A 144,179-nucleotide genomic window follows, 5' to 3' on the forward strand; every position below is an offset into this window, starting at 1 on the left:
AGCAAGCTCGAGCTTGGGTCCAAGTATACCCGACACAGCGGAACAAGGACTTGGACCCCGAAGTGGGTTACAGCTGGGTTTTTATGGGCTGGTCTAGGGGATTTTCAGAAGGGATGGAGGAATTTCTCAAGTTCTGTTTACATTCTGATATGGGGCTTTCAAGGGCATTGAGCTCTGTTCTTATTCTAATAGGGGCTTCCTGCCCTTGGCTTGGGGTCTGTTCTTGTTCTAATATGGGACTTTCTACCATGGGCGTGGGCTCTGTTGTCTTTCTGATATGGGATTACCTGCCGAGGACACTGAGGACATTCTGCAGTTTTCCCATAAAGTTCAGCTCTTATTCACAGGGGCCTAAAATGGCTGTACTTGTGCTAACGCTAAACTTGAGGTGGAAAGGCTTTGATTTTTCTTGGCCTCCACACTGTGAAGAGCAATTTAGTAATCATTAATAATTCTCAGGTGTTTCCCTCATAGTCCAGTGATACAAAGCAATTGTTGTACATTTTCTGCCGATATCAGCCATCACTTTAAAATTGGTTTTGTTTATCTTTACTGAGTACAAAAATTGGCTGTTTTTTAATTTCGAATACATTTTAAATATGAAAATATTTTGATACTATATTACATATGTTGTACTTAAATTACATGCTGTAGCCTTCCACAACTCACCCTGATACTTTTGGTTTTCTTACATGCAAACTGAAACGTCCTTTGAAAAAAATCCTCATTAGCTGATAGGTCTCCTTTTGTTGACATATCCTAGAGATATGATAATTCCAGAAAGAGGATAAGGAGACAAGAATTTTAACCACTAAATCACAAAATCTTTTGTAAAATTGAATAACCTCCAGATGCTATCCTTTTTAGCCTTGTAAACTAATGGAAACATATTTCAAACTGTAGATTTTTCTTCCCTTTAATGAGGTCACTTGTACCTTTTAGTGGTCTACAAATAGCAAGCTAAATAAAAGAATGTCTTCTTTTTTTATACTCTGATAGCACTAAAAATGAACAAAAGCATCTCTGCTAAGCTTGTCTACTGTTATCTCCAGCCTCGTAGGCATATTTCATTTAAATTATTCCTTGTCTTTCATGAACATACACATTTGGTCTTGGCATGTAGCTGGGCCAGTGGCCATTTTTAACGTTGCAGCATAATAGACCCATGGGAGGAGAAAATAGTGTTCTATTTGTTAGTACTTCTCAAAGTACTTTGGATTGCATACAAAATTACCTGGGGATCTTGGTAAAATATAGCTTCTGACTCAGGAGGGCTGGGGTAAAGCCTGATGATTCACATTTCTAATAAATCTCAGGTGACCCAGTGCCGCTGGTCCACTAACCCTCACTTTGTTTGCTAGGTATGATCAAAGTGATGTATTTTCATCTTTTCTCTTGAATTGAGTGCAAGCTTGGGGGAAGGGACCTAACCTATCTTTATCTATTCTTCAGCAGGGCCAAGCACAGCACTCGGCATCTGGTGTGCGCTCAATAAACATATGTTGCATACCAGACGATAACCAAGAGTAAAGACTCCCTGTTCTCTGGTGCCCTAAATTTTGTTTTCTCTCAGAATGTATAACAACAAGAGACCCTTTTCTCACCTAGTCACGTGATCTGGTTACAAGTCAGAGTAGTAAATTGAAATTATAAGGTTGCACTCACTAGAAGTCACAGAACCAGGATGACAATTTTACAACTTCTTTTATCACCTCTTCCCAGCTTTCCTTTGTCTAGCTAGAACATATTCTAGGAGTGGTGCCCTCTTCAACTCCTCGTGGTCCAAAGTGCTAAAGTATTAAGCCTCTTAGAGGGAAAGTAAGGGAGGAGCACAGGAGGCTGAGGGTAACACCTTGAAAGTTCTTTTTAATTTGAGAATATCAACAGAGGGTCACCCGGACTTACACATGCATTGCTTTGACCTTCTTCTAAGATGTAAAATTGTTTGTTCTTGAGGTTATTTATCCACAGTTGTTGTTGTTTTTTTTTTGTTTTGTTTTGTTTTGTTTGTTTTTTTTTAGTTAGAATTGCTCCTAAGCATTTTTTGAAACTGAAGAGGTCACTGGTGTGTGGCTGTTGCATTTTGCCCTAGATCATTAGGCATCCACCTTCAATAGTGTACAGTGAAGCCATCCTGTGGGGTGCTTGGGCAGCTTGCCTTCTTCGTGTGATGGACGTGTAGACAGTCTTATACCCACTCTGTGCTTAGAAAATCAGTGTTAACAAAAAGACATTAAAGGCATTCAAATTGGCAAAGAAGAAGTCAAACCCTCCCTCTTCGCCGATGACAAGATACTCTACATAGAAAACCCAAAAGCTTACACCCCAAGATTGCTAGAACTCATAGAGCAATTTGGTAGCGTGGCAGGATACAAAATCAATGCCCAGAAATCAATGGCATTTCTATACACTAACAATGTGACTGAAGAAAGAGAAATTAAGGAGTCCATCCCATTTACAATTGCACCCAAAAGCATAAGATGTCTAGGAATAAACCTAACCAAAGAGGTAAAGGATCTATACCCTAAAAACTATAGAACACTTCTGAAAGAAATTGAGGAAGACACAAAGAGATGGAAAAATATTCCATGCTCATGGATTGGCAGAATTAATATTGTGAAAATGTCAATGTTACCCAGGGCAATTTACACGTTTAATGTATTCCCTATCAAAATACCATGGACTTTCTTCAGAGAGTTAGAACAAATTATTTTAAGATTTGTGTGGAATCAGAAAAGATCCCGAAGAGCCAGGGGAAGTTTAAAAAAGGAAACCATAGCTGGGGCCATCACAATGCCAGATTTCAGGTTGTACTACAAAGCTGTGGTCATCAAGACAGTGTGGTACTGGCACAAAAACAGACACATAGATCAATGGAACAGAATAGAGAACCCAGAAGTAGACCCTCAACTTTATGGTCAACTAATATTCGATAAAGGAGGAAAGACTATCCACTGGAAGAAAGACAGTCTCTTCAATAAATGGTGCTAGGAAAATTGGACATCCACATGCAGAAGAATGAAACTAGACCACTCTCTTTCACCACACACAAAGATAAACTCAAAATGGATGAAAGATCTAAATGTGAGACAAGACTCCATCAAAATCCTAGAGGAGAACACAGGCAACACCCTTTTTGAACTCGGCCACAGTAACTTCTTGCAAGATACATCCACAAAGACAAAAGAAACAAAAGCAAAAATGAACTATTGGGACTTCATCAAGATAAGAAGCTTTTGCACAGCAAAGGATACAGTTAACAAAACTCGAAGACAACCTACAGAATGGGAGAAAATATTTGCAAATGACGTATCAGATAAAGGGCTAGTTTCCAAGATCTATAAAGAACTTATTACACTCAACACCAAAGAAACAAACAATCCAATCATGAAATGGGCAAAAGACATGAAGAGGAATCTCACAGAGGAAGACATAGACATGGCCAACATGCACATGAGAAAGTGCTCTGCATCACTTGCCATTAGGGAAATACAAATCAAAACCACAATGAGATACCACCTCACACCAGTGAGAGAGGGGAAAATTAATAAGGCAGGAAACCACAAATATTGGAGAGGATGCGGAGAAAAGGGAACCCTCTTACACTGTTGGTGGGAATGTGAACTGGCGCAGCCACTCTGGAAAACTGTGTGGAGGTTCCTCAAAGAATTAAAAATAGATCTGCCCTACGACCCAGCAATTGCACTGTGGGGATTTACCCCAAAGATTCAGATGCAATGAAACGCCGGGACACCTGCACCCCAATGTTTATAGCAGCAATGTCCACAATACCAAACTATGGAAGGAGCCTTGGTGTCCATTGAAAGATGAATGGATAAAGGAGATGTGGTTTATGTATAAAATGGAATATTACTCAGCCATTAGAAACGACAAATACCCACCATTTGCTTCGATGTGGATGGAACTGGAGGGTATTATGCTGAGTGAAGTGAGTCAATCGTAGAAGGACAAACAGTGTATGTTCTCATTCATTTTGGAAATATAAATAATAGTGAAAGGGAATAAAGGGGAAAGGAGAAGAAATGTGTGGGAAATATCAGAAAGGGAGACAGAACATAAAGACTCCTAACTCTGGGAAACGAACTAGGTGTGGTGGAAGGGGAGGAGGGCGGGGGGTGGGGGTGACTGGGTGATGGGCACTGAGGGGGGCACTTGACGGGATGAGCACTGGGTATTATTCTGTATGTTGGTAAATTGAACACCAATAAAAAATAAATTTATTAAATAAAAAAATTAAAAAAATAAATTCTAGAATCTCCAAAATTATACCAACAATTATTTACATATTCAGAAAAATGAAACCGAAGAAAATATTTCGTTACGTGCTCAGTATCAATATAAAATTCCTCAGAAAGAGAAACAATTTTTATTTGTAGTAAGCTGAGCATGTGGCTCTACCAGTATAATGCCCGAGTTCTGCCTCTAAATTCCTGGTGGAAGTAGTGAAAAGATGGTGATTTAAACACACCTGTGTGTATACACAGGTACAAAAGATTGAAGGGTGTACGGAAAATATTTTAGGGCTACTTGGCCTATTAGGTATGTTTCAAACTGATCAAAATCTGATAACACTGTCATAGGCAGCATTCTAAGATGGCAGAAAAATCCTCTAAGGAGCACATTTTATTTATTTTTTATTTTTTTAAAGGAATCTTTTCAATTTATTATTATTTTTTTATGATAGTCATACAGAGAGAGAGAGAGGGACAAGGCAGAGATACAGGCAGAGGGAGAAGCAGGCTCCATGCACCGGGAGCCCGATGTGGGATTCGATCCCGGGTCTCCAGGATCACGCCCTGGGCCAAAGGCAGGCGCCAAACCGCTGCGCCACCCAGGGATCCCCCAAGGAGCACATTTTAGATACTCTCCTCATTTTGAGTGTGGCCAGAGCCTGTGAATATGATAGGATTCACTTCCCGGATTAAATTCATCAAAGGTAAAAAAAAAAAAAAAATTAGCTAAGGGTAAATTAACTGACTAGGTCTAACCCAGTTAGATGAATCCTTAAAAGGGATCTCCATGAAGTCAGACTCGCAGTATGAGAAAGTCTATGGAAGAGCCATCTGGCAAAGGCACAAGACTCCCCTCTGGCCAAGGAGCAAAACAACAGTAACCCCAGTCCAAGGTTATTAATTCTGCCAACAGCCAAGGGGCTTGGAAGAGAACCCTGGGTCTTCTGGGTTGATGGATGCAAATGGATGAGATTGCACTTGCAGAGACACCTGTATTTCAACTGCGTGAGACTCTTGAGTAGAGCATCCAGCTGTGTCACAGCAACCCCTGATGTACCAGATGGCGATAATAAATGCGTGTTATCTTCAGCCATCAATTTGCGGTAATTTGTCATGCAATCATAGACAGTAAGACACTAAGGCATTTCTCATATAATCAAGTAGGATAGCATGTCTGGTGCGTAGTTTTTGAGACTTGATTTTTACAAATAATGTTTCTAGCTGCTTCAAGGACTACAGTGTTTTTGCAATTGACACGGATTGTGCGCTCTCTTTCAAACTTCTCATCCTAACATAACATAGTGAATTCGTGGGTCAGAATTCCCTGACAACTTCTTCCGCGTGTCTGGGCCTGATTGGGGGGGAACTTATTCCCGAGGAACTTATTCCCGCGCGCAGAGGCAGCCCCTGCGGCTCCCCGCTGACAGCACAGGACAGGAGCTGCGGCTCACCCCTTTAACCCCAACCCAATTCCCTTGTTTTTGAAGAATTTATTTATTCATGATAGACACACAGAGAAAGAGAGCGAGGCAGAGACCCAGGCGGATGCAGAAGCAGGCTCCATGCAGGGAGCCCCACGCGGGACTCCACCCCAGGGCTCCAGGGTCAGGCCCAGGCTGAAGGCGCCTCAACCGCTGGGCCACCCCGGCCGCACCCAATTTCTTAAAAGCTGTGCCCGCATCCAGTCACCAGGACCTCTCAAGCTGCAGCTGGGCAGCCACGCAGGCGGGTTCTTCACTGACTCCGGAAGCATCTAAGCAGAACTTTGGGGAGGTGGCGGGGGTCCCTGGGGCCACGTTAAGAGGCAACCCGCGCGGTTCACATCACTTTGAAAATGGCTTTGAAAAAAAAAAAAAAGAAACAATCGCTTTGGCACTGACGAGCTGGGATCCTGGGCCGCTCAGTCCGCAGGCCTCGGGAGCGGGCGTCAAAGCAGGTTTTGCAGTCCTCTCGCCTCAGCTGCTGCCTGCGACCACAATTACAGGGGCCTGCCAGGACCCTTTGGAGCCCGACAACCCGGAAGTGCCTGACCACGCCTACCCACTGCGCCTGCGCGAGGCGCCCCCCCTCCGGCGAGCAGGGAGACTGGCGCTGGGCGGGCTGAGAGGCTCGTCGCGCCTGCGCGGAAGGCCCCGGGGAGCAGCGTCATTACTTTCCAAACGAGTGGCGGGAACCGTTGGAGCCCGTGTGGTCGCCGCCTGCCGGGTAGCAGCGCGCTCCCTCGTCCCTAGGCCTGGTCATGGCGCTGCAGCTGTCCCGCGAGCAAGGCATCGCCCTGCGCGGGAGCGCGGACATCATGGCCGAGTTCTTCTGCAAGTCCCGCTCCCGCAGGCCAGAGGGCGGGGAGAGCTGAGGCCCGGCGGCCCTGGAGGCCCTGGGCCACGGAGGCGGGGGCGGGGGCGGGGGTGGGGGCGGCTCTGCTCCAGCGCCCGCCTGGCTGGAGAATCTAATCTAGGCGCCTTGCTCCTGGGGCAGCGGGAAGCCCAGGTGCTGCCCAGGCCTGCCTCGCGCCGGCCCCTCCCAGCAGCCTTGCTTTAAACTGCGGATCCCACAGGCTTCCCAGCCCGGCCGGCCGGCACCGCCCCGAGCGGGTGGAGCCCCAGTACATTTTGCACAGCCCATCCACCAAGCTTTGATTCCGGCACTGAGGGCGATGGACTGGATTTAGGAAACTCTGTCCTGGACCAGGCCATGTTTGCACCCTCTAATAGACTCTGGCAGGAGAAGAGGAGGGAAAAGTGAGGGAGAGGCTTGCTCTGGAGCATTGGACCGGTTAATCAGTCAATTGCTAATCCAGACGCAAAAGCCTATTTGGACACCCTGTGATCACATAACCTGAATTGGGGCTTGCATTACCGTGAGCTTGTAGTTCTACTTTGACGCTAGGTTAATGCAGTTTGGCATTTTTCTTTCCGCATAAAAGCACGTATCGTGTTCTTTTGATTTAGAAGCAACATTTTTAAGGATTTTCAGTGGCACTTTTCACCTACTCTGCTTTCAGCGAGACACCCACAAACGCACATTTAGGCTTTTTCAGTTTGATGCCATGAATGAAACCGAAGCCACATCTAAATAGGTTTTATTTTCCAGAGTTACAAAGTGGAAATAACTTTGACATTCCTTTTGTTTTCAGCATTTGGCATCAACAGCATTTTATATCAGCGTGGCCACCTGAAACCTCTACCAGAGTGCAGAAATACGGATTCACCTTGCTTATAACAACAGATCCTGAGCTCATAAAATAACTCAGTAATGTAGTGGAACAAGTGAAAGGTATTTAATTGTTGAAAACCAATTTGAGTTTCGCAGGCCTTCTTGGACCCTACTTTCTGGCATCTTGGTGTTCATTTTTCAGCTCTATACAAAGAGGTGTAAAACACTGCAATCTCAAATATAGCGATTCTCCTTCGGAAGGAAGGAAATAATAAAGTGAAAGAAACTCCACTCTTCCCTACCACATTTTGAGTGGGTTAAATACGTTGATGTTAGGAATCTGATCTGGCTTCACAAAACAATCTCTATCAACTCTTTTTGAAGTGATTTTTGCAGTTCGTGTAGCCAGGTGGAACAAGTTGGAATTTTACATAACTATGATGATGTTTATTATTGGAGAGAAATCCACTATATATTTTTACATGACATATTTTCTATAGCTGCCTAGAGTTTAAAACCGTCATTATTTTAAGATAAAAGAAAATGAAATTGGATCCAGCCTGGGAACTAAACTTAAAAAAATACTACTAATAGAGTACCCAATAAAGTATTTTAATGTCTTACTTTCTTCATTTGTCTTTGTTAAAATCCTGCCTGTAAGTTAGCCGTTTCTATCTGAACACTCCTTGTTTTTCTGTAGCTCAAGAAATTCCTGAATACTTGTTCTCCATCTATTCTGTCTCTTTTTCCCCCATGTTTTTCTCTACTTAGGATTCTCACTTCTAATTTTTCTGTGTTATAGGATGTTTCTCCCTGGCTCCTCATTTGACCTTCCAAAGCTAGTTCCAAAAAAAAAAAAAACAAAAAAAACATTATAGTATTTTTTTATTCCTAAGTCATATATATATATATATATATATATATATATATATATATATATATATATATTGTTTCAAGAGGCTTTATTTTTAAAATTCTATTAATTATATTTTTATCATCTTCAGGGCTAAATCACCCAGGGCGATACTCAGATTACTTAGCCTGCAACATAGAAGTAACTAAGAATCTATGTCACCTTAATTTGATGAAGAAGCAAACCCTGCCTAAGTTACTGGCTTTTAGGTTGTCTCCTTTAAGACTACACTGATGACATTTCACCTCGGTTGTATGTACACCTTCCTATTTAATTTGTCCCTTTTATTTTAGTTAGAATGGAGGAATTGCTCTTCTTAGAGGCAAATTGTTCAATCGCTTTGAATCCCCATCCCTCTAGCCTTCTTAAGGACTCTACCCTAGTTCTTCTCTGGTATTTCTGACTTCTTTCTTTTGAGATATTTTCATTGGTTTCATTTGTCTTCAGTTTTAAAAGAAAAAAATGTCCACCCACCCCAGATCTTTAAGTGACTACCCAATCTCTTCCTTTTCAGAGCAAAATTGAGAAAAGGTTGTTTTTTGTCGAGGGGTCGGCAAGCCTGAGGGCACATATCCAACAAGTGGCCTATTTTTGTACTACCTGCAAACTGAGTGTTTTCAGATTTTGAAAGGCTAGTTTTTAAAAGACTACGCAAGAGACCTAGGGGGCCCACAAGTCCTAAATATTACAAGATTGTTTGTTTCTCTTGAAAGAAAACAACAACTGTGTATTCTTGAGTATATTATCCCAAGTTCCAAGATTAATTCAGGGCTCATTATGAGGCCCCCTTATTATAATCTCTAAGATGACTTCTGACACATACATAACTTTACTAACAATCTTTGTGTAGTTGATTCACAAACATACATCCAACCCAAGTCTTCTCTTTGCTCATATAGTAAGTGGCTCCCTTGATATCCACATGTGGCTATCCTAGTGATACTTGAAAACTAAATTTAAGGGGGTCCTGGCTGGCTCAGTCAGTAGAGCATGCAACTCTTGATCTTGGGTTGTAAGTTCCAGCCCCACATTGGGTGTGGAGATTACTTAGAAATAAAACCTTAGGGCAGCCCGGATGGCTCAGCAGTTTAGCACTGCCTTCAGCCCAGGGCATGATCCTGGAGACCTGGGATCGAGTCCCACATCAGGCTCCCTGCATGGAGCCTGCTTCTCCCTCTGCCTGTGTCTCTGCCTCTCTCTCTATGCCTCTCTCTCTCTCTGTCATGAATAAATAAATAAAATCTTTAAAAAAGAAGAAAAATAGAACCTTATAAAATTGTAAGCATCATGTCTCATTCCCATTCTCTTTCTCTCAATGAATGGATCAACCTTCCAACCAGTGGTATAAACCAGAAAGTTGGGAACTATCCCTGAGTATTTCCTCTTCCTTAGTCTCATAAGTATCCAATAAATCTTAATTTTAACCACGAAATCTCTTCACTCTACCTATACTGATCCATCTCTCCCAATTTATCCTTCTATAAGCCTTCAGTACCTCTTGCTTGAATTACTAATCAATTAGCATCCCTAGATCCTCTCTTTACTTCCACTCTACTTTCCACACATCACAGCCAAAAGGATAGTTCTGAAATATAAGTTTAATCACATCACACCCTGCTTCAGACACAGTAATGACTTCCCTGGTTCTTGAAGTATAAGTTCTTTAATTTAGCCCATGTGACCTTGTGTGGTCTGACCCCTATGTATCTTGCACAAACCGACCTTGTTCATTCTCCCTTTTTTTTTTTTTAAAGTTATTAATTTTGATGAAATCCAAATGATTTTTTTTCTGTTTTGGCTTTTTGTGGCATATCTAATAATTCTTAAATTTTTTATTTATTTATTTTTTATTTATGATAGTCACACAGAGAGAGAGAGGCAGAGACACAGGCAGAGGGAGAAGCAGGCTCCATGCACGGGGAGCCTGATGTGGGATCTGATCCCGGGTCTCCAGGATCGCGCCCCGGACCAAAGGCAGGCGCCAAACTGCTGCGCCACCCAGGGATCCCCCATTCTCCCTTTCTTAACTGTATCTGTATTACCCTTTCATTCCTCTGGTCAGATACTTTTTGCTTTCCAGTATTTTAGACCTGTACCCTTTTCTGTAACCTTTTGCATATTTAATGGTATTTACTAGTAGAACTGAAGTCAAGTGAGAATTCCCTGAGTCAAATTTTCCTATATTCTCTCATTGGATCACATACTGCACCTTCTTAGCACTTATTACAATTAAAAATTTACATTCATTGCTGTAATGATTAGATTAATGCTCATCTTCTGCAATTTACCTTGGATTACAGTATACTGCATGTTCACTACTCTGTGCTTAGCATTCAGTAATAACTACATCTGCTATGGATACTGAGAATTGGAAAACGGGAGCTAGGTTATCGTGAGGCAAGTTTTCTGTACAGGTTGGAGGAGTTCCAAAATACCAGTGGTAGGATTTGCTAAGGGTAGAAAGTGAGACCTGGGAAGAGTTACTTTGTAATGCAGTGAATCAAAACAGATGCCTTGTTCTATATTGCAGATTGGTTATACAAGTGTTCAGTTCAGAAACTGGTGGTATTCATCTCAAATAATGAAAGCAGTGAAGTCCTTGAAAGGTGGCAGGTTGATATTGAGTGCGACAAGACTGCAAAAGATGACAGGTAAGTATGAATTAAACTGCTTCCATTTTCATGATTTTTTTCCCAAAACTTGTTTTCTTGACTAAATGAGTTCTAACTATATTGAACTAGCTTCGTATAAGGTAGTTTGTTTCTAATTATGTTAGATCTCCTTTGGAGAAGAATAAGACTCACAAACTGTGCTCACAAAAGAGTCATGCCTATTATGGACTTGTATAGTGTACTTTTAACATAACTGCCCTTAGTCTAAAATCCATGAATTTCAACCGTTAGTATTTATGGTGCTATATGTAAGCTATGTATTAGGTGTATTAGGATGTATTAGGTGGCCCATTTAATGGATTGTGTCAAGGTACTTTTAACCATGAAGTATTATCCTAGACGTTCTCCTAGCTTGATATGCAGCTCTACTGTATTTCATTTAATGCTATGAATTTCCTAAGACACTCTGAACTGAAGTTCTTAGATCCTCTGGATGGGAAATGCCCCCTCATTATATGCTAATTCTTAGCATTGTCCAAGGCATGCTTACCTGTAAACTCAGAACTCTCTCTCATAATGAAATGTACTTTGTTCCTGAAGCCTTTGGTCTATTTTAGAAAATGTTTATTTTATTATTTTAAATAATTTATTTTTATTGGTGTTCAATTTACCAACATACAGAATAACACCCAGTGCTCATACCGTCAAGTGCCCCCCTCAGTGCCCACCACCCAGTCACGCCCCCCCGCCCTCCTCCCATTCCACCGCCCCTAGTTCGTTTCCCAGAGTTAGGAGTAGGTAAGTTCTGTCTCCCTTTCTGATATTTCCCACACATTTATTGACCCTTCCCTTATATTCCCTTTCACTCTTATCTATATTCCCCAAATGAATGAGAACATATAATGTTTGTCCTTCTCCGGTTGACTTACTTCACTCAGCATAATACCCTCCACTTCAATCCACGTTGAAGCAAATGGTGGGTGTTTGTCATTTCTATTGGCGGAGTAATATTCCATTGTATACATAAACCACATCTTTATCCATTCATCTTTCGATGGACACCAAGGCTCCTTCCACAGATTAGCTATTGTGGATATCGCTGCTAGAAACATTGGGGTGCAGGTGTCCCGGCATTTCATTGCATCTGAATTTTTGGGGTAAATCCCCAGCAGTGCAATTGCTGGGTCATAGGGCAGCTCTATTTTTAACTCTTTGAGGAACCTCCACACAGTTTTCCAGAGTGGCTGCACCAGTTCACATTCCCACCAACAGTGTAAGAGGGTTCCCTTTTCTCCACATCCTCTCCAATATTTGTGGATTCCTGCCTTGTTAATTTTCCCCATTCTCACTGGTGTGAGGTGGTATCTCATTGTGGTTTTGATTTGTACTTCCCTGATGGCAAGTGATGCGGAGCATTTTCTCATGTGCATGTTGGCCATGTCCAGGTCTTCCTCTGTGAGATTTCTGTTCATGTCTTTTGCCCATTTCATGATTGGATTGTTTGTTTCTTTGGTGTTGAGTTTAAGAAGTTCTTTACAGATCTTGGATGCTAGCCCTTTATCTGATACGTCATTTGCAAATATCTTCTCCCATCTGTAGCTTGTCTTTTAGTTTTGTTGACTGTATCCTTTGCTGTGCAAAAGCTTCTTATCTTGATGAAGTCCCAATAGTTCACTTTTGCTTTTGTTTCTTTTGCCTTCGTGGATGTATCTTGCAAGGAGTTACCGTGGCTGAGTTAAAAAAAAGGGTGTTGCCTATGTTGTCCTCTAGGATTTTGAAGGAATCTTGCCTCACATTTAGATCTTTCATCCATTTTGAGTTTATCTTTGTGTGTGGTGCAAGAGAGTGGTCTAGTTTCATTCTTCTGCATGTGGATGTCCAATTTTCCCAACACCATTTATTGAAGAGACTGGCTTTCTTCCAATGGATAGTCTTTCCTCCTTTATCGAATATTAGTTGACCATAACGTTCAGGGTCCACTTCTGGGTTCTCTATTCTGTTCCATTGATCTATGTGTCTGTTTTTGTGCCGGTACCACACTGTCCTGATGACCACAGCTTTGTAGTACAAACTAAAATCTGGCATTGTGATGCCCCCCGCTATGGTTTTCTTTTTTAAAATTCCCCTGGCTATATGAGGTCTTTTCTGATTCCACACAAATCTTAATATAATTTATTCTAACTCTCTGAAGAACGTCCATGGTATTTTGATAGGGATTGCATTAAACGTGTAAATTGCCCTGGTACCATTGACATTTTCACAATATTAATTCTGCCAATCCATGAGCATGGACTATTTTTCCATCTCTTTGTGTCTTCCTCAATTTCTTTCAGAAGTGTTCTATAGTTTTTAGGGTATAGATCTTTTACCTCTTTGGTTAGGTTTCTTCCTAGGTATCTTATGCTTTTGGGTGCAATTGTAAATGGGATTGACTCCTTAATTTCTCCTTATTTAGTCTCATTGTTAGTGTATAGAAATGCCACTGAATTCTGGGCATTGATTTTGTATCCTGCCACACTACCAAATTGCTGTATGAGTTCTAGCAATCTTTGGGTGGAGGCTTTTGGTTTTTCTACGTAGGGTATCATGTCATTGGCGAAGAGGGAGAGTTTCACTTCTTCTTTGCCAATTTGAATGTCTTTAATGCCTTTTTTTTTGTCTGACTGCTGAGGCTAGGACTTCCAGTACTATGTTGAATAGCAGTGGTGAGAGTGGACATCCCTGTCTTGTTCCTGATCTTAGGGGAAAGGCTCCCAGTGCTTCCCCATTGAGAATTATATTTGCCGTGGGCTTTTCGTAGATGGCTTTTAAGATGTTGAGGACTGTTTCCTCTATTCCTACACTCTGAAGAGTTTTGATCAGGAATAGACGCTGTATTTTGTCAAATGCTTTCTCTGCATCTAATGAGAGTATCATATGGTTCTTGGTTTTTCTCTTGCTGATATGATGAAACACATTGATGGTTTTATGAATGTTGAATCAGCCTTCTGTCCCGGGGAAAAATCCTACTTGGTCATGGTGAATAATTTTCTTAATGTGCTGTTGGATCCTATTGGCTAGTATCTTGTTGAGAATTTTTGCTTCCATGTTCATCACGGATATTGGTCTGGAACTCTCCTTTTTGGTGGGATCTTTGTCTGCTTTTGGAATTAAGGTGATGCTGGCCACATAGAACGAATTTGGAAGTACTCCATCTCTTTCTATCAAACAGCTTTAGTAGAATAGGTATGGTTTCTTTTTTTTTTTTTTTTTAATCTTTTTTTTAATCTTTTTTTTAATTTTTTATTTATTTATGATAGTCACAGAGAGAGAGAGAGAGGCAGAGACACAGGCGGAGGGAGAAGCAGGCTCCATGCACCGGGAGCCTGATGTGGGATTCGATCCCGGGTCTCCAGGATCGCGCCCTGGGCCAAAGGCAGGCGCCAAACCGCTGCGCCACCCAGGGATCCCCGGTATGGTTTCTTCTTTAAACGTTTGATAGAATTCCCCTGGGAAGCCATCTGGCCCTGGACTTTTGTGTCTTTGGAGGTTTTTGATGACTGCTTCAATTTCCTCCCTGGTTATTGGCCTGTTTAGGTTTTCTATTTCTTCCTGTTCCAGTTTTGGTAGTTTGTGGCTTCCCAGGAATGCGTCCATTTGTTCCAGTTTGCCTAATTTATTGGCGTATAGCTGTTCATAATATGTTTTTAAAATCGTTTCTAATTCCTTGGTGTTGGTAGTGATCTCTCCTTTCTCATTCATGATTTTATTAATTTGAGTCTTCTCTCTCTTCTTTTTAATAGGGCTGGCTAATAGTTTATCTATCTTAATTAATTCTTTCATAGAACCAACTCCTGGTTTTGTTGATCTGTTCCACAGTTCTTTTGTTCTCAATTTCATTGAGTTCTGCTCGAATCTTTATTAACTCTCTTCTGCTGGGTGTAGGATCTATTCGCTGTTTTTTCTCTAGCTCCTTTATGTGTAAGGTTAGCTTTTGTATTTGAATTCCTTCCAGTTTTTGAATGGATGCTTGTATTGTGATGTATTTCCCCCTCAGGACTGCTTTTGCTGCATCCCAAAGATTTTGAACGATTGTATCTTCATTCTCATTAGGTTCCATGAATCTTTTTAATTCTTCCTTAATTTCCTGGTTGACCTTTTCATCTTTTAGCAGGATGGTCCTTAACCTCCACGTGTTTGAGGTCCTTGCAAACTTCTTGTTGTGATTTAGTTCTAATTTCAAGGCATTATGGTCTGAGATTATACAGGGGACGATCCCAATCTTTTGGTATTGGTTCAGACCCGATTTGTGACCCAGTATGTGGTCTATTCTGGAGAAAGTTCCATGTGCACTTGAGAAGAATGTGTATTCAGTTGAGTTTGGATGTAAAGTTCTGTAGATATCTGTGAAATCCATCTGGTCCAGTGTATCATTTAAAGCTCTTGTTTCTTTGGAGATGTTGTGCTTAGATGACCTATCCAGTGGAGAAAGCCTTAAATCGAAGTCACCAAGTATATTATTATCTAAATATGTCTTAATTTATGTTATTAATTGATAGTTTTGTCAGCTCCCACATTCGGGGCATATATATTGAGGATTGTTAAGTCCTCTTCTTGGATAGATCCTTTAAGTATGATATAGTGTCCCTCTTCAACTCTCACTACCGTCTTTGGGAAAAACTTTAGTTTATCTGATATAAGGATGGCTACCCCTGCTTTCTTTTGAGGACCCTTTGAGTAGTACATGGTTCTCCAACCTTTTATTTTCAGGTTGTAGGTGTCTTTCTGTCTGAGTCTCTTGTAGACAGCAAATAGGTGGGTCCTGCTTTTTTATCCAGTCTGAAACCCTGTGCCTTTTGATGGGGTCATTAAGCCCATTCACGTTCAGAGTTACTATTGAAAGATAGGAGTTTAGTGTCATCATGATATCTATTCAGTCCTTGTTTTGTGGATTGTTCCACTGAACTTCTTCTTAAAGGGGAATTTTAAGAGTCCCCCTTAAAATTTCTTGCAGAGCTGGTTTGGAAGTCACATATTCTCTCAGTGCCTGCCTGTCTTGGAAGCTCTTTATCTCTCCTTCTATTCTGAATGAGATCCTTGCCGGATAAAGTATTCTTGGTTGCATGTTCTTCTCATTTAGGACCCTGAATATATCCTGCCAGCCGTTTCTGGCCTGCCAGGTCTCTGTAGAGAGGTCTGCTGTAACCCTAATACTCTTCCCCATAATAGTCAGGGATTTCTTGTCTCTTGCTGCTTTAAGGATCTTCTCTTTATCTTTGGAATTTGCAAGCTTAACTATTAAGTGTCGAGGTGTTGAACTGTTTTTATTGATTTTAGGGGGAGATCTCTCTATCTCTCTATCTCCTGGATTTGAATGCCTGTTTCCCTTCCCAGATTAGGAAAGTTTTCAGCTATGATTGGTTAAAATACATATTCTGGCCCTCTGTCCCTTTCGGCGCCCTCGGGAACCCCAATTATACGTAGGTTTTTCTTCCTCAGGCTGTCGTTTATTTCCCTTTATCTATCTTCATGGTCTTTTAATTGTTTGTCTCTTTTTTCCTCTGTTTCCCTCTTTGTTGTCTTCTATGTCACCCACTCGTTCTTCCAGCTCATGAATCCTCGTCGTGAGGACTTCTAGTTTGGATTGCATCTCATTCAATTGATTTTTAATTTCTCCCTGATTAGGTCTAAATTCTGCAGTCATGAAGTCTCTTGAGTCATTTATGCTTTTTTCTAGAGCCACCAGTAGCTGTATAATAGTGCTTCTGAATTGGCTTTCTGACATTGAATTCTAATCCAGATTTTGTAACTCTGTGGGAGAGAGGACTGTTTCTGATTCTTTCTTTTGAGGTGAGGTTTTCCTTCTAGTCATTTTGCTCAGTGCAGAGTGGCCAAAAACAAGGTGTATTGGGAAAAGGAGAAATTGAGAAGAGAGAAAGGAGGAAAGAAAAGAGAAAAAGAAAAACGAAAAAAGGAAGAAAAAAAGAGGAAAAAGAGAAAGAAAAAGAAGGGAAAAAAAGGCCAAGGGAAACAAATAAAATTCAAAAAGCAAAACAAAAACAAAAACAAAAACAAAAAAAAAAACAAAAACAAACAAACAAACAAACAAAAACACAGGGAAGTATCTTCTGATTCTGTATACTTTAAGTCCCTTGACTTCCCCTGGAACTTGTCCGTCTAGTTGGTCTCTGGGGGACGGGCTTGTTGTGCTGATTTTCAGGTGTTAGCGCTTGGGGGAGCTGCTCTACCCCCTGCCTGGTGCAGGGCTCAGAGGGGCTTGTTTACCCCTTGAGGCCCCAGAAGAAACACCTGCAGTGGCAGCGGCCTGCTCTGGAGCCCTGGAGTCAGCTCCTGAAGTAACTACGGAGCTCTCCATCTGCTGGGGCCTGGATGCTCCGGGGTCGGGGCCGCTGATCTGCTCAGCTTGGGGCAGGAGCGTCCTTCCCATCCTGGACCCTCCTGGCCTCTGCCTGTCCCGGGAGGAGGCCGGATCCTGGGCTGTGTCCCTGGCGCCCTGTGCTCCTGGGCCTGTGCTGTTGGATTTGTGCTCCCACCACACAGCCGCCTCTCTGCGGAACTGTGGCCCTAGCCCCTGTGAGCTGCTCCCGGGTCGAGCTGTGTCTGCGCTGCAGCCCTTTTATGGAGCTCAGCACACTCTCCCCGGGGCGCAGTTGCTCTGGTAGTGTCCCACGGAGCCTGCGGGCATCCCCGCCTTTCTGGGGTCCTGCTCCAACTCCCTGCGAGGCCTTTCTGCCCAGGAAGATTGGTGAAGCTCCTGCTTCTCTGGGCCTGGGCTCTCCTGTCCTGGGGACACTCGCCCTGGCCTTCGCCTGGCTCCTTGCGGGGCCCCTCCCCCTTGGATGCCTTTTGTTTCTTTATTTCTTTTTTCCCCGTCTTCCTACCTTGATAGAAGTGCGAACTCTTCTCACTGTAGCATTCCAGCTGTTCTCTCTTTAAATCTCAGGCCGAATTCATAGATTTTCAGGATGATTTCAAGATTATCTAGGTAATTGGTGGGGACAGGTGATTTGGGGACCCTACTCTTCCGCCATCTTGCCCCTCCCCTGGAAAATGTTTAATAATAAAAACAACTTGATATAACATCTTCTTTGAAGCACTACAGAATTAGACATTTATGTATTCCTAAAAATGCCAAAATGATTATGCCAATTAAAGATCTTAGATACTAATTGTTATCTTTATTTTACAATATGCTGAATGTTTCCTGACTTGAAGCACTTGGCAGGTTTTCTGGTCATCTGTTATTTAATGACCTGATACTAAGATCAGCCTTAATCACTGGAATAATAAGTGAAATTATAATTGTTTTTTAAAAACTCCTTTTGAATGCATTCCTTAATTTGAGTTTTGAAGCATTTAATCAAACAAATAATCTTACCAGTGTTTTAAATAACTTGTTAAAACTTAAAATGAATCAACTCATTTGGTTTCTTCAGTAGCACACCCAGAGGAAAGTCTCAGAAGGCCATCCAGGATGAGATCCTCTCCGTAATCCGACAGATCACAGCTACCGTGACGTTTCTGCCGCTGTTGGAAGTCTCTTGTAAGTATTATATGACTTCATGATGGTTCAGATTTGTTGTGGAAAGATTAAGCTATTACTTTAAGAATTAACAGTTTTGTTGAGTTTTTTCTTAATTATCCATGTCATGGTATATAAGTGAGAAAAACGTCATGAATCTAAAGCGATGCTGGTTGTGTTTTATTTACAAGTGCCGAATAGGGAAAGAATGAAAGTTTTCATTCAGTACTCCTGAATATTTTGACGTAATTTCTTCCATTACTTTTATTTTATACACATTTCCTTGTATATAATTAAGACTTAGACAGGTATAACTGTGTCTTTCTTTTCTGGCTTAGTTACTCCTTCATTCATCAGATATACCCTAAATGCCTACTGTATGCCTTCCATGGTTCTGGGCATTGGGATACAGCGGTCACAAAACCAAGATGTTCTTTTTCTCTGGCTTAGATTCATGCTGTCTCGTGATCAATTATATACTTTCTGCAAATATCTTTAATGGCTTTTCTCTTTGAAGAAAAAAAAACAATCGAGTTTTTCATTAAGTAAAAAGGAGTACAGTATTTTCTGTACTAAAATTTCCATTGAAGAAAAGCAATTAGCTAATATAACTGATTAGAGATCAAGCCAAACTAGCTTTTCTGACATGATAGGTGGCTCACATGTGAGGGAGAGAGGAAGGATACTTGTACCTTTCAAAAAATAATTGTACTTTAATGATCTTATCCCCAATTTAGGTTCATTTGACCTACTGATTTATACAAAGATTTGGTTGTCCTTGAAAAATGGGAAGAGTCGGGACCACAGTTTATTACCAATTCTGAGGAAGTCTGTCTTCATTCATTTACTACTACTATCCACAAAGTAAATAGCATGGTGGCCTATAAAATTCCGACCAGTGACTGAGGATGAGATTAGGACAGTGATGTACTTGTAGTTCTCAGATGCAGTTTTCCTGAAACCAAGTCAACTATAGTTGATAAATTTTGTATCACTGGTTAATTTTTAGACTGGGGAAACTTAACATTATACATCTATTGAACTGTGCATAATTGTCCCATTTTTTGTTACCTGTATGACTTGATACAGGGTTGGCATAAATTATTGCACATTGTTCAAAAGGGAACTAGCAGATCACATCAGCATTGTTGTCAATTCCTTGAAAGTGGTAACTGTAGATGGATAACTTTTGCCATAAAACTAAATGCCTTCTTAAATCAGACCTTTTGGTCAAGGACTTTGCCTCTGGATTATAGGTAGGGAGATATTAAATGTAAAATACAGCAACAGAAGTATGAATATTGAGAGTCTTTGTTTAGATTCTGAAATTATCTAATGACAACCTGCAAGTAATTAAACATTGCTCATAATTATTTCATTTGTATATTTTCCATATTGAAAACACTTCCAATTATTTGATTTTGATTTGTTGTAGAACTCGAACCTACAAAGCTATGTGTATTGCCACTGTTTAAATTCCTGTGATACAGAACTCTTAATTATTTTATGTTTTATAAAATCAAGCTTTAAATGATGATGAAGGGATCCCTGGGTGGCGCAGCGGTTTGGCGCCTGCCTTTGGCCCGCGTGCGATCCTGGAGACCCGGGATCGAATCCCACGTCGGGCTCCCGGTGCATGGAGCCTGCTTCTCCCTCTGCCTATGTCTCTGCTTCTCTCTCTCTCACTGTGTGCCTATCATAAATAAATAAAAATTAAAAAAAAATAAATGATGATGAAATAAAGTTAAATATGTATGTTTAAAATTTGTCTTAAATATGTTTATATTGGTGTGGTATTAACACATATAATAGAATGGATTCAGTATAGCAAATAATATCTTGTGCCTACTGAGGCCTAAGGATACCAACTTGAATAAATCTGGAGGTACTTTCAATTTAACAAACAAGCTTTGATTATATCCCTTTAATCTTATAACCTTAGACTTAAAATAAGCATCATTCTCTGTATAAAATAATACATGTCATTTGGAATTAATTCATTTTAGCATGTAGTGGACTGGAGAAATTTTCTATCCTCTTAGCTTTATTGCCAGCCTAGTTTTCCTTATTTTTTAAGGGTCAGTTGAAGGCAAACTTCTGACGTCTTTTCTAATCTCTATCCTAAATGTTACCTTGTTTTGTAATTAAGTGCTTAGTATCAGACACCGTTCTAAGCTTTTTATATGAATTAACTCATTAACCTTCACTATAAAGTAAAAACACATAGCCTGTATCACCCATTCAGAAATGACAAAGTGAGCACCTGTTAAAGTGCCAAGTATTAGGATGAATGAAACAAAGTCTTGGTCTTTCTGAAGCTTGAGATATGGAGAGGAAAATAGATGGCAAGCTTCCAGGCAGTTACTACACAGGTTTATCTCATTATGTATTTGTTTTTTCACCTGAGTAATCTAATCTCTTTGATCCAGTTGCCTGCTTGTTAAGAATAAAAGGCAATTCTCTCATTGCAAGACAAATAAGTGCCAGTATTTGATGACAGGTATAGTGAATGCTATTGTGAAAGCCCATTGCCTGGAGAATTGTTGAAGCTATCTAATTGAGGTCCACCCACATATGTCCTTTTCCTGAATAAGAAAAGCAGTTCTGCAGAAAGGAAAATGATGTTGAATTAAGGTATGGTCAAGAGTCTGGTTTTCCAAACATGAGGTATGTTAACAATGTGGACACTAGTAAGATTAAAGCATTTAAATTCTGTGCTGTTTGTAACCTCTAAACATGAAACATTAGGTTGAGAAGGAAAGCAGAACTGGAAGTTCAGTAAAAATATGAAGAGTTAAAAAAATCTGGTCCTACTTTTGGGACAAAAGTTTGAAATTCTTTTTAGAAAGCAGTAACTGCTTTAGGAAACACTAAATGCCTCTGCTAAATAACCAGAAATAATGTGGTCATTCCCTGAAAAATGTTCACCAGTAGCAACTTTCTTAATAGATCATGGATAATACTTAAATTTCTGTCAGTTGTTTTTATTCGCCAAATTAAAAAGTCCTAATATTACCACTTATACTTCGTGGCTTATACCACTACTGACTCCTACTAGTACATATATTAGAGTTGAGTGGGAGCCAAGCTACAAGCTTTATTGGCAAAGCTCAACTGGAAAAGCTTTAGCCTATGGCTCCAACTAAACTTGTCCTGCCCTCTTTTCCTATACCTTGAAGTCCACCTTAAGAGGAAGATATTTAAACCAACTGATGTAAGAATTGCAAATGACCTATGGACAGTGGGTATTATATGTAAGTGATGAATCACTAAATTATACTCCTGAAACCAATATTACACTATATGTTAATTAAAATTTAAATAAATGTTTGGAAGAAAAAAAAAGCCCTACATGACTTCCACACCATGTTATACAGTGAAACCAAGATTCTAAGAGAGCCTAATGGGCCTGCCCTGGACTCTTGACTCAGTTTTGCTTACCATAGGTAGAGGAATGGAAACATGTTCCAACTGGGCCTATCCGGGTCTGAAATAGAGCCCCAGAAGGGACTGAACCACACGTCTCCAGGATTCTTCTCCCAGTGTCATCAATTGGAGAGAGGAGTCAAGCCTCCATGGGAATTCACACAGAGGTGTGTAATAGTCTCATGTATTAATTGGCTTTTGCACAAACAACCATAGAATAACAATTTTTTCCCGTGTAGTCTGTGGGTTATCTGGAGTGCTTGTCTTCTTCTTTGCCCCTGCAAATCTGCAGGGCACGTGTCTCCTTCTATCATTGAAGGGGCAATGGCTCACCAGGACTCCTAAAGCTTATCTTCAGAACGTTCACACTGATATTTTTGTCCATATTCCACTGATGCAGGTAAGCCTTAAGGCTAAGCCAAACTTCAATGGGGCCAGAAAGTACACTCTTCCCATGGACGTGGGGAGAGGGCTGTGCGAAAATCTGATGAAAGTGATAGAAAGATCAGGATACCTAAATAATGCTACCCTGTAACTCCTTTTTTCATCAGATGTCACTAATGCTACAATATTCAAATTAAGGTGAACTTTTAACTTTAGTATTCAGCCTTTCCTATTCGAAATTAACATTGGGATTTCTGGCTACAAAGATATAAAGACATCAGAGGAAGAAAACACAGCACGTGTATTGGCTAGGTAATTTTTCATTTAATTTTCCTGCTTTAGTGCACAAGTAGAATTGCAGGATCAATGGACACACAAACAGCTCTACATTTTTTAAACTTTAGGTGGTCTCTTCTGTCCATGATCAAGAAGCTCATTTGGCTCCTCAGCAAGCACATCAAGAGAAGTGTGTATTCACCTTTCCTAATGGCTCCTACCCTTTTACATCCTTTTAGCAATTGAATGTCCATAACACATTACTTTCCATTTACTGTATTTACAAAACTCCAGGTTTCTTTGGGAGCGTTGTAATTACACTGTCCTCAGATGACTTTAACCAATTAATGGCAGGAACCAAAAGACAGAGAACTGAATCCTGTAAGTTATCTATATCGTTCAAAGAATAAATCAAGTGTGAATTTGTGAACCGTTGTGCAACACTTTCCCAACCAGTCAAAAGAATTGTTCATTAAATAACCTTTTACTCTTTAGGGAATTAATTTTTGGCTAAAGTTGTAAGTAATAATATCTTCATCTTTTTATTAAATATGTAAAGTTCTGTTTTAAGTTATTTTTGTACAATGTAACCATGATAAAAACTTGTGTGTTGGAATAACTATGGAATAGAAATGCTGCTAAATTTCAAATTTTATTAGTTACACCTTCTTAGAGCAGATCTTTGTTTTTTATTTATTTTTTATTTATTTTTTACTGGAGTTCAATTTGCCAACATAGAGCATAACACCCAGTCCTCATGCCTTCAAGTGTCCCCCTCAGTGCCCGTCCCCTTGTCACCCCATCCCCCCACCCACCTCCCCTTCCACTACCCCTTGTTCATTTCCCAGATTTAGGAGTCTCTAAGAGCAACTCTTTAAAGATCTTTCCATTCTTCATGAATATGGCTTTGAAAGCCAGCAGCATTAACTGATGCTTATTTTTAAAAAATCTCGTTGGGAAATCTACTTAATCTTCATTAGAGTTGACAATCCTCTTCCAATCTGGCAAAAAACATGGTAGCCTTAGCAACAAAACTATCAGAAAAAGCTTAGAGAGGAAAATGTCAAGAGTTGACCCTCTGATTACAAAAGTCAGTTTATGTTACCATTTCACCTATTTTTGTGCTCTTACCATTTGATCTATTTTTATACTAGAGAAACATAATTTTCATTTATTTGTATAAATTCCATTCATCTGTGTTTATCTGCACCATTTTGCTAGGCAAGCTTGTTTGCACAAAGGAACACATGACATAAAAATCTTTATTGTTTTGGCATTTTATCTGTGCTAACAAAAGCCTCTGATTATAGGCACGACCACACATACTCCACTATCCATGCAAGGGAAAGATCTCAAACCTCTTCCAAAACTATCTAGTTATGGACATACCCAGTGGATACCTAGACATGGATCTGAATTTCTTTCTGAATGGCAGTGTCACTGACTCACATGCATTATTACTTAATCCTCACAGCAAATCTAGAGGGGTTATTCCCATTTTACACGTATAAAACCTGAGACTCAGGAAGGCCAGGTAATTTGCTGAACTTCAGATATCCAGGATCTAGCCCCAGGCCTGACCCTAAACTAATATTCTTTCTCATTGTTTTTCAGAAACTCGGCAACAGCGGAAGGTGCCCTGCTCCAGCTGCAGGGACTCAGCCAGAAAGACTGGAATACTACATGACTGTACCTGCAAGTTGGGGAAGGAGAACTCAACACTATTTGAGTATTGAGTTGCATTCATTTTTTAAAAAACACTTTTTCAAAATAAGCTATCATTAAATGTTTATATATACATAGTATTTTTGCTGTATAATAGCAGCATGCATTTTCTTCCATCAATGTTTTCTTCTCTCATTCTTTCACTTGTTTATGTAACTACATGCTGTGTTGGAATTTGGGCTTCTTTACGGGTTGGAACCAGTTCGAGAAAGGGGACACAGCAGGCAATTGAAATGTATGTTATCATCCAAATTATAGGGTTCCCTAGTAAAGCTGGGTAGAGGCTTAGACGTCATGCAAAAACAGGGTTTGCTACTGCATCTCCATAAACAAGCCATGGGATGGCCAGACAACTGCAGTTGTCCTCACTCAAGCCCACTCCAATAGGGGACCAAGAAACTCTTTAAGTACAAAAGCTCTACACAGCTTCTATAGGTCTTAAAAAGGTCTGCTCTACGTTGCTTGGGATGGTGTGAGAAAGTGAAGAGAGCGACCCCAAATCTCTTCTCCAACACCATGTTGTGTCATCAGGATTGGAGTCGAATCCTGAAGAGGGGAATAACACGCATCCCTCCTAATGCTTGCCAGCTTTTTAATTTTTTAAATATATTACATTGTGGATTCCACTGGCATCATGTGAGTTGTTTTAAGTAGCATACTCCCAGGCATTTTTTTTTCAGTTTTATTAATTATGTATGCATTTTCATCTGTAGTCAGAAAGATACCTGTTTTTTTTTTCCTAACATGTTTTAACACATATTACCCTGAGCAAAGATTGTAAAGTCCATGCTGAATACTTAAAAACATGTATTTGTAGAAAAGTCATGAAGGCGGTGTACGCATGATGGAAGGCTGAGAAACAATGTCATAACCCTTTGTACTCAGGCATCAGAAGGGGACCAGGCAGCTGTCCCTCTCAGCCGAGTGGTGCATGCTCACAGTGCTGCTGTGCTCACACAGACCCCATGTCTGCTTCTCCCTACACAGAGTCCTTCTGGGACTTCTTGAAGGGCATTTTGCTTTTTGCCCATAAAAGACTAGCACCATGAGTCAGATAGTACTAAGCTGAAAGTTCACTCTCTAATTCTATTTCTTTTATCACTAATTATGCCCAGTCATGTTGTCCAAAATAGCTCACCAGACTTTATGAAATGAATACAGAGAACTATATCAATATGAAAATGTCCCAAATTTGAACAATATGAAACTCATTTTTGTTACTCAACTTCCCCACAAACTAAATCCCCTTGCAAGGAAAAGCTCATGGAGCTTTTATTTAAAGTTCAAATGCTCTCACTCTCCATTTTATACAATTGGCTCAGTGTAAGCCAGAGGCTTTTACTTAGAGCCGAGGTTCCTATAGCTGCAGCTGTGTCCTGGGATTTCACAGGAATGAGTATAGCTTCTTCAGCCTCTTCAAAGTTGCTTCAAATCTCTAATTAGTTCTAGTCTCCAAGGGGTCAGCAGTCACAAAAGAAACTGTCCACTATAGAAGTTGTCACAAACAAAACTGTGGTACACCAATTAAGTGACTATGTAATGTCATCTGATACTGCTATCGGAGCACAGCAGATAACTTAGTAGCACCTATGCTGGAGACAGCGAGGACCTGGTCTAGGTCCGGTGGCAAGCGAGCCAGCTGCACCAGCACTGAATCCATGGCCTGTGAATCTGTATGACTGAGCAGAAAGTGCCCATCAATAGTTGTGCTTCCCCATGTTTAATATAGGTATTCCTTTGCTTTTGCTGTTGTTTTGTTTTGGTGATGTGTGCAGTGGTCTCCCATATATATTACCTACTTTCTCTCAGAGAGTGACATTTGAGACATTATTGCCTTCTTCAAAAATGTAGATAGGTATTCTGGTTTCTTCATTTCCTTGTGTCTTGTGTCTCATGTTTTGGCTACTTTGGTACAAGATTGTGAGACCACAAGTCTAGAGAGAATTTCTCCTCCCACATTCTCCCAAGTCTGTTCTCTCTAGGACAGGGAAGTACACTCTCCTCTTAAAATGCATGAGGAATGGGATAAAGAACATCACCCTACTCCCTTAGTGCTATGTTTTACTAGTATATGAAGTTTTATTTTTTCTGAAAATGATAATTGTCATCTCTCGTCCATAGACGTTTCATTCCTACCTAGGCAGGTTGAGTTGGGCCAGGCAAAGCAGTAGTTGGACAGAATCAAGATTCTAAGAAAATAAAATACTGTGATCACAGTAAGAGGCAATGAGTCAAGATTAGTCTTTTGTCAAGAAGTAAAAGAAAGATAACAAAGTTTAGCAAAACTTTAAAGAGGATCTAGATATCACAGATTAAAGTAGTCAAAAGTTAGTATTCCAAAGAGTTGCACATTGAAAAGATAGAACCCAAGCACAAAACAAAAATATTCCAAAAAACTTAAATTCAGGACAGAAACTTTTTTTAGAAGCTTTTTAAAAATTTTTATTTATTTATGATAGAGAGAGAGAGAGAGAGAGAGAGAGAGAGGCAGACACAGGCAGAGGGAGAAGCAGGCTCCGTGCACTGGGAGCCCGACGTGGGACTCGATCCCAGGTCTCCAGGATCATGCCCAGGGCCAATGGCAGGTGCTAAACCGCTGCGCCACCCAGGGATCCCCAGGACAGGAACTTTTCTAGTCTCTTATTCCCTCCTGCCTCCATTGGATTGGACTACTGGGGTAAGGAGAGAGATTGCAGATGGGAAGGAAGTGGTGCCAAGAGCTGCAGCTGCAAAAAGTCGAGTTGGTTTTGTTTCTTCTAACTTTTAAACTTAAAATTAATACATACACATGCTTTAAAAATCAAGCAGTAGAGAATGATACCAAGAGAAAAGTAAATTCTCAGCCTGAACTTGTTCCCCGACTCATTTCCAGCTCCCTGTTTTTAAGTATTTTCTGTTCTCCTGGTGGTTATCACAGTACCTCTGAAATATGTGTTAATACTTGATTTCTCCTTTTATCTTGTTTATCAACCTTAGATAGCATCTATTGGAAGATGAGAAACTTATTTCTTTGATCCATCCATGTCTACACTTTTCCAGTTACATTGCTTTGATATTTCTGGTGATTATCATTTTAAAGAGTATATTTAAACTCTATTTTGTTACATCAATTTTACACAGTATATAATTGATTTCTTGCTATATAAATAAATAGGTGAGAAAAATCTGTGACATTATCTTCCATATCTCTCTGCTGCTTTAATATTCAGACTTCCAGTATTTCATATTATCAGTGTTAATATTAGTCAGATTCTCTTTTACACTTGTTGTCTTCCAAGCTTTGTTTGTATGTTGATTCTACCAATTAAAATAGCTTTTCTGTTATTCCAATGATTAATTTTCTCCTTACTGAAGGACTAAATAGGTCTAGTTATTGAGGAAAAAAAAGGGTAACCTTAGGTCAGGCAAACTGAAAGATGAATGTTCCAAGTGTCAAGGTCAAATAGGATTCCTTGAACTCAATCTTCAAGACTTTCTATTCAGTTTGGTCGATGATACCTTTAATATACAAGAAATGTTTATCTGCCTTTGTTCTTATTTTGTAGCCACCTCTTTTTTGGCTTCTTGACTCTAAAGATGTTTGTTGGTTTTGTTTTCTTAATTTTTTTTTCCGTTCTCTTGTTTTCCTCAGGAGTCTACTAATATCTCTTCCACTTGCACCTTTTTTTTTTTTTTTGGTTTATTCTAAATTTTCTGGGTCTTTTTCCCAAATATGCGAGTGATGAAAAAGGTTCATCAGCGCTGGTAGCATGATTTTCCACTGTGGTATTAGACCTTTTTCTTGAATGAAAAATGGATGGCAGGGTCTTTGTACATATAAGCTAGTAGTACTGTTTTAGGGTACATTTCGGTATTTTGTTCATCATGTATTTTTTGAAAATTGACTTCTAAAAATATTACATTAAAATATCATATCTTCTTTACTTAGTTTTTTGATGCATCTCAAATTTTGTGTGCCTGGTTTCACTCACTGCAGTATCTCTATCTCCTTTGGGACAAGGACCTGGAAGGTTAAAAGTAATTTCCAGATATGGTCAGTAGAGGGCAGCAAAGGGTAGCGGCGTGAACACTTAACTGCCAAGGCCTGGGCTTCCCTTTTTTCCCTCTTTATAGAGATCAATTAGTGGTAGTAGAAAATCCAGAGTGCCAGAATCAGGATAGAAATTACTCATAATACTGATCCAGGATGGGTATCAAGCTTAGAAGGCAGTGGAAATGTTTAGCCACAAATTCATAGCCTGGTATCTATCAAAGAGATGTGAACCACTGGACATTAGGAGGGGAATCATTAGACTTTCACCGTCCTGACTCTTACTCCCAGCCTGTCTAAAACCTAAGATCTCGTTCTGTAAAGTATCAGGAGTCTCCTACCCACATTGAGAGCTGATGCAAATTTCCTGTCATTATCTGATACGTCATTTGCAAATATCTTCTCCCACTCTGTAGGTTGTCTTTTAGTTTTGTTGACTGTATCCTTTGCTGTGCAAAAGCTTCTTATCTTGATGAAGTCCCAACAGTTCATTTCTGCTTTTGTTTCTTTTGCCTTCGTGGATGTATCTTGCAAGAAGCCACTGTGGCCGAGTTCAAAAAGGGTGTTGCCTGTGTTCTCCTCTAGGATTTTGATGGAATCTTGTCTCACATTTAGATCTTTCATTCATTTTGAGTTTATCTTTGTGTATGGTACAAGAGATTGGTCTAGTTTCATTCTTCTGCTTGTGGATGTCCAATTTTCCCAGCACCATTAATTGAAGAGACTGTCTTTCTTCCAGTGGATAGTCTTTCCTCCTTTATCGAATATTAGTTGACCATAAAGTTGAGGGTCCACTTCTAGATTCTCTATTCTGTTCCATTGATCTATGTGTCTGTTTTTGTGCCAGTACCACACTGTCTTGATGACCACAGCTTTGTAGTACAACCTGAGAATTCTCACAGAGGAAGACATAGACATGGCCAACAAGCACATGAGAAAATGCTCTGCATCACTCGCCATCAGGGAAATACAAATCAAAACCACAATGAGATACCACCTCACACCAGTGAGAATGGGGAAAATTAACAAGGCAGGAAACCACAAATGTTGGAGAGGATGAGGAGAAAGGGGAACCCTCTTACACTGTTGGTGGGAATGTGAAATGGTGAAGCCACTCTGGAAAACTGTGTGGAGGTTCCTCAAAGAGTTAAAAATAGACCTGCCCTACGACCCAGCAATTGCGCTGCTGGGATTTACCTCAAAGATGCAGATGGAATGAAATGCCGGGACACCTGCACCCCGATGTTTCTAGCAGCAATGTCCACAATAGCCAAACTGTGGAAGGAGCCTCGGTGTCCATCGAAAGATGAATGGATAAAGAAGATGTGGTTTATATATACAATGGAATACTACTCAGCCATTAGAAATGACAGATACCCACCATTTGCTTCGACGTGGATGGAACTGGAGGGTATTATGCTGAGTGAAATAAGTCAATTGGAGAAGGACAAACATTGTATGGTCTCATTCATTTGGGGAATATAAATAACAGTGAAAGGGACTAGGATGGAACGGAGTAGAAATGGGTAGGAAATATCAGAAAGGGAGGCAGAACATGAAGACTCCTAACCCTGGGAAATGAATAGGGGTGGTGGAAGGGGAGGTGGTCGGGGGGTGGGGGTGACTCGGTGGTGGGCACTGAGGGGGGCACTTGACAGGATGAGCACTGGGTGTTATTCTGTATGTTGGCAAATTGAACACCAATAAAAATAAATTTATTTAAAAAAAGAAATGAAAGAGGAGAAATAACAAACAATACCACAAAAATATAAAGGATTTTAAGAGAATATTATGAAAAAATTATATGCAAAGTCATTGGGCAACCTAGAAGAAATGGATAAATTCCTAGAAACATATAACATCTCAATGCTGAGTTGGGAAAAAATACAAAATTTGAAAGACTGATTATCAGCAGTGAAATCAAATCAGTAATAAAAAAACTCCCAAGAAAACAAAAGTACAGGACCAGATGGCTTCATAGGTAAATTTCAGCAAACATGTAGGGACGCCTGGGTGGTTCAACAGTTGATCATCTGCCTTTAGGTTGTGATCCTAGAGTCCTGGGATTGAGGCCTACATCGGGCTCCTTGAGTAGATCTTGCTTCTCCTTCTGCCTCTGTCTCTGCCTCTGTCTTTTTCTGTCATGGATAAATAAATAAAATACTTAAAATTTTTTTTTACCAAACATATAAAGAAGAGTTAACACCTACTTTTCTCAAACTACTTCAAAAAACAAAGAATGAAAGCTTCTATGTATTCTGTGAAGGCAGCATTACCCTGATATCAAAACCAGATGAAGACACTACAGAGAGAGAGAGAGAGAGAAAGAGAGAGAGAGAGAGAGAGAACTACAGGCCAATATCTCTGATTAACATACATGCAAAAATCCTCAACAAAGTATTAGCCAACCAAATCCACCAATACATTAAAAAAGTCATTTACCATGATCAAGTGGGATTTATTCTTAGTATGCAAATGTGATTCAATATTCACAAATCCATTAACATAATACATCTCATCAACAAGAGAAGGGTAAAAACGATGATCATTTTAATAGGTGCAGAAAAGCATTTAAAAGTACAACATCCATTCATGATACAAACTCAACAAAGTAGGTTTAGAGGGAACATACCTCAACAGAATGAAGACCATATGTGAAAAAACTACAGCTAATGTCATACTCAATGGTGAAAAAGTGAGAGCTTTTCCCCAAGGTCAAGAACAAAACAAGGATTTCCACTCTCACTACTTTTATTTAGCATAGTACTGGAAGTCCTAGCCCCAGCAATCAGACAAGAAAAAGCAATAAATGGCATCCAAATGGGTAAGGAAGATGTAAAACTTTCACTATTTGCAAGTGCCATGATACTATATGTAGAAAACCCTCAGGATTCTACCAGAAACGGACTAGAACTGATAAATGAGTTCAGGAAAGTCACAGGATACAAACCAATATACAGAAATCCACTGCATTTCTATACACTAATAATGAAGAGCAAAAAAAGAAATTAAGAAACAGTCCCATTAACAATTGTACCAAAAATAATAAGATACCTAGAAATAAGCTTAAACAAGGAAGTGAAAGACCTATATATATATATACACACTGAAAAACTATAAAACATTGGTGAAAAAAATTGAAGACAACACAAATGGAAAAATATTCCATGCTTATTGATGAGAGAACAAGTATTAATAAAATGTTCCATACTCAAAATGATCTACAGATTTGATGGAATCCCTATCAAAGTACTAATAGTATTTTTCGCAGAACTAAAACAAGTAATTCGTAAGGATGTATGGAACCACAAAAGACCCCAAATAGCCAAAGCAATCTTGAAAAAGAAAAAAACTGGAGGTATCACAGTCCCAGATTACAAGATATATTACAAAGCTGTAATAATCAAAACAGTATGGTATTGACAAAAATGGACAATAGATCAATAATACGGTATTATGGGCATAAAGATCACCTTACAGTATCTCTTCTATTTGATATTTAGGGTGAAAACATAGGTGTTCGGTGAAATAGATGAAAACAGACCCGGGCAGCCCAGGTGGCTCAGTGGTTTAGCGCTGCCTTCAGCCCAGGGCATGATCCTGGAGACCCAGGATGGAGTCCCACGTCAGGCTCCCTGCATGGAGCCTGCTTCTCCCTCTGCCTGTGTCTCTGCCTCTCTCTCTCTCTCTCTCATTCTGTGTCTCTCATGAATAAATACATAAATAAAGTCTTGAAAAAAGAAAACAGACCCCATCATTATTATTCTCTTTAGAGCTCATTCATCAAATTAAAATAAATCACAATGGTATTATGGAAGAAATTAAGCTTTATTACTGCAAAGGTAACTGTGACATGGTAAAAGAAAGCTCCCTTTAGCTTTCTCAGGCAAACTTTTCTCTCCTTTGCTTTACTACAAGGAGAAGATGCTATCAAAAACTGTATCTTTCTCAATTAATTCCTTAAAACCAGTGACTCACCATCCTGGTTACATGTAAGAATCACTCAAAGAGCTTTTTCCAGATCTGATGAATCAGAAGCTCTGGGGGAGGCAGTTTCAGAATGAGTGCCTGAAAAGCCTCCCAAGTGAGTCTGATGCATATCAGAATTGATCAACAGGACGAGATTCTAAAAGGAGAGAAGTTTTCCTGGCCTCTAAATCTCTAACCTCTCTGAAGGGAGACGCAGAGAATGGGACATATTCTGAGAATTGGGGAAGGTGCAGAGAGAAGTCTGCCTATATTTTTTTACCTGAAATAGATTATTTTTTACCTGAAATAGATTTTGACAGGTGCTTGATGGGAGGCCAGAAAGTGTTGCCCAATGAGCCTCCATGGTTCTGAATACAGTCAAGCATGGCCAGACTAGCACTTGTCCTTTAAAAGTGGTGAGAAGGGGCGCCTGGTGGCTTACTTGGTTAAGTTTCTGACTCTTGATTTCCGCTCAGGGTTATGATCTCAGGATCATGAGACAGAGCCCCAGGTCAGACTCCATACTCAGCACCATTTGTGCTTCTTTCTCTCTCTCTCTCTCTCTCTCTCTCTCTTTCTTTCTCTGCCCCCCCTCTTGTGCCCATGCACTGTCTCTTTCTCTCTCTCTCTCTCTCAAATACATAAAATAGTTATTCTGTATGTTGGTAAATTGAACACCAATAAAAAATCAACTTATTTTAAAAAATAAATAATAAAAAATTAATAAAAGTGGTTTGAAGCCTGGAGGCCACTATCTACATGCCACTTCTGTGTTAGTTTGGTTTTAAGATGAGAAGCCTTAATAAAGTCTAAAAGGACTACCAGGACTTGTGCTCTCACCTCTACCTAATTTACAGGCCGATTTCACTCTCCTGTACCTTCTGCCTGTGTCTCCAATCCAGCAAAGTCTTCCATGTTTCTGAAACATCAGTTAGTCACATTCTGTCCCTTCAACTGACAAATGTATCTTCCCTCCCTTCCCCTTTTCTTCCTCTTTCTCTCTTCTGTGTAGTCCCAAGTCATTCTTTAAAGGTCATTTCAAATGAGCTCGTCAAAGAAGTCTTCCTCTCCATAATTGAAATCAGGTGTCAAGTCCCTCTCTAAATTTCTCATCTCACTCTTTAATTTTCCTCTGCAGTACTTCCCAGAGGCTGTGTTAGGCAGTTCTTGATGGCATTCTCTGTTTAATATCTGTCTTCCCCCCTCCTCACTTAAATCCTGGTTTTGTGAGACTTGGGCCTGGCTCCCTGTTGCCCAGACCTATCAAGTGCCTTTCTCCTAGTACAGGTTCAAACACTATCCGTTGAATGAATAAAGTAAATAAGACTATTTTATGTCATGCCTTTTCCCCTGTCCATCCCTGCCAGAAAACTATTTCATTCACTTGTTCAATACAGAATTTTTTGATTCCTCTGATGCGTCAATGTTTGTGAGAATTTAATGATAAATCAGACATAGACTCCTTCCTTGAGGTCCCTAGAGTCTAGTGGGGCATAAAAGATAGGTTTTCACATGCCTGTTACAGGAGCCTGTAAGAGAAACCACAAACTTTGTCTGTAGGATCAAATTTCAGTCCTCCACAGTTGTCAAAGAAAGACACTGTCCATGTGGGAAGAGTGGGGGTGGGGGGTCCTCACAGGAAGCTGCGTGAACTCCTGAGTCAGCTGGATTTGAATCCTTCATGTTACGTCACGGCTGCTTGGATTCAGAGCCCAACCTGTATGCGCAGGAGCCTCGTCATCTGTAAAATCATCAGTTTCCTAGTGGAAAGGGAACACTGTCTTCATGTAACATGTTTTTAACAGGCTCCTGTAGGTGCTTGGACACTGAAGATGTCCAGGTGGCAAATCAATGGTTAGTATCACTAACCATTTGGGAAATGCAAGTGAAATCCACAGTGAGATATCACACTACACAGCTATCAGAATAGCTAAAATAAAAAATGCCAACACCAAAAGCTCGTGTGGATGAGGGGAAACTGAATGACTCATACAGTACTGGGGGGAATGTGAAATGGCACAGCCATTCTGGAAACCAGTTGGACAGTTCCTAAGAAAAAACTATAAAAACAACAACAACAACAACAACAACAACAACAACAACATCAACAAAATAGCTAGCATATGACCTGGCTCTTCCCGTCCTGGGCATTTAGCCCAGAGAAGTGAAGACTTCACACTGACACAAAAACCTGTACACAGATGTTTATAGTAGCTTTATTAGTGACAGCCAAAACCTGCAGACACTTCGAACTCCATCAGGTAGTTACGCAAACTGTGATACATCCATATCATGATGTACTACTATGGGACACCAAGAAATGAACTGTGAATCCTTGCAGCCATCTAGATGAATCTCCAGTTACACCAAATGGGAAAAAGCAAATCCCCAAATGTCATAAACTATGTGATCCCATCTGTATAACATTCTTGACATGGCAACCTTTTACACATGGAGAACAGATTTTGTGATTGCCCGGGATTAAGGAGGTGGTGGAGGGGGAAAGAAATTTGTGTGGTTGTAAATGGGGAATAGGAAGGACCCTTGTGGTGATGGAAGTGTCTCTGGAAGACTCCATCTGTAAAAAAAACTGATGTCATCTCCCTGTGTTATTTCTTATAGCTGCAAACGAATCTACAGTTATCTCAAAATAAAATGATTACTTTTAAAAAATCAAAACTTGGAGGCCAAGAAAAGGAAACCAGTATGTCAGTTTGGCAGTTACAGCATGAGCTTTGAATCTGTGACATCATAATGGCAGTGACCGCGGACCGCTGCGGAATCTTGAGGCTTCAAGCAGTTGACAGTACTCTGCCAAGTGCTGTAGACTCCCTTGATTTCCCGTCCCACGAATTGAAGAGAAAAGGATGTTCCCGTCAATCAGAAAGCATGCTGAGCTCACAGGTGGTCATTCAAGGCTTCAGCGCATGAGGTAGTCTTCTGATACACTATTTCTGATCATCCAAACAGACCGGCAATAACAGGAACTGTTGTTTTCTTTTGTTTCCTCTAATACATAGAAACTAAGTAGTCACTTCAGCACCAGCTTCCTGAAAAGCTGCTCCTGTTCTTAAGATTCAGTGCTGCTGAGCAGAAGGGAGCAGGCTTTATACATCCTTGGGGGAGGCGGAGACACTTTCTTGGCTCCACGAGAGAGCCAACTCTCTCTCTCCATGAGACAGAATTTTCAGTGGGTCTATGAAAATACCTGTCCTAGTTATGAAAGAATTTTTACATTCTGTTCAATTGTGTTGTTTTAGTACCTATTTTGACCAGGAATTCCTGTCAGAGCTCAGCCAAGTAATAGCTAAACTCTTGTGTTCAGAAACTTTCTGAGGTTTCCAATATTTTTGCTGATCTTTGAGAATTTTTACCCCAATTTTGAATATTGAATTAGATAAGATGGGGGTCAACTTCCAGGATCTTCAGTTATCTTCATTTTATCTTAACATAAAAGCAATTTGTAATTGATTCTTCACACGTTGTTTTATTTTATATTAGGCCACAAGTTGTCCTGTTTATTGTTGTTGTTCATTCACCTTCTTGTAATGTGCTCTACCTTTGGCTTCTTGGCTTTTGCCTACCTAATGGCTCACAATGAGCTTTGCTGCTTTCTCCACCACACCTCTAAGTATTGGCAGGCCCAAGGGCTTTGTCCTTGAAACTGTCCTCCCTCTGCATCAGTTTCCCAAGTGACCTCACCACTTTCTATAGCTTTCGGTAACTCAGGAATCCCTGATTCTGAGCTCTGGAGCTCTGCTTTGGGGGTTGAGACTACATTTTAGTGTTGTGTGAACCTTGAAACTTGGCATTAAACTATATTGTGTATTTGACCAGTAACTAGCTGCTCTGTGTTTGATGTGTTGTAGGAAGAGCTCGTCTGTGGAGGTGGACACCCACAGCGAAAGCACTACATCATCTGAGGGTGCCACTCGTACCCTGCTCATCCATGGTCCCGTTGAGCTCAAGAAAGGCTGGAGGAGGAAGAAGTGGCAGCTTTTCTTGTACAGCGATTTATTACTGATGTCTAATACCAAGTAGGTGTACCATGTTTCGTGCTCTTGTGATTCTCCAAAAAATTGCATTCCCATTAACCCTTACTATACGAAAACATTACATTTTTTCCCTTTTGTGTTTGCCAATGCTTGAATCCTTCATTCCATGAGTACTTCTGGAGGTCTTGTTTTGTGTCATGTCCCTGCAGCAAATACAATTGCCAATGTGACAGGCCAATGTCTCTCCTGCCTGGGACTTACAAATGGCAAAATAAGAGGGGGAATGATAATGATTAGTGCTGCTGATAGAAGGTGGATAGGGGGCTGTGCGGAGAGGGTGGGAACGTGTTAGAGAGAAATAGTCTAGGAGGGCTTCTCTGAGGTGGAGCATTAAAACCAAATCTATGAGAAGAGAAGCAGCCACATTCCCAGACAATGTGCCTGAGCCGTCGAGGCTGAGGGACTTGCAGGCCTACGTGGGTACAATCTGACCCCTCAGAGAGAGGGGCTCAGGGAAGCCTGATTTGACTAGAGCCCAGAGCATAGGCCATGCTATCAGATATGATACTATGCTCAGGGGTCTAGTCACACAGGGTCTTCACAGGCCATGGTAAAAAAGTGGAAATATTTTGCCAAAGGATTTTTAACTAGGGGACTGACCAAATCTGATTTATATTTCTAGCAAATTTTTCTGACTGTTGCTAGATAATAGATGGATGGGTAAGCAAGAGTGGAAGCAGGGAGAGTAGTTAGGGGAGGCCATAGTCCTGATGGATGGTATCAGGGCTCTATCTTAGCAGTTTAGTAAAAAGGAAAGATGGAGCAGGTTAACCCGGGTGGCTCAGGGGTTTATCTTTGCCTTTAGCTCAGGGCGTGATCCTGGAGACCCAGGATTGAGTCCCACATCAGGCTCTCTGCAGGGAGCCTGCTTCTCTCTCTGCCTGTGTCTCTACTTCTCTCTCTACTCTCTGTGTTTCTCATGAATAAATACATAAATCTTTAAAAAAAAAAAGATGGAGCAGATAGATGGAATCTAGGAGAAAGAATCGACTGTGTGCACTTTCCTCTCAACCCTGAACACAAATGCATCGAATATCCAGTCTAGAACATGATGATTGCTCAATAAACGTCTGGGAGCAGTTCATGGAAGGTCACCTGTTTACTTACTCCATCTCTGTTTGCATTATTCACAAAACATGGAAGACAAAGAACACTCCCACAAACAAAATATCAAGAAGCTATGGTCTTGCGAAAAAACTAACTCCCTCTTTTTTTTACTGCTTTCACCCTAGATCCCAGTTATGCCATGTCATAGGTAAGACATGCTAGTAATAATTTGGCAAAATGCTATACTCATCTGAGTTACATTAATAGTAATTTATCAGGGGCTTACTACATGTCAGATACTATGCTAAAAAACTTTATGTACCTAATTTTGTCCAACCTTACAACGACCCTGTGAGATGGGAGTATTTTTATATTGGAGAACCTTGATGCTCAGAGGTCTAATGGATCTGCCCAGGTTACCATATTAGTAATGGACAGAGTCTACATTTGAAATCAGGTCTATTTATTTCAAAGCACAGGCTTTTATTCACTATGTGGTGCTACCATTTCTATTCTCTCTTTTTTCCTGAATTTCATACAACATTCCATGAACACCTAGATTCTTTCACTATTGAAAGCAACCCTTCCTTTACATTGAGTGAACAACTAACTCCAGTCTGCTTGGTAACAAATAGATCAGAACGCTTAGCGAATTGAAAAATGAAGGAAATATAGCTATCAAAAAATCAGAGGCAAAGATAGTAGTAAAATATATTTGAGACTAGGGAAATTGCCCATAGATGTAACTTCGAGGGTGGTGATGTCATAAGGAGGCCAAAGAGAAAAAGGATGTCCAGGCCTTGGCATGAGGTCCATATGAAAGACTCTCTTCCTCTTGATAGAGGCCCATGTCATTATTTTAAAAATGCAGACTAGTTACCATTCTCTTTATTTAACCAAAGTGAGTATGGGAGACCAAAATATGCGGGATGCATGCTGGGAACCACACTAGGAACATCACAGATGCCTCACCCACCTGGGTTTCTCAGTGATTGAGCATCTGCCTTTGGCTCAGGTCGTGATCCCTGGGTCCTGGGATCGTGTCCCACATCAGGTTCCCCACAGGGAGCCTGCTTCACCCTCTGCCTATGTCTCTGCCTTTCTCTGTGTATCTCTCATGCATAAAGAAAATTTTTCTCACAGCACTCCAAGGCCCATATTTTTTATCATCAACAGGGGGCAGAGATGAAAATGGGGACAGAGGAAGTCTCAGAAATGGTCCAGTCATACATAGGGAAATCATGCAAGAGATTCCAACCCAGGCCTGCCTTCATCACAAGGCCATGTTCTTCCTCGCATACCATGTTGTACCCTTCCATCCTTAGCCCAAGAGACATGCTAACAAATAGCAAACTCATTTCCTGGTTGTTAGGACCTTGCAGACCACTCATATTCAATTTGTAAGGGGAATATGTTCTTCTTTTTTTTTTCATCTTTGTAAGTATTATAGCCTTTAGGGAGAGGAGAAGACTTTCCTTTTCTTACCAGAACTATTTCTTGTCCTGGGTGCTGCCTACCTCTCAGCGGGTTTTACAGAGCCTACAATATTCTGCTAAAAAGATTTTTATATAAAGATAGTGTTGTTTTTCCACTAGAGAGTTGCCTCTATTGAAGGGCTGAATTTTTATTTCGAATAGTTCTTTAAGACAAAACAAGTTGAACATTTTTCATCTTTCACATATTGCTTTTGAGATATGTCCTTATGTCTACTCAAGGGTTTTTATATGACAAAATCTTTATCAATTTATTTGTTAATGCTCTTTGAAAGGGACTCGGTTCCCAAAAGTTTATCTTATATACTTTATATTATACATTGGTAATATTAGAAAATGTAAGTGATCACAGGCATTTGAGTTTCATATTTAAGCCAAGGTCTTTGATATAGAGAGAACACAGATTTTAGAATTCCGAGTTCGAGATATCATCATGGTCAGGTTCTGGTGAGAGCTCTTTTTCTGCTTGCACGTGGCTGCCTTCTCACTGTGTGCCCCAAGGCATTACCTCAATGCATGTATGTACACACATACAGATCTCTCCCACTTCTCACAAGACCATCCATCTTACTGGATTAGGACCTTACCTTGATGATCCCATTTAAACTTAATTACCTTCAAAAGCTCTATCTCCAAACATGATGATATTGGCAGAGAGGGCTTTATGGTAAGAAGGCAGGAAAGCAGTGGGAGGGAGACACCATTTCATCCATAGCAGTAGCAGGCAGCACTTAATGCCTGCCACAATCTTTAGAAAACTACTATGAGATCATTCCCATAGTAAATATTTGGGTATATTTATGATCACTGTTAATATGAAAAAATTTACCTTTTTTTCTAGAAGGAAAAACTAAAAAGAAATAGCCCCTGAAGTAACCAACATATTTAATCCCTGTCATGCCTTGGTCTTACATGGAGGAATCAATACCCTCAATCAATCTATTCAAATGAATAATCTGAGTTTAGTGCCTAATTTTTCCAATTAGCAATAAAAAGGGGGTAGGGTGACCCAGGTTCCATTTTACCTCAGCTCACCCTCAGGCTTCAGCTGGAGACTCTCTCATCTTTAGGTTGACACTACAGAATTTAACAGAAGTTGAATAAATAGTTGATTAATTTCTACCAATTTTTCGGTCAGAATTAGTGAATTTTGGCTTGTGTGTAACAATGAGGGGAATTAAATGTTTGTTTCTTCACAAAGAAATTCTATTTCTCTAGTTGTACAAGATGTTAATAATAGTGAAAATTGTTTGGGGATTTTTGTCACTTCTTTCATACACTAGAAAGTTGTGTTCGCAAGAATTGAAGTCAAATGGAACCTTCCTTATCACTTTTGATATTCATTAGAATGCTAAATAAGTTATTTTTCAAATAAAAATTACTTTAAAAATTAAAGTACTTTAAAGTACTTTAAAAATTGAAATAAAAATTATTTTATTTTTAAGAACAGTATCTACTTGGGGCCCTTGGGTGACTCAGTGGTTGAGTGTCTGCCTTTGGCTTAGGTCATGATCCCGGGGTCCTGGGATCAAGTCCCCCACCAGGCTCCCCAGAGGGAGCCTGCTTTTCCCTCTGCCTATGTCTTTGCCTTCTCTCTCTGTGTGTGTCTCTCATGAATAAATAAATGAAATCTTTAAAAAAGAGAGAATAGTATCTATTTGATAAAATATTAAGGTATTTGTACTAGTAGAGACCCGTGAATAATTTAGAAAAAGGGACTGAACTTAGATCTCACCCTTTTTAAACATCACATTCCTCATCATTAGTTATTAAGGAATGTAGAAATGAAATAAAAAATGAATTTAATTTGGTCAAAAGATGAAGATGACTATTAACTCACTGTCGGTGAAATGACGAATAGTTACAGAATAGACTATGACCCCTTCTCCCAACATTTGTAAGAGAATGCCTCTATCTTGGAACAGAGGAAATCTCCCTAGAATCCTGCAAAACTCCACAGTTCACTGGGGCTTACTTTCTGGCATAAAGATTAAGGTAGTGGAAAGCAAGAAGGACATCATGTTAATACAACTATAATAAATGACTATTTTTAGAAATAAAAACTGCAGTTCTCCTCCTCTTCTTCTTGAGTCAGTTTACAGTAGATTAACACTTTCTAATTTCTGCTGAGATAATCCAATTGGGTCAGTGATTGAGAGTAAAGAAACACAGTAAGACATTAGAAGAATCTATTGAAGTATAAAGCTTTGTTGTACACGTTGTAAATATTTCCAAGCTAGCAACTGGTTTTATTGATATAATGCCTTGAGATTTATCCTCTCACTCCCAGTGTAAATCCCACAAGAAAGCCTGATGGCTCTGGGGACAGAAATGAGGATGAGGGTAGGAAAGATGAAAAGGTTACTTCACGGTCAAGTGGTTACAAACATGGGCTTAGGAGTTAGGCTGTCTGGGTTCAAACCCTGTCTCCTGCATTTGACAATTTATTTAAACTTTCTGTGAGTTTCCTTATTTGTAAAATGGAGCTAATAGAGACCATCTAGTGTAGTTGCTTGAGGATTAAATTTTTTATATTTATATTTATAAAATATTTAGAACAGAGCTTGGCATATGATAAGTGTTCAAAACGTTGTAGGAGAGTAGAAACCACACACTGGGCTCTAGGAAAATTCCTTGGTTCAACTAATCCTGGTGCCTTATTGAACTAAGGTTATTGGATGGATTTTTCCAGGTCAATGTATTTGGAAGTTTCCACACAGGATCTTAGGGGTCTGTATATACACAGATACCTATATTAGAAAGAAAAAAATGTGTAAGAACAAGCAGATACCTGTCTATCATTCCCCTTGGCCATATATTTTTGACGTGACAATGCCTTTGGAATTACTATCTAGAAAAATGATTTTATCTGTTAATTGACTATGTTCCATAAAAATCTTCAAGCACAGAGATACAGGCACTTGGGTGTAATGTTGAAATAAAAAAATGTGGAAAGATGTTGGTATCCATCATATTTATATTCATTGTGTCCTAAGTTTGAATCTAGATTATCCTTCAAGTGGGCTTCCTAAAAGATTTTTTTTATTTCATAAATCCCACTGAAGAGTTTAGCTCTAATTGTTCCATGAATCAGTGGAGCCATAGGGATTTTTGCACATGAGGTGGCTTTCATCTCAGTTTAGTTCAGTGTTTTCCACATGTGTTTCTGAATAGTAAGGAGTTCCAGAGTGGAGGATCCAAGTTCCCCAGGCATTCCTTATAGGACTTGTAACTATTTAAATCTCAAGCCCACCTGCTAGTCAAAGTTATGAATTAACCAAATTAATCAATTAATCAGCCAAAATAAAACAATGGTGGTTTTCATCTTTGAGGTCAAAGAGGATTAGGCAGAAATTATCAAAAACCCATTTCACCCCTTCTTACTCCTCAGAGAAACGGGAAGTATCCATGACTTACATATAAGACCTCCGGACCACTGATCTTGGATTGATTGATGGACAGATGGATGGATGGATGGATGGATGGATGATTTTTCAGTTGGGCTCAGTCTGTAGGCTAACAATTTTTTTGTTTTAGCCAGAATCTAAGGGAAAATGGTATGGACAAAATTTTAAGAAGGGAAATTGAAAATAACCTATGCTTCAAAGGCTAGAAAATATTTTGTAAATTAACGTTGAAAGTAACTTTTAAATCTTTCTGATCCAAGCTTATGTTTTTGTTTCGATTTCATCTGTCTTCCTCACACTCTTGAAAAGATTATTTATTTATTTATTTATCTATCTATTTATTTATTTATTTATTTTAGAGAGAGAGTAAACATGAGTGGGGGGCAGGGCAGAGGGAGCGAGGAATCCGACTCATTGAATGGGGAGCCCTACACAGGGGCATGATCTCAAGAGCCTGAGGTCGTGGCCCAAGCCAAAACCAAGAGTTGGATGCTTAACTGACAGAGCCACCCAGGTGCCGCTGGTTTGTCTCTCTTAAGGAAAAAAAAAAAAAGCATATAACTGTTTTTATAAGTCATGTATCAGGTACCTTTCTTCAGCCCCTCAAACACTTTTTGAAGTATGCAAGTCATAAATGAATAATTAACTGCAATATTAGCCATAAAAATTATCTGTAATAAGTAACAAATCCAGCAATAGAAAATGAATGAATGGTTTTCCTACAAAGCTCTAAAATATACAGTGGTTACTCAATACTCACCATTCAAAAATATGGCTATTTGCTGCCTTTAGAGGAAGTGTTTTCAGGTTTCCAAGCCAGAGTTTGCTCAACACACACATTGCAAAGGCCCATCTAACCATTTTCTGTGTGTGCACAGAGGGTAATAGAGATGCGGGAGACATGATTTGCCCTGGAGCAGTGAGAACTGGTCTCTAAAGAGCACAGCTGCTCCCATAACATTTTTGAAATGAACTAACAGAGGTCTTGTTTGGGATCTTTCTAGGTATAAGAAAAACTTTAAGATAAAAAAGAAAATACCACTGAACACCATGTGGATTGCCAACTGCATGGATACAGTGGGAGATGCCAACATCCGTTCTGGGAGGTCCTTTGTGTTGGGCTGGCCCACGGTGAACTTCGTGGCCACCTTCAGGTAAGACCGATGCCTTGGTGTCCTGTATCTACATGGCTTGAAAAGGATAACATTGTAATCTATTGTCTACCAAGCTGGTGACTCACTTCTTGACCTCCCATGACACTTGTTTTGCCTTGTACTCTGCGTAAGAAGGTGCTTATATCCACAAGGAAACAAGTAGATAATGTATAGTGGGAACTACTGGAGTAATTTCCTTCGGTTTTGATCAATGGTTTTTCAAATTTTGTTGTCTTACCTTTATGATGACCTGCGAGATTTTGGTGGAGTGGGGTGAGGAGAAGAAAGCAGTGTGTTAAGTGCAACTGCGTAAAACAGGAATGAGGCTTGGGGTGTGGATGTTTCAAACAGAGATGCAAGTGTGGCATGATCCCTGTAAACTCAGAGGTGTCTGCTCAGGATATCCAGGGTCGAGAGCCACATTCCCATCCTCATGTCAGCCTAAGAATGTGTCTTACACAACTAAACTCTACTCAATGGAATCAAATGAATAATCTGAGTTTAGTGCCTCAATGGAATCATATTTTGTTTCAGATCGTTACCAACTAAGATAATCTGTACACAGCAATTCAGGCAACCTAGTATTCAATGGCATGATCAATTTATTTGTATAATTACATACTGTTGTTAAGGGAATTAACTTGGGAGTGTAAAAGCAATTTCTCAAATTTAATGGGACCCTTTAATAGTACTTGCTCAAGAAATCTATTCCGGTGATTTAAACATGCAGATACCTCCTGGGAATCAGAGGGCAGGATCTTGGAGAGGAGACCTTGAACCTCACTCTGTTGTAGTTGTCCCAAAAGAAAGAAAGAAAGAAAGAAAGAAAGAAAGAAAGAAAGAAAGAAAGAAAGAAAGAAGAAACCAAGTTTTTATCAACAATATACAAAATGTGGTACAGGAGCTAGGGACAGGAGGGAAGGGAGAGTGACTGCTTAATAGACACATGTTTGCTTTGGGGTGATAAACATGTTCAGTCACGATTGTTGCACAGAACGATGAATATAGTAAAGGTCACTAATGGTCAATTTTCTTTTATGTGTAATTTACCACAATAAAAAAGAATGCTGGTAAGTGATAAGTCCACGTGTGAATGAGCCTTAAGACATTTGCAACTTTGGATATTAAATGCTGTGAAAATTTTAGCAGAGAAAATATTAATCTTTAGTAATTTTGCGTCAGGGGATTGATCTTTCTCAGAAGATCACAGTGATGAAGAATAAGGTTTTTAGGAACTAATTTAACATATTACAATCTGCCATATGCATAAGGAAATAAAACTATTACAGGTGTTTTTTTCCAAAAAAGATATTCTTGTTTCTGAGCCAAGACAGTTCCATCAAATTGCTAAATTTCTTAAATGTGATTTAATTTGAATGGTAATATTCTTTATATCTGAATAGCCCTTGCAGCTGCAGGAACACTCTGAGCTATAATTTAACCCCTTTCCAGTTCTGGAAACTAAATATCAGAGTGGTTAACAACATGCCCGTGATCTCATAGCTTGCATCACATAGTCACAATTAAGTTTTCAGATTTGAAATCAACTTTTCTCCCTCTTTAGGATCTACTTCCCATTGCTTTAATACCACTCACAGAAGAGTGGAGTCCATCAAAACCACTCTAAGGGGAGTACAATTTACACATCCACATCCCTTAACAACTGGCTGCTCATATTTTTAGTCTGGAGTGGTGATCTTAATATGTTAGTAGGAGTATCGTACGTTCCTCAATTTTTTTCTTCTCATTTTTTAAATTGCAGCTCTTCAGAACAAAAGGAAAAATGGCGTTCTTACCTTCAAAGGTATTTTGTCAGTGTAATATTATAAGTCTTTAACCCATGATGAAAAAAATGTAGATCTCTTCAAAGCAGTGCCCCCAAACTATGTTCCCTCCCCTTAGTACGAATTGTTACACTATCCTCCAATGATTTCTTATTTAATTGTACCCTGCCCATTACTACAAATAACCTGCTCTCCTTTACATCCATATATTGCTTTTTTTTTTTATGAAATTCTGGTTATTACTCTCATCTTCCCCCACTTTCCAACCTCATGATTATAGCTAACATTATTCTCAAAACATATATTAAATTTCCATAAGTGCAGTTTACCCTACCAAGTAATGCTCAAAGCAACTTCTCATTCCTACATTTGAAGGTGCTAGTATGACCTCCGGTCTAGGCAGGAAAGCTTTGGTGCCTGGATCTGCTGGTCAAATCTCACATGACAAGAGTGATCTATTGTTTTCCTAGTCACAGCTTATTTTCCTGAAATATTTTTGCATGTTTCCTTCCAACCCCCAATTTTTTTTTTTGCTGAGCTTATTTATATGCATTTAAAAATAACGAAGTATGTTGAAAATATGATCAACATAAATTGATTTGAAAGTAAGGTAATTTATCCTACTCTCTTTTGGGTTACTATCGAATTGGATTAGGTACATCATGCTAGCCAAAGAGAAGGAGCAGCCAAAAAGCATTCCCCTCAAAATCTTCACTGAGAACATCAAGAACTGTGCCTGTGTAAGTATTTTTAAGACCAACAATTAAATTCTGAGTTCCTAATTCTGACTGAATGAAAAAATGGGATAGAGGTGGAGACACAGAGAGGGAGGAAGCAGTGAGTTGGGGAGAGAGGAAGGAGAGAGCAAAAGGTAGGAAGAGAGAGAGAATATTTAGAAAAGTGCCATGAGGAAAAATGTATTTTCCCCCTCTCCATGTACTTCTTTATAGACCTAAAAACTGTGTCCTAGGTAACATGAAGCAAGAGGAATACATACTACAGTGCTTAAGCAAGGAAAGAGTATTGGATGTTATGTGTCTATGACATTTCTCTGGATCCTTCTAATTGCTTATAGTGGCTTGTAATACAGTGATTTAGAAGGAACCATCATTTTTTCCAAGGGCCACCACTTACATACAGAATGGTCTGGATTGTCTCCACAGTCCTTTTTCCCCTCCAGATATTTCATTTAGTATAACTATAAACTCAGAGAAAAGTTGTAAATATAAAAGTAATACAAAAAACACCCCGTATACTCTTTATCCAGATTCATCTATTGGTAACACTTTATTCCATTTGCTTTATCATTTATTTTCTTTCTCTGTGTCTATTACATGTATGTGTATACATATGTTTGAGGGTCATACATATACTATAGCCCTTTTTCCTTAAACCTAAGTATTTCTTAAGAATAAAGATATTCTACAGTTATCACCTTTAGTGAATTTAACCTTGGCGTAATACTTTACTCTGCCATTCCCATTCTCATTTTGTCAGTTGACCTCAATAATGTCTCCTTTCTAGTACAGGATCCACTTAAGGATCAGGTGTTTTATTGAGTAGTTATGTCAAATGCAGAGGAGTTTCAAAAAGTCTTTTGTTCCAAGGAATATCAGGATTGAATTGAACTAAGAGGGATGACACTTTTAAGGGATCAGCATATTTCTATTTCAATTTCTTTATACTGTGGGGAGGAAAAAATCAAACCAATTGGCCCAGTTTTGTGTGTAAAATTTGATTTCTGAAATTGTAGTACAGTAACCAAGACATTTACAGTGATGAACAAGATACTTTGGGTATCTTTAAATGGTATTTTTTGTGGTTGTTGTTATAGTTCGAAGTAGCTCTAGATCACACAAAACAGCATTTGAAGGTGGAACAAAAAAGGTATTCCTGGCTAAAGCAAAAGCCATGCAAATAGTTTGATCTGTTGTTAAGTGCCAGCTAGATGCACTGCATGAAGGAGAGAGAATTCTCTAGCAGCAGAGCACATTCTTGTCTCTGCCTTTGATATCAATTGTGGCAGTGGTTTACATTCAGAACTTTCCTTGGAAAATTACCTTGAGATTTTTAAAAATCAACTTTATTGAGGTATAGTTTTGGTGAAATAAACATTTCTGATGTTCTTCACCCATTCTTAAAGATCCAAGTTTCCCACTGCACTGTTTCACTTCATCCTAGAAAGATGATTCTTAGCATTCCCTGTGCAGAACTGCTGCAAACAGATTTACTTAATTTCTTTTATCTGAATATGGCTTTATTTCACACTGACTCTTGAAGGATATTTTTGGGGGTGTAGAATTTTGTTTGCAAATTTTTTTCCTTTTAGTCCTTTAGAGATGTTCCAGTCTTTTGGTCTTGATGCTTTCTGATGAGTAGTCTGTGATTAAACATTAATCCTCAGTAGGTGATTTGTCATTTTTTTCTCTAGCCGCTTTCAAGTTTTCTCTTTATTTTTGGTTTTTAGCAGAGTGGCTATGAAGTTCCTAAGCATGGTTGTCTTTGAATCTGTCCTATTTGACATATTCTGAATTTCTTGAATTTGTAAATTTATGTCTTCACCAAATTTGGGAAATTTTAATCATTATTTCATCAAATATTTCCTTCCTCATTATTTCTCTTTCTCTCCTCCTGACAGTTCCATTCTTTGCATATCAGACACTTTCACATTGTTCAGAGATCCCTCAGGCTCTGTAATTTTTTTTCAATCTTTTCCCCCCTTTTCTTCTTCACACTGGATAATTTCTAGTATCTATTTTCAAATCACTGACTTCTTTTCATCATCTCCATTATGCAATGTAGCCTAGTCAATAAATTTTTTAAAAATATTTTTCAAAAAAAATAAATAAATAAAAATATTTTTCCGATAAAAATTTCTATGTTAAATATTTTTCCTCTCAAATAAGGAAAAGTCATTAATACTTCTTATTTCTATACTATGATGCCTCTATTTTTGTTTAATGTGAACATATTTTCATTTGTATCATTGAGCATTATTGTAATAGCTGTGTTTGGCTAATAGTCTAAGCATCGAGATCATCTCAGGTGTGGCTTCAGCTCTTGAAAATTGATCTCATTTTCCTGGTTCTTCATATATTAAGTAACAGTTTTGACTCATGAACATAACCTAAGTTTTCTTTTTCTTTTGAATTATTTCAAAAAATAGTTTATTTTTCTGAAGTTATTTGTTTAGAGAGAGTTCTATCTAATGGAATTTGTCTGTTGGGAGAACCTACAACATGCAGGAAAATATACATACATCCCTTAAATTACTATTTGAATTGCTATTTGAATGATTATTGAATTACTTTGGGACCATCTGTGATATCAAGCAATTGCATTCAATTCATAAGAAGAAAAATACAATGAAAGGACAAGGAGTGATTTATGAAAGAGTTTCTTTTAACTTTGCTTTTAATATTTTCAAGGCCTGTGGGTGTCCACTTGTGCTGTTTCTTCTTTATGCACTGTTTCCCGAAGGACACAGGCCCCATTGCCTAAACATGTTATAAAAACTGTATGCATAGTAAATGTTCTGGTTACATATTCTCTTATATGACTTTCGTAATTTTTGTAATTCAGATAGTTTGTAATTCAGATAGTCTTATAGATCCATCTCAGATTGCTATTAACCCCTTTCAGAAAATTTTCTTTAAACTTTTCCTAGTTGTATGGAGCAGTTTCTCAATGTATGGTCTGATAGAGAGCTATTAGAAGTACCTACTCGCTGGCAGAGTTGTGAATGGAACATCAACTTCTAACATTTCCAGTCTCATTTCCTAGATTCATCAGTCTTAAGAGATTGCAACAATGGAAGTCTTAGTTAACCATGATGCCTGACAAAGAAAATATGGACTAAATAGTAGTTTTTAAAAAGTGTCTTTCATAGCCAGTTCTTACCTGATTTTACTGAAACCGACTATGTAATTACAAAGGAACTAAGCCAAAAAAAAAAAAAAACCCAGAAACAAACAAACAAAGGAACTAAGCCATACTATACAAACACAACTCAGTAAGAGAGGAAAGTATCTAGTGCCTTCCTTTAATACTATCCCCCTCCCACCATTTTGGAAATAGCCTTATGGAGCTGAGGGTCACCCCATGTGCCCTCTTAGAATTCTCAATTTTTCTCTTCCTTGCTTCAGCTGCTGTATTTTGTATGCCACAAATTCCTGGAGGGAAATATATGTTTTATTGACATGTTTCCTACTAGCTTCATGTTATATAAAAAAATGAAAATATAATTAAGGGTTCGTGTTCTACACGTGCTTTACTTTGTCATTACCTGGAAACAAGCTTTACTTTTGGAGTATGGATAATAATTTGACAATTATTTGGTCACATGCTTTAAATTTTTAAAAAATTGTAGCAATTTTTCTTATTTATTTTTTACAGTCCGTAACTGTAACAGTGACAAATTCCGACACAGCAAATGACACTATCAACATGTTACTAACAATGCTGGGAATAACCGTAAGTTGCCTACTATCTATTTTTAGTTTACGAACCAACTTTGACTTTTGAGTTTTGTGAGTGTGTGTGTGTGTGTGTGTGTGTGTGTGTGTAGGTGTTGTGCACCTCCCATCATAAGACAGCTGATTATTGTGGATAACATACTCATATTTTTCCTTCCAACTTTAGAAATTGAAGGCAGCGAAGCTATAGTATTAGCTTATACATGAGTGCTATTCTTATATTCCTATTTGAAATTTTCTGCAAATTCAAAGTTATAGCCTAAAATTGGACTATAATTTTAGAGTGCTAATAACAATATGCAGTTTACTGTATATATTTTAAATACAGACAATAAAGATGTTTCTAAGTTTCTTTTTTATTGTTGTTTCTAAATTTCTAAATATTTCCTCCTCTATTGGACTCTTCTTTCTGTGTTTTCAATTCTGATACGTCTCCATCCCTATTGACCCTAGTTATCACACAAGGAAGGACTCAATCCGTTTAATGAATCCTAAATTACATGTTCTGTTGTACATTTTGACATAAAGACTACATGGCTACAAGCTACCTCCTTTTGATGCAGATCCTGAGGATGAAGCAGCTCATACCCTTTAGCAACTGGTCAAGACAAAGACAAGTTCTGAATAAGACCATGGATCTGGGGCTGATCTCTTTTTATGAAAGAGAAAGATATTTGAGGATGAGGTTTTATAAGGGAAAAAAGAGGGACAGTGATAGATGGAGAGAACCAAAGGGAGCACTTGGAAAGCACAACTTCTTATCCAAAATCCTCTGTAAATGTGATGTGACATAATCATAAGATGGTTTGTAAATTCTATCTGAGCCAATGGTATAATAAAGGCCTTTAAAATTTCAGAGCAACGAGAATTTGGCAGAAGAAATCAATGATTTCTGTACAAACAACATTTAATAATACATCCAAAATAAAATTGAATTTATATGTACTGACTAAAGCACATCTTTACATACGTTTCTAACCTGTATGATATAGAAACCCTAAGTAAGAATTAAATCCTGGAAAAGAGAGTGAGTGGTTTGAGGGATGAAGGTGGGGAGATTGACTAATGATTTAACTCATTTTATTTCATGTTTGTGATTTTCTTTACTTAAAGCGATCAATGTCACTAGGCAAAGAATTTCTATTTTAATGAAGAACTGGGCTTATTTGGCTTTATGTATACCTGATTTAAAGGATTCCAGCATGGCATTTCCAAACCCTACCCTACCTTATTAGCTCTTACTTCTTATTTGCAACACAATCTTGAGCAGATTTAGCTGTGTGTGTGTGTGTGTGTGTGTGTGTGTGTGTGTGTGTGTATCTGTGTCTGTGCCCATACCTATGACATTCCTTCATAAGGTGAAGGCCATGATTTTTAATCAGGAGTCAAGGGCACATGATAACTATTACCAATAATTCCATTTCAAACGTTTTTTTGCTTTAGTCTCCAGGAAGACTCTTTAAAATAGTTCAGCAATCTTTATAATTTAGAATTGTTTGTTTCAAACAATTGGGATTTTCAGTATTACTGGGCAATAATTGTGCTGGGAGTAATCATTTTCTGCATCTGACATGCTGCCTAGAGTCCTCATCCTTTCTCTCCCTAAAGTGGAGTTTGCCTGCCCCAAAGCCAGTGGCAGACTTCCGTCCACTATCTCCTCAATGTCTCTTGGGCATTTGTCTCCTTTGGCTCAGGGCTGCTGAGCTATTGATGCCTCTCAAGTTACTTTGCTCAGGATTAGTCATAGCAGAGTATATGGCTCTCTGGACAACATGCATCTCTGGGCAGGGACATTTGGAGACAAAGGCCAACGCTATCCAAGGAGTCTAGAGACAGCAGAAGAGAGGACTCTGAGATGAGACTTTTACTCCATAGTAAAGGGACACAAATCTCATTTCTTACACCATGGGCCACCCACAAAGTGAGGGGCTGGCTGTACTGTGGTTTCCCGGTCTTTATCAAAAATTACAAGAATCTGGGACAGTCTATTGGAAGCTGTGAGGGGAACTAGTTAACAAGTACTATAGCTACCTCCATGGACCAAATACCATTTATCCTGGCCCCAATTCTTTCTTTTTGGAAACACAGATATGCTAAGGAAATGTGTTCTTCAAGTACTGTGAAAGATATGTTTTGACACCTAGTTCTTTTTGTTTCCAAGGGCTCTGAGAACGACTTCCAGCTGTGGGCGAGTTCTGGCAAGGAAAAACTTCCACTAATTGGTAAGTGTCAGGGAAAATCTAAGATGGGATTGATTAGGTTCAAAATTGTAACTCTAAGTTTCAAAGTAATGGTTGTTCTTTCTTAAGCTTCAAAATCCTTAAAAGTGAAAATCACATGCAATATTCACTCACATGTTTAATAAAGAATTACCAGGTACTGTTGCCCAGGCATTGATAACATCTCTTCATTCAGCAGCTATGATTTAGTGAGGGAGAGAAATGTAAATTTTTGTTTCTACTTCTTTTTACCTGACAAACAGAGCTGTCTTGAAAAAGTGTGATTATTTACTATTTACTTACTTATTTACTCATTAGGTATGAAAGCAAAATGGATTGGAATTTTTCCCATACATTTATTTTTCATATGTCAATTTTGAATTCTAGTTCCTAACTGCTAAGAAGCCTCTATTTGTGAGAATTCTCTAAAATCCAGTTATGTCTCTGAATCCAGGTACAGATATGTATTTAACACCCCTGCCCTGTGCCCAGTTTTCTCTGCATCATAAGGAAAATGAGATAATCACATTTAAACTCCTCTCATCTTCACTGATGAAATCGCCTGCACTTTGCTGTTTCTCAGGTTTTTTCCATCACTGTTCTTAAGGTTATTGATAAACAGATTGCACCTCTTCTAAAATAGTTATTAGCACAAGTTCTCTGAAAAAAAAAATCTTTGGATTAGCAAAATTGTTTAATGTTTCCAGTAATGGAAGGGTTTTAAAAAAAAGAAAAAGAAGACAGGATTGGTAGCAGGCCTTGAAGTATAGTAATGGATGGTAATGGTGACAATAATCTCTTCTAGAAATCTTAAAGCATTCCTTCTTACATGAAATTTTTTTATCCTTTTAATAAACCTGTGAAGCTATAACTCTTTTTCAAATAATCTGGAAATCTAAACAACCAATTTCCTTTTTTTAAAAAACAACCAATTTCTTTCTGCAAAATATATATTCCCAGTCTTAGACTATAGAGTCACAAAGCTCATCACTGAGAACAAAACCCCTCAGTACCACTTCCTGTTTTGAATTAATGTTGACATCTTTGTAAAAGTTGGACAGGGGCAGCCCTGGCGGCTCAGTGGTTCAGCGCTGCCTTCAGCCCAGGGTGGGATCCTGGAGAGCTGGGATCGACTCCCACGTTGGGCTCCCTGCATGGAGCCTGCTTCTCCCTCTGCCTGTGTCTCTGCCTCTTTCTCTCTCTCTGTTTCTCATGAATAAATAAATAAAATATAAAAAAATAGTTGGTTAGCAGTAAAAAGGAAAAAAGTTAAATACTTATATATGTTTCAATAAAGTGCATTAATTTAGATAAAATGATGTAGATGGTAACTTTTGAGAATTTGAATAGCTTCACACACGAACGCAGCTCTAAGGAATCTGAAGAGCCTGTCGTTCATGATGATCCATTAGAGCATTCAAAAATGCATTTTTTAAAACATACTCTCAATTCTCAATTGTGGATTAACTCCTGGTTATCTTGGTTTGGTTGTATTGCTGTCATAGAAGCTTCTTTTTCCTTAATGGAGCGAAGTCCCTGTGATTCTTGTGAACATTGCATCCATGACGGATGAAAAGAACAGCAAAAGCTCCTTTAGGTACATTCAGTAATAAATCTGGAATGACAGAATGAGAATTTTCATTCTATTCTTAAAAAATGAAATCCATATCATTTCATAGGGTCTTTGAGAATTCTCTAGAGAGGAAAAACAATTTAAAGCATAAAAGAGCAAAACAAATCACTTGGCAGGCAATTCTGGATAGCTCTGGGTGTGGTTTTCTATTCTCTAACCATCGTTTTACAGTTTGCTTCTGGGTTTCCCACTCTGCACACCCTTCCTTCTGATCATTGCCTGGCAGGACACCCCATAGAGGGAGGGCAGCAGTGGAAGGGAACCATAAAGCATAAGGGCAACCCATCCCACTACTCTAGAGTAGCTCTGGCTGGAGAATTGACAAAAGGAAATGAACAAAAAATCTGTTCGACTGACATTCTGTTGGAGAGAATAGTGAAGATAGCAATTCTATATATATATACTCCAAATATTTAAAAATTTATTAACCAAAAAATAAAAATAAAAAATAAGAATATTAACCACCAATGCTTATTAATATATTCACTCTGATAAGTTTGTGTGTGGACAAGCATTTCAAAGAATTAGTGTAAGGCTCGACGGGGTCAAGTAATTTGCCTAAGATGTATAGATGTAGTTAGTGTCAAGGCACAAACTAGAAAACCTTCAACATTCTCAGATAGTTACCCAGCAAAAGTCAGCATTGTTTATTGCACTCATGAATATATGTATTTCAAGCAAAGTAACATGCTTTAAATTGTTTTCTCTTCTTAAAATCTTTCTCTTGGGCACACGCTTTCTGTAAGGTGTTCCCACAAGGGTGCATATGATGCTCACTGAGGAGGCACAGCCTTCTTTATCTAGAAGTCCCAGAAAAATACCAACATATACAAATAGGGTGATGCTTACACTCAGGTAGTTTGATGACAGCCATCACCATCATCTTAAATATTCAGGTTTCTTTCCATACAGGACATGAACATCCCTATGGAATTAAAATGAGCCATCTTCCATCTACTAAAGCACTGCCAAAGGAAGCAGAGGACTCCATCTCTCCTTCCCCAACTCAGGAGTCCCTCCTTCTGGAGCAGAAGATCACAGAGATGCAAATCCATTTCATACTGAAGCCCAGGCACCCAGCCCAGAACAAGCAAGGGAGAGGTGAGCCGCTTGCTTTTCTTCAAGTGCCTTCCCTTGGCTCATGTCTCCATGCTTAAACACAATTCAGACACACAGTTTATTCTTTCTGGGTGAGCTTATTGTCATCAATGAGGAGGAACAGTATAGGAAAGAATGCAAAAACTACCCAAAATCAAGCTTAGAAAAATTCAAAAGTCTGACATCAAGACCCAACTCATTTCTATGAAGGTTGTTTCCTTGTTTTAAATCTTTTGGGAAGACCTTTAACTCCTGTCTTTCTCTATACCCTCAGAGCACTTTCAAGCCTGCCCTGAGCCATGCCTTGTGCTGAGTAGTATATCATATATTTAGTTTAACGAGTTGTAGGTAGCATCATTTATGTTAAAGTTGAGCAAACCGAAGCTTTAAAATGCTGAGCTTCATAAGTGGCAGGACCAGGATGCTTCTGGTGCAGTGCTGGCACCCACATGAGTGGAGGTGGTGATGCACTCACTACATCCCAGAAAAGCCAAGTGGCCGGGTGTTCAAGGTTATTTGGTGAAATGTTCCTCATGTGCTTATCCTTCGAAACCTTGGCTCATCTCTGGACTCTTCAAAAATCAGTTATTTAAGCAATGTTAAGGAATCTTCAAAGGAAAACATTCACAGCTGAGCACTAGAAACTTTGAACTCAGCTTTTCACTGCTGGTCACCTTTTCTTTGGAAAGCTCTTCCTTCATAGGGAATGTTGAGTAATTAAAAATCATCTCTGGAAACTGGTGCCTTCGTATATATATATAATATATATATGCATTCATAACCTCTATAAGTGCATTCATAACCTCTCATTGTTTTTTTCGCTTCTATGATTTCTTTCAAGCCTGGGACTTGTGTGTAGATGTATATTTACATATATGTTTGAGTGTGTGTGTGAGGAAGTAGGTTTCCACACTTCATTGTGGTTTAGGCTCCTTTCAGTAAATGTTAAACCTATTTAACCAAAAACATCATCTCTGGGTGGGTTAGTGGGATATGACAAGAAAACACAGCCACCACATAGCCAGCATGTAATGACAACATCCCAAGGACCCTGACTGCAGCAAGTCATCCTTGAAGATGGCCCAGAGCAGAGGAACATAGAAGTAGGGCTCAGGCAGATTGTGTCCTGAGAAGCAGATCCTTTGGATGGTAGAAACTTGAGCACTCAGAAACCAAAGAGGAAATCTGGGGCTGAGGGGAGACTGGCTGTGAAAGCAGAGGATTACCAAACTCAGCCTGATTTGCATACCAAATCCTTCTAGCTTTTAAAATCAGATCTGACACCTGAACCCACTGATCACTCCAGTAGAAAACACATCTACAGGTTCAGTGCCTCCTGATGCCTTGTAACTGGCAGTAACTGATGACACAGGGAGTACTCACCTTGAGTCTGAACCAGTCTCTAGGTTTAACCATCAGTCTGAAGGATATGACCAAGAACTTATCAATGCCATGAGGATGCTGTTAGCCAACATCAGGACGTGGAGAGTTCTACACAACAAATGACTCAGTTTCACTCTTCTAGCCACTACAACGAACACGCTGCAAAATGGCAATGGTGAAAATAATGCTAAGTGAATTAAAATACACTAATCTCCCTTCTTCCTTAGATTCAGGCCAGACCATGAAAAGCACTGCTTTCAGAGACTGGGCCTTTTGGCGGCGCTCTGGCACTTGCCAGAAAAACCAGTGCAGAGTTGCACCATCGGCAATACCACAACAGCTCTTTGGGGTTTCACTCACAAATATATGTGATAAGGACAACTTGCCCTTCCCAATACTGGTAGGTCTCAGTTTGGTCTTTTTTTTACCTTCCTGAGGAGAGGGACCTTGGAGAGGCAAAGTGTTCTCATGCAAACCTACCCTCAAATGGAGAAATCATTAGACAGTCCCTGGCTTTGGCTGAGAAGCTTTGCTAGTGTCATTTGATTTACCTACTGAAGAGTCATTTGGCCAATACAGCAGAACAACGTTTTGCCCATTCCACTTGTTTCCACCGAGACCCATGTAGGCCTGTTCAGATCAGTCAAAATGGACTCTGTGTGCATGAATCATCTTCACATTCTGCTGTTGTCTTCCTGAACTCACAGTAGTCTCAGGTCTCCTTCAACGGAGTCTACTTAATCTAACAACTGAAAACATCTTACCTAAGCATAAAGACTCATCCTGAGGCATATATGAATCTGCTAATTCTAAAAGAGGATGTTAAATGACAGCCACAGAGTTTGCCCTTGTTATCTCAAATCGGTGTACTGAATTGTCAGTGTGGAAATTTCCTGAGTACCCAGGACCTCTGCAACCCTACACTAGATTTGGGAATGTTATCCTAGGTGTGAAGAAATTAACCACGTTAGTTCCATGCTTGCTACTACCCCGTCCTTGCATCACATCAATTTTAGGGGGTAGCTAGAACTGTTATCCTCCATACTTTACAAATGAATTAGCTTTCAGTATAGTTCACATTTGCCCCAGGTCACACAAATGATCAGAAGCATAATAGGTTTCCGATCCCTTGGTCTATTGGACTCCAGCCCTTATTATCTTTCTACACTGCAGGGAGGGGACATGAAGATAGAGCAAAGGACAGTGAAAGACTCATGAAGGAAATGTAATCAGATAATAAGAAGAGAGCTTTTGAGCTTTTTTTTTTTAAGGAAGAAGGGAAATAGAGACAGTTGGAATGGAGGATACAATCACTTAAAGAGGAATCAACAAATGGGAAATGAGTATGGCAAAAAGATTTCCATACTGGGGGAAGAGCATCTATGTAAGAGAATAAGGAGCCAAGACTGGTAAAGTAGGAGACAGGCGAGGATTCCACAAAGGCCTTGAAACACAGAAGTTTGATTTAAAAGGGCAAATTCAATGAAAAAGCTGATTAAAATAAGTGATTACAATGTTTCAGTGTATGACTGTACGGTGGATTTTTGGGTAGAAACTATAGAGAGACATTGACTAAAGAATCTAAATTGACTTTAGTCCTTCCAGCTCTAAAACCGTACACCATCCAATAGCCTAGCTCTTTCTAAAAGGAAACAAGCTTCTGCTCTGGGCTTGGGATACAAAATGTATATGCTCTTCTTTTTTTCCTACAGGATATGCTTTCCGTGATCAATCGGAAAGGACCACTCCTGGAAGGCATCTTCAGAAAATCAGCCTGTATAAAATCCTGCAGAATCCTAAAAGAGAAACTAAATTCTGGGGACAGAGTTAACTGTTACAGCAAATCTGTTCATGTGGTAGCATGTGTTTTAAAGGTGGGGAAAGGTCTAGCTTTACCACACATGGGTAACTGAAGCTGTGATGGTGTCTTTCATTATGATTGCCCAGGAACCAACATAGGCATAACTGATTAAGAACTTGTCAAACTGGAAAACACTTCATGAAATCAAATTTAAGGAAGCTACTGTAGGAGTTAAAAGCCCCATACATTAGAAATACTTTCTGTTTTCACCACAAACAGCCTACCTGAGGACTCCATGCAAAATACTAATACTAATATGATACTATTAATACTAAGAAATTTCAAAATATACACTCACACATACATAATATTTACCAAAGCAAACATCCTGCTTTGGATGACATCCTCACCACGATCCTAATGAAGGCAGTTTCCAAAAGAAAAATCATACGAAAAATTTGAGAATAGGTAGGGAATTTCACAATAGTAAGCAAATGTTTACTTTATGAGGAATCCAAAAAGGCTCAGTGAGGTGACCAAATCATTCTTAACCATCATTGTCGCATTGTCTCCTGTTTCTTGATGCCTTTTACTTTATAAGTCATGGAGGAATGATTTTGCCATTTGTGTCTCCTTTCACCACATCCTAGGCATCCTTTAGTTAATATTTGTGATGTCTAGCCCACCATCCAAGGTTATAACGACATGTTAGCCAGCTCTTGCTACATGCCAGTTTTGATAAACCTAACTTTTGGAGTAGGTGCAACAGACAAAAGTAGATTGGAATTCTGAAAATTCAATAGATCAACTCAAGAACTATATTAATTTGGAAATTATACAGCTACATCACAGATATCCCATTCTATTGCTAAAATGGGAATGGAGAAAGAAGTGAGAACTAGAATAGAGAATTTAATCCATCTACCTTGGCACTTGCTATCAGCTCTCAACAAAACTAAGTTAAGGCAGTAATGATGACACTCTTACAATCAAGGTCATATGTGGTCCTTCCTTGTCACATTTGGTCTTTTCTTGTCCCTCATTTCTGTTCAACTATATGAAAGATACCAATAGTCCCTGACCACTACTACACTGAGGTCCAGTAAAACACACCACTAAATATATATATAGGCATCAAGAGACAGGGGAAAGAATGATGATACATTAGGTACTCGAATAGCATGATAAGTGTTGCCCTCCTGAAGGTGCACACATGGAATTGATGTTTCTAGCAAGGTTTAATAGGGTCTTTTCTATTCCTGTGTTATAGGCACAGACTAGGAAGATGGTGACCACGTGTGCATAGAGTTCTTAGACATTCCTGAAGCTTTCCCTACTTAAAGTTGACTAATCTTTGTGGAGAATCAGACTCTGCAACCTTGGCCTGAATAGTATCATGCCAAACTATCTGGAGAATTGGCCTACATTAGAAATGAATACATCCTCAGGACCATCACGAGTTTGCCATTAGACTCTCTACTTTTGTATAGTTCAGGAAAGGAAGAATGATACAATTATGAGAGTAGCTTATGTAGTAGTTTGCAGAAAAGCACACAAAAGAGTAAGTGCTATATGATACAAGGGAGCTTTGTCCTCATTTACACTGAAGCCTAGGCTCTGCTTTGATGCTTTCATGTTTGTTGGAGAAAATCCACACACCTGCTTTTGCACGTACAAGTCAATGGAGAATCAGAGCAGAGTTCCATGTGGGTCACAGTTTGGGTATCTATGACGGAAGTAAGACTGAACTGAAGTTTGCAACTAAGTGTTTTCTCTGTAATATTTCCAATATATATTTTGTATATGTGAGTGTGTCTGTGTGTATTTTTCTTTTATCCACATAAGGATTTTCTTGAAAATATTGAAGGCAGTTTACTTTCATCGGACCTCTATGAAAAATGGCTTCGTGTTCTTGACGAAGTGACAGAGAAGAAAAAAATAAATGCAGCCCAGAGGTAATGATGCAATAATTACTCTACTCTGGTCATGGCTCAGAAATACAGCCAATATACTATTAGGAATATATTGGTTTACTTCTTGCCACTTTGACCACTAAAATAACATTCAATGCCACATAGTTTCAATTCTTGTCACCCATGGAGGGCAGTTTCAGAATAGAGACATGCCTTACGGCTATTATTGTACTTCTCCTGACCTTATTAACATTGACTCATTAGTCATTGTATAACTTCTGAATATATGAAACTGGTAGACAAAAGTCAGTGGCCAAAGAGATGCCAGTGCATCAACAGCCAGTGGCATAACCTAAAGTTTGTCAAACATTTAAACGGAGTGGGTTAGCTCAGAAATTGAATTCGGTAAAACATTTTTGTATACGTTCATGCCTGGAACTCTGCTACAGCAGGCTGTATACTAGATCTAGAAAGATGTTCTCTGCTCTCCATCTGTATACTTCCAGCTGCTAAGTGCAGTGACTTGCCTTATTCAAAAGTGCATCTTTCTGACTTCAGGCTTCTAGCCCAGCTGCCAAAAGTGAACGTTGTTCTCTTGCGATACCTTTTCGGAGTGCTCTACAACATTGAGCAACAATCCTCATCCAATCAGATGACAGCTTATGAATTATCAGTGTGTATAGCCCCAAGCCTTCTTTGTCCACCTAATTCCTGCAGGTTGGAATTGGAAGAGAACTTCAAAAAAAAGGTAGGGAGAGCTCTCATATGTGTCCCCTCGGGTTTATAATCCAGGCTTTGAATCTGAAATGTGTAGTAGTAAATTGGATGGATCAGTTCTGAAAAGTGCACATCTTCCTAGGCTTTCTTGGAATGGCAGGTTTGTTATCCTTCTCTGGTGGAATATGGGAAGGGGTCTTAAAGTGGGAAACGCAGAGCAGTTGAGTCACTTATTTCCCATCCAGGAGATTCAATACTAGACTGACTAAACAAAAGAGAGAGGAGTGATGTAATATGGTAGAAAAGACCTGGGCTCCAGAGTTTGACAAGCCAAGGTTCAAATCTCAGCCTGATCCTTGAGGGAGAGCTTGTAACCTTGCGCAAAGACATGGTTTCCTCATGACACAATGGTAACAACCCCCAGTTCCTGTGGTCGTTACTGGCACATCCTAGGTGGCTTGGGCACTAAGAGCACCCATGGCTCCAAACACATAGCTTTGCTCTGCAAGTTGTGGCTCATTTAGAAAAACACTTGACTACTCTTTTGCCTCCGCTACATCAGACAGAAACTAGTGAGATATTCCAAAACATCCTGATGAAGCCACACATACCTAATAAGATGACAGCTTCCCCAAGCTCATGCCAAGAGCCAGCATTATTCAAAGTAAGACATGAGAAGGGACTGCGGCTAGACAAACATGTTTTCTCCCCAGCCCTGTGAGTTTTTACTCAAAAACAAAACAAAAGAAAACTTCAAAAAAAATCCACAGGAATATCCACTTTCCAAAAAATATTTGTCCATATTTAAGAAATGGATATCATAGGATTTTGTCACTGCTTTATACATCTAAATCAGTTATTTTCCTAAGTTACAACCCAATATTTTCTGGAAGCAAAATTTTAGAAAATAAGTAAACTTTTAGAAAGTGGGTTACTTTGAAAACTATCCTAGTTTTAAAGATGTAACCTTTGGTATCACAATGTTAGGTATTAAATTAGGCCACAAAGTAGGAGTTTAGCCCTCTGTCTAGTAGTATTTTAAAATCTGTACTCAAAGTACAATGGAAAGCATCACTCTATGTTATTTATTAGAGAACTTGGGTTTCTATATATTTTTATCAACTCTGAATTTTTCATAGAAGTCTTTCACAGTTTTGGTTAGATCCAAGGTTTATAAACAAAATGTGACCTATAACTCTTCCATATGAAAAAGAGCACCCCACTGTGTTCTTTTTGCATTACAGGCTTCTCTCATACAGTTTTTGATCGAAAATTGCCTGAAGATATTTGGCGAAGACATCACTTCTCTCTTGGGAGAGAATTCAAAGAGTTGTCATAACAATGGGAAGGCTGCAGGTACTGTGGATAATTTAATAGGCTTTAGGGAGACACAGGCAGCAAGGTTGCCAGGGGTCATGGCAGATACTTAGCCCTGCTCTGGAGCCCAGAGCATGCCCAGGGCAATGATTCCCAGCTGCTCCTACTTCTGAAGGCTGGCTAGCAGGTCAAGGGAGGTTTCACACTGTTGGAGACCCACGAAAGCATAGAAACTTCAAGACGTTTTGGCAGTATTAGGAGATAGCATGGTATGATACAGTGTTTGGGGATATTTTTAAACACAATTTTAAATGGATCCCGCATCTATATTATATTTTGTATGTGGGTAAGCATATAATGCATAATTATTTATTTCTACTTATAATATATAAATCTGCTCTGGTTGAAACCATAGCACGGGGCTTTAATTCCTGCTCCATTCTCTTTTTGATCAATGGCTCTTGAGGCACCACAGGATTCCAGTGCTCTTTAAAATGAGTTGAAAATAACCAGCATCATTGAGAGAAAAGGACTTGACTTGATGTCAAACAACTTCTCCAGAGTACAAACTCCAGTGCCCCCCGTTGATCATCTACATGACCTTTGACCAATTACTCTAGCTCGGTATCACTTTTTTCATGCCTAAAATGTGGATAAAAATAATGCCTAAATCTTAGAAGTGTTGTCAAGATTCAATAACATAAAGGATGTAAAAACGTTTCTAAAACACAATTAATAGAACTAGGAGAAGTTCCCCTGAGCCTAGTGCGAGTATTATTGGAGCCTAGCAAATCACAGCTCACTGGCAACACCCCATTTTTTGTAAATTGGAGTTTAGATTCAAAACCTGGAGACACATATCATCAATCCCTCCATACTTTTGACATGTCTTCGTTTTACGACATATACCTCATTGTGTTGAGGGAAGCTTTTGGATAATCCATGTCATCAGGAATTAAGATGAGTCTAGTACCATGTCTGAGAATATGCTGGTGCAAGACAAGTGTTTGTTTTTCATGTCGTCCGTGACAGAAAATCAAACTGTTGAATCCAAGCCAGTGAGAGTGATAGTGATTTCCAGAAGAGCACAACTGCAGAATGCTACCAAGTCCCCATGTGGTCCATCCACCTACATGTCTACAGTTTAGTAAGGCACTGAAGACTGGAATCTCCATAATGACCCTTGACACTTCTTTTTCTGTTTTTTCCAATGAATGAGAAATGAACCCCTTCCAAGACCCAGCTATTTCCATTTAAAGTTTTTTCCTTGGTCCCATATATTCATATTGAGGAATCTTCCACAAATTATCTCCCCTTTTCACTGCCTACCATATCCTATGACCTACTTTTTGAATTGTATTGTACTGTGTTGTGTTGTATACTTTTATATGGATAATAAAAATCATTCCATTGCTCAGTAGGTTAGACAACCATTTCTTTGGTTACGATTCACATAACACTTCAGTGGAGACTCATCTGAGCAGTTCTGGTCTCAGACTGGATTTGAAACCAGAGGATTACTAATCTCAGCCTGATTTGCATACAAATCCTTCTGGCTTTTAAAATCATATCTGACAGCTGAACCCACTGATCACTCCAGTAGAAGACAAACGTCTACAGGTTCAGTGTCTCCTGTTGCATTGCAAAGACAGTAACTGATGGCAGGAAATTCTGACCTTCAATCTGATCAAGTCCCAAGGTTGAACCATCAGTCTGAACGATAGGAGCAAGAACTCATCAATGCCATGAGGACCCTCTTAGCCACATTAGAACATGGAGAGTTTTACACAATAAATGACTCAGTTTCCCTCTTCTAGCCCCTACAATGAACATGCTGTATAATGGCAATGGTGAAAATAAGGCTAAGTGAATTAAAACACACTAATCTCCCTTCTTCCTTAGATTCAGACCAGAAGACCATGAAAAGCACTGCTTTCAGAGACTCGGCCTTTTGCCAGCGCATTGGACCGTCCCAGAACAACCAGTGCACAGCTGTGCTGTCTGAAAAACCAGGAGAGCTCTTTGGAGTTTCCCTTACGGATATCTTTGATAAGGACATCTTGCCCTTACCCATACTGGTAGGTCTCAGTTTGGTCGTTTTTTTTTTTACCTTCCTGAGGAGAAGGACCGCGGAGGGGCCAAGTGTTCTCATGCAAACCAACCCTCAAATGGATAAATCATTAGACATTCCCTCGCTTTGGCTGAGAAGCTTTGCTAGTGTCATTTGATTTACCTACTGCAGAGTCATTTGGCCAATACAGCAGAACAACGTTTTGTCCCTTCCACTTGTTTCCACCGAGACCCATGTAGGCCTGTTCAGATCAGTCAAAATGGACTCTGTGTGCATGAATCATCTTCACATTCTGCTGTTGTCTTCCTGAACTCACAGTAGTCTCAGGTCTCCTTCAACGGAGTCTACTTAATCTAACAACTGAAAACATCTTACCTAAGCATAAAGACTCATCCTGAGGCATATAAGAATCTGCTAATTCTAAAAGAGGATGTTAAATGACAGCCACAGAGTTTGCCCTTGTTATCTCAAATCGGTGTACTGAATTGTCATTGTGGAAATTTCCTGAGTACCCAGGACCTCTGCAACCCTGCACTAGATTTGGGAATGTTATCCAAGGTGTGAAGAAATTGACCACGTTAGTTCCATGCTTGCTGCTTCCCCAGTCCTTGCATCACATCCATTTTAGGGGGTAGCTAGAAGTATCATCCTCCCACTTTAAAAATGAATTTGAAAGCTTTCAGTACAGTTCACATTTGCCCCAGGTCACACAAATGATCAGAAGCATAATAGGTTTCCGATCCCTTGGTCTATCAGACTCCAGCCCTTATTATCTTTCTACACTGCAGGGAGAGGACATGAACATAGAGCAAAGGACAGTGAAAGACTCATGAAGGAAATGTAATCAGTTAATAAGAAGAGAGCATTTGAGCTTTTTTTTTTTTTAAGGAAGAAGGGAAATAGAGATAGTTGCAATGGAGGATACAATCACTTAAAGAAGAATCAACAAATGGGAAATGAGTATGGCAAAAAGATTTCCATACTTGGGGAAGTGCATCTATGTAAGGGAATAAGGAATCAAGACTGATTCCACAAGGAATCAGGCGAGGATTCCACAAGGCCTTGAAACACGGGAGTTCGATTTAAAAGGGTAAATTCAATGAGAAAAAAATCTGATTAAAATAAGTGATTACAATGTTTCAGCGTATGACTGTCAGGTGGATGTTGGGTAGAAACTATAGGGAGACATTGATTAAAGAATCTAAATTGACTTTAGTCCTTCCAGCTCTAACACCGTATACCATCACATCGCCTAGCTCTTTCAAAAAGGTAGCAAGCTTTTACTCTGGGCTTGGGATATGAAATGCCATATACTCTTCTTTTTTTCTCTCAGGATATGCTGTCCTTTATCAATGAGAAAGGACCACTCACGGAAGGCATATTCAGAAAACCAGGTAGTATAAAGGCATGCAGAATCCTAAGGAAGAAACTAAATTCTGGAGACAGAGTGAGGCATTACAGCAAATCTGTTCTTGTGGTAGCATTTGTTTTAAAGGTGGGGAAAGTTCTAACTTTATCCGCACATGAGTAAGTCAAGCTGTGATTGGTGTCTTTCATTATGATTGCCCAAGGAGCGACATGGGCAGAACTGATTGAGAACTTCTCAATTCGGAAAACACTTCATGAATTCAAAATTTAAGGAATCTACTGTAGGAGTTAAAAGCCCAATACATTAGAAATACTTTCTGTTTTCACCACACACCACGCCCCTGAAGACTCCATGCAAAATACTAATACTAATATGATTACTAGTAATAATAAGAAATTTCAAAATATACACTGATACATACATAATGTTTACCAAAGCAAACATCCTGCTTTTGATGGCTTCTTCACCACACTCCTAATGAAGGCAGTTTCCAAAAGAAAAATCATATTAAACATTTGAAGATAGGTATGGAAGTTCACAATAGTAAGCAAATGTTTATTTTATGAGGAATCTAAAAAAGGCTCAGTGAGGCAACCAATCATTCTTAACCATCATTGTCGCATTGTCTCCTGTTTCTTAGTGCCTTTTACATTATAAGTCATGGAGGAAGGATTTCGCCATTTGTGTCTCCTTTCACCACATCCTAGCCATCCTTTAGTTAATGTTTGAGATGTCTATCCCACCATCCAAGGTTATAACGACATGGTAACCAGCTCTAGATACATGCCTGTTTTGATAAATCTAACTTTTGGAGTAGGTGCAAGAGACAAAAGTACTTTTGTATTCTGAAAATTCAGTAGAAGGACTCAAGAACTAGATTAATTTGGAAATTATACAGCTACATCACAGATATCCCATTCTATTGCTAAAATGGGAATGGAGAAAGAAGTGAGAACTAGAACAAAGAATTTAATCCATCTAGCTTGGCACTTGCTAACAGCTCTGAACAAAACTATGTGAAGGCAGTAATGATGACACTCTTAGAATCAAGGTCATATGTGGTCCTTCCTTGCCACATTTGGTCTTTCCTTGTCCCCCATTACTGTTTAACTACACAAAAGATACCAATAGTCTCTGACCACTACTACACTGGGCTAGAGTAAAACACACAGCAAATATATATATAGGCATCAAGACACAAGGAAAAGAATGATCATCCATTAGGTACTTGAATACCATGGTAAGTGTTGCCCTCTTGAAGGTGCACACATGGAATTGATGTTTCTAGCAAGACTTAGTAGGGTCTTTTCTATTCCCGTGTTATAGGCACAGGCTAGGAAGATGGTGACCACGTGTGCATAGAGTTCTTAGACATTTCTGAAGCTTTCCCTACTTAAAGTTGACTAATCTTTGTGGAGGAACAGACTCTGCAACCTTGGTCTGAATAGTATCATGTCAAACTATCTGGAGAATTGACCTACACTAGAAATGAATACATCCTACACTAGAAATGAATACATCATGAGTTTGCCATTAGATTCTCTACTTTTGTATAGTTCAGGAAAGGAAGAATGATGCAATTATGAGAGTAGCTTTTGTAGTAGTTTGCAGAAAAGCACACAAAAGAGCAAGTGCCCTATGATAGAAGGGAGCTTTGTCTTCCTTTCCACTGAAGGCTATGCTCTGCTTTGATGCTTTCATTTTTGTCAGAGAAAAGCCACACACCTGCTTTTGCACGTGCAAGTCAATGGAGAGTCAGAGCTTAGCCCCATGTGGGTCACAGTTTGGGTATCTATGAAGGAAGTAGGAATCAACTGAAGTTTTCAGCTAAGTGTTTTCTCTGTGATATTTCCAATATATATTTTGTATTAAATATACATATGTGTGTGTGTGTGTTTCTGTGTATATTTGTGTGTGTGTGTTTTTTTTTATCCACATAAGGATTTTCTTGAAAATATCGAAGGAAGTTTACTTTCATCGGACCTCTACGAAAAATGGCTTTGTGTTCTTGACGAAGTCACTGAGAAGGAAAAAATAAATGCAGCCCGGAGGTAATGATGCAATAATTACTCTACTCTGGTCATGGCTCAGAAATACAGCCAATATACTATTAGGAAAATATTGGCTTCCTTCTTGCCACTTTGACCACTAAAATAACATTCAATGCCAAATGGTTTCTTTTTTTAATAATATATTTAATTGTTATTTATTTGTGTTCAATTTGCCAACATACAGAATAACACCCAGTGCTCATCCCATTCACCCTCATCCTCAGTGCCCGTCACCCATTCACCCCTACCCCCCACCCTCCTCCCCTTCCATCACCCCTAGTTCGTTTCCCAGAGTTAAGAGTCTTTATGTTCTATCTCCCTTTCTGATATTTCCCACACATTTCTTCTACCTTCCCTTATATTCCCTTTCACTATTATTTATATTCCCCAAATCAATGAGAACATACAATGCCAAATGGTTTCAATTCTTCTCACCCATGGAGGCCAGTTTCAGAATACAGGCATGCCTTATGGCTATTATTGTACTTCTCCTGACCTTATTAAGTAGACTCCTAAGCCGTTGTACAACTTCTCTTATATATGAAACTGGTAGACAAAAGTCAGTGGCCTAAGAGAGATGCCAGAGCATCAACAGCCCGGGTATAACCTTCAGTTTGTCAAACATTTAACCAGAGAGGGTTAGCTCAGAAATTGAATTCAATAAAACATATTTCTATACGTTAATGCCTGGAACTCTGCTACAGCAGGTTGTATACTGGATCTAGAGAGATGTTCTCTGCTCTCCGTCTCTATACTTCAAGCTGCTAAGTGCAATGACTTGCCTTATTCAAAAGTGCATCTTTCTGATTTAGGCTTCTAACACAGCTGCCAAAAGCGAATGTTGTTCTCTTGCGATACCTTTTCGGCGTGCTCTACAACATTGAGCAACAATCCTCATCCAATCAGATGACAGCTTATGATTTATCAATGTGTATAGCTCCAAGTCTGCTTTGTCCACCCATTTCCTGCAGCTTTGAATTGGAAGACAACTTGATTAAGAAGGTAGAGAGATCTCTCATATGTGTCCCCTGTGGTTTAGAATCCATGCTTTGAGTCTGAAATGTGTAGTAGTAAATTCGAAGGAACAGTTCTGAAAAGTGCACATCTTCATTGCCTTCCTTGGAATGGCAGACTTCTTTATCCTACTCTGGTGGAATATGGGAAGGGGTGTTGTTAAATTGCGAAATGCAGAGCAGTTGAGTTGCTTCTTTCCCATCCAAGAGATTCAATACTAGACTCACTAAACAAAAGAGAGAGAGAGTGGCATAATATGATAGAAAAGACCTGGGCTTCGGAGTTTGACAAGCCAAGGTTCAACTCTCAGTCTGATCCTTGAGGAGGGAGATTGGAAATTTGGTCAAAGCCATGGCTTCCTCATGACCTCATGGTAAAAACCCCCAGCTCCTGTGGTTCTTACTGGCACATCCTAGGTAACTCGGGCACTATGAGTGCCCATGGCTCCAAACACATTGGCCTTGCTCTGCAAGTTGTGGCTCTTTTAGAAAAATACTTGGCTACAGTTTTGCCTCTGCTACATCCGACAGAAACTAGTGAGATATTACAAAACATCCTAATGAAGCCACACATACCTAATAAGATGACAGCTTTTCCCCAAGCTCATGCTGAGAGCCAGCATTCGGCAAAGCAAGACATGAGTAGGGACTGTGGTTAGACAGACAGACATGTTTTCTCTCCAGACTTGTGATTTTTACTCAAAAACCAAGCAAAAGAAAACATCAAAAAAGAAAAATCCACAGGAATATCCACTTTCCAAAAAACATTCTTCCCTATTTTAGAAATGGATTTCATAGGATTTCATGTATGTTTTACACATTTTAATGAGATATTATCCTAAGTTACAACCCAATATTTTCTAGAAGCAAAATTTTACACAATAAGTAAAGTTTAAGAAGGCAGGTTACTTTGAAAGCTGTCTTAGTTTTAACGATGAAACCATTGGTATCACAATGTTAGGTATTAAACTAGGCCACAAATTAGGAGTTTAGTCCACTGACTACTAGTATTTTAAAATCTGTACCCAAAGTACAATGGAAAGTATCACTCTAAGTTATCTTATTAGAGAACTTGGGTTTCTATATATTTTTATCAACTCTGAATTTTTCATAGAAGTCTTTCACAGTTTTGGTTAGATCCAAGGTTTATAAACAAAATGTGACCTATAACTCTTCCATATGAAAACGAGCACCCCACTGTGTTCTTTTTGCATTACAGGCTTCTCTCATACAGTTTATGATTGAAAATTGCTTGAAGATATTTGGCGAAGACATCACTTCTCTCTTGGGAGAGAATTCAAAGAATTGTCATTACAATGAGAAGGCTGCAGGTACTGTGGATAATTTAATAGGCTTTAGGGAGACACAGGCAGCAAGGTTGCCAGGGGTCATGGCAGATACTTAGCCCTGTTCTGGAGCCCAGAGCATGCCCAGGGCAATGATTCCCAGCTGCTCCTTCTTCTGAAGGCTGGCTAGCAGGTCAAGGGAGGTTTCACACTGTTGGAGACCCATGAAAGCTTAGAAACTTCAAGACGTTTTGGCAGTATTAGGAGATAGCATGGTATGATACAGTGTTTGGGGATTTTTTAAAACACAATTTTAAATGGATCCCACATCTATATTGTATTATATATGTAGATCAGCATATAATGCATAATTATTTATTTCTACTTTGGTTGAAACCAGAGCATGGGACTTTTATTCCTCCTCCATCCTCTTTTTGATCAGGTGCTCTTGAGGCACCATAGGATTCCAGTGCTCTTTAAAATGAGTTGAAAAGAACCAGCATCATTGAGAGAAAAGGACTTGACTTGATGTCAAACAACCTCTCCAGAGTATAAATTCCAGTGCCCCCATTTATCAGCTATAGGACCTTTGGCCAATTACTCTAGCTCTGTATCACTTTATTCATGCCTAAAATGTGGATAAAAATAATGCCTAAATCTTAGAAGTGTTGTCAAGATTCAATAACATAAAGGATGTAAAAACATTTCTAAAATGCAAATAATAAAACTAGGAGAAGTTCCCCTGAGACTAGTGTGAGTATTATTGGAGCCTAGCTAATCACAGCTCACTGGCAACACCCCATTTTGTAAATAAAGTTTAGATTCAGAACCTGGAGACACATATCATCAATCCCTCCATACTTTTGATGTCTTCGTTTTACAACATATACCTCATTGTGTTCAGGAAATCTTTAGGGTAATCCATGTCATCAGGAATTAAGATGAGTCTAGTGCCAAGTCAGAGAATATGCTGGTGCAAGACAAGTGTTTGTTTTTCATGTCGTCAGTGACAGAAAAACAAACTGTTGAATCCAAGCCACTGAGAGTGATAGTGATTTCCAGAAGAGCACAACTGCAGCATGCTACCAAGTCCCCATGTGGTCCATCCACCTACATGTCTACAGTTTAGTAAGGCACTGAAGACTGGAATCTCCATAATGACACTTGACACCTCCTCTTTATTTTCCCAATGAATGAGAAATGAACCCCTTCCAAGACCCAGCTATTTGCATTCAAAAGATTTTCCTTGGTCCCATATATTCATATTGAGGATATCTTCCCACAAATTATCTCCTCTATCTTCAATGCCGACCATATCCTATGACATACTTTTTGAATTGTATTGTACTGTGTTGTGTTGTTTCCTTTTTATGGATAATAAAAATAATTCCATAGCTCAGTAGGTTAGACAACCATTTCTTTGTTTATGATTCACATAACCCTTCAGTGGAAGCTCATTTGATCAGTTCTGGTTTCAGCTGAGGTCACCTGTGCACTTACAGTTAGCCTGCAGCTCCTGTCGAGCTAACCTAGGTTTCTGTGTATTGGCGCTGGCTTTCAATTGGTCCCCATGTCTTCCATAAGATAGCTTCTCCTCCTTTCATATGGTGGAGGAAGATTACCCAGAGGCAAGAGGGACTTTTCAAGAGTTAATGTGGGAGAGGACTGTGCAAAGGACCACGCCAAAGGTGGTGGTTTTCAAGACAAGGAGGCATTATTTCTTGAGACCACACATCATAAAACTCACAGCAGCACCACTACCACACATATCCTTTCCTTCACTGGCTTTTCATCCTCAGTTCTGTACACCAGCATTTCCTAAGGGGTATTCCAAGTAGGGTAGGAAGTATCTTTGAAATACTAATTTTTTTTTTACCTGAGATATTCCTTCCCTCATCCTGCTTCCTACCTTAAGCTGCCATCAGAGACAATTAAATCACCTCCTCAGGGCATAGAAGCAAGAGGAGAATATGAGGAAAAGGGATCTCCATGTTGCTTATGAGTTTTACAGTGTTAGCTTTAAAGGAAACAGAAATGATTCATGGCATAGAGTAGAAGATTTCGGTGGCAATCTCACGGGAAAAAAGCCTAAAACCTTGGTAGGTACATGGGATATCTGCACCATTTCCTGCATGGAAACCAAATGGAAGCAGAAAATCCTCACAGAATAGTGAGCTGACATGTCTAAGAACTATGGGGCCCTCTATGTCCATGCAGAGTTTCTAATACCTCAACATGGAACATGTATCTCCATCAGTCCCAGAATAGTATGGAAGAAATAAAAAGCCACTGGGTGTGAAAGACATGCCTCAGCAATAAGAGTACAGGCCAATTTCCCAGGACCAGAGAGCAGTTTGGACACCTCAGCAACTATTTATATACATCAATGACACAGAGCAATTAGATAAGTGGCACTTCACCATTTTACAACTTGTCCTGCACCAGAAGACTCCGGAACATAGACACACTCATGGGGGCAATTAAGAAAACCTAAATCACTACCAGTCTCAGAACAGAGAATCAAACTAGGCATCAAGTGAGCTATTTAGAACTACAGAACTGTACATTTCTGAATCATGCCAGCGTGTAGACGGGGATTGCTATCAGTGCATATAGAATATATGATCCATGCATTGTTTTCCCTTTCCCAGGAAGGGTTCCCTTGTGAAATAGGTCTAGGAAATTCTTACTTTCCCAGTTTTCTTCCACATATATTTCACATTATTCGACCCTTTTGAAGCGACCCCATTCATTAATGATCCTGGGAACATTTATTGCCTTGTGCTGAATAGTATCTTATATATTTAGTTTAACTTGGTGTAGACAGCATCATTTACGTTAAAGTTGAGCAAACCAAAGCTTTAAAATGCTGAGCTTGCTAAGTCGCAGAACCAAGATGCTTCTGGTGCAGTGCTGGCCCCACATGAGTGGAGGTGCTGATGCACGTAGTACATCCCAGAAAAGCCAAGTTGCCCAGCGTTTAAGGTTATTTGTTGAAATGTTCCTCATCTTTTTATCCTTCGACAGCTTGGCTCATCTGTTGACTCTTAAAGCAATCGGTTATTTAAGCAATGTTAAGGTATCTTCAAAGGGAAACATTCACTGCTGAGCAGTAGAAATTTGAACTCAGCTTTTCACTGCTGATCTCCTTTTCTTTGGAAAGTTCTTCCTTCAATAGGGAATGTTGAGTAGTTGAAAATCATCTCTGGAAACTGGTGGTCTATAAATGCATTCCTAACCTCTTATTGTTTTGCATTTTCTATGTTTTCTTTCAAGCCTTGTACTTGTGTGTAGGTGTATATATACATGTATGTTTGAGTGTGTGTGTGAGGAAGTGTGTTTCCACACTTCATTGTGGCTTAGGCTCTTTGCAGTAAATGTTAAACCTATTTAACCAAAAACATCATCTATGGGTGGGTTGGTGGGGTATGACAAGAGAACACAGCCACCACATAGCCAGCATGTGATGACTACTTCCCAAGGACCCTGACTGCAGAAAGTCGTCCTTGAAGATGGCCCAGAGCAGAGGAACCAGAGAAGTAGGGGTCAGGCAGATTGTGTCCTGAGAGGCAATTCCTTTGGATGGTAGAAACTTGAGCACTCAGAAAGCCAAGGAGAGAATCTGAGGCTGAGGGGAGCCTGGCTGTGAAAGCACAGGATTACCAAACTCAGCTTGATTTGCATACCAAAAACTTATAGCTTTTAAAATCAGAAAAAAATAAAAAATAAAAAAATAAAATCAGGTCTGATACCTGAACCCACTGATCACACCAGTAGAAAGCAAACATCTACAGTTTCAGTGCCTCCAGATCAGTGTAATGGCAGTAACTGATGGCCAAGGAAATAATCACCCTGAGTCTGATCAAGTCCCAGGATTACCCATCAGTCTGAATGTTATTGGCAAGAACTCACCAATGCCATGAGGATGCTGTTAGCCAATATCAGAACGTGGAGAGCTCTGCACAAGAAATGACTCAGTTTCCCTCTTCTAGCCTATACAATGAACATGCTGTATAATGGCAATGGTGAAAATATGTCTAAGTGAATTAAAAAAACACTAATCTCCCTTCTTCCTTAGATTCAGACCAGAACACCAAGGAAAGCAGTGCTTTCACGAACTCGGCATTTTGCCACTGTGCTGGCACTTGCCAGAACAACCAGTGCAGAGCTGCACTGTCTGAAAAACCAGGACAGCTCTTTGGAGTTTCCCTCACGGATATCTTTCATAAGGACAACTTCCCCTTCCCAATACTGGTAGGTCTCAGTATGGTCTTTTATTGCCTTCCTGAGGAGAGAGACCTCGGAGAGGCCAAGTGTCCTCATGCAAACCTACCCACAAATGGAGAAATCATTAGACAGCACCTGGCTTTGGCTGAGAACCTTTGCTAGTGTCATTTGATTTACCTCCTACAGAGTCATGAGGCCAATACACAGAACGACGTTTTGTCCATTCCACTTCTTTCCACAGAGACCCATGTAGGCCTGTTCAGATCAGTCAAAATGGACTCTGTGTGCATGAATCATCTTCACATTCTGCTCTTGTCTTCCTGAACTCACCTTAGTCTCAGGTCTCCTTCAATGGAGTCTATTTAATCTAACAACTGAAAACATCTTACCTAAGCATAAAGACTCACCCTGAGGCATATATTAATCTGCTAATTCTAAAAGAGCATGTTAAATGACAGCCACAGAGTTTGGCCTGTGTTATCTGAAATCGGTATACTGAATTGTCAGTATGGAAACTGCGGAGTATCCAGGACCTCTGCAACCCTGCACTAGATTTGGGAATGTTATCCTAGGTGTGAAGAAATTAACCACGTTAGTTCCATGCTTGCTACTACCCCAGTCCTTGCATCACAGCAATTTTAGGGGGTAGCTATAACTGTCATCCTCCACACATTATAAATGGATTGGAAAGTTTTCAGTACAGTTCGCATGTGCCCCAGGTCACACAATATATCAGAAGCAGAGTAGGTTTCTGAACCCTTGGTCCATCTGACTCCAGCCCTTATTATCTTTCTACACTGCAGGGAGAGGACATGAAGATAGAGCAAAGGACGGTTGAAAGACTCATGAAGGGAATGTAATCAGAGAATAAGAGAGCATTTGAGCTATTCTTTTAAAGAGGAAGGGAAATAGAGATAGTAGGATTGGAGGATACAATCACTTAAAGAGGAATCAACTAATGGGAAATGAGTATACAAAAGATTTCCATATATGGGGAAGTGCATCTATGGAAGGGAATAATGAAAAAAGACTGATAAAGTAGGAGACCCGGCGAGGATTCCACAAGACCTTGAAACACGGAAGCTTGATTTAAAAGTAAATTCAATGAAAAAATCTGATTTAAATAAGTGATTACAAAGTTTCAGTGTATGACTGTAACGGGGATTTTGGGTAGAAACGATAGAGACACATTGACTAAAGAATCTAAATTGACTTTACTTCTGCAGCTCTAAAACTGTATACCATCCGATAGCCTAGCTCTTTCAAAAAGGAAGCAAGCTTTTGCTCTGGGCTTGAGATATGAAATGCCATATACTCTTCTTTTTTTCCTACATTATATGCTTTCCTTTATCAATCAAAAAGGACCACTCATGGAAGGCATCTTCAGAAAATCAGCCAGTATAAAATCATGCAGAATCCTAAAAGAGAAACTAAATTCTAGGCACAGAGTGAACTTGGACAGTGAATCTGTTCTTCTGGTACCATCTGTTTTAAAGGTGGGGAAAGTTCTAGCTTTATCCACATATGAGTTACTCAAGCTGTGATGGTGTCTTTCATTATGATTGCCCAAGAACCAACATAGGCATAACTGTTTAAGAACTGGTCAGATGGAAAACACTTCATGAAATAAAAATTTAAGGAAGATACTGTAGAAGGAAAAAGCCCCTTACATTAGAGATACTTTCTGTTTTCACCACACACCTCCCACCTGAAGACTCCATGCAAAATACTAGTACTAATGTGACTACTATAATAATAAGAAATTTCAAAATATACATTGACACTTTCATAACGTTTACCAAAGAAAACATCCTGTTCCTGATGATTACCTCACCACACTCCTAATGAAGGCAGTTTCCAAAAGAAAAATCACATGAAAAATTTGAGAATAGATCTAGAAGTTCACAATAGTAAGCAAATGTTTACTTTATGAGGGATACAAAAAGGCTCAGTGAGGCGACCAAATCATTCTTAACCATCATTGTCTCCTGTTCCTTAGTGCCTTTTACTTTTAAGTCATGGAGGAAGGATTTCGCCATTTGTGTCTCCTTTCACCAGATCTTAGGTATCCTTTTGTTAATATTTGTGATGTCTAGCCCAAAATCCAAGGTTATAATGACACGGTAACCAGCTCTAGCTACATGCCTCTTTTGATAAATCTAACTTTTGGAGTAGGTGCAAGAGACAAAAGTACTTTGGTATTCTGAAAATTCAATAGAATGACTTAAGAACTAGATTAATTTGGAAATTATACAGCTACATCACAGATATCCCATTCTATTGCTAAAATGGTAATGGAGAAAGAAGTGAGAACTAGAACAAAGAATTTAATCCATCTACCTTGGCACTTTGCTAACAGCTCTGAACAAAAGTATGTGAAGGCAGTAATGATGGCACTCTTAGAACCAAGGTCATATTTGGTCCTTCCTTGTCACAAGTGGTCTTTCCTTGTCCCCCATTACTGTCCAACTATATGATAAATAGCAATACTCCCTGACCACTACTACACCGGGCTACAGTAAAACACACCAGTAAATATATATATATATATATATATATATATATATATATATATATAGGCATCAAGACACAGGAGAAAGAATGATGATACATTAGGTACTCGAATAGCATGATAAGTGTTGCCCTCTTGAAGGTGCACACCTGCAATTGATGTTTCTAGCAAGGTTTAGTAGGGTCTTTTCTATTTCCGTGTTATAGGCACAGCCTAGGAGGATGGTGACCACGTGTGCATAGAGTTCTTAGACATTTCTGAAGCTTTCCCTACTTAAAGTTGACTAATCTTTGTGGAGGAACAGACTCTGCAACCTTGGCCTGAATAGTATCATGTCAAACTATCTGGAGAATTGGTCTACACTAGAAATGAATACATCCACAGGAACATCATGAGTTTGCCATTAGACCATCTACTTTTGTATAGTTAAGGAAAGGAAGAATGAAGCAATTATGAGAGTAGCTTTTGTAGTAGTTTGCAAAAAAGCACACAAGAGAGTAAGTGCCATATGATAGAAGGGAGCTTTGTCTTCCTTTCCACTGAAGCGTAGGCTCTGCTTTGATGCTTTCATTTTTGTTGGAGAAAATCCACAACCTGCTTTTGCACGTGCAAGTCAATGGAGAGTATGAGGTGAACTCCGTGTGGGTCACAGTTCGGGTATCTAGGAAGAAATTAGGGACTGAACTGAAGTTTTGAACTAAGTGTTTTCTCTGTGATATTTCCAATATATATTTTGTATCATATATACCTATATATTTGTGTGTGTGTGTGTGTCTGCGTCTGTGTGAATGTGTCTGTTTGCATGTATTGATTTATTTTTCTATCCACATAAGGATTTTCTTGAAAATATCGAAGGAAGTTTACTTTCATCGGAACTCTACGAAAAATGGCTTGGTGTTCTTGACGAAATGACCGAGGAGGAGAAAATAAATGCAGCCCGGAGGTAATGATGCAATAAGTACTCTACTCTGGTCATGGCTCAGAAATACAGCCAATATACTATTAGGAAAATACTGGCTTCCTTCTTGCCTCTTTGACCACTAAAACAATATTCAATGCCAAATAGTTTCAATTCTTCACACCCATGGAGGCCAGTTTCAGAATACAGGCATGCCTTATGGCTATTATTGCTCTTCTCCAGACCTTATTAATGTGGACTCCTTAGCCATTATACAACTTCTGTATATATGAAACTGGTAAACAAAAGTCAGTGGCCTAAAAGAGATGCCAGAGCATCAACAGTCTGTGGTATAACCTTCAGTTTGTCAATGATTTAAACAGAGTGGGTTATCTCAGAAATTGAATTCGGTAAAACATTTTTGTATACGTTCATGCCTGGAACTCTGCTACAGCAGGCTGTGTACTAGATCTAGAAAGATGTTCTCTGCTCTCCATCACTATACTTCCAGCTGCTAAGTGCAATGACTTGCCTTATTCAAAAGTACATCCTTCTGACTTTAGGCTTCTAGCTCAGCTGCCAAATGTGAATGTTGTTGTCTTGCGATACCTTTTCGGAGTGCTACGCAACATTGAGCAAGAATCCTCACCCAACCAGATATCAGCTTATGATTTATCAGTGTGTATAGCCCCAAGCATTCTTTGTCCACCTAATTGTGGCAGCTTGGAATTGGAAGAGAACTTCATAAAAAAGGTAGGGAGAGCTCTCATATGTGTCCCCTGAGGTTTAGAATCCATGCTTTGAACCTGAAATGTGTAGTAGTCAATTGGATGGATCAGTTATGAAAAGTGCACATCTTCATAGGCTTCCTTGGTATTGCAGAGTTTGTTATCCTTCTCTGGTGGAATCTGGGAAGGGGTGTTGTTAAAGTGGGAAACGCAGGGCAGTTGAGTTGCTTCTTTCCCATCCAGGAGATTCAATACTAGACTGACTAAACAAAAGAGAGAGAAGAATGATGTAATATGGTAGAAAAGACCTGGGCTCCAGAGTTTGACAAGCCAAGGTCAGATCTCAGCCTTATCCTTCTCAGCCTTATCCTTGAGGCGGGAGCTTGTAACCTTGGGCAAAGCCATGGTTTCTTCATGACACAATGATAACAACCCCCGGCTTCTGTGGTCCTTACTGGCACGTCCTAGGTGCCTCGGGCACTATGAGCACCCATGGCTCCAAACACATTGGCTTTGCTCTGCAAGTCTTGGCTCATTTAGAAAAATACTTGGCTACTGTTTTGCCTCCGCTACATCAGACAGAAACTAGAGAGATATTCCAGAACATCCTAATGAAGCCACACATGCCTAATAAGATGACAGCTTTTCCCCAAGCTCATGCCAAGAGCCAGCTTTAGGCAAAGCAAGACATGAGAAGGGACTTCGGTTAGAGAGACAGACATGTTTTCTCCCCATCCCTGTGAGGTTTTACTCAAAAACAAAACAAAAGAAAACATAGAAAAAAAATCCACAGGAATATGCACTTTCCAAAAAATATTCTGCCCTATTTAAGAAATGGATTTCATAGGAATTTGTCTCTGCTTTATACATTTTAATCATATATTATACTAAGTTACATCCCAATATTTTCTGGAAGCAAATATTTACAAAATAAGTAAACTTTCAGAAGGTAGATTACTTTGAAAGCTATCCTAGTTTTAAGGTGTAACCATTGGTATCACAATATTAGCTATTAAATTATGCCACAAATTAGGACTTTAGCCCACTGACTAGTAGTATTTTAAAATCTGTACTCAAAGTACAATGGAAAGTATCACTCTATGTTATTTTATTAGAGAAATTGGGTTTCTATATATTTTTATCAACTCTGAATTTTTCATAGAAGTCTTTCACAGTTTTGGTTAGATCCAAGGTTTATAAACAAAATGTGACTTATAACTCTTCCATATGAAAAAGAGCACCCCATTGTGTTCTTTTTGCATTACAGGCTTCTCTTATACAATTTTTGTATGAAAATTGTCTGAAGATATTTGGCGAAGACATCACTTCTCTCATGGGAGATAATTCAAAGAGTTGTCATTACAATGAGAAGGCTGCAGGTACTGTGGATAATTTAATAAGCTTTAGGGAGACACAGACAGCAAGGTTGCCAGGGGTCATGGCAGATACTTAGCCCTGTTCTGGAGCCCAGAGCATCCCCAGGGCAATGATTCCCAGCTGCTCCTTCTTCTGAAGGCTGGCTAGCAGGTCAAGGGAGGTTTCACACTGTTGGAGACCCACGAAAGCATAGAAACTTCAAGATGTTTTGGCAGTATTAGGAGATAGCATGGTATGATACAGTGTTTGGGGATTTTTTAAAACACAATTTTAAATGGATCCCACATCTATATTGTATTATATATGTAGGTAAGCATATAATGCATAATTATTTATTTCTAGTAATAATATATAAATGTGCTCTGGTTGAAACCATAGCACGGGACTTTTATTCCTGCTCCATCCTCTTTATGATCAGTGGCTCTTGAGGCACCACAGGATTCCAGTGCTCTTTAAAAGAAGTTGAAAAGAACCAGCATCATTGAGAGAAAAGGACTTGACTTGATGTCAAACAACCTCTCCAGGGTACAAATTCCAGTGCCCCCATTTATCAGCTATAGGACCTTTGGCCAATTACTCTAGCTCCGTATCACTTTATTCATGCCTAAAATGTGGATAAAAATAATGTCTAAATCTTAGAAATGTTGTCAAGATTCAATAAGATAAAGGGTGTAAAACACATTTCTAAAACGTAATTAATAGAACTAGGAAAAGTTCCCCTGAGACTAGTGTGAGTATTATTGGAGCCTAACAAATCACAGCTCACTGGCAACACCCCATTTTTTGTAAAATGGCGTTTAGATTCAGAACCTGGAGATACATATCATCAATCCCTCCATACTTTTGACATGTCTTCGTTTTACGACATATACCTCATTGTGTTGAGGGAAGCTTTTGGATAATCCGTGTCATCAGGAATTAAGATGAGTCTAGTGCCATGTCAGAGAATGTGCTGGTGCAAGACAAGTGTTTGTTTTTCATGTCGTCAGTGACAGAAAAACAAACTGTTGAATCCAAGCCACTGAGAGTGCTACTGATTTCCCAAAAGGCACAACTGCAGAATGTTACCAAGTTCCCATCTGGCATGCGTCCATCCACCTACATATCTACAGTTTATGAAGTCACTGAAGACTGGAATCTCCATAATGACACTTGACACCTCCTCTTTATTTTTCCAATGAATGAGAAATGAACCCTTTCCAAGACCCAGCTATTTGCATTCAAAAGATTTTCCATGATCCCATATATTCATATTGAGGATATCGTCCCACAAATTATCTCCTCTATCTTCAATGCCGACCATATCCTGTTACCTACTTTTTGAATTGTATTGTACTGTGTTGTGTTGTATACTTTTATATGGATAATAAAAATCATTCCATAGCTCAGTAGGTTAGACAACCATTTCTTTGTTCATGATTCACATAACCCTTCAGTGGAAGCTCATTTGAGCAGTTCTGGTTTCAGCTGAGGTCACATGTGCACTTGCAGTTAGCCTGCAGCTCCTGTCGAGCTAACCTAGGTGTCTGTGTATTGGCGCTGGCTCTCAATTGGTCCCCATGTCTTCCATAAGGTAGCTTCTCCTCCTTTCATATGGTGGAGGAAGAGTACCCAGAGGCAAGAGGGACTTTTCAAGAGTTAATGTGGGAGAGGACTGTGCAAAGGACCACGCCAAAGGTGGTGGTTTTCAAGACGAGGAGGCATTATTTCTTGAGACCACACATCATAAAACTCACAGCAGCACCACTACCACACATATCCTTTCCTTCACTGGCTTTTCATCCTCATTTCTGTACACCAGCATTTCCTAAGGGGTATTCCAAGTAGGGTAGGAAGAATCTTTGAAATACTAATTTTTTTTTACCTGAGATATTCCTTCCCTCAACCTTCTTCCTACCTTAAGCTGCCTTTAGAGACAATTAAATCACCTCCTCCGGGCATAGAAGCAAGAGGAGAATATGAGGAAAAGGGATCTCCATGTTGCTTATGAGTTTTACAGTGTTGGCTTTCTAGGGAACAGAAATGATTCATGGCATAGAGTAGAAGATTTGGGTGGCAATCTCACGGGAAAAAAGCCCAAAACCTTTGGTAGGTACATAGGATATCTGCACCATTTCCTGCATGGAAACCAAATGGAAGCAGAAAATCCTCACAGAATAGTGAGCTGACATGTCTAAGAACTATGGGGCCCTCTATGTCCATGTAAGTTTCTTATACCTCAACACGGAACATGTATCTCCATCAGTCCCAGAATAGTATGGAAGAAATAAAAAGCCACTGGGTGTGAAAGACATGCCTCTGCAATAGGAGTACAGGCCAATTTCCCAGGACCAGAGAGCAGTTTGGACACCTCAGCAGCTATTTATATACATCAATGACACAGAGCAATTAGATAAGTGGCACTTCACCATTTTACAACTTGTCCTGCACCAGAAGACTCCAGAACATAGACACACTCATGGGGCAATTAAGAAAACCTAAATCACTACCAGTCTCAGAACAGAGAATCAAACTAGGCATCAAGTGAGCTATTTAGAACTACAGAACTGTACATTTCTGAGTTATGCCAGCGTGTAGACGGAGATTGCTATCAGTGCATATAGAATATATGATCCATGCATTGTTTTCCCTTTCCCAGGAACGGTTCCCTTGTTAAATAGGTCTAGGAAATTCTTACTTTCCTTTTGGAAGTCAAATGCCCCAGTTTTCTTCCCCATATATTTCACATTATTCGACCCTTTTGAAGCGACCCCATTCATTAATGATCCTGGGAACATTTATTGTCTTGTGCCGAATAGTATCTTATACATTTAGTTTAACTTGGTGTAGACAGCATCATTTACGTTAAAGTTGAGCAAACCAAAGCTTTAAAATGCTGAGCTTCCTAAGTGGCAGAACATGGATGCTTCTGGTGCAGTGCTGGCCCTACATGAGTGGAGGTGCTGATGCACGTACTACATCCCAGAAAAGCCAAGTTGCCCGGTGTTTAAGGTTATTTGGCGAAATGTTCCTCATCTTTTTATCCTTCGACAGCTTGGCTCATCTGTTGACTCTTAAAGCAATCGGTTATTTAAGCAATGTTAAGGTATCTTCAAAGGGAAACATTCACTGCTGAGCAGTAGAAATTTGAACTCAGCTTTTCACTGCTGATCTCCTTTTCTTTGGAAAGTTCTTCCTTCAATAGGGAATGTTGAGTAGTTAAAAATCATCTCTGGAAACTGGTGGTCTATAAATGCATTCCTAACCTCTTATTGTTTTGCATTTTCTATGTTTTCTTTCAAGCCTTGTGCTTGTGTGTAGGTGTATATATACATGTATGTTTGAGTGTGTGTGTGAGGAAGTGTTTCCACACTTCATTCTGGTTTAGGCTCTTTTCAGTAAATGTTAAACCTATTTAACTGAAAACATCATTTCTGGGTGGGTTGGAGTGGTATCACAAGGGAACACAGCCACCACATAGCCAGCATGGAATGACTACTTCCCAAGGACCCTGACTGCAGAAAGTCGTCCTTGAAGGTGGCCCAGAGCAGAGGAACAGAGAAGTAGGGTCAGCAAGTTGTTTCCAAAGAGGCAGATCCTTTGGATGGTAGAACTTGAGCAGTCAGAAAGCCAAAGAGGAAATTTGAGGCTGAGGGGAGACTGGCTGTGAAAGCAGAGGATCACCACACTGTTTGACTTGCGTACCAAATCCTTCTAGCCTTTAAAATCAGATCTGACACCTGAACCCACTGATCACTCCAGTAGAAAACAAACATCTCCAGGTTCAGTGTCTCCTGTTGCATTGCAAAGACAGTAACTGATGGCACAGGAAATACTGACCTTCAATCTGATCGAGTCTCTAGGTTTAACCATCAGTCTGAAGGATATGAGGAAGAACTCTTCAACACCATAACGATGGTATTAGCCAACAGCACAACGTGGAGAGTTGTACCCAACAAATGACTCCGTTTCCCTCCTCTAGCCACTACAATGAACACGCTCTAGAATGACAATGGTGAAAATAAGGCTAAGTGAATGAAAATACACTAACCTCCCTTCTTCCTTAGATTCAGTCCAGAAGACCATTAAAAGAAGTCTTTTCAGAAGGTTAGCCTCTTGGTGCTACGGTGCTACTTGCTGCAACAAGTGCACACCTGAGCCTTCTGCAGATCCCAGACAGCGCTTTGGAGTTCCCTCTCGTGGATATCTGTAGTAATGACAACTTGCCCTTCTCAATTCTGGTAGGTCTCAGTTTGGTCTTTTATTGCCTTCCTGAGGAGGGGGACCTCGGAGAGGCCAAGTGTTCTCATGCAAACTTACCCCAAATGGGGAAATCTATAGACAGCCCCTGGCTGTGGCTGAGAAGCTTTGGTAGTGTCATTTGATTTATCTATTGCAGAGTCATGAGGCCAATACAGCAGGACAACTTTTTGTCCATTCCGCTTTTTTCCAGAGACCCACGTAGGCCTGTTCAGATCAGTCAAAATGGACTCTGTGCATGAATCATCTTCACATTTTCCCATTGCCTTCTGAACTCACAGTAGTCTCCAGTCTCTTTCAACTGAGTCTACCTAATCTAACAACTGAAAACATCTTACCTAAGACTAAAGACACATCCTGTGCCAAATATGAATCCATGAATCCTAACAGAATTTGTTAAATGACAGTCACAGAGGAATCTTCAAAAAATCAGCCAATATAAAATCATGCAGAATCCTAAAGCAGAAACTAAATTCTGGGGACAGAGTTAACTTGGACTGAGCAATTCATTTCTTAATTTTGAAGAGAAGATCCTGAGAATACTGATAAACTGTAAAAGGATAATTGCATAATCTAGAATGAATGACAGGCAATTAGGTGTTCCCCATTGGCCTTTACCATACCTGGGAGTAAGGTGTGTGTAATCATTAGTTAATATGCACTTAGTGATACAGTTAAGGTTTAACATGTCTAAAAGTAAAACAAAGGTACTTAGAATGACTATCTGACTTTATTCCAGAAAGAAAGTTACTCACAGGCTACCAGTATAAGAAAGCTAATTCTCATAATTGGTGGATCAATTACCATGATGAATCTCTCTCTCTCTCTCTCTCTCTCTCTCTAATAAGACTCAGTTTTTATTCATACGAGGAACATGTAAGAATTTGGTGAATGGAATATATATCAGTACAAGAAACCAGCTTTTTTTTTCAGAGAGCACTGAACAATGCCTTTTTTATTTTTCTGTAATTCTTTCTATGCTAGTCAAATGGGCCAATAAATACTCTGAAGATTTATAGTGGATGGTGAGTCTTTTCCAGTTTTGTTTTGTTTTACTTACCCATAGCATAACTGGTGCTACGAACAAATTGGTTTTTTCGTAGTCTTGGGCCTCAATGTCAGTATTAATTTAGTTGGCTTGCTCTTTTAAAGAATGAAGTCATTCCTTTGTCAAATAAAAGAAACAAGTAGAAAAACCAAATTGCCAAAGGAAAATTGTAATTTCTTAAAGTGGATAAAGAGAAACTGCTTTATAAGAATGGGAGGTTTTCCAAAATGTAAAAGTGTAAAACTAGTTGGGGGAAAAAAAAAACATAACAAAACAACATCATCCTCAGGATAATAATTATCTCTGGGCAAGGAAAGACCAGGATTAGGAGAAAGGGGAAAGAAAGAAACTCCAAGCACACATACATCAATTTAAATTCTTGGAAGATTTCAAAATGCTTACACTTCACCATGTGCTTCATACTAATGAAGAACATGTTGTAGGTAACTTGATCATATAAATATCTACCACATACCCATGCACACACAAACGCACACATTGAATTGTATATGTAAACATACAAAACACTGTTCAATGAATAAGTAAATAAACGACAGAAATTTTAGGATTTTGTATTTATTCATAAGAGACCGATAGAGAGGCAGAGACACAGACAGAGGGAGAAGCAGGCTCCTCACAGGCAGCCAGATGCGGGACTCGATCCCCAGACCAGGATCACACCCTGAGCCAAAGGCAGGCAGATGCTCAATCGCTGAGTCACCCAGAGGTCCCTAAACTACAGAAATTCTTAGCATTCAGCAATTTTATCTGTGATTCCTCTGTATTGATGATCTGGTTCACTCAGTCCAAGTGGCTGAACAGTAGTATTCCATTATATGATGATATATGTATGTGTGGGCACATCTAGTCAAACTTTCTAGAGGCTTACCTAGTTTATTAGCTTTCAAAGAAATTGATTTTTTAAATCATCTCCATAAATGTTTTTCCTAGGCTTATTAATTTGTGTTTTGTTTTTATAATTCTGTTGCTTCAACTTTCTTACTCTTTTGATTTCTTCATCTAGCTTCTTGGATTAAATGCTAGCTGATTGTAGTAAATATATTTAAGACTATTCAGAACTTCTAAGTATTGCTTTAGCTATACCTCACAAATTTATTTTTCATATTTTAGTTTGTTGATAAAGCCATTACAGTTTATGATTTTCCTTGTGAAGTCTTTTTTAACCTAGTCATTATTTAAGCATTTGGGTTTTTTTTTTTTTCAGATTTTCTAACCTGTAGGATTTTAATTACTAGTTGTAATAGTTCATTTCTAATTAAACTGCACTGTAATCAGATAATATGGTTTGAATAACTATGACTCTTTGTGACTGAGAGTGTACAGTTGATTTTATAAATATTTACAATGTTGCATGCATGCTTTAGGAGAATGTCTATTCTCTGTTGTATCCTCTTTTGAGTGCAGGGATATGTAAACTCACAATTATGTCATACGTGTTACTCAAATTCTCTATATATTCTCCGAATGTGCAGTTTCTGAGAGAGGTGTTAAATTTTGCCACTATGCTTCTCTGAGCTTTTCACTTTTATTTTGTAATTCTGAGTTTTCGTAGTTGCTGGCTTTTGGTGTTTTATGGTTTAAGTCTATATTATTAGGCACATACAAATTTATAATTTCTGTAGCCTTTTCATGAATTATATATTATAGCTTATTTGGTTTATTCACATTAATGCTTCAACTTCATATTCGACTTTGACAGATATTGTTGCACTAGCGTTTTTTTTTTTTTTTTTTTTTTTTGGTTCATATATGCTTAGTCTATTTCTTTTTTTCCCTTTTTATATTTTCTGTTTTAGGTTGTGTGTGTAGCAGTGTCCCCTGTAAGCAGCATATAACTGATTTTTTTATATCCACACTGATAATTTATTTTTTTTTATTTATGATAGTCACAGAGAGAGAGAGAGGCAGAGACACAGGCAGAGAGAGAAGCCCCGGGAACCCGATGTGGGATTCGATCCCAGGTCTCCAGGACCGCGCCCTGGGCCAAAGGCAGGCGCCAAGCCACTTCGCCACCCAGGGATCCCCACACTGATAATTTCTGATGTTTATTAAAGCGATTTAATCTATTACATTTATTGTCATTATAGTATATTTCGAGTTATACTGACAAACCGTATTTTGTGTTTCTTTTTCATTGAAGATTCCTCCTGGTTCCTTTTTTCTTCTTTCCTAAGTTTTGTTAGATTCATAAATCATATTTTTGTATCCTCTGTGTCAATTTTTATTTATATTAGAATTTCTCAGCTATTATGTCTTTGACCAATTTGTTCCAATATTCCTCTATTATCTTTTACAAGAATCCATTAAAATTTTCTGAAACAATGATTCTCAAAGAACACTCGATACGAACAACCTTTTCACTTTTTCTCTTTGTACTGCATCCTGGGTAGAATTCTCAGTTCTTTTTTCCAGTTTATTAATTCCTTAACCTTGGTCATTCTAGAGTTTATTCTTTTACTTTCCTATTTTTTCTTTTCTCCACACCTATATGTTTTCTGGGATTACTAATCAGATCTTTTTCCTATTCATACAATTTTATATTTTTTCAGTAAAGATCATTTCAGGGGCATGTGAGTAGCTCAGTCGGTTGAGTATACAATTCTTGATTTTGGCTCAGGTCATGAGATGGAGCCCCCACATGGGGCTCCTCACTGGGCGGGGAGTCTGCTTGAGATACCTTCTCTTCTTCTCTCCTTCCCTGCTCTCTCTTGCTCATGTGCTCTCTCTTAATTAAATGAAAATCTTTAAAAAGTTCATTTCATTCATTTTCCCCTCTGATTTTGGTACCAAGAAGTAGGTCTTACTGTGACAAATACCTAAAAATGCCAAAGCAGCTTTAGAACTGGGTAAGGGGGAAGGCTGTAGAAGTTTGGAGGGCCACACTGGGAAAAGCCCCATTGCTGTGAAGGAACTATTGGTAGAAATAATAGATGTTGAAGGCGATTCCGGTAAGAGTTCAGAAATAAAAGCAAGAGCTTCAGAGATAGACTGTATCTTTTAGAGAATACATAACTAATCAGAAACAGATTGTTCGAAACATGGATGTTGAAGATCTTTCTGTGAGATCTCAGATGGAAATAAGGAACGTGTTATTGGAAACCATAAACAAGGAGAACCTTGTCATGAAATGGCAGAAACTTGGCTTAACGAGTGTTCTAGTATTTTGTGGAAGTTTGAACTTGGAAGCAATAAAATCAGAGATTTATCTGAGTAGATTGCTCAGGAAAGTTTTAAAGGAGCTTGTTTCTTCCTGACTGCTTATACTAAAATGCAAGAAGAGAGAAATGAGTTGAAGAAGGTATTAAGCAAAAAGAAGTCAGGACTCAAAGATGTGGAAAATTCTCAAGTTTCCGAATTTCTCAGTTTGTCATCTCTGCTCTAGCACTTGTACTCATGCTCTTGCTATCCCTAGACAGTTCCCTTCTTGTCCTCTTCCCATCCATGTCCGACCTATAGAGTCAGCTTCCCAACAAAGTCTGTCTTGATTTGTTCAGTCATGTTGGCATTTTCTCTTGTGAATTTCTGTAGCCTTATAATCATTTTCCTGTGATTTTTGTGACATGTAGTCTTTAAGGCACGTTTCATTTTGTAATTTTACATTTTCTGAAATTGAAATTTCAATTTTACTCTCTTGTCTGTGTATATATCTATATCTTTTTCAGCAATTCTCTGTTTACCCATCAAATGCTTTTTATGGATAACACATATGTAATCCACGGGTCCTAGAATATGAGGAAATAGAAAATGTGACTGCTGAATGGTTCTCAGGTGGTTCTACATGGCACGTACAAGAGCAGGGCTAGAGCAGTGGGAAATTTAAGCAAACCAGTGGAGCCTTGCTCTGGTCACTCCACAGCCTTGAACAAGCAGCTCAACTCTTTTTTTATACTTTTTGCTTTATTACTTCATTTTTGGATCTGAGCAAAAAGTTTTGTGAACCCAAAAATATTGGTATAAATGTGTAGTATGTTTTAGCTTTGTCTCTCTTAGGAGAACACAGGCTTCTGCTCCCAAAGAGACTGGCACAGTTATGTCTAGATAATTGGGTCAGCTTATTCTTGATTGGTTTGTGTGCAAACATGCAGACTACATCCATAGTCATCACTCCTCTTAATCTTTCAAACATCTCTGTGCCAATCTCCTAAATGTTAGTTCCCTTCTAACATTTTCTTTAAAAAATGGTGCCTCAGGCCTCCCAGAATGAACACAAATTTTATAGCATTAATGGTTCTTTGCAGACAGCAAATTTTAGATTTCTTTCCAAAGCACATTAATGGGTGTTAAGAAAATCTGTAAATGGCTATAATTTAAGAAGAAAGTATTATCCTTAAGAGAAGATTAGAATTTGGAGGGAAAAACAACCACAATTTTTATCTAGAAACTTTTTATCTTCCCCCTCTGCCCCTTCTCCTGCATGCTCTCAATCAATCAATCAATCAATCATTCAATAAAATCTTTATTTCAAAAGAGGAAATGGGCTCACACAATTGTGGAGTCTGGCAAGTCTCAAATCTATAGGGCAAGCTTGCAGGCTAGAAATTCAGGTAAGAATTGATGTTATAGTCTTGAGCCCAAATTGCACAGGCAAATGAGACATTCAGGCAAGGTTTCTATGGCACAGTCTTGAGGCTGAATTCCTTCTTCTATTGGAAACTGGTCTTTGCTCTTAAGGCCTTCAACTGTTTGGATGATGCCCCCCACCCACACACACACACTACGGAATGTAATCTGCTTTACTCAAAGCCTACTAATTTAAATCTTATTCACATCTAATATATTCACAGTAACGTCTACACTAGTTCTTGACCAAACTATTGGGCACCATAGCATAACCACAATAACACATAAAATTAACCATCACGGTGTGTCATTGTCTATTAGGCTCTGTTTTCTACCTCTTTTCCTCACTCAGCTCTACTTCATTTCACCTTACTCCACCAAATAAAATGCAATATGATTTCAGCTTTGTAAGGGTCTCCAATCTGCTACAGACCTAAAACCTCTGAACTAATCAGGAGTTCAAAGAGCTCTCTAGATGACACAGCCACAAAGACCAAATTCCCAACAGCTTTGTGTATCAGAGGTTTTCCTGCATGGTAGGTTTGGTGGAAGAGACAATGAGTGAAAAAAGCAAATGTCTATGAGGCAGGCTGATCTCAAAATGTTAATACACATTTGCCACTGAATTCACATCATGGATGGTGTATCATTTGTGTCATTATTGCTCGAAGTAAATTTTCTTGAAGTCTTTAAACCTGTACCCTGATACATATGTCAAGACTGATGGAGAGTCGCTAGGTAAGGGTGGATCTGAGCTGCTCTTTCATTCTGTATTTGGAATCTCAGCAGTCATCTCCTGGAATTTTTTAGAGCAGAACTGATACAGCATCAGGGGCATTTCAAACTCTCAAAATGACATTTGAAAGCATTCAAATGAATGCAAGTAGCTGCATAAAGTAAGCACTAAAACGTGAGATTAACTATTGCTATGCTTCATGAGCCCTTTCACGTTTTTCTTCTAGCACCGTGGTAATAATAAAACTTAATCGTAGCAGCCTTGGCAGTTTAAAAACAGCACATATGTATTTCCACATTTGATTCTTCCTCCAAATAGCACCATGGACAAATATTGTTCGACAGATATGAAACTGGGGGCTCAGAATTCAGATTTCACTTGCGGAAAACAAATAGCAAATACTGGGTCAGAAGTAGATCACAGCTTTATCCACTATATCATCTCGTCTGTTAAACATTCTCAATTGCTGTTCTGGGAAATAAAAATCATTATGTTTCCAAAGTAAATTATGAACCAACAGCCCCGAACAACTTGTGTTAGAGGTAACAGTTCTTACACAAGAAAAAAAAAAAGCAACTATTTGTGGCATTACCATGAAAGTCTCTTACTGTGAACTGTCAGAGAAAAAAATTAAATTTACAAGACTCTCATTGATTTAAAATGTAACATAAAAAAACTAGAAGAAAAAAGAAATGGTGTTTTGTGTTATGATGATGAAGTAATTTTCTTTTGTGTCTGGTAATTGCATTGGAAAACATTTTTAAAAAATAAGTACAACTCACACTTAACTACATCTTTGAAGAAGTAGAGGAAGGAGGATATTCATTCAGAGGATCAGCTTGATCTTTGCTTCTTTCACAGAGATCAAAAGACTTACTCTTATTTGAGAGGGAAAAGCAGAATTCCATTAGGACTGAGATGAAGGATGCTGGGAGCAGAGTAGCTGCCTTCTCAGTGCTTCCTAATTGGGTATCCTATCTCCAGAAGATACTCTTAATGGATTCTTCAAAATCTTAATTCCAGTAATTAAGTCATTTAGACATTGGAAGGATGTTAAACAGAGTCCAGTAAGAGCAACAGGATTCAAAGTCACTGCAAATGACTAGAGTGGCAAAGAGATAAATGGATTGGAAAACAGGAAACTTTTTTCCTGGCCCTCTAAAGTTAATCTGCAGTGCCTCAAATGAGTTCATTTATCATTCATGGGCCAGATAATAGGTCTCAGAAATCTCAGAACTGGTTCTCTCTATATAAATCCATCCTTTGTTTTAGAAACAAATCCTAATTTTTCCCATTCTGTCCTCATCAGCACGCTGACTTCCGAGCCCAGCCCAACTCAGAATTTGTGGACTTCAGTGTAGTTAGGGGCCCGAATAATGTGACAAAATGTTCTTAGTTTTACTAAAATCAAACTCATCACACATATTACAGTAAGTTCTGAAATTGGTTATGTTGTTTTTTTTTCTTTAAGCACAACCACAACAAAAGTGATAAAGCCCCAACTGTATTTTCTTTCCAATGACAATGAACAATGAAATGTTCTCTGTTTCTGAGAGGATCATGTGTTCTATAGAAAGTAATTTAATAAAAAAAAAAAGAACATCATTTAAGAAGGCACATCTTAGAGCAGTACAGACATTTAAAATTTGGGCCACGTATTTATGTTTTAAACTGCAGTTCTTACTCATTCTCTATCTTTTGCCATTTGCTTATCTCATTGGACAAGCATATTCTCAATAGCCGGTATCTCTTTCTCCATATATGGAACACTAATCACATACAGTTGAAAATCAGGAGGAAAATTAGCATTCTGTAAACACCAGTCACTTTCTTTCATGGTGCTTCACTTTATTTACTATAGAGATTTTATCGATATTGCCTGGAGTGACTTGCTCTTTTGTTGAGTTTATGGTTGATTTGTATCTCAACAGACTGTAAGTTCCATGAAAGCAGAGCCATTTTCTGTCACGTGTTCTTCTAGAGCCTGAGCCCCAAAGAGGTGTGCTTGGCACATAGTTTTGTTTTGTTTTTGTTGTTTTAGAGAGAGAGAGAAAGCTTATGCATGGGGGTGGGGCGGGGGGGGGGGCAGAGAGAGGGAGAAAGAAAATCCACGCTCAGCATGGAGCCAATATGGGGCTCCATCTCATGACCCTGAGATTATGACCTGAGCCAAAATCAAGAGTAGGACACTTAACAGATTGACACTTAGCCCACCTGGCTGCCCCAAGGTATTCATGTATTTTAATAAACTCCAGGCACAGGACTAGACACATTGTGGACATTACCTCATTTAATTCTCAGAGTGATCTTGAAATGTAAATATATTAGCCCTTTTTCACAATGAGGAACCAAGGCTTAAAGGAATTAAGTAACTTGTGAAAAATCAAACAATTACGAATTTAGGTGTGCTGTGTGTTCTGTTTGGGGACCATGTTACAAGAAATGTTCCCAAAGTAGGCCATGGCTATAAACAAGATGATATGGGGACTAAACAAAGTGGCCTTAAGTAACAACAGCATCAGACCATAAAAAAATTATTCCCTTTAAAACTTCTTTGTAATTAACTTTATTACATCAAGGACAAAGTCTCAAACTGGTGCCAGTTTGTATGTATTGCTCCCGCAGTAATTGCTACTCTCTTCTTCTCTCTCTCTGTCTCCTTATTTCACTTAAGGGCAGGGAAGAATATAAACCCAGACTTTGTTTGCAGTGTAGAAATCTTCTACAACTTACTTAAGGCAATTAGTTCTGGTTTCTGATTTGCACTAGTAACAGAGTTCCATCATCAATAAAATTTTAGATAAAAGCCTTAAATTTACTTAAGGAAAGTATTAATTAGATAAGAGTACAGGTGGGCAGCCCTGGAGGCTCAGCGGTTTAGCACCGGCTTTGGCCCAGGTTGTGGTCCTGAAGACAAAGGATCAAGTCCCACATTGGGCTCCCTGCATGGAGCCTGCTTCTCCCTCTGCCTGTGTCTCTGCACATATATATATCATGAGTAAATAAATAAAATTTAAAAAATACCTGTGAAAATTGGTTGACCTTGAAAGGAGTTCTGCTGCTATATTACATTGTTTGTTATAACTAATCTTCAAACACAGAGCTAAGCACCTACTTTAAAGCTACAAGCTTGGGGCATAGATGCTTTTTAGGAATCGCAGCCTCAAAGAAAAAAAAAGGAATCGCAGCCTCTTTATGTGAATTTGAGTGTCAATTGAAGAATTCATAACATAGTCTATAGGCAGAAAAATTATTTTGAGACTTGCAAACTACAACGTATGGAAAATCCCACCCTCACTGTTCTACCTGCCTGTGTACATACCCTGTGAACTAAGGGCTCTAATCTTCATGCATTTGCAAATGAAGGCTTCTGGTGCCAGTGCCACTTTAACAGCTCTTCTTCTTGCCATCATACTAAAATAATGTTACCTTTCATTATTTACTAAACTTCTCTGCCAAGGAGGGTGATGTTTTACATCATTTAGTATTGTAGGAGTAGCATGGTTGACTTTTTATTGCTTTGTTTTGTACGAGGCAAAGAGAATATTCAGAATATTTGGCATTTAATGGAAATAGGAATTACTAAGTGAGGACAAGTTTTTATGACCGCTTGGATCAAAGTCCAGAAACAGAAGTCTTACACTTCCGTGTAGCTTTCAGCGATAGACTTTTTATTTGACACTGCAAAACTGTGCTGAATTAGTTCACATTCCTGGTCCTGTGTCTAGGATTTTTTTCACTTCTTTTCTTTTCTTCTCTCTTTCTTTGTTTCTGTCATAATTTTTCTCATCTCTAAAAGCTGTAATATTCTTATTTGCAAAATAGTTCTATTAAAATCAGATGAAATAAATTTAACACCAATAAAAGATAAATGTATTATAAAAAATTCAAATGAAATAAAATCAGATGATAGATATCAAATAAATATTGCCATCCACTTTTTCAAAAGATACTGTTTCTGTGAATATATAGGAATATAATTCCAATTATCAGATAAATGATTTGTGAGGCATATGTTATTAAGTTGTCACTAGTGTTGAAGATAATAAAACTCTATGGTTATTGACTCAGTCTGACTTCGGTCTTATTTATAATAATTTTATGGTGGTAATTCTGATGCGGTGATGAGCTTTTCTTTTTGTATGGTTTATAAACAGCGTTCATATAGCCAGCTTTAAGCTGCTCTTTAGTACTCACCTCAAGATGTGCAGTTTTTAGTATTTTGAATATGTTGTGCAACAAAATTTTCTTTTTAGTAATTCCACCTAAATATTTAAAATATCCGAAACTGGCTTTTAAGTTTCAAAGGTAGAATTTGTACCTTCATCCTTATCTGAATACAGAGAAGGTTTCCTAAGGTTTGAAACACAAAATAACTTCGGACTTTGCTTGAACTTCCTACTGCATTTTAAGAATGCTCAAGAAAGATTTCTTCTGTAGTTGAAAAGGCTACACAGAACTGTTTGGTGTTTATTAGTTTATCCCCCAAACATTTTTCAACCTAATATTTTATTAAACCTGTAACTGTTATGTCGAATTAGATGTGTTCTTTGTTCTCAGAGCTGATTGTAGGATGACAGCCTCTTCCTAGGAGGAAAGTCTTCCATAAGGACCACTGGGCAATTAAACAAATCACTGAGTTGATTGATCGTGGAGGGTTCAAAACGACTAATTTCTGAATTTAGGATGCAGTCTAGTTACTGACTTTGCAGGACTTCCTATGAAATTAGTTTAGCTGGATAGATGCGGATTCAGTTGACCAGTGTTTACAGCTGATTGATGTGGTCGTGGTGATATCTGTTATATCAGGCTCTGAGTAAAAAGCGCCTGTGAGCTACATACCTAGGAATAAAAAATGAAGGAAGGCTTTCCAATATAGGAGTCATTCATTTGATATTTAGCTCTGTAATCTTATTTACCGACTTGGTATTCCCACTTAACTTGAACTATATATATATATTTTTTACGATGTAAGTGCTTTATTCATTTTCTCTAACTGGTAGAAATTTACGCTTACTGCCAAGCAAATGTTTAAGGCAGGTAAAGCCAAGTACTCACTTGGCTTAAGTTTTGACACTGCAAAACTGTGCTGAATTAGTGAAGAACTTGAGTTCTTAAGAGTCATTTTGCTAAGTATTCTAAAAACCTTTTAAGAAGCTCTTAAGGATATCTATTTATTTCTCTGGTTTGTAGTTTGTACTGAACATGCTATTTAAAGTGTTATGTGCCATTGGTAGCTTCTGTTTTCCTCGAGACTTTTCCTCTGATTCTGAATTGTAAAGTCAACCTTTTGGAAATTACCTTTTCTGAATAATTTTATTAAAACTAAACTTGGGACTGAAAAGATCCTCTTCTAGTATCATATCTCTAGTGATAACTATAAAAAATAGCCATCCTTATTTCTGCTCTCTGTACATATACCGAGGTATAAGAAAAGATCCGGATCTCTTAAGCTGATGAAATAATTAAAACACACACACACACACACACACACACACACACAGAATTTTTGCACTTTAGAGTTAGAGAGGATCATGAAATCCGGTGTTTCTCAGACTGAAGTAGTGTTCCCCTGCTAAAGACAGTCTTATTCATCTCTAGCATATTAGAAAGCATTTGGTTATAAGTAACATAAACCCTACTTGGATGCATATAAAATTGACTTACATGATTAAGTGCCTGGAGATTGGTTTGGTTATGAAATTGAGCTGATCAAATACCCGTCAAGATTCTGTTTGTCTGTATGTCTGTTTAATCTGTTTGTCCTTCCTTCAGTCCATCCATTCACCTCTTCTTCCTTCTTTCTTTCCTTCTGTCCATCTACCCTTCCATTTTTTGGTCTTATGCTGTGTTGGCTTTATTCTGTACGTTTTCTTTATAGGCTGGAAGCCTTTTTGGTGCAACTTTCGGTGGCTCTTAATATTCTGAAACTAGAGAAATACCTTGTTATTTGTGTCAGTCCTCTCAAAATTACTCTCGCCCTGCCTGGGTCATGTGCCAGCTCTGGACCAATCACTGTGTCCAGAAGAATAGGTTTATCCAAGGGGTGGATAAGCCACAATCTGAAATGCCTTTGGGGGAGAGGGAATTTCCTAAAAGAAAGCGATGTAGACACAGCAAGAAGTTCCAGATACCTACCATCTAGTGCCGGGCTTCCTTTTATTTAATGTTAGTTAAACGTGGAATTCTTAAGAGCTGGTATAATGCTGCCATAATTACAGCATTTTTCCAATTGTAATACCAAAATAAATTTGTGAGTTAATTACGAACTAAAATGGTACAACCCCAGCCAGATACAAGTTGACAGCATTTATTAAATCACCTTTTTAGAGTGAATCTGGCCCTGCCTGCCCAGTAAAGGGTCTGCTGAGGTCAGCTCACCTTTGCTACAGTTGCCTTAATGATGATTGACTTCTTCCCCTGGGTCTGCTCAGTCAGGAAGCTTTTATTCCAATAGCACAGCATACCAACTTTGGGTTTTCCTTGGTCTGAAAGCATATTTGCATATCAAGTTGGTCTCTTTTCAAGATTTCCCTTTGTTCTGCGACCACTAAACTGCAGTGTGATTGTGAACACAAATATATACCTGACTGCCAAAATTGCAGGACAGTGCTTGATTCCAAGGTGGTCATCCCAGTATTTTAAAGTATACTTCTTTCACCTTCTTTCTCTCCTCCTCCTCCTCCTCCTCCTCCTCCTCCTCCTCCTCCTCCTCCTCGTCCTTCTTCTTCTTCTTCTTCTTCTTCTTCTTCTTCTTATTATTATTATTATTATTATTATTATTATCATCAGTGTGGAAACACAAAATTTAAGACACTTTCATAGAAAAATTACAGATCTCCACAACACACTTGTTTGGGGTCCCTCCAATTGGAGGTGCCCCCAAGTGCCAAACCAGCACAGTCTTTCCCATATCTCAGCTGCAAAACAAATCAGTTTACATATTTACAGCATAGACGTCAGTGACTATGTTTTCTTTCAGAGATAAGTAGGATTTCCTTTAAGGAATATTTTTCACACATGTGTTTGTGAGTGCACGGAAATTTACAGAACACATCTCTTTCAACTCTCAGTCAAGTGTGAATGTAAAACCACATGAAGCAGTTATGCATTTAATTTGTATTGGGTCCCAGTTAGCTTCTCAGATGTTTTCATAGCTGGAGAAAACTTGGAAATACTAGATAACTTCAGGCAGAGCGTTCATGTCCTTTCCATGCCAGATCCAAGAGAACTAATCACTGTAATATCGGAGTAGAGGTTATTTGAGGATATCACTTGGAGGTGCTCCGAATCTCCCCAGCTTCATATAATAGCCTATTATAGTGTAGTCATCTTTTCTTTATCTAAAGCAGTACTCCTCAAAGGGGATGCTGTGGGGGTACCTAGGTGGTCTAGTTGGTTAAGTGTCCAGCTCTTGATTTTGGCTCTGGTCATGACCTGAGGGTTGTGAGATCAAGCCCCACCTTGGACTCCATCCTGGGCATGGACCCTGCTTAAGATTCTCTCTCTCTCCCTCTCACTTTTTTCCCTCCCCAGCTTCTCTCTCTCCCCCTCTCAAAAAGAAAAGGTGAGGGATGCTATTGGAGTTCGATGGTGGCTTTTTTATGTTGTTTTGAGACACTGTACAACACATTGCAGGATATTTAACATCCCAAGGCCCCAGACACTAATTGCCAGAGTGCCCCCATCATACTGACACACATTTCCAAATGCCCCCAAGGACATACTATTACGTACATACTACTTGGTTAGAAGCCATTGTTCCAAACTCTTTCATATTGATTTCTACTGATGAATACTGTGTAAGGGCCCCAGATAGGACAAATCTTAGCTTCAAACCCTGGAGCTATCTCTTTCAAAGAGTATGACCTTAGGTGCTTCATTTGCCTCCTCTGTAAAATGGGGATAGCATTTACTTTGTAGGGTTCTTAAGAAATTTAAAGGAAATAATGTATATTTTCTTCTCTCTCCTAGAATGAATTTCAGTAGTTTACTCTTTTATCTTTATCTTGAGAATCATCAGCACCTTAAATATAATCACAGACAGTCATTGCTTTATTCTGGCAAGTGGGAATTAGAACAAATGAATGGTGATTTTATAGATTTTAAGAGTCCTTATTTTTTACATGAATGTTAATTAATGATTTGAACAGAACCATTTGTGAATTCTGTGAGGTACTGGAAAAGGAAGTGGAAGGGGAGCTCAGACCTCCCAGTGCTGTCCCCAGCATTGGAATTGGCCCAAATTAATAACCCTCAGCTTTAAAGTGAGAGAGGGTAGGGAATCAAAGCAGAGACATTCATTAGTGAGCTTAAAAATCTCTTTCAGGTCTCCTAACTCAGGGAAAAGAACTAGGGGTGGTGGAAGGGAAGGTGGGCGGGGGGTGAAGGTGACTGGGTGACAGACACTCAGGAGGGCACTTGAAAGGATGAGCCCTGGGTGTTATTCTATATGTTGGCAAATTGAACACCAATAAAAAAAAATTTATGAATAAAAAAATCTCTGCTCTAAGCATTCTTTTTTTAGGCTTATTTGAGAGAGCAAGAGAGAGAGCATGCACACAAACAAAAGAATACAAGCAGGGGGAGCTGCAGAAGGAGGAGGGAGAAGCTGACTCTCCCCTGAGCAGGGAGCCTGATGCCCATGGTTCCTTGCTCTATCCCAGGACCCTGAGATCATGACTTGAGCCAGAGGCAGATGCTTACCCGACTAAGCCACCAGGTGCCCCAGCACTAAGCATTCTTGATTCTCACAAGGAGAGCAGAGTGTCAGATTCTCAGATTCAATAGTTTTCTTCTTTAACTACTTTCCAAATATATGAGTAGTGGATGCAGGTCAAATCATTCAAACAGTGTAACTCAAACTGTAAAATTAGGATTGAAGGGCAGGAAAAATATCTAATGTTATATTTATTTTTGTGAGTTATTTTTGTGGTTTTCCTACAGATCATTTTAGCAGATTTCCGTATAGGTGTTTAACCATCCCTTTCCAGACAAATAATTAGTATAATTTTTGTAATTCTGGTTTTAAAGTGATTAATTCACATGACTTATGGAAAAAAGCACTGGACAGAAAGAAAAAGGGATGACACTTTAATAGTAATCTTCAAAACTTGGGAATATGTTGTGTTTTGTGGATTACTCAGGTCCTGCAACTTTTTAATCTACTTGTCTGAAGCATCCTGCAAATCTCCCCAAATATTACTGCTCAAAAACCTGGTGCATAGCCCTCCTGGAGGCCCAAGCTTCAGCATACTTAGAGAATTTCCTCAATTGAGCCCCTTCGGTAGGAGCTATAACAGACCAACTTTAGTTTCCAAATCTGTATCAGAGTGTTAAAGTATTATGTTATCTAGTACTAAAAACCATTCTGCGATTTAGAATTATGATTATTGTGAAATATTGCAATTGTTTTCATTATAGTTATTTATTTTCTCACATTTGTTGTGAGTTTTATCTTTGATATTTTGAAAAAAGGTCCCCCAAATCTATAACTTATTTCTGCAAAAAAAATTAAGTTTTTGATAGTAATGGGAAAACAAGATATGTTCTTATATTTATTTTTCTCAACTAAATATTCAGCTCTTTATTTTTATACATTATTCAGAAAATTACATCATATATAGTGTAGTTATTATTAGTCTAGGGAGTCTTAATGGTTTTTCAGTACTAAATTGAGAGAAAACAAGCATTGAAAAGACCATTTTATTCCTTTAAGTGTTTCTGTACAGATATTAGTGCTTTTAAAACAGGAGCCTAAGAAGCAGCAGTGGCTAACATCTAGTTGTTCTGTACAAGCCTCTTGAATAATTTTTATTTTTACAAGAAATCACTTTTGAAGGTATACTCCATTTAATAATGTTTGATTAACTGAAAAGTAATATCTATCATGTATTAAAGACTGTATTAGGCATAAGGCTTGTCTGAGACTCTATGCTGTCACATTATATGTCTCATTTCCTTAAATTTTTAAAAAATACTTATTTATTTATTTATTCTACTTTACATTTTGTGGCTTTTTTATTTTCATGTATCTATTTTTTATTGGTGTTTAATTTGCCAACATATAGAATAACACCCACTGCTCACCCCGTCAAGAGCCCACCTCAGTGCCTGTCACTCAGTCACCCCTACCCCCCGCCCACTACCCCTTCCACCACCCCTAGTTCGTTTCCCAGAGTTAGGAGTCTCTCATGTTCTGTCTCCCTTTCAGATATTTCCCAATTATTTTTCTCCTTTTCCCTTTATTCCCTTTCACTATTTTTTATATTCCCCAAATGAATGAGACCATATAATGTTTGTCCTTCTCTGATTGACTAATCTCACTCAGCATAATACCCTCCAGTTCCATCCACGTCGAAGCAAATGGTGGGTATTTGTCGTTTCTAATGGCTGAGTAACATTCCATTGTATACATAGACCACATCTTCTTTATCCATTCATCTTTCAATGGACACTGAGGCTCCATCCACAGTTTGGCTATTGTGGACATTGCTGCTAGAAACATCAGGGTGCAGGTGTCCCGGCGTTTCATTGCATCTGTATCTTTGGGGTAAATCCCCAGCAGTGCAATTGCTGGGTCTAGGGCAGATATATTTTTAACTCTGAGGAACCTCCACACAGTTTTCCAGAGTGGCTGCACCCTGGAATCCCCTATCTGCAGTTCATATTCCCACTAACAGTGCAGGTGGGTTCCCCTTTCTCCGCATCCTCTCCAACATTTGTGGCTTCCTGCTGCGTTAATTTCCCCATTCTCACTGGTGTGAGGTGGTATCTCATTGTGGTTTTGATTTGTATTTCCATGATGGCAAGTGATGCAGAGCATTTTCTCATGTGCGTGTTGGCCATGTCTATGTCTTCTTCTGTGAGATTTCTGTTCATGTCTTTTGCCCATTTCCTGATTGGATTGTTTGTTTCTTTGCTGTTGGGTTTAATAGTTCTTTATAGATCTTGGAAACTAGCCCTTTATCTGAGACGTCATTTGCAAATACCTTCTCCCATTCTGTAGGTTGTCTTTTACTTTTGTTGACTGTATCCTTTGCTGTGCAAAAGCTTCTTATCTTGATCAAGTCCCAATAGTTCATTTTTGCTTGTGTTTCTCTTGCAAAAGAAAAGAAAAGAGAAGAGAAGAGAAGAGAAGAGAAGAGAAGAGAAGAAAGAGAAAGAGAATAAAATAAAAGAAAGAGAAAAAAAGAAAAGAAAAAAACGGGTGGGGGGTCAGAAACAAATCAAAAACCAAAAAAAAAACAAGGGGGAGTACCCTCTGATTCTGTGTACTGTAAATCCCTCGACCCCCCCTGGAACTTTCCAGTGCTGCTTGGTGAATAATTTGTTTTTCCCCTGTCCCCCTAGCTGGTCTCCTGGGGGAAGGGCCTGCTGTGTTGATTTTCAGGTGTTAGCACTTGGGGGAACTGCTCAGTCCCCTGCCTGCTGCAAGGCTCAGTGAAAGATGTTTAAACTGTTTATCAGGTGAGGCCACTGTGAGGCTCAGTGGGGGTTGTTTACCCCTTGAGGCCCCAGGAGGAGCAACCAGAGTAGTGGCAGCCAGCTCTCCAGCCCTGCAGTCAGCTCCCGCAGTAACTCGGGAGCTCTCAGTCTGCAGGGGCCTGGAGACTCCGGGGCGGGGGCACTCATCTGCTCAGCTTGTGGCAGGAGCCTCCTTGTTGTCCTTGGCCCTCGCAGCTTCTACCTGTCAGCGAAGGAGGCCAGATACTGGGCTGTGTCCCCGGCGCCCTGGGCTCCCAGGCCTGTGCTGTTGGAATCCTGCTCCTGCCACGCAACCCCCTTCACGCGGAGCCGCAGCCGCAGCCCCTCCGAGCTACTCCCCGGTCTAGCCAAGTGCACTGCAGCCCTTTAGGCAGCTCGGCTCTGGGGTGTGGCGTGCTGTCCCCGGGGCGCAGGTGTCTGTTAGTGCCTCTGGGAGCCTGAGGGCATCCCCACCCTCCTGGGTCCTGCTCCAACTTCCTGTGAGCCCCTTTCCATCTGGGAAGATTGGTGAAGCTCCTGCTTCTCCGTGACGGAGCTTTCCTGTCCTGGGGACACCGTCCCCAGCCTTAGCCGGCTCCACATGGGGCCCCTTCCCCTTGGATGCTTTTTGTTTCTTTATTTCTTTTTCCCCGTCCTCCTACCTTGATAGATGCATGAAGTCTTCTCACTGTAGCGTTCCAGCTGTTCTCTCTTTAAATCTCAGGCCAAATTGGTAGATTTTGAGGATTATTTGAAGGTTATCTTGGTAATTTGGTGGGGAGAGGTGACTTGGGAACCCTACTCTTCCACCATCTTGCCCAGAATACTTTTCTGACATTCTTCAGCTACACATATTTAGGGCACTAATTACTTGTAATGAAAAACTGACTTAATTTTTCACATCAACCCTTTTAAGTTATTTAACTTCCTGTGTACTGTATTCTGAATGCTGTTCAGTTAAAGAGACTGCGATCTGTAAAAATATGTGTTTTCTATCTGCTTTTCAATCTGGAGATAGGGGATTCCATGGGTCGGGGTTATTGGATAATACCCCTGGAGAAGATATAAACAGGTAGGCCTCGGTGATATGTGTATACGTGTGTATAAGCCCAAAACAGCAAGAATTTTTAACAGAATCCTTTGAAAAATCACTAGGGGTGGTGAAAGGGGAGGAGCGAGGGGGTGGGGGTGATTGGGTGACGGGCACTGAGGGGGGCACTTGACGGGATGAGCACTGGGTGTTATTTTGTATGTTGGCAAATTCAACACCAATAAAAAATATATTTATTATTTAAAAAAAAGGAATCCTTTGAGAAATCAATAGAAAAAGCCCTGTGCCCTTTGCTGAAAAACTATAAATCTCTACTGTCCTAGTGACTATCTTTGTTGATTTCTAAAAATGTGTCTCTCTTGGGTTTAAATCTGAGAACGGTGTGCTGTCAGAATTGATTACATGAGCAGACTTTTTTTTCTTTGTGCTTCTAAGGATATCCTGAGATCTGTTTAATTGGACACTGAAGGCAGAGCATCTGGCCTAACTTCAGTTAAAAACAAAGGAAAAAATGCCTGTAATTTAATATAAACATATGGTGCCATCTGATTCTCCAAAGATATCCCTACCTTAAATATTAGTGCTTAAAACTAGCTTCTTTTTCTTTTCTTTTCCTTCCCCACCTTAGCTACATTTTTTTTTATGTAACTGGCTTAGGAGGTCTGTGCAAATCAAACAGGGTTTGGGATCGAGATGGTTTTTACTGCAAGATGAGAATATTCACTCATTACAGGCCCCCAGACATGTGGGAGATGATCTTCAGTAGGACAGTAACCAATACACTTCATCTTCATGAAAATTCAAATAAAAGATGATGCTATTTGGAAGACAAGTTTTGACAGGAAAAAATTATATTTTGGCTGCAAAGGTTAGTTAGATGCAGGAAAATGATACTAAGAGGAATATCTTCCTTATTCCTTAGACTTTAAAAATGTTCAATTTATTACCTCAGGGTTTGGTATCAAATTAAAAATAGATAAATGGAGACTTTAATAGTAGCCATCTGTCTGGAGAGTTTTTATTTGGTTTGTCTGGAGAGAGGAAGGATGGCTTAGATTATCTTTGAATGTCTCTTAGATATTTCAAGAGGGGAATGCTGTGGGTAGGGTGGGAAGATACAAATCACATGAGCAGATGATCTTACAGCTTCAGGGAAGTGTTAAGACTGGGAAGGGGAACAAGGCACTTCAGAGTTGGAGGGAACAGGTAGCCTGCAGAGAGGAACTCAGAAGTCATTTGGTTCAGGGTGTTTTGAATAAAATAAATAGTGGTTCTGTTAATGAACAAAAAGAAGTATCTCAGCTATGAATATGTAAGCAACTCTACAGTACACTGCTGTCTATGATCTTGTTGCTATGAGAATATAAGTAATCCTGAATCGATATGTAAAATGGATGTATTGAAAGGGACAGGTTTCATCAGAAGTTTAATATAAAATTAAATGGTGCTTGTCTCCTAAGCTGTGATGTGGTGTGAGATGGTTACAGACAACCAGAGTGAATACATCTAATGGACCGGAAATAAGTCACTAATACTGAATACTTGGACCTGGTTGGAGGCAAAGGGCCTGGGAAAAAGCTGAAATATACAAAGAGCCAACGATGCCCCTGGCCGAGTGTCCTTACTCTAATAAGTCACAGAGAAATCTTTGTTACATTTCACATCTTTGAAGAAAGAATTCCAAATGTCAGACACATCTGATGTATATTGTACTTCCTACTGGGCAGCCAATGTATGACTCAGAGGTAGTTTCTGTGAGTAGTGCTGTCCTCTCCAACGGAGATATGTCCCTGACAGAGCCATTGGGGTTTCCCTACATAAAAAAAAAAAAGTTGGATTGTGTGGATTCCAAACAGTAATGGTGTTCTGGAAGAGAGTGTCTGTTTGTGTAAATGGAGGTCTCAGTCCTTGGATTCCCCAGAAGATTTATGTGGGGATCTGCACTCCAATAAAGATAGCCAGAAAGAATGTAGTAAATGCAAAGCGGTTCATTAAAGCAAAAAAAGTGCACTCTCAAGGTGGGAGAATAGGCAGGTTCTGCGAGGTGGAACCGGCCCCTAGGTTGTTCTGGAATTGGGTATTACTGGGCCTCTCTGGGCTGGGAGGAGCTGTGATCTGCAGTGAGGTGGTCTCTTAATGGAGGCTGCCTCCAGTCATTTGGGAAACTCCTCCCACAAGTTGGGAGTAAGAGTTTGACCCTCTGAGGTTTGGCAGCCTTCTCCGTGGGGGGGGGGGATAGAGAGTTGTAGCCATTATGCAAATACATTATAATGAGTCTAGGGGTTACCTTGGGGTAGGGGTGGAAGGGGAGAGAGCATGTTCTACACCTGAGGCATTTGATCTGCCCACCCCAAGGTCTTAGAAACTACAAAGGAGGCCATTGTCTTCCCAGGATTTTTTTTTAATTTTTATTTATTGATGATAGTCACAGAGATAGAGAGAGAGGCAGAGACATAGGCAGAGGGAGAAGCAGGCTCCATGCACCGGGAGCCTGATGTGGGATTCGATCCCGGGTCTCCAGGATCGCGCCCTGGGCCAAAGGCAGGCGCCAAACCGCTGCGCCACCCAGGCATGCCTCTTCCCAGGATTTTAATGTGTAGCTTATTTATCACCAGCCTTGCCTCTGCTCCTCTCCCCATCATTTCCCTTTAAAGACTGGGGACCGTGCCTTAGGGTGTTCCTTCCACTGCTTCAGTCTCCCTTCTGCAAAACAGTCGCAGATTTTAAAATCTGATTCTAAGAAAATTTTTGTTTCAAGAATCTAATGGCATTGCTGCTCATTCTGCTTCATTTAGCTCTTTGTCAAGGTAAACAGTTTTGTTACTGTAGCTACAGAGGAACCGGGAAAGGAGACTTCATACCCAATTATCTAACGTGACTTATTTAATGATTTATTCACTGTCCTTAAAGAACAGTGAGTTGATGTCCTCTTTGAGGAGGGGCATGGAGAGTTCTTTCTATGTATCCCAGCAGTCTTTCTGGACACTTCTGACGTTACCCAATGGGCAGTGAGGGGTAAGCAGCAACATAGCACAGTTTTCAAGTGCCTCCCAAAGGAGATCTCAGTATGAGCTTTCCTAGTGAGAAGTTACAAATTCCCATGGCTTCTCACCTAAACATATGAGATATAAATAGTAGGTGTTTATAGTCCTGAGTTCTTCTTTTAGCAGTTACAATATCAAAAATTAAATTTCTGCTTCTCATGGAGGTCTCGCATTTTGTCAGCAAGATTTTTAAATGATTATTGAGGATCCTTTGGCATTTAAGAAAACAGGAATTGTTTGAGACACATGGCAGTGAATGGTATAAAGACAGAACAGGAAAACTGCATTTTTTCTGGACAATATATGCTAAAATCTTGACATATCAGTGTTTGGAGCTCATGTAGCAGATGTTTTGATGTAACAGTCTTTTGGAGGTAACTTGACCTCTGCAGATGGCTTCCTAGTCTGTACATCAGTATGTGGCTGGACCTGTGCAGTTTGTTTGATGTCCCTGCCCCTCATTTTCTTGGTTGCTTCTGTGCCACTCCCGGGGCCTTTCTAATTGCCTTCTATGTGCTGTTCTCTCTGGGTAGGAGCACTCTGTCTCCAGCCCTCCACTGGCCACTGGCCAGTCCCTACCTTCTTTAGAGCTCCTCTCAGGTCAGAGAGGCTGTATCATCTCTTCTGAGATTGCTCAGCTCCCCTCACTCTGCCTCCTTCTGCTCTGCTTGAGTTGTCTTCACAGCTCTTACCTTTACCTGAAGTGATATCCTATGCTTGTTTGTTCTTAAGTGCTGCAACGATGTCCAGTTCCAGCTGTCTTGTTCACTGAAAGATTCATAGTGCCTTAAGTTGTACCTGGCACATGGTAGGGACTCAGTGAATTATGTCCAGTGAATGCATGATTGTCCAAATGGATCATTGGGAAATTCAGACATTATTAGGCTCGTGGTGCTTTATTTTATTAAATGAAGTTTTGGAGATGTAGAATTTGTTTATCCCCACCCCAAGTCTGCAAAGGTGAATTTATATTCTTATATTTGTGTTACTTGGTATTAGAGATCTGAAGTGCTGATCACTCACTCCTTTCCTCCTCCCCTGGATTCCAATGGAATTTAAACACACAGTGAGTTGGATGGAGATTGATTTTTCCATTATTAAACTGAGCACCGCCTGATAACCTACAGCGTGGGGGCCTTGGAGAAGCTTGAGTTGAAGCAACTTGGTTTCCAGAATGTAAAATGAGCTACCCACTCCTTTGGCAGTTACCTCTCTCCCTCCAACTGAATGTTGAGTGGGTCTGACCAGGAAGCCTTATGGCATGAAACAAAAGACAGAGGGCGCACTGACCTCAACAAGCCATGAGCAGGCCATGAAAAGACAAAATGGAACCTATTTTATTTATCTACTATTTAGAAATGTGAAAATGTGGCTCAGTGGATGTCAGATTCTACTGGTTTCATTGGCAAGTTCTCCTCATATGGAAAAGATTCAGGAAACAGGTGGAGAGTGAAATTGAAAGGATTGCTCCAGCTCTGCCCCCCTCAAGTGGGAACCAAGCAGTATCCCCTTTTCAGTGGGAAAAGGGGGACAGGTTGCAATTATGGTTGTCCCCTGGGTGGTTGCAGTTGCAACACGTCTATTAAAATATACCAACTAACAAATAATTTGAACCAGAAAAGAGCTATCAACTCTGAGAGTTGCTGCAATTGTGAGTCGTCTAGACATCTGCCAAATAAAATAGTAGGTTCTATTTGTACATATGTTTAAGGGGGAGAATGGATGTTAATCCAGCATCTATTCAACATCTGTCAATAAGAAATGTGTATCCTTATGAGAAAATATCATATCCTACTCTTGATATGTTTAGTATGACTAATACTAACTTCATGTCCAAACTCAGCAGCTTTTTATGTTTCAGGTTCGTGGGAGTAAGGGAGAAGTACTATACATTTTGGATGCTACCAACCCTCGACACTCCAACTGGCTTCGCTTTGTTCATGAGGCACCATCTCAGGAGCAGAAAAACTTGGCTGCCATTCAAGGAAGCTTATTTGCTTCTTATTTGTACTATGTACTGTGAGAGGAATGAACCAATTTATAACTGCACTCCCTGTTTTAAATTTATTCCCAATGACCTGCTTCAAATAACAGTAACTAACTCATAAAGCAGAGAAATCTCATGTATTCAGCATATGCAGAAAAGGGTTAAATCTAGTTGTAAATTGACACCAGATCATTCTCTTTATGAGAATTCTTGAGGGAATGAATTACATGCTCTGATAATGTCCTTGGCAGATCTTGTTTTCAAGTACTTTTGATTCATTCAGTGAACATTTATTGATAGTTTCTTTACTTGATGGTTTATTTGGCTCATAGTGCAATATTCTGTGTTATTACTTGGGAAAGGCTTCATGGAGAAATTTTATTTGGGTATATCCTCATGACTAGATTTTGAGCTTCTCGAGGATAGTGTATTAGCCAGTGTTTCCCAGAGAAATAGAACTGATAGGATCTAGATATCTGTCTTTCTGTCTATCTATTTATATATATCTCTATCTATCGAAAGATTCATTCCAGGGAATTGGCTCACGTGGTTATGGAGGCTGGCCAAGTCCAGAATATGCAGAACAAGTGTCCCACTTTGAATCTAGAGGCCACAGGCTGACGTAGAAGAACCAGTGTCCCACTTTACACACCGTTAGGCTGGAAGAGCAGATATTCTAGTTTGAAGATCATCAAGCAGGAGAATCCTCTTATGTGGAGGAGGATCACCCTGTTGTTCTGTTCAGGTCTTCAACTGATAGGATGAGGCTCACCCACACTGGAGGACAATTTGCATTAGTCAAGTCCATCTATTTAAATGTTAATCGCATGCCAGAACACCCTCACAGAAACACCCAGAATGATGTTTGAACAACTATCTGGTGATCCTGTGGCCCAGTCAAGTTAATACATAAAATTAACCATCCTCAGTAGGAACCGTATTTTATTGAATTCCATATCCCTGTATCCTTGCCTAGTGCTGCACATTACATTGGGCTCTGACAGAAACTGTGAGTTGAACATAGCTGATTCCTCAGCAGAAATTCCGCCAAGATGAGAAAAAGTTAAGCAATAAGTTTTTAGAGGAGTCCTCTAATTAAAACTCCTTTATCAGATGGTTAACAGAATGAAGAAACATTGCAATTCACTGGGAAATTGGTTGATTGCATGTGAAAGCACAGCTCCTGGTACCTAAGCTGCAAAAAAAAAGCAAAGCTATGGTTGGCAGAAGTAAGAGAGAAGGGAAAGAATAAGGAAACTAATATTTTTTTAAGAATTTACCATGTGCGGGCAGGCCCAGTGGCTTAGCGGTTTAGCACTGCTTTCTGCCCAGGGCGTGATCCTGGGGACCCGGGATCAAGACCCATGTCAAACTCCCTGCATGGAGCCTGCTTCTCCGTCTGCCTCTCTCACTCTCTCTCTCTCTCTCTCTCTCTAATAAATAAATTAATAATCTTTAAAAACAAAGAATTTACCATGTTTATTGTTCTAGAAGCTTCATTGTACATCATGTCATTTACTCTGATCCGAAAGACTGTAAATTTAATAATTTGCTGAGAGTTATGCTGATTTCACTCCATTCTGAGTGTAAAGTCCACAGTCAGAAGAGGGAAAATGCACAGAATTAGGTTTTAAAGTAACCAGAAAGGATAGTCATCTAGAATATTCCATTTCCTGATGTTATTAGCTAACCATATTTTCTCCATACAGATAAGCATTGGATAACCAATGTAATTACTGTCTTTTTTTTGTCTGGATAAATGATAGATGCCTCTTACAAAAGGCTAGATTGGGCTGGAAAATAGAATCTTTTTGGCAGCTGGAGATATTCAAGCCACTTTTTAGGTTATTTATGATATACGTTGATCCAACCACAAATTTCAACTGATATTTTTAAATGTGCATACATTAATTTTTTCCAAGCATTTTGTATTTTTTATGGCTTCCTGATGCAGTCCTCTTCCAGCACCTCCAGCATGACCTCACAATTTTAATTTACAAACTCAGTTCAAGTGTCTCCTTGTGAATGTTACTGATATCAAAAAGCCTACATGTAGACTCATGGAATTTACTTTAGGCAAACCCACTGTTTTGTGTTCTTTCTTTATTCTGTGTTTTAGAGAATGTTATTCTGTTTAAACTACATTTTTTCCTTATGCTTAAATAGTAACTCTTACCTTTGCTCAGCTGCCTTTTGTTTGTGACCTTTCTTCCTATTGGTGGTTATGTCTGTATCATCGATAACACTCTACGTTTGCCCAGACTCCCAAAGGATTGGCTGCTCAGCTTTGAGTTCCCTTTAACTGTATATTTTGCTTGCAATGATCCCTTTAGGTAATGGAATACTATGTCGGTAAGTTTTTATATCTACCTTTTACCCACATCACTCCTCTAGGCCCTACTTATGTATTTCTTTATAAGGGAACCACCTGCACGTCTCTCTTGTTTAGTAGCCGGTGTTGCAAAGACTCACACAGTTCTCCCGGTCATTCGGTCATTCAGTGTCGTACCTGTCTTCTGCTATGTCAGGTGCGCTTCCTTCCTTGAAATAGAGTAGGAATCTACAGAAGATGACTGTTGGCAACTTTGATACTCTCAGAAATTATTGTTCGATTTAAGAGGAGGTGAAGTGGGGGTGGGACTGGAAGAGGATTCATAAACTAGAAGATCTGTGAAGTTTCATATTCAAATTAATTAGAATCTGTTCAGAGGCCAGTGTGAGAGCCTTTTGGTGCACAAGTGATGACAGTGTCTTTAATTCCTTTTAACATTATCTTGGCTTTTCCTTAGAGTGGGATCGAGTGCACTCTGTGTTCCTTGCCACAGAGCACAGTATGGATCTTTGTTCGCTCCCTTGGCGGAACGTCTGTTTTCCTTGAATGCTAGCTGGAGTAGCAGACTGTTCAGGGTTCAGAATCACATCTGAGCTGGGAGCAGAGGACCCAGCTATAATGGGTCACAAGGCTGACAGTGATGTCAGCCTTCTGATTCGGTGGAATAATCTCCTGAGGGTTGCATTCCAGAAACATCGAGCTGGTAGGAGAAGACCATAATGTTTCCTGCTTAACATTATGAATCACTTACATTCCAAATTGTATCTGAAATTTGGGGTATTCAGGAAATTTCTTGTTTGAGCTGTATGTCCCAGGATTGGAGTAAATGAGAAACATTTGTGGCTATGTGGCTTGCTTGGTGGAAAACATCAATAGTTGGTCCAATTTTTTTGGACAAGGGATTAAGAATTTGAAGTCTGTTTTGGCAGAGAATTGGAACTCCTTTTTGGAGACTTAGTTCTCTGGTAGTTTTGCAATTTATTTGATTTTGGAAGATTTGCTTTGGAAATGATGATTTAAATATATGAATTATTGAAGGATCTCATAAGCAAAAAATTCTTCCCACATGCACACATTTCAGAACAATTCATTGAACTGTATGTTCAGACTTCTGAAAAGTATTTCCAACTGAACCAGAAAATTCTAAGTGTGAAAGATGTGGCTTAAAATGAACCAAAAGAATTCTTAGGCTCCATAAAAAATGGGTGATTCTTATGACTAAGTATTAATTTCTTTACACCAAAGGAAAAATGTAATATTGGAAGAAATATTTGACCTACTCAGATTTTACAGGCTTTTAAAAATTTCTGATCTTTTCATAGAAAATTATTTATGTACAGAATTACATCATTTAAAGTCAAGACTTTGAATTCTTGGAATATTTTAGATATAGTGCTACATCTCATGTTCTTAAAGACATAGTTCCAGGCATCCATTCCTGGGACTTTTTTGCAGCATAATATCAACATAAATGAAAAGGTGGCTTGGTGTTATAAGAAAAAGGAGCATATAGAAAACCTGGGTTTTTGGAACACCTCATGAGGGATGTCAGGTTGTGGGGATGGACTGAATATGTTGAGAGAGCACTAGGTATTGAGCCAAACTTGTGATGTCAACAAAGCTTTGTCCCAATTCTGATGTCAGTTTCGTTTTCCCATTAGCAGGAGAGCTATTTTATTACATATTATTTTCTCTCCTTTCTCTGCCTTGTGCAAGGATGGGTAGTCTTAGGCAGTTTATCTTGGAGTCTTCTGGTGACACATGATATTTCAAAATGGCGGAGCCGAGAGATCAAATGTGGATTCCTGTGAGAGAAGCAACTTGATTGTTTCTAAAGCACAGACAAGACTTTCTCCATTGTCATGAAGACATTGAGATCCATGGGCTTATTAAATGTTGTTGATGCAGCATTCAGATCACAGGGGCACCAACCTAGCAACCAAAAAAAAAAAAAAATCAACTGGATTTTTCATTTATACCAAAAATTATAAAGACTTTTCTCTAATTCAGTTTCTTTTCTGTTTTTTAAATCAGATTTATATAAATTTTTTTAAATAATTTTTCTAGACTCTGTTACAGAATATTAGGGAGCAGCTATCTAATGATTTCTTTAGTAATACCATAATAATATCAGTTAAATATCTTGGAGATCTTTTAATAGATTATTTTATAGTAAAGTACATATTTGTCTTTCCTTAGTTAAAAGTTTAAAATAAGTACAATTAGAAGCAGTAGGTCCTATGAAATTTTAAGTACTAGCCCTACTGTGGCTACATATTACTATAGGAAGTTAAATTATTATATTACTTATAAATATATTATTTTAATTCAATTGGAGATTATCCGCACGTCAAACGACTATTTTTAGAAATATCCTTAAGCTGTATAGATTGATAACTTTGAAATACATCATTTAATCCTTAATAATGATGATGGTGACGGCAGCTAGCACAGAATAGGTACTATGTGCCTATAAGTGGTCATGTGTATTAGAACCTTAATATGTACCATGAATATGTGAGGAAGGCACTAGAATTGTCCCCTCCTCTGTCAGGTGAGGTTGCTGATACAGAATCTAAGTAACTTGCCTGAGCCACACAGCCATTGAGTAGCTGGATAGGAACTGAGTCCAGGTAATTTGTCTTCCCTGTCCACCGTGTAAACCTCTGTGCTCTAATACCTTAGAGTTAATTTGCAAAAGAGTAAACACAGATTTTAAAAGCCTTCCATGCTTCTGAATTTACTATTTAGATAGTTTTGAAACTACTGAACATTTGCAAACAGTTTCATTTAAGAATATACATAGTTTAGAGTTATTTAGAACTCATGTTCCTTGATATTTTTAAGTTCTCAAAACATCCTGAATTCATTCAAAGGCATTGCACCTTCTTTTCTTTTATACAAAAGTCATGCGTAGGCAATATGTGTTTTAGCCTCTTTTTCCTTTGGTGAGGGAAATTAGCTTTGTTGGAGGATGAGGAAAAGTTAGAGTCAGTGGACAAAACAACCACTTGATATAGAAGTAGAAAGAATGCAGAACTGAGCCCAGTTTGGATTCTGTTAAGAAAGGCAATTTAAAGGCCTAATTTCTGGCCCTGACCCTTGTTGGCTGAACACTTCACTTGATGCATTCATTCAACTGATAGCCCTCGAGCATCTGCTGTGGGCCAGGGCCTGTACAGAACACTGGACATGTTATAGTTCAAAAGATAATCTAGTCACTGTTTCCATAGTGGTAAAAATAATCTTGGAACTCTTGTTTCTGTTGTGAATTAATGATGATAATACCTACCTCATTGGATTTTGTGAAGATTAAGTTAAATAAGATAACATAAGCAAAACACCTGGCCCCTATGTGTGCCATATAAGTTAGCAAGTATTTTTATCACCACTCTGCCATGTGTATAGTTTTTGTCTCTGTAGTTTTGTTTCTATATAAAACAGAGCAAAGTCTGTTTTATTTCTCTAACATCTCAAGGTAGCTGGTATAAATCCCAAGCATGCCAAAGACGTTTAAGTAAATAATCACCACTCAAGGAACAACGTGCTATGTGGATGACAGTCCTAACGGGCCTACTCCCAATGAAGACAGCAGCAGCCTAGTGCCCTGTTCCTGGGCTCCTCAGTTGGATGCACAGGGAAGCATGTGTTCACTTAGGCCACTTGAATATTGTTTACCGGGGCCATCGTACTGGCTACGGCTGGGTGGCCTGTCTTCTCTTTGGAAAGGTTGCTAGGACTTTATAAATGTAAGAAATGTCCTGTAGGGAAGATATCTTGTTGTGCTGTGCAGAGACCTTTATTAGATATGGTGGTTTGGCAGCTTTAGAGATAGGTTTAAGATCATTATTATTATGCTAAACCGCTTTCAGCTTTTTAAGAGAAGCAGGTTTTGTGCCAGCTGATTGTTTCTTAGTCAACCTTGTGCCTGCAGTCAGCTACCTTTCCGAATGGGGAATGCTGGATGTTAGTAGGTAGGGTCTTTAGAAATCATTTCAGTGAGCCTACACCTTCATAATTTGTAGGGCAGTAAAGCCTACCGCTGAGGCATCAACCAAGGAGAAGCTAGAGTGTTTGTTTCCTAACTGCGCTGCGGCCTTTGTTAACAGGATTGGTGATACTGAAAGTATGAAATAGAATTTAAAAAAGGAATTCTGTGAAATTCTTCTTTGGGAGGAAAAGTGCTGAGTCTTCGATTTTATATTTAAAGTTATTATTATTACTAATTGAAAATTAAATTCTATTTAATTTCTAATTTAACATTTTAAGTGAATTTGAAGCAGAATTGTTTAAGATTTTCCCAATACCTCTAGAATAGAAATCTAGAGTAATATATCCATGGGCCCACTTAGAGAAATGATTTACTTATATATGTGTTTTTGTCACTGAACTGAGTTCCTCAAGAACTGAACTGAGGAACACAGAACAGCTATGTTTATTTTCTCACTGCCCACCCTGGCAGTCGGGGCTCAGTGAATGCTGGGTGATCTGGCCTCCTCTGTTCCCTTTCGTTTCTCTCCTGATGCAGTACACCTCGTCCAGTGTGCCTTTTCAATTCGGAAGAAAGCTTATGTCTCTTTCCTTGGAAGTCACAGAAAGCAAATTCTTCCACTTGAACTCTGGTCTGCTGTTCATGTGCATGGAAGTATTTGGTCTGGCAAAGTGTTACATTTTTACCCTGGGATTGCTGAGTATGTACTGGTATGTGTGTACACATTTTGGTCTACTGTGTAAGTAGCTTATCTCTGAGCCACATAACTGTGTGGCCAACAGCATCTTGTTGTTAGGTCATAGATCTTTTTATGGTTATTACCACAGATAATCAGAGCCTTCGATTAAGATACCCCATTGACTAAGAACCTGGCAGTCCTGTCTGGACTACTCAGAAACCTGGATATAGAGCAGTGAAATGACTAAGGTTCATGGGAAGATGGTATTTGCTGCAGGGTTCTTTCAAATTATGCTTAACAAATGTAATAATGAAAGATTAGTATTCTAAAATTAATCCACATTGCATTAAATACACAGGTTTAAGAAGAGATATGGTAAAAACTAAAAAGGAGAAAGTTTACAATCTTTTGTTGCTAAAAACTATGATGAAAAGAAGAGGCATTCGAGTTAGATTCAGTAAGGCAAATAACATGAATACATCACTTATCACAAGAGGAAATTAAAAGAATATAACACTTTTAAGTGTTAAATCTAATATCTAGACAACTAAAATTAAACATACATATTGCTTGTTTCCAGACAGGATTTCTTTGTGTAGGAAGATAAAGAAGAAAATGCCTTTTTTTTTTAAAATTGGGGATATATTTTATGATGAGTATTAGATTATTTTTTAATGATTGGTATAAAAATAGTCAATAAGCTGCAAAGTGAAGTTAATTTAATGCACATAACATAAAACACTTGAATTAGCTAGATTTAGTTCTTTATGAAGGAAAGTTGTGTTTCTAGGGAGATTTTTATTCAAGAAAAATCTATTCCATCTAGTAACATGAGTGGATACTCATAAAAGATTCAGCCACTACTTAGCCATACAAAATAAAATGTGAAGTTCTACATTGCATCATTGAATTAATAAAATATTCAAAAGAAGGTTTAAAATTTGTCTTGTAATATAAATTTTTATGATTTATATTTATAGTTTATATAATTCAGTGAATGTAACCTGCACAATAAAGATGTATTCAGCTAAGTATATTAAATTATGAGAATTTGAGAAACAAGCTCACAGAACCTTAAGAAAAATGTTTCTTAGAACCTTAGGAAAAATGTTTCCTAGAACTTTAGTCATCCTTCATTGTGCCTTAGCCCTCTTTGGAAATCTCACATGATCCAAAAAAGACTGCTCAGGAAGGGAGACAGAACATGAAGACTCCTAACTCTGGGAAATGAACTAGGGGTGGTGGAAGGGGAGGTGGGCGGGGGGGGGGGGGCGGTGACTGGGTGCTGGGCACTGAGGGGGGCACTTGATGGGATGAGCACTGGGTGTTATTCTGTATGTTGGCAAATTCAACACCAATAAAAAATAAATTTATTATTAAAAAAATCAAAAATAAAAGAAATCCTGTGCCTAAAAAAAAAAAAAAAAAAAAAAGACTGCTTGGAGAAAAGAAAAAGGAAGGTAAGTTACTGAGTTGTAGGCCACTGTTTGTGGTGCTTTATTGCATCAAGAGGGTACAGAGTTGAATAGAAGAGGAGTTCTAACTCCTAACTCTGGGAAACGAACTAGGGGTGGTGGAAGGGGAGGTGGGCGTGGGGTGGGGGTGACTGAGTGGCAGGCACTGAGGTGAGCACTTGACAGGATGAGTCTGGGTGTTATTCTGTATGTTTACAAATTGAACACCAATAAAAAATAAATTTAAAAAAAGGAGAGGAGTTCTAAAATGTGGCCTTCCCTTTTTTGGAGTTTGTTTTTTTTTTCTTTTTTTTAAACTTTATTTTAATTTATTTATGATAGTCACACAGAGAGAGAGAGAGAGAGAGAGAGAGAGAGAGGCAGAGGGAGAAGCAGGCTCCATGCACTGGGAGCCCGACGTGGGATTCGATCCTGGGTCTCCAGGATCGCGCCCTGGGCCAAAGGCAGGCGCTAAACCGCTGCGCCACCCAGGGATCCCGGGAGTTTGTTTAACAAGAGTCTAAAAAGTAATTAAATATATTATTATCATGGCTGACTTATGTCAAAACTATACACACTATTATTCTTAATTAAATGCATAATCAACTGACTGATGTGTCTATTATTTCTTAGGTTGGTATTTACTTTTTTATTTTTTTTAATTTTTAGATGAAGAACAAAATTTTATTCTAAAAATAGTTCTCAGTGACAATTAAATACCAAAACCTGGTCATTATAATAAAAGGAAAAAAGAGTTAAAGGAATTTGCTTTAAATTTTTCTCCTTAAAAATACAAAATTCTCACGAATATATTGTCAACTCTCATTTACCTGAATGGGAGTGATTCATGTTTTGGATTATCTAAAGTCCTGGATTGGATTCTCCCGCATCTTCAAGTGAATACATTTCTCAGCGGGAACAGAAGCGAGTATTTGCCGCAGTGAACAGGACTAGGTAATGAGTTTATGCCCGTGAAATGTGCACTAGGGGAGCAGTGGTTGGCCTGGGAAGTGAGCGATGCAGCTTCCACACGGAGAAGACAGGCCTCAGGCCACCGGAAAGGTATTCAGGGACATGAAGTGGTTCCCTATCCTCAGAGTGCTCAGAATCCGGCTGCCTACGGGGTTCTTTTTTTTTTTTAATTTTTATTTATTTATGATAGTCACAGAGAGATAGAGAGAGAGGCAGAGACACAGGCAGAGGGAGAAGCAGGCTCCATGCACCGGGAGCCCGACATGGGATTCGATCCCGGGTCTCCAGGATCGCGCCCTGGGCCAAAGGCAGGCGCCAAACCGATGCGCCACCCAGGGATCCCCTGCCTCTGGGGTTCTAATGGACCTCAAGCCGGGAAGCACAAAGAACACAAGAGATGAAAAAGGTAAAATTGAAAACACCCCCCACCCGCATCGTCATTTTACAAAGAAATGGAAACGGTGGGGGTTCCTACCAGGCAAGTATGTGGTCTGTTACCAACTCTGCCCACCCAGGCTTTCTTGGATTCCTTCTACAATACACATCTCAGGCCTGCGGCATTACCTGGTCCTCAGCAGACTAGGCCTTAATGCACAGTGCGTAGACGTGATGCTTTTACATAGAAATTCCTAGCATCCTCTGAAACACAAAAGCTGATCACAAGTCACATTTAAATCCTTTGCAGTGCAGACGAGGGACATTAGGACATATTAGTGCATTTCTGGATTAGCAGAAATTTACTAAGATAGCAACACTCTGTCGGATGGTCATATAGTCAGATTAAGTACCATTTTTTCACCAAACATGAACGAGTTTTGGCTGCTTGTAACAGGAACTACATTGACTGGCCCTGGGGTCCCTACAACATGGGGCTTTCTCTAATACCATAATACAGCCATGTGCCTGCCCCCAGGAGACCAGTGGCCTGAAGAATAATAAAAGCTTATCTTTAAAAGCCTTAAAAATATACTCCAAAGCTTTTGTAGTATAAAAATGCTATGTCCCCAATCTGAGTAAAATCAACAGTGCACAAAAATGCAGCATTTGGTATGTAGGTGGGAGCCTGAGGGGTTGTGTAGGTAGTGCTGCCCTACGGCCCCTGGATGGACTGGCACAGCCTTAGCTTGTGGGGTGGGTTTGGAAATCACAGGAGGAACTTAGGTTAGGGAAGTTTACAGGACGTTCAGCGATTCTAGGAGCAGAAAGCTTTACACCTCTTAAAAATATTCACTAAACAGAAAATAACTGTTCCATGTGAAATAGAGTGATTTCTGGTAGTGACACTAGTCTCACATCAGCAATAACCTAACCAAATCTTTAAAACACTGTTCAGTGTTCCAATTTAGTGAAATACACAGAGGAAAAAAATACTTAGATTACCTCTCATTGAAAGTTCAGGCTCTCCCTAGCAGGGCAAAGCCCAGATATCATTGCTGGTTTGACTGGGCCCTGGGGGCAGTGCACCCGGCACAACGCTTTAAAGTTATGCTTGCGAGCTGGTGAACTCCTATAATTTTTGCTGTGTGGTGTTTCTGTCAGCATCCTGAGGGCCTTATTTGTATGTGGGGAGGGCACAGCACCCATGGGGGACCATGTCTGCCGATCACTCCCCTGCTGTGACCAGTGCCATACAAGGAAAGGGCAGGCCTTGTCTTACTGTGTATTTCTTAAAAGTGACTATAACCATTGCATTAACTCTATGTTCCAAATACTCCTTTAGAAAACCCAAACCAAACCCGTTTTCCCTTTAGGAACCAGGAGGACGCTCCACATGTTTATATAGCACATTGTATATTATGTGCATGGCCGAATCACCGAAATGATCTGACAGGGCTGTATCCGTCTTCTTCCACTGGTTCTGGACCTCCTTAGATGATGGCATCATGTTCACCAATGGTTCGTGATCGAATGCCTCTTCTGGAATAATACCTTCTGCCTCCGATGTAAGGAACCGACGGGACACCCAGTGTCAGCACAATACCGCCCAGAGAGCTGCCAGTATCCACTCTGGATCCTGGATTTCCTTTAGAGCTAATAGCTGGTGTGATTGTGACTGATAAGAAAAGGCCGCGGCTGAACTGTCATGGGGATGGTCTCCGAGGCCAGTGTCGCCTGGGTTGTGTTCTGGGACCCTGAGCTGCTGGAGATCCTGTTGGCCCAGCCCCCAGCTGCTGGGATTCTGGCTGTAGCCACGCGTCTTGGAGATGGAGATGGCGGTTGGTCAGCGGGTTCCCGGAGCTGCTGGTGGCCTGGCTCCTAGAGCTGGAGGTCACAGAGGTGACATTCCCTGTTGGTGGTTTCCTGAGGCATCCAATTCTCTGCATGCAGAGATCCGTGCAGGCGCGCGCTGTCCACAGGCGCCTGGAGCAGCGCCAGCAGGAGCAGCAGCGCCCAGGCCGAGTCCCAGGCCCCTTGTTCAGGGGCAGGACACGCAGCCTCAGGGTCCGGCCCCAGTTCAGCTGCCTCCTTCAGGCGGGATTGAATGGGCGATTGATTTAATTCATCTCAGTGGGCAGAGATGACAGCGACATTTCCTTGTGTCTTTCCCTTTGGTGAACTAAGTCCTGTGATGTATGGCTGTGCACAGTTAGGGGTGGGTTACATGTCTGTCTGTCTATCGGTTTGCTTTCCTTCTTTCTTTCTCCTTCCTTCCTTCCTTCCTTCCTTCCTTCCTTCCTTCCTTCCTTCCTTCCTTCCTTCCTTCCTCCCTCCCTCCCTCCCATTCTTTTTGTTTTTCAGAAAGGAAAAGCAAAGAAAAAGGAGCATGGTCATTCTTGCTGACAGTTTCCCTGACTCTTCCTCTAGCAACAGCATGGAACCAAGCAGGCTTTGGAGAGCTTTCCCTCCGCGACTTAGTTCCATGGGCCCATTTGTAGACTTTGGAATGTAGTGTGCTTGTAAACAGCTTTCCTGATCTTTCTTCATTTTTTTCTCTATTAAATTTAAATGCACATTATTGGGTATTTATATGCTATATTAAACTTTTATAAATATATTTTGCTTTGTTTCAATTCATGGTAGGACCAATGCCATATTGTACACAAAAGTGACATTTAATAATCCCTTGAAATACTTTGTACCTTGCCACACGTAAGATTTTTAATTCTGTTGACACCATCTGAATCCCATAGGAAACCCTATGGTAATTTTAACCCTAGAATGTCAGTAAACAACTGGAAAGATAATGTAAATAACACTGACACATCAGCTCCTGACAGCACACACTCACACTCACTCATCGGTGCACTCGTTCTGTTTTCGTCCTCCCGGCATAGAGAAGTGTCTGTCCCCTCCTCTTTCTGAAGAACAAGCCTGTGTACCCCCTCTGATGAACACTTAGGACGTAGAGCATCCCCTCTCTTCATTTGATATTCACCCTCTGACACTGATGATCATTGTCATTGATATTAAATATTCAGACTTTTTCTTTTCAAAATTGTTCCCTCTTGATTCTACATCCCCTTTCGTCAGGGATCCCCTCTTTGCTTGGATATTCTAGGTCTCCAGTTTTCTCACCTCCAATGTGCTCCTCTGCCCGCACTGAGATGGCTTCTGCCCTGAGCTTTCTAGTGACTCTCTCAGGCCACCATGCACTTTGTGTCACTAAAGCACTGCAGGCTTTTTGGAGCTCCTTCTGCTGATCTGCCCAGTGGCATTAGGGGTTGTTGACAGATGACAGATACCTCCCTCTTAAAGCACTCTCTTCCTTGACTTCACTGAAACCATCTCCTAGCCACTCATTTTTTTGTTCTATTTTTTTGCAGCTTATACGCTTTTTACCCAGCTATTAAATGTCTGAGTGCCTTCCACTTGCTCTACATTTGCATTTTCTCTTTTTCCTTTGCTAGATTCCTCTGTTCAGTCATCACAGGGCCAAGAAACCATCCTTGAACTCCAGATGAGATTAGCTCTCTCCATTATATACTCCAGTAGCACCATGTTCATCATTGTCCTTGCATTCATCAGGTTATTTTCCATTTCTTTGGTGGTTGATTAATGGCTTATCCCTACCTAGTCTGTAAGCTCTTTGAGGTTGGGTACTGTGCCTGCTTTATTTATTTCACTGTGTTATACTTAGTCCTAGCATTACTCTTGCACATACGGGCTCATTTTTTTTTCTCAAAAGAATTGTTTATCTATATAAGAAGTATTTCTTTCTTCATTAAAATAAAAAGAAGTAAAATTAAAAATGGTTGATATTGAATGACTATTGCTCTGAACTTATCTGAAGGCTATTTAATGTTACATTTTGGTCAAGGTTAACATGTTTTCATTGACTAGAAGGTGTATCAAGAGTCCTTTAGTTTTTTATCAGATAGATTCTATTGTAGCAATATAACAGACATCTGAAATTTCAAGTTTGATTGTATTAGTCTGGGCTCTCCGGAAAAGCAGAATCAATAGGATGTGTGTGTGTGTGTGTGTGTGTGTGTGTATATATATATATATATATCTCAGTGTAAGAATTGGCTAAGGTGGTTATGGAGGCTGACAAGTTCTGAGATCCGCAGGGTAAGCCAGCAAGCTGGAGACCAAAGGGAGCTGGTGCTGTACTAGTTTGAGTCTGAAGGCCTAAGAACCAGGAGAACTGAGGGTATAGCTCAGGTCAAAGACTCTCAAGCTCGAGACACAACCAGTGTTTCAACTTAGGTCCAAAGGCAGAAGAAAGCTAATGTCCCAGTTTGGAGGCAGTCAGGCAGGAGGAATTCTCAGGGGAGGGTTAGTCTTTTGTTCTGTTTGGGCCTTGAGCTGATTGGATGAGGCCCACCCATGTTGTGGCTAGCAAGTTCCTATAGTCAGTCAATGAATTCACATCTTAATCTCATTTGAATATATTCTCATGGATACACTCAGAATAATGTTTGACCAGATATCTGACACCCTATGATTCAGTCAGGTTGATACATAAAATATACCATCATATTGATCAAATGAACAAAATTTATTATAGATTTCTACTTTTTAGTTTTTTTTTTTTTCTATTTCATTAGGGTGAGGTGGTTGCCTTATAATTTTCTTCAAATGCTGCAATTGACAAGGCATATTTAGATTTTTTTAAAAGATTTTTTTTATTTATTAGAAACAGCAAGAGAGAGAGAACATGAAGGCAGGTAAAGGCCGAGGGAGAAGCAAGCTCCCTACTGAGCAAAGAACCTGATGCAGGGCTGGATCCCCGGACTCCAGGATCACGAGCTGAGCCAAAGGCAGGGCATGTTGAATCTGTGCCTGACTTTTCAGTCACTCCACACATCGAAGCTGCTCTTTCAGTCTCCTTTTCTACAACTTGTCTGCAATACCCAGTGTTCTAGCTAGGTTTGTTGCTTACCATAATCTGAGCTACGCTTGGTAATACTGTGACTTTGCTGACATTGTTTGCCCTATTTTAATAAACCCACTCCCTCTCAATCTTGTCTTGTCCCAAACTTTCCTAGTTTTCAAGGTTCAGAGTGAATCTCAAACACTGTTGTGAAACTGCCTCTGAGACTTCCATAGCTGCTGCTCTCCATGCAATTGTCTTGGCCCCTTTTACTTTTTATGGTAATTTAACCGGTTCCTATTCTGTTTCCACCAAAAGCATGTCAAGTCCTACAGAGCAGAAACCGGTATTGACTTTCTTGTGAGTGGTGGGGGGTGGGGGGGTCCTGCAGGATGGTGCACATGATGTGCTACAATAAATGCATTGAATGAACACTCGGTTTCTCTCATAGGTTTTTGAATTGACTTTTGGTATGTGAGTGGAGTGTGCTTGGCCTGATTCTGGTTCTCTTTCCAGGAAGCACATCTGCTTATCTACTCTGTCCTCTTATTTCCAGTCGGTTAAAATACTCTCAATTATTGGTTAACTTTTGATTTCTTAAGAATTTGTTGGGAATGCGAACTTGATTCCTCAATCCTTTTTCTAGCAAGTTCCACTTTCCTGAATGACATTCTTGCCTTTATCATCTTATTAATTTACAGGAAAATGCCAGTTATTTTTCTTAGTTTTTAGTCCATTGGGTTCTTTGTGTCTGGCCCTCAGTGAGCAAGGTTTTGAGTCAGGTACTGAGATTTCTACATAGATGAATATGATGTATTGCGTGCCCTCTGGGAGCAAGGAATCTTTGGGGAAGGGAGGAGGCAAGGGGAAGGAGAAATCTGTGTTTAGTGAAGTCTCCTGCCATTGAGAATAATATATATTTGGGGAATGATAATTTATATGTAATTTGAGGATATAACCCCTTCCCCCATGGAGTTTGCAGCCCAGTTGGGGGATGCATCTAAATAAGTACAGATCAGGGTGGGAAATACTTTGATAGGGATAGCAAAGTTGGTTAGGGAGGCATGTGTGGGGAATCTGTTGCTCAAACTTGGTTATATAATAATTTGGTTGAAATTCTCTTTTCTGATGTGATATGGACCGGTACGTGGTCAGGTAATAGAAAAAGTTTGTGCTAGCAGGGAAAATAGAACTGATATTTCAACCATTTAATTTTAGTTTAAGTTTTGTAAGTATACATTGTTTCTTTTTTAAAATAATAAATTTATTTTTTATTGGTGTTCAATTTACCAACATACAGAATAACACCCAGTGCTCATCCCGTCAAGTGCCCCCCTCAGTGCCCGTCACCCATTCACCCCCACCTCCCACCCTCCTCCCCTTCCATCACCCCTAGTTCATTTCCCAGAGTTAGGAGTCTTTATGTTCTGTCTCCCTTTCTGATATTTCCCACACATTACTTCTCCCTTCCCTTATATTCCCTTTCACTATTATTTATATTCCCTAAATGAATGAGAACACATTGATTCTTTAAGTTTTAAAACTATGGGCAGCCTGGGTGGCTCAGCAGTTTAGTCCCACCTTTAGCCCAGGGCGTGATAGTGGAGACCCGGGATCCAGTCCCACGTCGGGCTTCCTGCATGGAGCCTACATCTCCCTCTGCCTGTGTCTCAGTCTCTGTCTCTATCTCATGAATAAATAAACAAAATCTTTTTAAAAAAAATAAAATTTATGACCAAAGCCTTCTTGATTCTGAGCATAGGTTTTCTCACTAGAGTTTGCAACCATATATATTTTTTATAACCACTCCTTATAGTATTCAGTTTTGCTATTTTTAAAGTAATATGAGTAAAGCCTCCTTCTTGTAAAGCAAGTGGAGTATAAACTCCTTCCAGACTTATGATTTTCCTCCATCTTTTATAATTGCTTTCGTTCTGTAACTTTTTTTGTTTTTTTCCTCTTTTCTTTTCCTTCTGTAACTTGACAGTTCTTTTTACAGATTTACCTTTGAGTGTTTTTTAAAAATATACAGCTGATTTTCTTAGAAACAAATGAATTTTTTTCTTACTCGTATATCTTTGGTTTATGTAATATTTGGTTAAGTTATCGATTAAAATATCTTGTACAAGTGTCATAAACATATGTGGGAACACACACAAGGGACTCTCGCGACACAAGCATGCTAGTCAAGGGCTGAGGACAGAGGTGTGCCCGTAAAGCAGAGAGCAGGCTGCCAACTGAGAAGACTTTGCTTTGGACGTCATTCAGCTGACTTGATGCAGTGTCAGGTAAATCTGGGAATGAGTTAAGTGGAGGTCAGTTAAAAAACTTCTGATGTAAAATAGAGCAAAAATGCTCTGGGAACACAATATGCTCTCTAATTGCTTGTCTATAAAATAGCCACTCTGCTCTCTGTGACATAATCTTATTCTAAAGTTTCTTGGCCTGTCGAGATTGGTAATTTATCTAAGTAAAATAGTTGAGGTATACCTTTTTTTTTCCTGTGAAGAGTACCTGTTTCCTAGGATCAGATCACATGTTTTCTGTGTAACAGATTTTTCTTTTTATTCTTCTTGTCTTTTCTGTTGACTTTTTTTCCATGTCAGATTTTTTTTTTGTAAGATACTTTAAAGATTACTGTTTTTGCCTGAGCCCCTCAGAGAAACATAGCATATATGTTAGTGATTTGTGGTTGTTGTTTTTTATTTATGGACTTATTTTTTTTGTCTAATATAGTATCCCATTCCTAGGAATCCTATTAAATTGTTTCCTTGCTGTGTGGCTGATTATTAGCTGTGATTAGAAACCATCAGAGACCATTTTAGTGTCACCTGGATGGCTCAGTTGGTGAAGCATTTGACTCCTGATTTCACCTCGGGTCATGATCTCATGGATTGTGGGATCCAGCCCTGAGTAGGATTCCACACTCAGCAGGGAATCTGCTTCTCTCCTTCTTGCTCTCCCTCTTCCCCTCCATTGTTTTCTCTCTCACAAATAAATAAATAAATCTTTTTTAAAAGAAAAGAAAAGAAAAGAAACATTTACATTTGTTTGAAACTTCACTTTTTAATAGGACCCGATGAGTGTGCCGTAAATATGAAATTAACTTATTTTGCACAGTTCACTCTTTTGAATACACCTGTCATTTTTCTGCTTCACATAAATTTCCTTGATTAAAAGATGCTTCATTTTTACCAAGGGAATAATTTAAAAAGTATTATTTTGCTTAAGTCATTGTATCAGTCAACTTTTGCCAAGAAGACTGCTCAAACAAATAACCTTAAAGTCTTAGCGGTTTCTAGCAACAAAGATTTAGCTCTTGTCCATGCAAGTGTGGGGTACAGGAGGCTGTGACTCTTTCCAGCATTTGGTTCCACTTGATGTGTAAGGGAACAACACTTACAAGAGACATGCATTTTTCTGGCAGAAGGGAAAGAACAGTCCCCCAAACATGACGACTCTTAAAGCATTCTCTTGGACATGATTCACTTTGCTTCCAGTCACATTTCATGTGTCAGTACAAGTCATTTGGTCAAGCCTGATACAGTACACACCTCATACACACACACCACTCTGGGCTAGATCACAACTTGGTACAGTGCCCCCTCCTGGGATGGGAGTAAATAAATAGGAATGCAATGCTCTGTTACAGTCAGGTCTTTTTTTAGGTTTTAATAGTAAATATATTTTTTATTGGTGTTCAATTTGCCAACATACAGAAAACACCCAGTGTTCATTTTAAAGATTTTTTGTTTTGTTAGAGGAGTATTAAGGATATATTTTGTGAATTTTACTGTGGAAATAATTTTTTCCTGATATTTTTCAGCTTTATATTTTGAACTCTGTAGAACTGATGTTAATATACAGGTTGAGATTGAATTAGGATCTTTGTAAGGAAGAATTAAGTGAAAGGATATTACATATGGAATTCTTACTTCCTACTTCATTATATTTTATTTTCTCCACCTTTATCACTTGTCTCCTACTTCTATTGATAATTGAGCGGGAGTTCAAACTTTTTTCGTCCATAGTGGTATAGTTTCAGTTTGTAACTTTAGGAATTTTGAAGACTATTTCCTATTGTATTGATTAGTCATTAGTCAATTTGGCTGGATAATCTGACGCTATCTACTACCATTTCAATACACTAAATTATGCCTTTGCCAATTTCATAGTCATGTTTTGTTTTTTTTGTTTTTTTTTAACAGCATCCACATGTGGACAACAGTCTCCCAGCAAGTAAAGAGAAACCAAGTTAAGTCACAGACAGGTGCAGCTGAAATACCAAATCACGCATGGCCTTTTCTAGAGTTATATTTACTTGTGCACAGTGGGGACTATATTTCCTTACAAAACAAGAGATAGTTACATTTGCTGTTTTGAAATAGCAGAACTGAACCTCAAATGCATGAGAACATGAAATCTTAGTGGGGTATGGTACTTGAAAAGGGACAGTGGGCAAGTTGTCAGAGAAATTGGAGATTTGTGAGTGATGCTGGATGTTGGAAGGAGATAGGAAGTTTGAAAAGTAGATACATCTAGATATCCAGGAGTAAATGTTTTGTGATAGTGATGGAATCAGAAAGAATTAGACTGGAAGGCATTGTGAGTTTATTTGGTCCTAGCTATTGCCACAATACAGAAGCAGTTCCATTGGTAAAAGCTTATCAAATGGTGGCTTACATTATCCTGTGTAATTTCAGAGAAGTCCCCTCCCCCAATCTTCCAAGATTGTGTATTCCAGTTTTTCACTGTCATATCCCACTTAAGTGTGTTTCTTAATTCCATACCAACTATCCTTTTCAAAGGGTGAGGTCTGAGAGGGGCAGCAATGATCACATCATCCTGTATATGCATTTCTCTTTAACGTCATTAAAGCTCTTGGGAAAGATGTTATTTCACCTGTGATTGAATCTAGTTCTGAAAGGGATGAGATTACAAAGTCTACCTACACCATTTTACAGATTAAGTGAAAGAGTTTCAAAGATGATGAGACTCGCCCAAGGTGAAAGGGCCCAAATGGGAAAGCCAAAGCCAGAAGAACAATCTTGTCTCCTAATTAAGTGTTCTTACTTTGTATATGACATATAAGTGGCTATTTCATGAGTATATTAATATCAGATGTACATAACAGAATATAAGTTTTCTTCCTGCACATAACATTGAGGTAGCATAGTTAATAATAGGTGTCTGGCCAAAGAAAGGAAATTGTTTTGTGAGTCATTGAAAAGTAAGCATAAGAAGTAAAAGAAATATATGAGGACAAATTCCATTTAGCTGTCAAACGCATTGGGTTGTTTTAGCCTCCTTTAAGAAATGTTTTATCCAGGAAAATTGAAAGCTATATATAGATTAACTCATTCTATTTCACTCCTGAGTTCGCTACGCCTGTTCTTCTCATGGTTCTAGTTATAGGCTGGCTCTAGGATTTGCTAAGTGTGAGCTTTACAATTGTTTATCATCACTTAGTCTCAACTCTCCCATTGGTAAAATGTGCACAGCTTGGAGGTGTTCTTCTGGGAGATGGACCCAGATTTTTTTGAAATTTTTTTAATAAATTAATTTTTATTGGTGTTCAATTTACCAACATACAGAAAAACACCCAGTGCTCATCCCGTCAAGTGTCCCCCTCAGTGCCCGTCACCCATTTCCCCCCACCCCCCGCCCTCCTCCCCTTCCACCACCCCTAGTTCGTTTCCCAGAGTTAGGAGTCTTTATGTTCTGTCTCCCTTCCTGATATTTTTTGAATTTTTTAATCCAGAATTACTCTTTTAGGTAGGTGCTATTGATCCTATTTTGTAGATAAGGTAATAAATGAAGTTAAGATAACCTTTCCTGAGGATACATTGCTAATAAGTTGTATACCAGAATCCCAAGTCAGGTCTATCTGATTCCAAGGCAGAGTCTCTCCACCCAGTGTACTTGGAAATGCACTTGACTTTTTCATCCATCTCTCAGAAGGTGAAAGCCTGATAAAGTACGTGATATTTTTAGACAATTGCCAAGTGCTATATCAATGTGAGGTATTGTTGTTTCTTTTATGTGTTCTTAGCCACTTATTGGAAAATAGCAGTACGATCCAAGGCATAAATAAGTTTTCTATTTTCTGCTTTATGGATGAGGAAATTGAGGCCCATGGGATAAGGAAGGATATCTACATAGGCAGAAAGTAAGAGAGTAGTGTCAGTTCCTAGTCTAGTTCTAAAGCCCATCGTCCAGTCTTTCTCCTTATTCTTCTCTAGACCTGAGTTTTTATTCTGGCATAGGGGCTGATTCCATCACTATGTACTGATTCCTGTGTTGGAACTTCCCAATCAGCTAAGACACTCTAGCGAGGTAAGAGTAGGTTACTAGTAAGGAAAGAGGTAATGACACTGATGATAGTATTTTTTAAAGACTATATGCATGCAGGTAATCATTCAAACTTCATGACAGTTGGATATAACACTATATGGCAACCCTTCCATACTTTATGAATTCAGAAACGGTCATTGTGGTGCATTAGGATTTTGGCAGAGCACCCGCCTCAAGAGAATACTCTGTAGCAGCTCTACCATAAGGCACTATCTCCAGTTTTCCTGTTGAATCATTCCAGCCAGGTTACTTACTTACTTCATTTTTCTGGGCTTGTTTATCTTCATTTCCTAAGTTTGTTTGAAAAACCCTAACAACTAGGACATTCAGAGAAGCTCTTGTATGTGCAAATTTGCCTGTAAATCTGAATTCTCTATGAGATGTTACTACCAAAATGTTGAATCTAATAAAACTGTAAGCCACCATGATTTTTGTGTGTCATTCAGAGATACAGATCAACATTCTCCTGTACTTTACTTTTTTGAATCGATTATCAGTCCAAAGGAAGAGCTTTGCAAGTAGTTTGTTACTAAAATGATTTATTTTTTGGATTTAGGTACACATGATGATTCTCTCAATTCTTTGAACCTCTCAGTTGCCTGTTCTTTTTTCTCTTTCTGGACCAGTGTTTTGGAAATTCATTTAAGGTTTGTTTGTAGTTCCCTGTCGTATAACATGAAAGTTCTAACTTAATTTTAATATTCTAGTTTAAATTTAATATTAATAATTAGATCACCGATAGCATATTGTTCTCTAGATGCAGAAATGACACCATTACCTAATAAACTTCTTTTTGCTGCATTTACAGGCCTCCACAAGATGTTACTGCATTGGGCAAATTGATGATGTGGAATTCACTTTTAGAAAGTTAGATAATTAGCCTTTCCTTTGATATATATGACTGTCTCTATTTGTAATATATATTTTATGTATATTTTATGTATATGTATTTTGTTTGCCAGGTAACTGAATATTGTCAGATTCCTTTTTCAGTATCTAGATCAGTTGGAAATTTAAAAAAAACATCAATGGTAACTTTGAATTGGCACGTGGTACTCAATGTATCTTAAAATGATTTTTTCTTAATCACTATTAGAAACAAATGAATAGGGCACCCTGGGTGGCTCAGCAGTTTAGCCTCTGCCTTTGGCCAGGGCCTGATCGTGGAGACCCAGGATCGAGTCCCACATTGGGATCCCTGCATGGAAAGCCATAAACTACCAGAACTGGAACAGGAAGAAATAGCAAATCTGAACAGGCCAATAACCAGGGAGGAAATTGAAGCAGTCATCACAAACCTTCCAAGACACAAAAGTCCAGGGCAAGATGGCTTCCCTGGGGAATTGTATCAAACGTTTAAAAAAGAAACCATACCTATTCTACTAAAGCTGTTTGGAAAGATAGAAAGAGATGGAGTACTTCCAAATTTGTTCTATGAGGCCAACATCACCTTAATTCCGAAAGCAGATAAATACCCCACCAAAAAGGAGAATTATAGACCAATATCCCTGATGAACATGGATGCAAAAATTCTCAAGAAGATACTAGCCAATAGGATCCAACAACACATTAAGAAAATTATTCACCATGACCAAGTAGGATTTATCCCTGGGACACAAGGCTGGTTCAACACTCGTAAAACAATCAGTGTGACTCATCATATCAGCAAGAGAAAAACCAAGAACCATATGACCCTCTCATTAGATGCAGAGAAAGCATTTGACAAAATACAGCATCCATTCCTGATCAAAACACTTCAGAGTGTTGAGATAGAGGGAACTTTCCTCGACATCTTAAAAGCCATCTACGAAAAGCCCACAGCAAATATCATTCTCCGTGGGGAAGCACTGGGAGCCTTTCCCCTAAGATCAGGAACAAGACAGGGATGTCCACTCTCACCACTGCTATTCAACATAGTACTGGAAGTCCTAGCCTCAGCAATCAGACAACAAAAAGATATTAAAGGCATTCAAATGGCAAAGAAGAAGTCAAACTCTCCCTCTTCACCGATGACATGATAATCTACACAGAAAACCCAAAAGCCTCCACCCCAAGATTGTTAGAACTCATACAGGAATTTGGTAGCGTGGCAGGATACAAAATCAATGCCCAGAAATCAATGGCATTTCTATCCACTTATAATGAGACTGAAGAAAGAGAAATTAAGGAGTCAATCCCATTTACAATTGCACCCAAAATCATAAGATATCTAGGAATAAACCTAACCAAAGAGGTAAAAGATCTATACCCTAAAAACTATAGAACACTTCTGAAAGAAATTGAGGAAGACACAAAGAGATGGAAAAATAGTCCATGCTCATGGATTGGCAGAATTAACATTGTGAAAATGTCAATGCTACCCAGGGCAATTTACACGTTTAATGCAATCCCTATCAAAGTACCATGGACTTTCCTCAGAGAGTTAGAACAAATTATTTTCAGATTTGTGTGGAATCAGAAAAGACCCCGAATAGCCAGGGGAATTTGAAAAACGAGAACCATAGCTGGGGGCATAACAATGCCAGATTTCAGGTTGTACTACAAAGCTGTGGTCATCAGGACAGTGTGGTATCGGCACAAAAACAGACACATAGATCAATGGAACAGAATAGAGAATCCAGAAGTGGACCCTCAACTTTATGGTCAACTAATATTCGATAAAATAGGAAAGACTATCCATTGGAAGAAAGACAATCTCTTCAATAAATGGTGTTGAGAAAATTGGAGATCCACATGCAGAAGAATGAAACTAGACCACTCTCTTGCACCATACACAAAGATAAACTCAAAATGGATGAAAGATCTAAATGGAGACAAGATTCCATCAAAATCCTAGAGGAGAACACAGGCAACACCCTTTTCGAACTTGGCCACAGTAACTTCTTGCAAGATACATCCACAAAGGCAAAAGAAACAAAAGCAAAAATGAACTATTGGGACTTCATCAAGATAAGAAGCTTTTGCACAGCAATGGATACAGTCAACAAAACTAAAAGACAACCTACAGAGTGGGAGAAGATATTTGCAAATGACGTATCAGATAAAGGGCTAGTTTCCAAGATCTATAAAGAACTTCTTAAACTCAACACCAAAGAAACAAACAATCCAATCATGAAATGGGCAAAAGACATGAAGAGAAATCTCACAGAGGAAGACATGGACATGGCCAACATGCACATGAGACAATGCTCTGCATCACTTGCCATCAGGGAAATACAAATCAAAACCACAATGAGATCCCACCTCACACCAGTGAGAATGGGGAAAATTAACAAGGCAGGAAACAACAAATGTTGGAGAGGATGCGGAGAAAAGGGAACCCTCTTACACTGTTGGTGGGAATGTGTACTGGTGCAGCCACTCTGGAAAATGTGTGGAGTTCCTCAAAGTGTTAAAAATAGACCTGCCCTACGACCCAGCAATTGCACTGTTGGGGATTTACCCTAAAGATTCAGATGCAATGAAACGCCAGGACACCTGCACCCTGATATTTCTAGCAGCAATGTCCACAATAGCCAAACTGTGGAAGGAGCTCGGTCTCCATCGAAAGATGAATGGATAAAGAAGATGTGGTCTATGTATACAATGGAATATTCCTCAGCCATTAGAAACGACAAATACCCACCATTTGCTTCAACATGGATGGAACTGGAGGGTATTATGCTGAGTGAAATAAGTCAGAGAAGAACAAAAATAATATGTTCTCATTCTTTTGAGGAATATAGATAATAGTGAAAGGGAGTAGAAGGCAAAGGTGAAGAAATGGGTAGGAAATATCAGAAAGGGATACAGAACATAAAGACTCCTAACTCTGGGAAATGAACTAGGGGTGGTGGAAGGGGAGGAGGGCGGGGGGTGGGGGTGAATGGGTGACGGGCACTGAGGGGGACACTTGACGGGATGAGCACTGGGTGTTTTTCTGTATGTTGGTAAGTTGAACACCAATAAAAATTAATTTATTAAAAAAAGAAAAAATTTATTTCTCACAAACAGAGCATGTTGCAGCATTAAACAAATCTTCCTCATTTCTCACATTTGCATAATGACTTTCTCGGATCTAATCCCCAAATATGTTAACATCAGTCTTAAATTCCCGTTCTGTTAGGTGATACTCCTACGTCTATATCCTGACACTGTTGCACAGTGATGTTCAGAATTCACAATCAGGGTTTGCTAAACCTGCCTGTATCTCTAACTGCTACCCCAAAGTTCTTATCAATATTTTTCCCTACTTGAAAGTGTCTCCCCACTGAGGACATCGCTTCCCCTAAAGTCCTGTCAATTGAAGGCTATGTCCTCCATTGCCCTCTTCCCACAAATGCCTGGAACGCAGAAGGCAAGAGGTGGGGAGAGGTGGGTGGGGGTGGGGGCATAGTTGTTCCTCTGGAGGCTCAGGAATTGTAACAAGACCTGTAATCATTGCTGTGACCAGGCTCTCTCCCTCCTCCTTTCTAAAATTTCATGTTTTTTACAATAATCTTGAGGAATTACCCATATGTATTGCACTCACTATATTCCTCCCTACTTATAAGCCTTTTATTACTCCTTTGTGTTTCCTCTTATTCCTTGAAGACTTACACCACAATTCTTATCAAAATCCTTGATAATTTTATTATCTACATTGATGACTTTTGATCCTGGTGTCTCACTCAGTGACTCCATGTCCTTCTCTCCAGTGGATTTGGCTCTCAGCATGCTTCAGCTACTCACATAATCATGCCTATGTTTGTAATTACTAATTTCCACTGCCTTAAGAACCCAGCTCACCAATCACCAGCTCCTATCTTTCCAGCTTACTTCTTCTAGTACTCTAATTCCAAAAATGCCACAGACCCACTTGGACTTTCGGTCCATCATTTCTACTGCATTTTCGATGTTCTTTATGACCTCATCCTTGTGCCTTCCTTTTCAATATTACTAGCTTAAATTCCATGGAAGGTTTAATTTCTTTCAGGCATGTACCTGTAACTCCGTTATGCAATGCTCCCTTCAGAGCATTTGCTTGAATAATCACAATCCTAGTTTAAAACAAATTTCCTCCTCCTTGGGATCTGAACTCACAAAGTTTCATGCAGCTAAAGAAAAACACATACCATGTGAGTTCTGTGATCATTTGAGTCTCACCACAAGTAGGACTTTAATGGCACCCAATATATTTTTCCTATTCTGTTCACTCTTCTGCATTCCTGGAAGACTAGGCCAGACCTCTTCTCAAATTAATAATGCATCCTCACCGATCCTTACTGAGTCTATGACTTCTTATTCTTCTCCATTTCTCAGAGAAAACAAACAAATAGAAAGAAATAAGAGATGTTCCATAAACTCCTGCCACCATATTTGCTCCCCCCCTTTTAGGTTAGAAAAGGATTTGGGCACAAGATTGTCTTTTCAAAATTTTGTTTTGTTTAAAAAATACCCATATGCAGAATGGATACTTATCTCTTATTTATATAAATCTAGTATCTAAAACTTACAGGTCGAGATTCCAGTGTAAGTGCTAAATAAATGAAAGACTTCATCAATGAAGGATCAGTGAGCTAAAAATTAAAAGTTGAGAGGTAAATATTTGTCAAAGAAAGAATGCATGTCACTCTTATTTGCATTCTATTTAATCATTTATCCATAATACAAATATCCATTAACCCCTGTTGTGTCTATGAAAGTACTGAGTAAATATTTTCTGGGTGAATAAGTGAATCCATTGATAGGGAGTCAGGAGGAGGAGTTTCTAAAACATAGCACAAAATTCCAGGAAACTTTTATTTGATTTTTTTAATTTGAATTCAATTTGCTGGAGTGTCTGGGTGGGCTCAGGTCATGATCCTGGGACGCTGGGATTGAGCCCGACATCAGGGATTCCTGCTCAAGCAAGGAGCCTGCTTCTCACTCTCTGCCTCTTCCCTCTGCTCATTCTCTCTCTCTCTCAGTAAATAAATAAATAAAATCTTAAAAATAAACAAATTAAATTTGCAACATCTAGTATAACACCCAATGCTCATCACATCCCATGCCCTCCTTAATCCCCATCACCCAGTTACCCTATCCTCCCCACCCACTTTCCTTCAGCAACACTCAGTTTGTTTCCCAGAGTTAAAGAGTCTCTCATCATTTGACCAGGAAACCTTTAATAAAATAGTTAAATAATCCTTTTTCTAAGAGAGCTATTCCAACACAAGATTATGAATTATTAGTAATTATTTCCCCAAATGAAGATGATTCTATCAGTGGTATCAATGGTACTACAGAATTTACTGTATTAGATGAGATCTTTTTTTTTTCATTTAAAAATAGTTATAATAGCCATTTTTCAGAATGATGTGCAAATATATTTTATCTTATAAGAAACTGGCCATTTATATAGTCAAAAAATCTAAATATAATCTAATATAAAAACACTGTGTCATTCATTTTTCTCTTATATAAATGGTATATTTTTAAAAAGTGGTTATATAAAATATGTGGTTAGAATAATTCTTAAAGAAAAAACTGGGTCATAGAACTAGAAGACAATATAGGAGAACACCTAGATAATCTTGGGTATGGTGATGCCTTTTTGATATAACACAAGACACAACCCATGAAAGAAATAATTGATAAGCTGAACTTCATTAAAATGAAAAGCTTTTGCTCAATGAAATTCAATGTCAAGGGAATTAGAAGACAAGGTATAGACCAGGAGAAAATATTTGCAACCAATTAAATAATGGGCCAAAGACCTTAAAATATATACAGATATAAAACAAGCATATGAAAAATAGTCCACATTATATGCCCACAGAAAAATGCAGAAGATACCACAAAATACCTAGTAGAATTCCTAAAATCTGGAACACTGGCAACACTAATTGCTGGTGAGGATGTGAAGCAATGGGAACACGCTCATACACTGCTGATGAGATGCAAAATGGTCTAGCCATATTGGAAAGCAATTTGACAGGTTCTTATAAAACTAAACGCACCATTTGATCCAGCAACCACTCTTCCTGGCATTTACTCAGAAAAGTTTTAAATGTGTCCACACAAAAACATACACATAGATCTTTAAGTCATAATTGCCAAAACTTGGTAACAACCAAGATATCCATCATTTTTTAATTTTTTTATTCTTTTTCAGTAGGTAAATGGAAAAATAACTATGGTACATCTGACAAGGGAATTTTATTCAGTGCTAAGAGGAAATCAGCTTTCAAGCCATGAAAAGACACAGAGAGACCCTAAGTACATATTACGAAGTGAATGACACCAGTTGAAAAGACTATAGACTGCGTGATTATGACTAAATGATATTCTGGAAAAAGTAAAAATATGGAAATAGTAAAAATGTCAACAGTGGCAGAAGAAAGGATAAATGTACAGAGCACATGTTTAGGGCAGTGGAACTACTCTATATGATTTTAGAATGATGGATAAGTGTCATTATATGATTGTCTAAGCCCACGGAATGCACAACAGCAAGCACTAACCTCGAGGTTAATTCTGGACTCTGGGTGATTTTGATGTTCAATGTAGATTCATCATTGGTAACAAATGCACTACCTAGTGAGTGATGCTGATAATGCAGGAGGCCACGTGTGTGTGTCAGTGGGCAATGTGTGGAAAATCTCCATGATCCTCCCAGTCCTGCTGTGAAGCTTACATTGCTCTAAAAAATAAAGTTTAAAAAAAGAATATATTTTTCAATTGCAGTTTAAGTCTGAAATGTTTTCATAATTTAAACCCAACACCAATCACCTTTTTTTCCACTAAAAGTTGAGACAAACAACTAACAAATGTGTTAGAACACATTTTTATATTATAGACATGAGACCCAATCTCAGCAAATAAAAGGCACTTAGTTGAGTTGATGATTACAACTAGCCCCATCTGCCCCATTCATGGAATGAATTACAAGTATGCTATAAAAATACATTTTTCTATAGAAGATTTATTTCCTTAAACAGCAATTTTTAAAATTTGGGACTAGTTTCCAACCAGACATTAAGAATGAACATCTCAATTTATCACCAGTTAACGTGAATGCATTACATTTGGAGAATATGTAATATCCTTATTATAGATGAGTTATATGAAGATTGCTTCCAAAGGGAAAAACGTGTTGTAGATTCTTTATATTGTCCTGTTACCAGTTTGATTCCTAGATTCAAAACAATGGATTATAAAATACATTACCACTTTTTTAAAAAAGTAACTAAGAAACTTAACTTTGATAAAATATTCAAAAGGAAATGCACTGTGCCCTTAAATCAGCATATATGCTTTGCCACTCTTGACAATGATGAACACATAGCACAGCTAAATAAAATATCATTTCCAGCAAATACCTGAATCATAGAACTCCCTATGGGATTTTCTTTCTCAGGGAGTAAAATTTAATAGTCAAAACTTTCCAAACAGAGCAAGGTGCTCTAAAAACAAAGTTTTACAAATTTTACAAGTACTACAGTTAGTTTTTTTATACAGATTAATTAGTAGTATATTAAATCTAACTGATACATGGATGACTACTGGCAAACTATGATTTAAGGAATTGTGTCAGGGTAACCCCCCTAAGGAAGCAACTTGCTTTGGGTTTTTGTGAACAAGATCCAGGACTCTGGCAGAAAAAAACCCACAAAGGCTGAAGGGGCTGCTGTTAATACTTCAAATGACCAGCATGTCTCCCAAAGGAGTGGAAGGATGGGAAGGGAAGAAAAACGACCAGGGTCCACAATCCCTTTGAATCACCTCCTTAAAACCCTTCCATTACATATCTGGTTTCGACGAGCTCTATGTCAGGTGAGGTGCAGAAAAACAGGATAGAAATGGGGATGGGAGGAAAGCTAACAAAACTACCATAAAAGTAAAAGAGAAAGAAATACCATAGGATATCATCATGGGGAGACGGCATCAAACATCAGCAGGCATGTCCGCCCACTGGATTCTGTTCAACAGCACACCTTTAAATACTAAGGTCATATGTTGGATGTGGGAGTGTAACAGGTCTCCTTCAAGGTAGGTCTCTGGGCCTGTCTTTATAGATGCATAAGCACATCCAAGGACACTGGGTAATAAGATTTTCTTCTCTATTATCAGGCAATTTCAGTATCAAGTGATTTGCTTGTTTGATTATATTGATTTTGCATCTTAGCAGCAGGTAGAAAGAATCAGTGTGAAAAGGTCAGCATGTCAAGGGAAGAACTGCAAATCTTAGCTAATCGTTATAGTAATGAAAAATACTCAAAGTCAGTGACACTGACATACTAAAGCCAGTTGAGCTTTGTCTACCCCATTTTTGTCCAGCCCAATGCATTTTAATTACTGACTTACCTTTGTAGTACATTGCCAGCTGGAATCTTACTTAACAACTCTATGTATCTTGTTCTACTTCATAACTAACATTTTGTTTTTTAATCTTGTGTTTTGTAGGTGCACAAATTACATTAGTGTACACGTGCATTTGGAGAGTTCTTTTTATGAAATTATCACTATTTGTTCTTTTAGGTTTGACTCTGTTGAATGCAAGGCTACATTCGTTAAAAGGTCCATAATTTGGGGCAAAATCTGAACCATCCTAGCTACAAATCCCCAAAAGCCCCTCTCATTACCCTAATGAAGAATGTGAATATGTATCAGTCAAGGTCCAAGCAGAGCAGATGGCATATTCAAAAGATTAACTGAAAGAAACGTAACTAAGGGGCTATTAAGGGAATAACCAAGGTCAAGTTAAATACCACATTTCCAGCAAAAGCAAGAAACCCCACCACCTACCCTTAGGCCCAAAGTACATGGAAAGGGCAAAGCAGGATGGTGGTCTAGCCAAACGGAAGCTAGACCCGTGTGAGAGCAGCCTTTACACAGAACCTGAGGCCAAAGGGTGAGAATGCTTCCTTCCATGAAGAAAGGGAACAAATGCTTCAGCCTCTCAGCTGCCATGCTTGGACTCTCTTCCCCCCAAACCCACTAGGAAGCCAGGCAGCAAGGGAGTGTGGGTAACACAGGTTGAGGGATCTCCTCGGACATGGAGCAGAGAGGAAACATGAAGTGCATGACTTTGATACAGCAAATGCAAGTGATAAAAAGAGGAGAAAATGTCATGTTGAATTATTTTCAAGAGATTAAAAAAAATAATAGGTAAATTTTCATTTTCCCGGTAATGACAGACTAGCTCGTAGCAATCTATATAATATCCTCTCAAAACGAAGCAAAAAACTAAGGAAAAAACTAGAAATTATTCAAACAAGCAGACAATAAAAATCAACCATCTATTTAAAGGCAATGAAAAATTAGCAAGTAAGTGTGTGCTTGAAAGGTGATTATGGCAGGAGAAGAGATGCTCACAGGGGAAGACTTGGTGCCACATGTCGCTCTTCATGACAAGCAAACATCCATTTCTAAGATGAGAGGGAATAGCTGAGAAGCTGAGCAGGATGGCTGCTAAGGGACGGAGACCATAAATGGAGTTTCTCCACATTTCTGAAGACTGGTAGGTGCAACCCAGACGCCAAGGATGCTAAGCCCGCCATGCCTGAGTAACAAGATCTCCCTGCAAGTGAGACTTGGGCAAGGGAGCACTGCTGCCTCCTCCAGGAACCCAGCGACCCCGAGGCCATGCAGGCCAGAGGGCTGGGGCCCTGCAGCAGTGGGCAGCTCCAGCACCAGGACGGCACACAGGGCTTGCCACTGAGTAGGGCCCCTTACAAATTCCCAAGAATTTCATGTAGGACTTCTGAAAACAAGTAACCACAGGAGTAAGGGAGAAGCAGAAATACACCAGGACTTAAAAGCACTAAACTCAGCCTTGATCGAGCTTGACCTGACTTGTACTAAGATGATACGTCCATATGCTGACTACAGGCTGAAGATAATGTATCATCTAGAGCTCTGAGAGTTTTTCATATTAATTAAGTCTCCGACTTCATAAGATGTTAATAGACACGGCAAGAGATACAGCTAAGAGCAAAAAACAGCAGTAGAAGTAGACTCAGTGCTGATTCAGATGTTGGAATTCTCAGACACAAATGACAAAATAATGACAACTAAGGTGCTCAGGAAAGAGCTGGTAATCTGTTAAATTTCACCAGAGAACTAGAGGCTATGAAAATGGTCTAATGTAAACTCTAGGCATAAAAAATACAGTAATGAAATTATGAACTCAAAGGTCTTATTAAACATAATGTTGGCAAATGTCAGCCTACGGTCCAAGTGCAGAATACTTGATAATGGATTTTGTATTGGAACAGGTCATAGCCACGTGGTTACATAATGTGTCTGACTCTCTGTGTATTAGGATGCCCAGTTTTCTACCTGTATGTCCTAAGCATAAGATATTTCTTATCTAGTCTTTTACAAAAAAAAAAAAAAAGTCACTCATCCATGGATTAGGTAAAGAAGAATGGAGGATTGGAATAAAGTTCAGGAGAAAATATCCAGACTAGAGCACCAGAAGAGCTTTTACATGTGAACAAAGAGAAGGAAGAAAAAGATAAAATGTGTGTATATGGAATAACGTCTAATTTATGTAATTGCAAATGAAGCAACACAGAAATGAGAAGGTGATGCTAACATAATACTTGAAGAAATAATGGCTGAGATTTTCTAAAAATGATAAAATGCATCATCTATAGATTCAAGAATGATACATCCCAGGCAGGTAAACACAAAGAAGCAAACTAGCATAAGACATATGAATCTGAGCATATTAAAATATAAGTTAAAAAGAAATTAGAAACTGAAAAGCAGCCAGGGGTGGGAGCATTAAGAGAAGTTTAGCCTTCATGGAGTAACAATAAAATTGACAGTTAAGTATTATCATCTTAAATGATGAAAGCCAGAAGGCAATGGAATAACCTTTAAATTCCAGAAAGAACATGACTGCCAAACAGAATTCTATATCTGTATCTTTTGGACTGAAGAATAGAAATCAATATCTCCAACCAAAATAAGATGGAGTGAATTCATCAGCAGCACACTCTCATTTGAAAGAGTTACGAAAATTACTTTTTCCAGGACAAAAATACGATAACAGAGAGAAACACTAAAATCATTAAGGTACAGAGTAATGGAAAGAAAAAATGTGTGGGCAAATATAAGTAAATTATGACCCTAAAAGCAGAAACAATAGCTCATGGAGTATAAAATGCATGTAAAATTAAAATACACGAACTACATAGAGCCTATGATCCAGAACTCCATCCCTAAAGTCCATGCGGAGGGCACTTACACACACAACCAAAAAGACAGGGATAATCAGGTTCATTAAAATAATAATTTTTCTCATCATTGAAAACAAGGTAAATGCACCTTCAGAGAATTTCTTCTAATTACAGGTAAGATGTCCAGAACAGCGAGAGACCATCATTGCACTTTAAGAGCGAGAAGGAGTCAAACTGTAAAAGCCTTTGTGTTTTTAAGCCCATTTTAGAGGCAAAGGTCTCAGGAAGGCTCAAGGTGTCAACTGACATGAAGAGAGACATTTCCCAGGGCAAAGGGGCTGGGACTGGGGAGAAGGGCTGGTCACTGTGAGCAAGCTCCCCCAGGGATGGGGAAGAGGGTGGGGTCACAGGAGCACCCTCCTCTGGGGATGGAGAGGAGGGAGGGCAGGTCACAGGAGCACCCTCCCCTGGGGATGGAGAGGAGGACTGGGTCACAGGAGCACCCTACCCCAGGGATGGAGAGGAGGGCCAGTCACAGGAGTACCCTCCCACCCGCCAGGCCCTCCCGGGGCCCTGTCCTGTGTCCTGCCCCTGGAGCATCCTGGTGTGGAGGTGGAGGGCTGGCTAGTCCGGGGGCCAGGCTGAAGGACCCTTGGGGACCCTCCCCCGCAGAGTGTCAGGGGTCCAGGGCCACCCTGAAGCCTGGCTGTGTCCTGGTTCCCACAGGAAGGGAGACACAGGCCTAGGGCAGGCACTGTTGGGCCAGAGCCAGTAGCCAAAGCCTTCGTGCAGAGCAGGGGGACCAGGAGGAGGTGGGTGGGGTGCCCCCGACCCCCGGACATCACAGCACCCCCTCACCTGCACCCTGAGCTGCCCACACCGTGCTTTCCGGGAGCTGGGCCTGGCTGCACCACCGGCCTGGCCACAGGGGGACCTGGCCCCGAGGTGCAGCGGCCTGGCTCCCAACTTTCTGGACGCTGCTGAGTGGGGACATATCTGGGTGTGAAGTGTCCTTTTTGCATCTATGTGATCACAGTTTGTCGGACACATTGATGGGTGGAATGAGCTGCTCAAAGGGGTCTTAAGGCCTGCAGGACGGGAGGCGTGTCTGGAGTGGGTTTAAAGGCTCGAGTCGGAGCATCTCCGTAATCCCCTATAAAGGCAGCAGGATTATGTCCTTGCTTTTCTTTTGGTTGCTGCACTCTCAGATTGCAGAGAATGCCCATAACTAAAGTTTGTTCTTAATTAAGTAAATTCATTCTAACCAGACCCAGAAATCCCGTGCGACTCCCTTTGAAAGGCTGCGGTACGGGGGCCGTGTTCCTGTGAGTGGCTCAACCTTCAGAGACTGTCCCCCCGTGACCGAATCCCCATCGTGCCTGCTTATGCAGCTTTCTCCTTGTTACAACCCCATCACGGAGCCAGGTGCCACCCTAGTTAAGCCTCAAAAAGACAAATCGCTCATCTTTTATTTACCGGTAACTTTTGTCAAAGCCTCGTCGGGGTGGCTTTATGTCCTGTTTCACAAGTACATCAAACTCTTTCTCTTTTTCCTTCCAACCTGGAAAGATCCACTCGGCATTCACCGCCCAGGAGGCAGAAATGCAGGTTTCTCTGTGCTGTCTTCTTACTTGCATCCTTTTTTTCTTAAATAATAAATTTATTTTTATTGGTGTTCAATTTGCCAACATATAGAATAACATCCAGTGCTCATCTGGTCAGGTGCCCCCCTCAGTGCCCGTCACCCATTCACCCCCACCCTCTGCCTTCCTCCCCTTCCACCACCCCTAGTTCGTTTCCCAGAGTTAGGAGTCTCTCATGTTCTGTCTCCCTTTCTGATATTTCCTACCCATTTCTTCTCCCTTCCCTTCTATTCCCTTTCACTATTATTTATATAACCCAAATGAATGAGACCATATAATGTTTGTCCTTCTCCGATTGACTTACTTCACTCAGCATAATACCCTCCAGTTCCATCCACATCGAAGCAAATGGTGGGTATTTGTCATTTCTATTGGCTGAGTAATATTCCATTGTATACATAAACCACATCTTCTTTATCCATTCATCTTTCCATGGACACCGAGGCTCCTTCCACAGTTTGACTATTGTGGACATTGCTGCTAGAAACATCGGGGTGCAGGTGTCCTGGCATTTCATTGCATCTGAATCTTTGGGGTAAATCCCCAGCAGTGCAATTGCTGGGTCGTAGGGCAGGTCTATTTTTAACTCTTTGAGGAACCTCCACACAGTTTTCTAGAGTGGCTGCACCAGGTCACATTCCCACCAACAGTGTAAGAGGGTTCCCTTTTCTCCACATCCTCTCCAACATTTGTGGTTTCCTGCCTTGTTAATTTTCCCCTTTCTCACTGGTGTGAGGTGGTATCTCATTGTGGTTTTGATTTGTATTTCTCTGATGGCCAGGGAGGCAGAGCATTTTCTCATGTGCATGTTGGCCATGTCTATGTCTTCTTCTGTGAGATTTCTCTTCATGTCTTTTGCCCATTTCATGATTGGATTGTTTGTTTCTTTGGTGTTGAGTTTAAGAAGTTCTTTATAGACCTGGGAAACTATCCCTTATCTGATATGTCATTTGCAAATATCTTCTCCCATTCTGTAGGTTGTCTTTTAGTTTTGTTGACTGTATCCTTTGCTGTGCAAAAGCTCCTTATCTTGATGAAGTCCCAATAGTTCATTTCTGCTATTGTTTGTTTTGCCTTCTTGGATGTATCTTGCAAGAAGTTACTGTGGCTGAGTTCAAAAAGGGTGTTGCCTGTGTTCTCCTCTAGGATTTTGATGGAATCTTGTCTCACATTTAGATCTTTCATCCATTTTGAGTTTATCTTTGTGTATGGTGCAAGAGAGTGGTCTAGTTTCATTCTTCTGCTTGTGGATGTCCAGTTTTCCCAGCACCATTTACTGAAGAGACTGTCTTTCTTCCAGTGGATAGTCTTTCCTCCTTTGTCGAGTATTAGTTGACCATAAAGTTGAGGGTCCACTTCTGGATTCTCTATTCTGTTCCATTGATCTATGTGTCTGTTTTTGTGCCAGTACCATACTGTCTTGATGACCACAGCTTTGTAGTACAACCTGAAATCTGGCATTGTGATGCCCCCAGCTATGGTTTTCTTTTTTAAAATCCCCCTGGCTATTCGGGGTCTTTTCTGATTCCACACAAATCTTAAAATAATTTGTTCTAACTCTCTGAAGAAAGTCCATGGTATTTTGAAGCAAAAGGCTCAGCAGTTTAATACCGCCTTCAGACCAGGGCATGATCCTGGAGACCCAGGATCGAGTCCCGCATCAGGCTCCCTGCGTGGAGCCTGCTTCTCCCTCTGCCTGTGTCTCTGCTTCTCTGTCTCTGTCTCTCTCTCTCTCTCTCTGCATCTCTCATGAATAAATAAAAATCTTTAAAAAAAAATCCAAATGGTCTTACATCAGTGCTTTGTTCAAAACTCCTCAGTGGTCCCTTGCTTCATTGAGAGTCTGTAGTAAGCTTGATAACTCTGCCCTCTATGGCTCCTAATTCTCATCCCTTCTCTTTTCAATTGTGCCTTCCACGTTCT

The 144,179-nt window shown here is 39.4% G+C and overlaps 2 protein-coding genes and 1 long non-coding RNA gene across 3 annotated transcripts; all 3 read left to right on the forward strand.

Annotated features, from left to right (window-relative positions):
* Positions 1-6,492: 6,492 nt before the first annotated feature.
* Positions 6,493-19,372, forward strand: LOC140598726 (mitotic spindle assembly checkpoint protein MAD2A-like). Its single transcript, XM_072757253.1, has 4 exons — positions 6,493-6,565; positions 10,850-10,970; positions 18,368-18,474; positions 19,191-19,372. The coding sequence occupies exons 1-4, from the start codon at positions 6,493-6,495 to the stop codon at positions 19,319-19,321; spliced, it is 432 nt and encodes a 143-aa protein (XP_072613354.1). The 3' UTR covers positions 19,322-19,372.
* Positions 19,373-24,153: 4,781 nt separating this feature from the next.
* Positions 24,154-73,798, forward strand: LOC140598727 (rho GTPase-activating protein 20-like). The gene is made up of 19 exons (XM_072757254.1): positions 24,154-24,268; positions 34,886-35,195; positions 36,133-36,300; positions 43,270-43,419; positions 45,182-45,223; positions 45,859-45,943; positions 49,599-49,676; positions 51,840-51,900; positions 54,443-54,631; positions 56,239-56,411; positions 57,724-57,885; positions 59,658-59,767; positions 60,284-60,473; positions 61,687-61,798; positions 63,662-63,837; positions 65,164-67,250; positions 68,063-68,252; positions 69,483-69,594; positions 73,628-73,798. Exons 2-16 carry the CDS (start codon positions 35,131-35,133, stop codon positions 65,359-65,361), a joined length of 1,959 nt encoding a protein of 652 aa, XP_072613355.1. The 5' UTR covers positions 24,154-24,268; positions 34,886-35,130; the 3' UTR covers positions 65,362-67,250; positions 68,063-68,252; positions 69,483-69,594; positions 73,628-73,798.
* A 45,534-nt stretch (positions 73,799-119,332) lies between these two features.
* On the forward strand, positions 119,333-119,866 carry LOC140598546 (uncharacterized). Its single transcript, XR_012000984.1, has 2 exons — positions 119,333-119,464; positions 119,611-119,866. It is a non-coding gene; the product is annotated as an uncharacterized lncRNA (long non-coding RNA).
* The last annotated feature ends 24,313 nt before the right edge of the window (positions 119,867-144,179 follow it).

The sequence above is a fragment of the Vulpes vulpes genome, chromosome 4 (genome assembly GCF_048418805.1).
Source record: "Vulpes vulpes isolate BD-2025 chromosome 4, VulVul3, whole genome shotgun sequence".
In the NCBI taxonomy this organism is placed as follows: Eukaryota; Metazoa; Chordata; class Mammalia; order Carnivora; family Canidae; genus Vulpes; species Vulpes vulpes.

Bases quoted from the DNA above. Each gene is read 5' to 3' on its own strand.
- LOC140598727 (XM_072757254.1), top strand. From the start codon at position 35,131: ATGTTCCCGTCAATCAGAAAGCATGCTGAGCTCACAGGTGGTCATTCA. The intron at 51,901-54,442 runs GTAAGTGTCAGG...CTTTCCATACAG, and splicing joins GGAAAAACTTCCACTAATTG to GACATGAACATCCCTATGGA. The intron at 57,886-59,657 runs GTGGGGAAAGGT...TATCCACATAAG, and splicing joins TGGTAGCATGTGTTTTAAAG to GATTTTCTTGAAAATATTGA.
- LOC140598726 (XM_072757253.1), top strand. From the start codon at position 6,493: ATGGCGCTGCAGCTGTCCCGCGAGCAAGGCATCGCCCTGCGCGGGAGC. The intron at 6,566-10,849 runs GCAAGTCCCGCT...TCTATATTGCAG, and splicing joins CATCATGGCCGAGTTCTTCT to ATTGGTTATACAAGTGTTCA. The intron at 10,971-18,367 runs GTAAGTATGAAT...TGGTTTCTTCAG, and splicing joins AAGACTGCAAAAGATGACAG to TAGCACACCCAGAGGAAAGT.